The 102,475-nt window shown below is 41.9% G+C and overlaps 6 protein-coding genes across 6 annotated transcripts; 2 read left to right on the forward strand and 4 right to left on the reverse strand.

The window, feature by feature from the left end:
- Nucleotides 1-14,120: 14,120 nt before the first annotated feature.
- Nucleotides 14,121-19,312, reverse strand: LOC146381789 (C-reactive protein-like). Its single transcript, XM_084937919.1, has 3 exons — nt 19,130-19,312; nt 18,931-19,006; nt 14,121-15,527 (listed from the first exon to the last, which is right to left on the reverse strand). The coding sequence occupies exons 1-3, from the start codon at nt 19,295-19,297 to the stop codon at nt 14,917-14,919; spliced, it is 855 nt and encodes a 284-aa protein (XP_084794045.1). The 5' UTR covers nt 19,298-19,312; the 3' UTR covers nt 14,121-14,916.
- Nucleotides 19,313-19,985: 673 nt separating this feature from the next.
- On the reverse strand, nt 19,986-26,851 carry LOC146381790 (E3 ubiquitin-protein ligase CHIP-like). Its single transcript, XM_084937918.1, has 8 exons — nt 26,710-26,851; nt 25,762-25,977; nt 25,400-25,598; nt 24,056-24,221; nt 23,874-23,949; nt 23,682-23,738; nt 22,547-22,663; nt 19,986-21,784 (listed from the first exon to the last, which is right to left on the reverse strand). Exons 2-8 carry the CDS (start codon nt 25,873-25,875, stop codon nt 21,659-21,661), a joined length of 855 nt encoding a protein of 284 aa, XP_084794044.1. The 5' UTR covers nt 25,876-25,977; nt 26,710-26,851; the 3' UTR covers nt 19,986-21,658.
- Nucleotides 26,852-46,750: 19,899 nt separating this feature from the next.
- On the forward strand, nt 46,751-51,662 carry metrn (meteorin, glial cell differentiation regulator). The gene is made up of 4 exons (XM_084937920.1): nt 46,751-47,082; nt 47,741-48,174; nt 49,484-49,543; nt 49,948-51,662. Exons 1-4 carry the CDS (start codon nt 46,976-46,978, stop codon nt 50,259-50,261), a joined length of 915 nt encoding a protein of 304 aa, XP_084794046.1. The 5' UTR covers nt 46,751-46,975; the 3' UTR covers nt 50,262-51,662.
- Nucleotides 51,663-62,194: 10,532 nt separating this feature from the next.
- Nucleotides 62,195-67,453, reverse strand: ccdc78 (coiled-coil domain containing 78). The gene is made up of 14 exons (XM_084937921.1): nt 67,222-67,453; nt 66,079-66,210; nt 65,904-65,990; nt 65,368-65,724; nt 65,184-65,234; nt 65,005-65,093; nt 64,676-64,754; nt 64,413-64,538; nt 64,137-64,333; nt 63,667-63,841; nt 62,816-62,859; nt 62,629-62,710; nt 62,423-62,523; nt 62,195-62,341 (listed from the first exon to the last, which is right to left on the reverse strand). Exons 1-14 carry the CDS (start codon nt 67,366-67,368, stop codon nt 62,251-62,253), a joined length of 1,758 nt encoding a protein of 585 aa, XP_084794047.1. The 5' UTR covers nt 67,369-67,453; the 3' UTR covers nt 62,195-62,250.
- A 542-nt stretch (nt 67,454-67,995) lies between these two features.
- Nucleotides 67,996-96,953, reverse strand: ift140 (intraflagellar transport 140 homolog (Chlamydomonas)). The gene is made up of 30 exons (XM_084937922.1): nt 96,763-96,953; nt 96,171-96,334; nt 95,866-96,087; nt 94,968-95,089; nt 94,754-94,884; nt 94,084-94,259; nt 92,270-92,361; nt 92,087-92,193; nt 91,814-91,956; nt 91,345-91,548; nt 91,168-91,240; nt 90,979-91,070; nt 90,733-90,860; nt 90,514-90,631; nt 90,274-90,395; nt 90,049-90,175; nt 89,838-89,969; nt 89,071-89,303; nt 72,234-72,411; nt 71,678-71,868; nt 71,471-71,566; nt 71,259-71,391; nt 70,941-71,081; nt 70,691-70,819; nt 70,344-70,526; nt 70,049-70,252; nt 69,653-69,865; nt 69,312-69,478; nt 69,025-69,166; nt 67,996-68,922 (listed from the first exon to the last, which is right to left on the reverse strand). Exons 2-30 carry the CDS (start codon nt 96,315-96,317, stop codon nt 68,743-68,745), a joined length of 4,326 nt encoding a protein of 1,441 aa, XP_084794048.1. The 5' UTR covers nt 96,318-96,334; nt 96,763-96,953; the 3' UTR covers nt 67,996-68,742.
- On the forward strand, nt 73,255-83,797 carry tmem204 (transmembrane protein 204). The gene is made up of 3 exons (XM_084937925.1): nt 73,255-74,669; nt 76,675-76,830; nt 82,483-83,797. The coding sequence occupies exons 1-3, from the start codon at nt 74,390-74,392 to the stop codon at nt 82,725-82,727; spliced, it is 681 nt and encodes a 226-aa protein (XP_084794051.1). The 5' UTR covers nt 73,255-74,389; the 3' UTR covers nt 82,728-83,797.
- Nucleotides 96,954-102,475: the final 5,522 nt, after the last annotated feature.

Below are 102,475 nucleotides of genomic sequence, written 5' to 3' on the forward strand. Positions count from 1 at the left end.
CCCTTAAAATATTTCAAGGTCAATCTAAAACTAAAACGTGCCAACCTGAGCATGTGGCTCACTTGTAGTGTGCCTAATAAGACGAGTGTTTCTTAGCAACCTATAAATAAAAAGTACATGAACAAAACAACAGAGAGGCAAAGCTCCATTTGCCTCTACACAATCCCAGCGGATTTAAAGTCAAACAGTGAAGATGTGATTAAAGCCATGACCTTTTTCAGCTTTAGTCCAGTGGTTTAACAAAAGCATTACAATAACTATTTAGCAATTTGAGCCATTAAGTTATAGAGTCCCCAATTTTCATAGGCTCAAAAGCAGTTTCCACATCTAACCAAGTCAAAAACATTTACTGGGTGGTAGCTGTATCATCAGATGCTTTCATGGATGGAGAGGCGGTTGCAAAACATTGGAAACTACTGAAGAACAAGAAGGGCAGAAAACATCTAAAAGAGCCTGCACAGCTCTGAAAACAGTGTTTTGGATGACGAACTTGAACCAGAATAATGGGAAGACAGCTCATGATCCAAAGGATATCACATCGTCTGTGTGTGGGCATGTATGGCTAACACCAGAGCCTTGTGTTTAATGATGATGTGACTGCTGATAGAAGTATTGCAGTATCATTTTTTTTTATTTAATTCTCCTTTAGATGGCTGCTGTTTATTAACCACAGTCCAGATCCAAAGTGTTGACAACATGACAGACAAGTGTCCTTTTCAGAGGTGAATCACCCCCACAGTAGGTCAGGGATCGGTGCTGGGAGCACACAATGAGACATTTTCAGCTTGATTATACACAGGGGCGCTAGACGAACGCTGGCCACTTTCCAAATTACAAACGGAGCCTTGAATGTGAGCTGGGTTAATATCTGAAAAGTGCAGATGTCAAGGTTCAGTCATGACTCTCTGGATTTTTTCCTCTGCAGATATCTGTACTCTTCTCTGAGCCTTAACGTCAGACGGAGACATCTCGGAATCAGCGAGCGCGACGGGCGTGTTGGGGGGCATTCATTTGGAACGAGATGCAGCTGACACCTGATATTCTCTGTTTATCATTCATATATCTCTGAGTGTGACGAGAGGTGGAGTTCACACCGCCGGGAAGCAGCTGGTGCCTCACTCCTCACTCGTCGTCTCTGTCGCCCCCCCCCCCCACCGAACACGCCCGCAGGAGGCCGGGTCTCTCTCGCCAAGGCACCTGTGGGTGTCACCTGACGGGGGAAAAGCAAGTGGAAATGAAAGGAAGCAGCCGATTCTGTCAGAGCACATCAGGACTGCTGTCCATCACTGCGCCGACCTCCGGGGGTGTGTGCGCGAGTGTGCGTGCGTGTCTATCAAACAGCAGTGGGTTCGAGTGTGTGCAAGAATGTGCATATTAAGTCACTGACCCACAGGGAGTGTATGTGTGTGCATATGCTCGATCATCAATGCAGGGTGTGTGAGACCATGTGTGTATATTAGCGCCTTTATCCCGGCAAGTGAGTGTGTCCGTAAACACATAGACCTTGAGGGTGTGTGTATGAGTGTGTGTGTGACTGTCTACATCAGTGCAGTGATCTGTATAAGAAGCTGCAGTAGCTGGTAGGTCACTGACAACCCTTGACTCCCAAAACCGAAGCTCCTGAGCACGCTCAGTCGGCTCGCTCTCCTTCGACTTCAGACAAATTCCCAGGGCGTCCGTTACCTGATGCACAGTGAACATCATTATATGCTGAGGACCCCAAAACCACCAGCGTGTCCTCATGCAAGGACCAGCGCTTGTAGTCCCTCAGCAACAGGCCTCAGATCAGCACCACACTCGGGGACCAGGGACAAGAGGATGGTGTCAGGCAGTTTCTCAGCTGCAACCAGGGCCCCAAAGCCAGTGGCCCCTCACTTCCCCCACCATCTTTGACTGGGTTTGACTGAGGGTGGGTGTAGGGGTGTGAGCAGCAGCGGCAGCAGAGAGAGAGAGAGTGCTGCTGACTCCTGGAGGACGGCTGTTCAGCTCTGGCTGTCCAAGCGGGAGAAATTGAGGGAGACAGGGACCAAAGCCCGTCAGCTCCATCCCTTAGGGTGCCTTGGCCTCCCGACTACAAGTCCATGTTTTAGCAAACCATATGTTCACCCTCTCCCCCAAACCCCCACCCACCCACCCAGTTAGCAAATAAACAAGTCAGGAAGCCATAGCTAGAGGGAAGTCTTGTTTCCCTCTCACTGGCTTTGGTTCCTGCATAGTCTCACTGCAGTTTCCAGGCTCAGTCCTCTCACATCCAATGGTGTCAGAGTTGCGATGCACGGTGCATGGACGATAGACTCTTCTCGTGTTTTTATGAAGTGTTTTATACATGAAGTCTCTTATTTTCTTTTCATTTTTAAATGCTTGCCTAAGTAAAATGCAAGTGAGTTTGGTATAAAAATAAAAGCACTAATGTAGTCAGCACACGTCTGCATCTCAGGGTTTACATCTGTTGCTGATAAATGAATTAGCACCCCCTTTATTTAACAAGGTGCTGAGGAGAGGGTGGAGGTTCTGAGTTTTGAGTTTATTTTGAGTTATTAACAGTAACACTGACTTTTAACTAACTTATCTTTCTCACACCTTAAGTGCATGTTTCTTACTGCAGATTCAAACTAAACATTGCCATGAACTTCATTTGAAATTGTGCAAAATCATCCAAAGGTTGGTTCTGCAAAATTCAGTCAAGCAACACTTACAGTAGTTTGAGTTCAATATAATAATCATGACAGTATTAGCTCTTTTCGACTAGTACCAATCTCAGCTTGACTCGTTTTGCTCATTTTCCATTATAATTGAGGGCCACCTAAAGTGCATGGGGTTATTAGAGCAACACGGCACATCATTTGTATGCGGCACAAACACAACACAAGAATAGCTGACGTAGAGGCAATGGTATACCTGCTATACGATGTATGGCTTTTTTGTCAAACTCAGGTACCATGGTGTTAGTTTCTGTGCAGCCATTTCCTTCCGTGACTTTAGACCAGATCCACCCTGTTGTTTATCTCAGCTGTCGATGCTAGGTGAGAAGCATCCACATCTGTTTACTCTGGAAGAGGCTGTAAAACTCTGTGAAAAGATTAGGATACATGTCGATGAGTCAGTGAAGCTCACTTCTTTCTGATGACCGCGATACTGAGGTGACTTGTTGAGGATATTCTGAACGTTTCTGTCAGTAAGTTTTGCTGCTGTTAGCTGCTGCTAGCTTCTGTTGTCTCCTGTTAGCCTCTGTTAGCTGTTGTTAGCCAGAGTTAGTGAAAATGTCTTTAAAGTGGATCTAACATTGTTGGATTTGGACAATCAGCAAATAAACTCTCATTCAATGTTTATCGAAAAAGTTATCAGGAAAGTGATCTTTAGGACACTTGAGCCCAACATTAGCTAGCATAACATTAGCTCAAAACCAGCTGTTGTCAGCTATCTTGAGAGGCATCTGTTGACAAAAGGTAACAATGACAATATGAGGAAAAAGGAAGCATTTCGTGTTCTTTTTGTGTCCTAGACTTGAGTTCAGGATATGAGTTGAGGTGAGACGGAAAGGAGGAGGTTTTATACAGATACTGGTCACATTTTTTCTTTAAATCTTTGATACAGTTCTTCTTTATCTTGAGTCTGAAGGTGCAGCTGGTGAATGCCTACGAGTTCTCGTCTCCACCGCCTTTAACGTACTAATTAAAGTAATTTGCACTTATCCTCTCTGCACTGGAATATATGTACTAATAAATATAACCAATGTAATGTAATGTAACCTCTGTACATGTGACACTATACTACATTACCCCTTTTTTAAACTTCCAGTTAAAAAAAATTCTGCTGATTTAAGAAGTGTATCATTACTCTCTCCATTCAATAAATCTTCACAGACTAAATCAGCATGTATAATTCAAAATCAACTAAAGTTGTCTGACTCTGAAAGCCCCAAACAGACGGGCAGCATGTGTATACAAGGTCCACTGAGCCAGTCGGCTGCCCCTTTGGGCAGAGAAATTGTCCAGAGATGGACAGCTGTGCCCAGGGCAGGGCATACAGGAAGTGAAATCACACACAGTATTTATGGCCCCCTCAGGGTCTGGGGACTCACTGACCTGGGTATCCAGCAGCAGACAGGCAGACAGTTGGCAGTCCAAAGTTTTTCACAAGGTCAGCCACCATCCATCACAGTTAGTTCAGTGAGGTTAAAGGATGAGTTTGTCCGAACTTTACTTCGCTTTCCTCATTTTCTATTGATTCATGTTGATATATGTAATAGTTGAGGTTAATTATTTATTTTTATTTTTGGAGAGTTTGCTTTAAAAAGAGATTTGAGGCTCTCGGGTCAACATGTCTATTGAGATATACGTATAGCAAAATTTCATTCAAATGTAGCTCAGAGTGCTTTACAGGGTCATAAAACATTAATACAGACGAGTGTACAGCAGTGGGAAAGATGACAGATGGGAGAAAAAAGTGACCAGAAATAAAAGCAGCAAAAAATGAGTACAGTTTAATGTTGGTCACAGTGCTGTGATCTTTCTATGTGAAGTTACACATAATCTCTGATCCCACCTGATCTAATGCAGGATTTCAAGTGTGTGATTTTGTGTTAGAAGAACCCTGAGGGATTTTCAGCACTGTGATCACGGCGTTATAGATTTCCATTTTTCTTTTTGGCCATTGATTTTGTCGAGGGCCTTGACAACCCTTGTAAACACACAAATACACATGTGTATACACACACACACACACACACAAATATGGATACACTGTTAGTGACATGACAGCCTGCTTCACTGACCGGTCCATTGAGTCATCACTGACCTTACGTGGGATTGGAGTTGCCTGGCCAATTGACCAAAATCACTGATCTTTAAAAGCAGCTCTGTGGGTAGGAAGGAGGGGGTCGAGTAGCACTGAATACACACACACATACAAACTCACTCCATCCACCTCACTCTCTAATCAAGGAGCAGGCAGGCAGGACTCTGGGTCGGCACAGCGACACTAACGAGAGGCGACAGCTCCTCAGCGCTCGGGGCAACGACCAGCTCGGCTGTCGAGACTGCGGAGAGAGTCCGCCAGGCACGCACTGAGGCAAGGTTTGCTGTTTTGGGAGGAGGAGGAGGAGGAGGAGGAAGAGATGGAGGAGGGGAGGGAATGAACTGGTGGTGTAGATGCGTGGAGAGTTAATGAGGATGCGTGGTCCTGAGAAGTGATACACACCGACTCGTTCTATTGATCCACCCAGTCGCTCGGCTGTCCTTAGGTCCACTTTCACACATTTACCCACATTTTAAGAGGAGAGACGCACAAAGAAACACCAAATATACAAGCAGCAGCACACACAAGCACACAATCCGAGCCCACGCGCACCCTCACCAAGCCATCCAGCCCTGGGGCTTCCTTGCAGAGTGCTGTTGCCCCCTCCTTGCTTCCCCAGCTCCAACCCCCGCCCCCCCATCACCACCCTCACCCCCATCTCCTCTGGAACACAGTTTAACTTCTGTCATTTAGATGAAGCAAGTGAGTCAGTCTAGCAGCGGCGAGAGGATGTGACAGGCCGGTAATGGACAGGACAAAGAGGGGATTTATGAAGTATTAGTAAACCTTAATAATTCACTAAACGAAAGACCCCAGGAGTCCCCCCCAACCGACCCCATGACTCTGGCTCTCATCCCAGCCATGACATCCTCTGGATCTCTCTCTCTATCACAGGATGTTACCAGATAAAATCAAGGACAAGGAGAATTCAAAGAGATCTGACTGAAGTGACTGAAGAAATCATTTTATTTATTTTTTAAAAATGTTGACACCAATGACAAACCTTTAAAATATTAAACACTACACAAGTGATTCTGAAATCACATGATCAACCATATCATTCTGTTATATATGTAAAGATTATATTATCAACATGCCATACTAAAAGAATTCATTTGCTCATAAGTAGATGAATACAGAGGTCCATACAGATGTGTGAAATAGACGCTACACCCTTTCTGTGTTGTAAGGTTTTCCTGGCATTTGTTCCAAATGAGCCACACTGCTAACTGAGGCCTGTAGCTCTTGTTTTGTTTTTTGGGGTTTTTTGCAGTTTATCTGAGCGTTGCAAGGTCTGACCTTGGGGTGAATTTGCTGGGATGTCCACTCTTGGTAAGACTGGCAACTGTCTTGAATGCGTAAATGTGAAATAACTCTTCCCAGATTGATGAGCAGTAGCGATTGCTTCTGTAAGATCATTACTGATGTCTTACCTCCTCGCCTGAATGCTCCAGACCTGCAAACTGCCAAAACCTCTGCCTTTATAGAGATGCTCACACCTTCTTAATACTTCCTCTTTTAATTCCTATGAAAGCAGTAAGGATGTACTTAGTTTTTTCACACACTGCTTCTGCATTTTGGCTTAATTTTGGTTAGATAAATAGTGACATGCTGTGATATGTCATACGTTGTTGTTGATTTGATTGAGGTACTTGTACTTACCTCATTTTAAGACCTACAAAGAACTAAATTATTTTGATTATGTCCTGGTAAGCCACTGTAACTTCTTTTTTACTATAATTGTAGGTGCTTAGATGTCACATTTACTATAACAACACTCACATACTAATGTTAAACGAGCACAACGATGAAAATGATCCATGTCTTAGAGTTAGCATGGAGATATTTACTAATGAGGGCTAAACAAAGCATCAGCTTCAGGGATGAAATATGAAGCCAACATGGAAAAGCAAAACACTGCAGTTATTTTAAAGTTGAATGCCACTGGCTCCAAAAGAGTTTAAAATTGGCGTGGTCAGTTTGAATCGTAGGCTCACAGAACTGGATTTCTCTGTTGATATTACTTGGTAATTAATATGCTCGGCTGGTTGGCTGAACTAATAGACTGTCAAAAAGTTTCTATTCGTGTTCATGTTTCCACTTTATCAATCGAGGTGATAATTAGCTGATTACTTAGCGCTCAACCTTCTCGTCCATATCATTTCTGGCTTTAAGAATCTGAGATGGCAAAATGGGACTTAACAAAACAATGTCGCGGAGGGCATTGTGGGTAACATGTCCATCTTTTGTATACAGTCTATGGACAAAACAAGTACTGAGCCATAAAACTAGGTGTGAACATTTGAAGCTGTCACTATCAAACCAAAAGGCATTAATTATTGAGTTCATCTAAAATTTTCACTGGAGAAGTCAGGGAATTACCAAGTGATAGTATCATCAAGAAATTCTTCCTCTTTTTTGTGGAAACATATCTGCTGTATACAAACGTATGGCTGTATACGCAGCTGTTCCATAAACAGAGCAGACTGATACAAAAACAGGCCAAAAATCTCTGTGATGGAATTCTCATAATTCCACTTCGAGATTAGTTTGGCTAAAAAAAAAATCCATTTTGAGCCTGATGGGAGCAGAAAGCCTCGTGCATATCTGACGACTAAAGAGAATTAGGTCAGTATCAAGTCATACCTTCAGTGGCACCTGTATGGGAAGAGAACAAAAGACAAACAATAGCCACGGTCTCAAATTTAGGGTACTACCTCTCAGCACTACTGGCCACCAATTAACTGTGATCAGAGTTCAGCGGGTTACAATCAGTCAGACAGGTGGCCTAAAGGGAAACACACACAAACATCTCTGTCGCAGCTGCTCCTCAGTGGGTCCATCACTAAAACAAGCAGAGCAACCATCTCTGTGACGACTGCAGCCATGGCTGTGAGTGGCAGGTGCAATCATTAGATCCCTGGATACCCCCACTGGCTGCTCTTTTTACCCTCTTATGTGTGTGCACAGTGGTGGGGGCTACAGAGGAGCAGTGATGGGTGTCAGTACTCGTGCCTAGACCAGTCTGCTGTGGACTTGTGTGACAGCACCGCTGCTTGACCATCCCAGCCATGACCTCCTCGTCCCCTTCCTCCCTCCTGCCTGGATCGCCCCGAGAGACATAGAGGGTGATGGGGACTGGCACCGCAGGGGCCGCCCTGGCTGGTGCCTTTGCTGGTGGTCTCTGTGGCCTATTAGTGTCTTGCTATGGGCCTGTCAGACTGACAAAACAGGGGCCTGTCAAATTAAGTAGGGGCTGAGTATCGGAGATATGTATTCAAACGCACCAAGGGGAGATGGTGGCGGGGAGGGGTGAAGGATGAGGAAAGCACCGGTGCTAATGTCGACGCTAAGTGAGAGTGACAGGTTGCGAGCCGATCGGAGGGAAAGGATGGAGAGAGAGAAGAAGAGGGAGAGAAGCAGTAGCGGTAGTTGATAATGGCGGTTTGGTTGTCCTGAGGAGACTTGTTAAGGGCCAGTCCAGACTGAACCAGACAGCCACCGCTCCTGTGTGAACGCAGGTAAACCGCTCCAAGTTTGACCTAAACAGCTGGGAGTTACAGTACTCCCACTTAATGAGATCAGACTGATGAGCCCCGTGTTCAGGTGTGCGCAGGTGTGCGCAGGTGTGTGCGCGCCTGTATGCAACAATCCCAAAGCACAACAGTACTTACTGCAACAATAGATATTTCCTCTGTTTGCTAACTCGTGTACCCAAGGCTCTGCTGACTTTTCCTGCTGGTATGCACATGAAAAAAAAAACCAAGCATTTATCTGGGTACCAAAGGCACGTTGCACCATCGTTTCATATCGCTTAAACTTTTTCGTCTCTCCACTGTGTGTGACTTCACCTCTAGAGACACGTCGATTCCTCCTGCTTCAGGCCAGGCCATTACAGTGTACCTGCACTAAATCCTCAAAATGTCAGAGTGTTACAAAACAACGCGGTCCAGCCACTAAACGTGGAGGTATCCATCTCGGATATCCAACTTGACTGTGTTATATAGGATGGCTTCAGAAGAGGACAGCAAGAGTAGGGAGCAGGCGGAAGATCAGCAGCTCGATCAGGTGTTTGTGGCAGTTTGACAAAGCCCCGTGTGAGCATGCATGCACGTATGTTACCAGAGGAGCTGTGGCAGTGTGTTTGGAAGAGGGCTGCGACTCTTCCTCTCATGTCGCTGTGCGTTGCTGAGACTGAGAGGCTGATGCACAGTGGCAGCTCCCCCCTCGCAGCCACAGGCCTGCCCAGAGCCACTGCAGATGATAGTTTTAATTGCTTTCAATCTTTCAGGCTAGTCCCTGCCCAGTGGCGCAGGGTGCTCGCGCATGTGTGTGTGGGTTTGTGCGCGTGTGACATGGTGTTTCTGTGTGCGTGTGCACATGTGGAGTGTTTACATCCAACAGTCATTGTCTGTGGATGCTGTACACATATGTGGAGTCTGATGAATGTGTTTGCCCAATACGAGAGGAAAATTAAGAGAGAATTAAGGCCTTGGAGTGATACATCTGATGCACACTTCTGCAGAAGAAAACTGGGAAGAACATATGTTTATCTGACAGTGTTTGTGAGAGCACGCACAATAAAGGTGACAAGACCGGGCGGACGGCTTTTTCCATAAAGCATACATGCGCGTTTATAAATAATAAAATTCCGGGTTTACATGCAAAGACCTCAAAACATGTACTCACATCCTTAAAAGCACTTTGAACACGGTGAACTACAAAACCAAGTGATCAATAATTCACAGCAAATGTTGAGATGGCATAACAGATCACAGAGAACAGACCGCAATTAAGATGACAGTAATTTATTCCATACGTGTGAATAAATTGCTCTGACTGATATCTGCACTCAAACAGAGTGACTGTGGATGCCGGGGTGTGAACTCTTCTGTGGAGGGAGGACACGACTGCCAAAACCCTGAGCCCGTGTTGGCTATCCTGTTAGAAATGGACTATCGTATAACTGAAAGCGTGTTTTTTACACTACATGTCCTAATGTGAAGTCAGGCTGTAAAATGCGTCAGTACATGGAATAAATAAGTAAAAACATGCAGGGTAGAAGATTCGTCATAAAAGGCCCTCTAAAGCCAGATTAGGCCAGATTAGGGGTGTCATATCTTTAGCATCGGCTGCATTTGTTGTGAAAACCAGAAAGAATCAGACAAACATATGATGTTTTTTTTTCTTTCTTTCATCTATGAATCTGTTTCTCACCAAGTTTCATACATTTCGGACATAAAGCTATTGGAATCTTATTCAAATTACATCAGCTAAACAAATTAGAGTAACAAACATAATATTTTTCTTAATGTAATGTTTTTTGCCCAGGTTTATTATCTTGTTTTATAGTTGTGCAGCCTCAGCCTCATGAGACAAAATTTATTTATTTATTTATTAATTAATTAAAAAAACAATAATTTCTGCCTTTGGCTGATGTGTGGTTGTGGCTCAGGAAGTTGTCGAGCACGTTGTCTACTAATAGTTTGGTGATTTGATCCCTGGCTGCTCAAGTCTCAGGGAAGATACTGAACCCCAAGTTTCTTCAAGGGCTTGGCTGTAGAAAAAAGTGCTTGTGTGAATGAGACATGCTGTATGTGGCACTTTAAGAGGATGAGTATAACACTATATGAGAACTGTCCCATTTAACCAGATCCTGTGTGGTGGTACGCTTCTCTCATGACTAGAAGGGAGGAAAAAATATATATTTTCATAGCTTAAAAAGCAGAACTGCAAATTACATAAAACCTTAAAGTTGATTAAACTTGTTTATCCTGTTAAGCTGCTCACTGTGAAACCACAGAACATCCTCCAGTGACCTACCGACTCGTTACACTGGGGCACACGAACAACAGCCCGTATCCTCTCTGCCTTTTACATCTACAAAGGCACACACACACACAACTGGCCCGGGGGTAAATTAAGCCCTAACATTCCCACAGAGGCTAATCTCCATCCATTTAGACGGCTGTAATATTTAATCAGGAGGCTCTGGACCATCTCCCAGCACCACACGCTGTGGCATGGCTCATATGTTCACAGCAGAGGCCAGCCCAGAGGCGACGGAGGGGAATTCACAGCTAAAAGCCGCAACGCATTCAACCGCAGAGCCTCTCGCGCTCCTCTCGAGCTCCTCTCCTCCTCTGATGCTGCTTTCCTTTGGGATGGAGCAGACAGGAACAGTTAAATATGTTGTGGTGGACGGATGCAGAGGAATGCTTTAAATGTCTGGCCGAATATTGCTTGTTTTGTTAAATATATTGATACAGTGGGCTATTTAGTGGCATTGAGAACAGTAACATCCCTGTCACATGACTGATAACTGTGCTGTTTTTTTTTTTTTTTTTAAAAAGGACAAAATTTAAGGGGGACTTCACTGAATTGGCTTCTGATAAAAGCATATTTAACAACCGGTTAATGTTCAAATACATAAGCTGTGGCTATGAGTGACCCTCCAAAGATTCCCAAATGCGTCACATAATACAGATAACACAAAGGTAAGCTGAGCCCAGAGGAGCAGCTGATCTGAGCCTCTTTCAGATCAAAACTGTGTATTTATTCAAACTATAATGAGCATGAATGTGCGTCTTCTTCTGCATTTGACAGTTAATTTTTGTTTATAGAAGAAAGACTTTAAAAAAAAAACCCTCCAGAATATATCACATACTCTATAATAGTCCCCATTAGTGTGTAAAACAGACTTTACATTTAAATTTAGTGCAATTTCCCTTTAATTCTAAAAGGTTTACCCCTAAATGTAATGGAGTGACACTGATACTTATGGCCTTTGCAGGGGACCGACCCCTCTGAAACAGTGCCGGAACATATTATATATTATATATATTATAGGGCTATTGTCAGGTACGCCCCCACCCCTATTCACCCCCACCTCCACCTTAAACACAGCGACATAGGACACGAGGTGCACTCAGAGGTAGACGGTACGGTGTTAGGTGTCCCGCCTGGAGGTATCACAGCGGACACAGCCAACTGCTCTCACACACTCACGCCTGGAAAAGGTCAGGTCTCGCACCATCAGTGTGAAAATCCTGCACTGGGACTCTAATGCATCACTCCACCGCTGATCACACAGAAGACGCTCGGCTCAACTGAAGAAACGACCTCTGCTGTGGTTTTGTGTTTTTATAAACGTAACATCTGCGTCGCTAAATGCCGAGTGATAAAAGTGTCATGCGAGTGGCCGCTGTAACGCCTGCTCCCTGATTCAGACTGACTCTAATGGGAAGGCCTGGTGAATTTTTCATACAGCCCAGAGGGTGAGGACTTAACGCCCATTCTGGCAGATCACAACCTCTAAGAGAGAGAGGGAGAGAGAACGCAGCAGAGAGAAAGAGCGACCTGACAATCAGGTCACATCTTCAGCCCCCACATCAGGATTTTGGTCATAGATTTGAAAATCATACGATTGTATAAAAACCCGGTTGTGCACATGCTTATTTGGTTTATTGTGGCCAAGTGCACTTTTTTCCCCGAGCTTTTTTTTTTTCAGTTTTGTAAAGTTTGTAGTGACAGACGTCTTTGCAGAAGTGACAGTCTTCTCCACCCTCTGCTAGACTTTCATATATGTCATATGCTTTTGTCAGTGAATGAATTCCCAAGCTTATGTTGAGAATCTGTAGATTTCATCTCATATTTTTGATTCATACGTCATGCACTAAATCTGTCAAACAAAGCGGGATAATTCTTTCTGCGCCTTATGAAAAGGAAGAGAAAAAAAAGCAGGCTGAATAATGCCCAAGATCCTCAATTTAATGGGCTGAAATTTCTGCAAGAAAGCTCTAAAAAAATTACCCATCTGTTCAGTGCACACATGCCACGGCTCACTCGGATAGCTCGTAGCACTGTCTTGAGTATGCAGATATGTTTTGCCTGGAAATCTATTTGGAGTTGCTTGAAGGAAGCCAGAACGGCCCTCCTTCTGTCTCCCCCTCGCCGGCTCGCACGGGGCTCCCTCTTGCCGTCTATCTCCTCTCGCGTGGAAAACATCTTCACCAGCTCCGTGCGCACAAACATGCGCTCAGTGGCATCGCCTCGCCTCTGACAGCTTCCCCAGCACCGTGGGCCAATATGCAGATCTCGTGGGCCCGAGCTGGCAGCGCTGTCCGCAAGCGGGACGAGGGGCCCCTCAACTGTTTGTACAGTTGGATTATACATGCAACGCACAGGGACACAGGGAATAATTATCCTCTCTGTGGGGAGGCCACTGATTTTGTCCTCATGTCAAGTCCTCCTTTGCTGCAGAAATGCGAGGGTGTGGTCCCTACGTGTCATCTCATCTGCAAAGCTAACAAATGTACTGAATTGGAGATAAATTAGGAGAAATGAACACTTACTAGCTGAAGACGTGTTTGTCTGTCTTTGTTAGGGGTCATATCACTGCCACTATGTAACCTCTTATAAGTTTTGAAACTGGAATTTCTATCAATATAAACTATATTGGTAGAAATTTATAAGTATCTATAAAAGAAGAAGTATCCCTCTTGGGTAGAGATGCAAAAAGAAGGAAAAATCAGGCTCTTTTCATGTGTGTGTGTGTGTGTGTGTGTGTGTGTGTACGTACCAGAGGGCTAAGAAGCCAGGCATGGGCAGATGGTCTACAAAGGTGTTACCACACAGTGAGTGGGCACTGCGATTGATGCATTGCAACATCCAAGAAGGTGGAACATTTGGCTGCTGACCCGCAGTCAGAACTCATTGGCCCTGCCTTCTCCTTATTTAGCTGCTGCGAGAGAGCCAACGGCTGGTTTGGTCAGAATAAACACACACACACACACACACAAGAACGCAGCACTTTCCCACCCTCAAGGAAGCCTGCATGGGCTTGAGTGCTGGAAACTTCTCCGCCATCTCTGCAAGGAGGTCACGGCGGTGGTGTAGGCAGGCAGGGCCAGCACGCGCTGGAACTCAGGGTTACTGTGTTACACTTGGATGGAGGAGATCTGACCCTGAGCTCATTCTGAGGCGTCTTTGTGAGTGAAGCAACTCCATACGACTCGATTTCTGCAAGTAACACTTAGGTTTGTTCGCCGTGCTGTAAATTTCCATTGGTAAAAATGTCAACTTTAAACTCCACATGAGAAGCTGTCACTTAAGCTTAAAAGTGAGATTTTACTCCTGGGGTACAGGAGAATGGTAACACACTGATTTGAGAGGCACATATGTCATTTCTATAAAAATGTGATTTTTTTTTTTTTTGCCCTACTATCAGGAGCTGAACCATATCGTCATATATGAGCTGAGCAAAAACTCTTTAATTTGTGTGGAAAAAGAAGCAGACGATTATGAAGAGGAAGCTGCCAGAGTTCAAAGATGGAGCACTCTCTTTAATAACAAACATTATTAGTTATGCACACGGCACGCCTTTTATTTCAGACCCAAAAGCGCTCTTACATCAGCTGAAACATGGAAAATTCATGAGTGAGCGCGCTAACCAAAGGCAACGTAACGGCAATGGATTTCAAACACAGTGATTGCTATTTGTCTCTCGGCGTGCTTTAAATCATTTGGTCTCCTGCAGAAATAATACCTGCCTCTGCTCGCTGTTCCAGTATCTCCTCCACGGTTTTAACCTCAACGTTACAGACTGACAAATGTGTTTTTCTTACAGCGTGTTTAATTCTGCAGATACATATCTTTATTTGTATATAATTGTCTTAACTTGAAGTTGCATTGCAGCTTTGAGTTTAAATTCTATATTATTAACGGCTGCTGAAAGCATTATGGTGTAAGGCGTTGTCTTGGTCATTTGGCACTTCTCTTTGAAATATGCAAACAAAACTAAGATTGACACATTTAAATAAATCTGGATTTTATTAATTTAAAAAAATTATGATATATAGCTGATGCTTAATTTTAGACAGCTTGCTGTAATGGTGTGAACTGGCATAGAGTGCCCCCTTATGGACATATCTGGCAACATCAACTCTTGAGTTTGAGATTTACCTTGTTTTTAATGTAATGTTAATGTGAAGAACTTCACGTCAGAACAGTTAAATGGTCACAAAATAAAACACTAAATCTAAGAAGGAAAAGAAGACACGCAAGTCCCACACCGACCTCCAAAGCCTCATCCGTCTCTGCTCTGGACTTCAAATTGAGTCAGTCATCATCCACCACCATCACATTCCCGGTCACCTCGTACTCCATGGTGGCCCAGTCGAAGATATTCCCTTTGGGGACTTTGTGTCCGTAGTGCCAGCCCTGGATCATGCTCCTGGAGAGCACATAGTCCCACATATTCAGATCCGTCATTTCCCCCACAAAGCTCTGCGTGGCCTCCAAGCCTCCCAGGTGTTTGTCTGGATCTTGCCCCAGGAGGACGGTGCCCTTCGGACGGATGGTGTGGCCGGGTTTGTAGACCTGGTAGGTGCTACGCTTCCCGTCCACCCAAAAGGCGGCGAGGCCGGTGCGCGACTCCCAGGTGAGGCAGAGGCTGGTGCGGAAGGTGGTGAGTGGGGGCAGGTGAAAGAAGACGCCGTCGCCGCTCAGGTAAAAGGAGATGCGGCCGTCCTTCTCGCGCCACACGTTGAGTTCATCGTAGTCGGCTGTGCGGTAGGCGAACAGGATGATCTGTCGCTCCTCCGGCAGCTCGGTGGCCACACGCATGCAGAGGGTGAAGGCCTTCAGCCCCATCTCCTTCTGCGGGATCAAGGCCACGTAGCTGAAGTCCGTCTCATAGGGGAAGACCAGGACTTTGTCGCTCAGACCCACTGCGGTTAACAAGACGATAAATCTGTGAGTTTATGAAATACAGGCAGTGTTGGGTAAGTTACTTTAAATTAGTAACTTAGTTACATTACTAGTTACTTCCATCAAAAGTAACTCAGTTACTTCAAGTTACTCGTTACTTTCAAAGTAACTAGTTACTAGGGAAAGTAACTTTGGTTTTACTCAGACTTCTCTTGTTAATGTGTTGCTAACTGGATACCCAGCAAGAGTGCCAGTCTTCTAGCTTGCTTACTTGCCACAAGTGCACTGTGCCACCTACCAACGGAAAAAATAATGTGCATATTTCCACGAGAGAAATCCCACGCCTGGACCGACTGCCATGATTCTAGCCTACGTCACAGCGTCATGTGCGCTTTTTACATCCAACACAAAAACTGCAGTCGTGGTGCTTTTGATTGTACTCAGAACTCAGAAATTCTGCCTTCCGAATAGGAAGATGTAGGTAACACCAGACTGCAGATGAGTTGCATACAGGGCTGGACTGGGACAAAAAATCAGCCCGGGCATTTTGACTAGAGACCGGCCCACCATTATAGCAAAAATCATAAAGCCTTTGAATGAAAACAAACACTATTGTGACAGTGATGTACACTGTCTTGATGGTATATATGTATCAATCTATCAATCGTTTGTTGTAAGACTCAGATAATTATTTATTAAAAGCTAGTCATTTTAAATGAGAATAAGAAAGTATTTCTTTGTGCCCCCCTTTCCCTGTTAATGCCCTACCTGGCCCCCTGGCAACACTTTGCTAGATCCGCCCCTGCACAGTTACCAGCTGTCAGCTACATAGAAAAGGATCCTGGTGTTATTTGTCTCTCAGAAACAGTTCATAACTTCCCTTCAACTCATTCATGTCACCTAAAAGGTAAACCTGTTTCTCCATCACCTGTTCAGCTCTGATGATTCAGTAAGGACATCTGGTTTCATCTGGTTTCCCACTCACCAGATATCCAAACCGATATCATGACCAGCAGCTTTACAGCTGTGGCTCAGGCAAATATCAGCTGATACTAGATATGAATATTAAATAAATTCTAACAACAGCTGATCAAACGTGCTGCTGTTGTTTAACGCGACATCCGGTGGTTTCCTCTTTCTGGCGCAAAGTGGACGATAAATAAACAAGAGAGAAAAGCCGATCAGCTGATCATTGATCAGTTTCATGATTAAAGTAGCAACAGGAGAGGGAGGGGGAGAGGATGAGAGAAGAAGAGGCAGCTGTGCAGCAAAGACACAGAATAACTCCAGCTTTGTGTCGTTTTCATTGTAGCTGAAGTACGGGACAAATCGCGTTTATTTTCAGCTCAATACAAAACGCATAATATTAACTCTGAATACCAGACGATTCCGTTTTTTAGGGAACGGTTGGCAACTCTAATAATTAACCTATGAACAAAATAAAGTTCAACATCAGTAACATCATAGCACCCACCCAGCTGTATAGAAACTCCGTCATGCTAGCTAGCACGCAGTACGAAAAAGTCAGCACAACGAAAATAAACTCCAACTAAACTTGGTTTATATCTGACTCAGATAGACTGCAGGTCATAACGTCTTACCTGAAGTTCAGTTCACCTGACACTCGGACCGGCGGCTGCCTCGGGTCTCTCCTCCTCCTGCGTCCCCTTTCTCTCATCCACCTGCTGGCCTCCACCACTTGCTAATGTTACTGAATCTGTGGAAGCTCCGCGATAGCCACCACACGAAGTAACGAATAACGAGCCTATCTAAATCCCAGTAACGAGTAACGCGTTCCTGATTTTGGCATAATAACTAGTTACCGTGCTCGTTACCACAATAATAACGTAGTTACTGTAACGCGTTACTTAATAACGCGTTAGTCCCAACACTGCATACAGGTACGATAATGCAAAGCTTTTCTAATTGTTCCAATGAAGGTGAGATAATAAAAGTAATTTTTTTAAAGCTGTTTTTAAATTGCCTATCAGTACACAAGGCTACCAGATTCTCAAGCTTTAAAACAACCGCGAATTAGTTCAAATAAATGCAACATATACACTCATCGGCCACTTCATTAGGTTCACCTGTTACCTGCTACTTAATGCAAATACATCAACCAACCACAAAGTTGCAACTCATTTCATTTAGGCATATGCACATGGTCATGGTGAATTTCAAACTGAACATCGGAAAGGATAAGAAAGGTGACTTTGAACGTGTTTGTTGGTCTAAGTGTTTATACAAACTGCTGAGCTGCTGGGATTTTCCCACAAAACCATCTCCAGGGTTTATAGAGAGTGGTCTGATTTTATGCCCAAGAGTGAGAGAGAGAGAATATGCAGCAAGCAGCGATTCTCTGGGTGACAATGCCTTGTTGTTGTCAGGGATCAGATCAGAATGTCCAAACAGCTTAGAGCTGATAAGAAGAGAGTCAAATAACCACTTGTCATAACTAAGGTATGCAGAAGAGCATCTTAATGACCAACATGTTGAATCTTAAAGCAGAGGGTGTATTTTCTTGGCACATTTTGGGCCTCTTAGTATCGACTGAGCATCATTTAAACACCGCAGCCTACCTAAGTATTGTTCCTGACTAAATCCATCCCTTTATGTCCACAGTGTACGCATCTTCTGATGGCTGCTTCCAGCAAGATGACGCTCTATGTCACAAAGCACAAATCATCTGCAACTGGTTTTTTGAACATGACCACAAGTTCACTAAATACAGTCAGATCTCAGTCCAAAAGTGTGCCTTTGGGATGTGGTGGAACTGAAGATTAGCATCATGGATCTGCAGCATGATGCTGTCATGTCTGTAAGGACCAAAACGTTTTCAGCTTAAGGCAGTAAGGATGAAAGTGAGTCCAACCTGGAACTAACAGGATGTACCTAATAAAGTGGCAAGTGAGTTCATCAAAAAACTTTTTTTTTTTTAAACCTGGACTAAATGAGCAATAGTTTTTAAAAGATAGCAGGCGTACCAGATCACTATAATTTTAGAGCACAGACATTAATATAAACATGCAACGTGAAACGAGATATGTCTGTGGACATCTGGCAGTCAGTTGTATGGAAAGACAAAACCAGTCTGTGACTGTCTGGACTCACAGCATTTCTTATGTTAAGGCCTGCACACCAAAGCTCGGTCATCACTACGCTTTCCAGCAAATCAGTAATCCTGTTCTTATTCCTTCAGTTTGAAGTGTAAAAAACGAGCTGGGAATATTGGAAGCTTATGAGAAACTACCAAAAACCTTTATTTATTTATTTTATTCAAAACTGACTTTGTATATGGAAAATTTAGGTATGATTAAAAGGAATAAATAGCTTGATCAATCTCTAGCGATGGGTTTTGTTCACAAACTTTGGTAAAATGACTTTTTTTTTTTTGCCTATAAAACCTAGTTTTTAAATCCATACCTTGTGTGGATGAGGAGAAAGTCACAAGCAATAAAACACCCAGCAGAGCCTCACCAAACTTCACAGCGTTGACGCTCTGCAACACACGAACAAGCATCTGACAGCAGCTCCAGACTGATATCAATTACTGAACTATCGAATTATATTAAAAAAAAATGTAAGCATGTGCAAAATTACCAAGAAAAACTGCTTTTCTTACCATTTTAATGTTGTGTTGTTGATGTTCTCTGCTGCCAACTCTTTCCCACTCAACAGTGACCCGTGCCTGGTCCTCTTCCCTCCTTGCACAGGCCCTGACGTCAGCTCTTTCAATGATGCTCTGACAATAGGCCTGGTGTGTGAGGGCTGAGTGACACCGTCTGTACATGTGACTGAGCCACGCTCACATCGTTTCATCTATTTCTGTCTGCATCACCATCAACCAGCATGGAGTGTTTACATCAGAGCCTCTAGCATGAACGCATGAAAATTACAGCAGCTCTTGCATCAGACAAACCTTAAAGGTTTTCAGCTGGTGTTATGCACCATAAAATCCATAAGTAAATGGCTGAGTAGACTTGAGTTAAAAATGGCACAAAAAAAAGTTTTCAGTAGCACACACAAGTTTCCAAAAGTAACTAACAAAGTACTTTAAATAAATACTTTACCCATGTGACCTGGACCAAGATAAGCAGTAGAAAATGGATAAATTATCAGCCTCAGCTTTAAAACTATGAAGGTTTTAATGCAGATTTCACAATTTTAAAGAGACACTGAAAGCTGCTATCTGAAATTCAAAAATAGGGAAATTGCACAATGCAGCAGGAAGAAAATCTAAACATCTTTCACTCTCATGTAAAAAAACCCCCAAAAAACCACCACTATCGAATCAAACTACAGCCTACTACAGACGCAAACGCAGTGATGCCTTAAAGAATAAAAACCAAATATAAGATTCACCAAATCAGCATTTATTGCAGGATTAAAATCACGAGCTGTAAAGCTGGAATTTTATGTGGTGTTCTTTAATGAATTTTTGTTTGTTTAAATAAACAGAAACACCAGAACAAACGACCTCGTAGTTCACGGTTTAATGGGGACAAACAAAAACTGAATCAGGTGTTTATGTTATCAACATATCTACATTTAATACAGTTTCTCAAGCTCTAAGAGTTCAAGAAAAAAAAAAAGAACATGACAAAAAAAATGAATATTTTGTCAAGAAATAAAACCTGAAATACACCAGCAAATTATGTACACCACCTGCAGCCCAATACAATCCACTAGCAGGCCTAATTCAACACAGACACATTCAGCTGAAAAAGCCTGTAAACTAACAGCACTCGACTAAAAATGCGGTTTACAGAGAGAGACTGAGGTACAGATGAGATACGGTTTTGTAACTCTTCCAGCATTTCTGTGAAACGGGTCGAGGGGCCACGATGCTGGGGAACTTTAACTTTCTTAAACTTTAAAGTTAGGTTCACACAGGCGATTGGTGTCCGCAAGCTTCTGCGGCCGATTTCTTCGAAACTGTGAGGAGAAGGTGCATAAAAATCAACAGCGAGAAGGTGGAAAAACAAAAAACCCCAGAAACACAGCTTATCTTTGTATTTTGATACAAAGGAGAACAAAATTCACTTCATGCTTGATGCGAGCGTCCACTGTCATACAGGTAAACAGCACGAGACACAGACAGCACGGACCAGTCCTCAAAGCAGCTGATGTAATCGGTCCAATCCAAACATTTAAAGGTTTTAAATTATTATCCAGCAAAAAGAACACATTATTTATTGGGGTTTTTTTGTAATACAGCATTTTGTTTTCTGCTTCCAGTTTAAAGGCCTTTCAGTCCAAGGCTCGTCATGAAAACCTTAACATTGTCCTGATACTTAAAAAAAGCATCTTGAATTACTGAAGGTTAAGTCCAAACCTAAGGAATATATAATGAATACATTCAGTTCATCTCAATTGTCTGTAATGGGGTGTGATTGATATGTGAATAAAACTAAACAAACTAATAAAAACGTACACTGTGGTGAGGTGGCCGTATGAGAAAGGGACTCGTTTCCCTTTCCGATTATCGATTATTTTAAAACTTGCATACAAACAACCCTCGTTCGCGACAGGTTTTTGGCATTTTAGTTACCACTTCGATAAATGTACATTAAGAAGTGGATGAATGCTAAATTACTTAATGAAAAAAGATGACTAGAAAATACTAGAGTAAACATCAAATAAGCCAATGTTTTCATCAATTCTGCCACCAAAAGTGTGGATTTTTTTTTCTTCTTCTTTTTTTAAAATAATTGATGGTTTGTGTGAAACACTGGAGTGCAATGGTGATGCTTTCCGACGACTGTGGCACTCAGAGAAAGAGAGAAGAAGAGGGAGGACCTGAGAGAGAGGCCCATATTTGAGTAGAGAAAGGAGTCGGGCTTGAAAAGACCAGAAACATCGTGACAGAGAGGAAGTCAGAGAGAAAGACTAGAAGGAGCAGAATGAAAGGGGGTTTTAAAGGGAGCGGCAGGCCATGGATGCCTCAGACGGTGAAGATAAGGGAGGAGAAAATGGGAGGGAGAGGAGGCAGACCAAGATACGTGGCTCCCGTTTGGTAGTCCTTAGTGTGGCTTTTCCTGCTTGTGTAAAGCACATATCCAGGCAAGGGGTGATCTGTTCTCTATAGTCTTGTGTTATCCAGGCTTTGAGTTGAGTTTGGGGACATGAAGGAGAAATGGGAGCTCTCTCCTCAGTAGTCCTCCACCCAGCCGTTCTCCTGGATAAAGGCGTCTATCACTTCCTTCATAGCCAGGTTGGGGATCAGCTGATCCTGGGTCAGGGGACTCCTGGTGACTGGGTCAAAATGACCAACTCGCTGCACAGGGAACACGTTAAGACACAGTGTTAGCATCAATGGATGATTTTATGAAAAGAAGAAAAAAAAGAAGCACACCTGCGCTATGAAATGCTACTCTGGCAGAATGAAAACGTGCTGCTGGACATTACAGGTCCTCCTTTACCCTTATTTTAATTATACATTAATTATAAATGTGCAGCATACGTTGAAATACAGGACAGAAGGCAAAAGAGAGTTTGTACAATTCTAGGGAGCTCAAACTTCAATATTTGGCATGACCATCTTTATTTTTCAGCACAGTCTGAACACAGTCTCAGCTTTTGTCGTTTCTTGAAGTAGTCGTCAAGATGCACTGATGACAATCTGAACCAGAAAAATTTGGAAATTTGGATTCATTCACCATGTTTCATAGGTTCAACCACAGGAATTGGAACAAATGATGTGTTTATGAGACAGGCTGCTAGTAAAAAAGAGCTTAAAGATACAATTTAAATAGTGTTTTTGCTCAGTTGTCTGTTATGTGTAGACACAGCACTGGTTCGTCCTTTGAGTTAGGTGCTTTTTTATGCTTTATGTTGCTTAAACAAAACAAAACAAAAAGGCATTCATATGAATACTGAGTGAAGAAGCAGCAGGTGCCCATAGAAAAAAGTTGAAAGAGCTTCAGGAAGCCTAAAGAACTATTGCTTAAGACCGTTTAAAAAAAAAAAAAAAAAAAAAAAAAGTCAAGAAGCGGGGCTCAAGACTTTTGCACAGCACTGTAAGCAACAATCATTTCACCTGTAGGTGCTCTTCAATGTCCTTGCGATCATAGGTGATCCCACTGGGTGTGATGCAGGGCTCCCTCATCAGCTCAAAACTGATCTTCCCACAAAGATAATCAGGAATCTCTCGCTTCTGACGGGAACAAACAAAATACAAAGAAGTGTCACTCTGACCTAATAGTGAGAGATCCTGTTCATGGCTCGATCCCCTAAAATCAGGGGTGTCAAACACAAGCCCCGGGGGCCAGAATTGGCCCGGCAAAGACTCTGAGCCGGCCCACTGGATGGCATCAGAAAATGTAAATATTGGACTTTTAACTGTATTATCACAAGTTTTATAACATTTCCTACTGAAAAAGACCTCCAACATGGCCATTCATATTACACTAAAGTAACTGAGTAAGAACTAACAATTAGATGAGAAAAAAAGTTCCAGGTTTTTTCACTTTCTACAATAGAAATTTCTGGGATTTTTTTTGTAATTTTCAGTTTAACTTCTTAGACTGATGGAGAGAGAGTTCGTATGGTTGGGCCCACTTAATATGAAAGTGGGTTTATGTGGCCCACGGTGTAAACTCTCATAGAGCCTAGAGTCACAGCTTAAAACTGTTCATTTTTTCTTGCTATAAAATGGTAACAAATTATAGCCACAGTAATCTGTTTTCCTTTCTCACCCTTTTCAGCTTTTTTCTATACCAATTATATATTAAAGACTGTCGACAGAAGTGCCACAAACCCGAAGCTACTGAAGTTGAAACTCTTTTTTGAGTCAACTTTTATCTAAGCAGAACACCTTCTGAGCCAGACGGGAGAGAAACACGGTGTCATTTCAATTACATGACAATTGCCACAGCCGACAACTACCTATAGCGAGAGCCTTGGCACACAAGCAGTGACCGTTACCATAGGAACAGCAGCAGTCGAAAACAAAAAGTAGCTGTTTATCTGAAGTCTAAGTGGATTTTTAAAGAGATCACAAGCCTTATGTTAGCATGTAGCCTGACTGCAGACAGAAACAAATGTGTGTATTTACAGTGTGATGTAGGTATGCGTGTACTGTTAGCATCTGCCTGTGTTAGCCAAGCTGTAGGCTAATCATGGATTTGTCAGCGTTGCACGAGTACGAAGCATTAGTTAAAAATCGTACTCACTTTTCTTTTCTCGTCCACTTGAGAGAAGAGCTCATCCATATCCATTAGATACTTGTCCTTTCCACGTCAGGGTTTCAGAACAACCGGACATATGAATGAATATTCAATTTCATTTTAAAAAACACACCTGTTTAATATTTGTTCATTAGGGTGACACTAATTACAAAGAGTAAACAAAATGTAAAAACATACATGTTTTGAGGAGATCTTGGCAGCGTCGCCTCCATTTTGATTGTCATCTTGTTTTTCTTTGTATTCTTCTAGTTCTCTGCAAAAATAAGGAGTTAATTTAAATTTATCCATGCAAGACAAAATGACACCTACATGCCAAATTATCAAAATAAAAATGAGAATGTGGTGCTTCAAAGCCTCACCTTTCCTTCTCAGCCAGTATAAGTTTGGTCAGATAGGCGTGTAACTCGTTCTCCTGGTTGATGCGCTTCTCCTCAATACTGTTCCAGCGTTTTTTCTTGGCAATGCGCAAAGCACTGGGGATGTCATCTCCGAAATTCAGCCTTTGTTCTTTTGCCAGGTTATAAGCTGTGAAAGAAAAACACCGCTACAGCAACGTGGCTTTACAGTTAAAATGCTGCCTTCAAAATATCTGCACAAGGTAGGTTCAAAGATGTTAATTAGGAGTGCGACAGTTCTGAATCCACAATACAAATATCCAGCAGTGTTCCCATTAACCCTCTGATTTGCAGCTCTATTACTAATCAGCGTACTGATGTTATAGACAGGCCAGACGTATCATGTTATTGTAAAGAGCAGGTATGTAAATACATATGGGAAATAGCACTGGCAATAGCCATGTGTGACAATAATGTAATTAGCCATGTGTAACCATTAAAGAATGCCAGTTTGCTAAAAGCTGATATTAAAAAAAAAAAAGTTCCTCCAAAGAACAAACTGAGTTTCTCTTTTGTTCATGATTAAACTGTAGCCACCTAAGATTCACTATCAGTGTTTGCATTAACAGTGACTAACCATGACCTGCACTTATCTAACATATTTTGTGTACTTTTCTTCTTAATCGATCAGCTGCAGCCCACAACAAAGCCATGGGCTGACTTGGAAGTCAGCAGCTGCACGAAGCACTGCGATAAAGCGCTCAGGGAGTCTGCAGAGAGTTCGACCTGCAGAAATATCTGCAAGCCAAACTTGCCAAAGATACAGGCTCTCCATGCAGGGAGGAACATCCCAAAACAAGTTTGCTAAACTGGTGAAAGGCTCTCCTATACTGTGAGTTATTCCACTTTTGAAAAGTGATTTATTTCTCATTAAGTTGTGGAATTGCTTTGGTCCATTTTTCACGACTTAGTAATAGGCGGGCTTCCAGTTTTTTTTATAAATTAAGCGAAACTAGTAGTCACAAATCATGGTTAGCGTTAGATTGCCGTTTAAATTATCACTGAATTACTTTCTATAAAGTCTCATAACCGTACATTCATACATCATTTTATATAGTGAAGCGTCATCCAAGAGAAGCAACCATAACACTGAGTGGAGACAAAATTCCAGCTTTCTTTCCTTCTAACATATCATTACACTGACAACAGCTCATGCAAACATATGCTGTGCCTCAGAGAAGTGCTCCCAACCCTCTGAGGCCTCACTGATCTTAACAAATTAACTTTCACATAAATGAGGAACTGCACGAGTAAATTTGTGCAATGCACCAGCAGCATTTTCACCATCATTCTGGAGTTTTTTCTGACCTTTCTGTAGGTTCCCGATGGCCTCATCGTAGTTCTCCAGCTCCAGGTGACACTGACCCAAGAAGAAGTGTGCCTTAACTGATTGACTGTCCAGCTCCAGCGCATGCTTACAATCTGCCAGGGCTTTGTCATGCTGCTGCAGCTTCACATAGCAGAGAGCTCGGTTGGTGTAGTATACTGCCACGGATGGATTACGGTTCTGTAGAGAATCAGCGGACAATAAACATGCATTGTAACCTCAGGGCATTGTAACCTCATTTTTCATCCAGAGGGAATCTGCATCCACTTCGTTTCACTTAACTTTAATAAAAGAAGAAGAAAAAAAAGACATCACTGCAGCATTTGTGTCAGAAATTACTCACAATAGCTTTACTGTAACACGTAGCAGCCTCCTGGTACTTGCGGCAGAGGAACAGCCGGTTTCCCTGCTCCTTCAGCTCCTGCGCGGTGGAACTCTTCTCCGGGCTGCCGGCCATCTTTTCCACCGGCTCCGCGGGGCCCGCCTCGCCCTGCTTCCCTATCCTGTTCCCCGTCTCTTCGGCTGGCTAAACGACAGGTTTAAGAATGCCCCGTCCGTCCTGGGGTCACACACACACAACAACAAGAACAGAGACACAGTTTCAGTGAACATTCACTGCAATGCACCTGCAATGCGCGCCTTGAGCAAATTAGGTGCAGTGGGTTGATGCCACCCAAAAGGCATCCGTTTAATTTGCTGACTGCGCTCACAGCTGAAAACTACAGCGAGGTGGCTGCACCGCCGGCGAGTTAACTATTCATGTGACGGACATCAGAGGCGAGTCAATGAGCAGCACAGCTGGCTATCACCAAACATCACACAGCCGCGGTCCTTAGCATTGCATTTAAGCGCAGTGTTACACTGAAAGCTGTAGACGAACAGTATTAACAAACTATATCGCTATTGTTTTACTCACTAAAACTGAAATACAGCCGTTACACAAGCACACACACGGACAATGCTGCTAACTCTGGTCACCAGCAGACAAGAGATCGCTGCTATGCTAGCATGGCTAAGCTAGCTCAGTAAGCGATGTTGTCGCTTAATGCCGGGTGGCTGGCTAGTTTGAAGACAGTAAAGCTCACTCACTCGATATAACCAGCAGCTAGTTAGTAGGTTAGTTCTATAACAATTGTGGGACTGAAAGAGTCGCCTCGACATTTGTTAACCACAGAAAAGAAAAACCAGCTAACGCTACGTTAGCTTATTTTCCACACAGCTCACTGAGGTTTAGTTTAGCTTCTGTCCCGTACAGGGTTTGTTTCGCGGTTATACGGTTTTCAACTCTTACCTTTCAGCAGGAATCCCACATCCAAGAGAAACCAGTTTTATGTAACTCAATATCAAATCTTTAATCGATTAATTTCCCCCCCATACGAGCTGTCATGACAGGTTGTTGTTATGCTGACGTCAAGCGCTTTGACGCGAACTCGACGGAAGCCGGGAGTATGACCAGGCCAGCTTCATGTCTATACAGCGCATACCCTTAAGTTCACCCAGTTCACACCACATCAATATGAACTTCCGATTAAATAGACAATTAAATACGACCATCTAACTGTATAAACAGTTTATATAAGGATAATTACGAGCTGCATACATGCAATCGGTCTTCTAAGGTGTGCATTCTTCTTCTTCTTCCGCTTGCTTCCTTTAGGCTCCTAATGGAAATCTGACCATCTTCAGCTCCTCTTGTGCTATTCTAGTTCCTGTTGTTGGTTCCTGTCTCTTTCACTTCTTAACTAGCCTACTTCAGAGGAGACACGCTTAATTTTAACAATCTACATTCATTTGAATACATTTCCTAATATCATATGTGAAAATTAATCATTAAAATCTACAGTTAACAAAAAGGGACCAAACCTTTGAGCATCTCAAAATTGCATCTGTGATGATATGAAAGAGGTAATATATCCACCCATTCTGTCTCCAGCGTGCTCTTAAATGACTGCTACAGCCTTCTGAACTTCCACTGTGGGAAAAATAAAGAAAGCTAATAACTGAGAAGAGAAGAATGACTGCTTTTGCACAGAGCAAATTAAAGATTAAAAAGTAGAAATTTCACACTGATTATCTTGGATGACTTATATTAATTCATAAAGTTCATACATAAAAATCAATGCTGTCACAGTGATGAGGTCACAAGTTCTTTTCCAGAAAACAAAACCATGAAACATTTTGCACTTAAATGCCAAAGAAATTGGTTTAGTTCAACTTCAAATACAAGAATAAAAGCGCTTCTCCGAGTCAGCTGACACTGAGAGGAGGGCTGATGAAGACTAACCCATCCTCGATAAAATATGTATTATATTAAATCTGCAGTGTAGAGGCTTTGCAGACCTGAAAGCTGGAGGTACAACCGGCTGCACAGTTTCTGTCTCCCTATAGAGTCAAACTGTGTGCATGCACCTCAGCAGGCAAATACATAAGACCTGTGTGTGTTTATGAAAGAAACAGAAAGGATGAAAAACTTATGGAGCTGGCACAGGAATAAGAAGTGCTCTGGAGACTGGAGGGAGGAGAAGGATGCTGTTTGTGTGGCTCAGCCTGGACATCAGCAGCTTCCTCTGTGTCCAGCCTTTTCCAGATCCTTCCTCCACCTCCTCTCTACTCTTGCTCCATTACCTCGTCACTTTCTATCTGTTTTTATTGCCGGTCCACCTTTTCTCTTTCTATCACCCCCTCGCCCTATCTTCCTACCCACTTCTTTCACATTATGTTATTCCTCTTTCTTTCTCTTTCCTCCTTCTTTCACGCTTTTACCCCCTCTGTTTTTCTGTATTTCACCACTCTATCTTTCTTCTGTTATTCTTGTGCTGTTTCTTCACCCCTCTCTCTCTCAAAAAAACTCCTCCCCGCACCTCCACCTGTGAGTGTTTGTACTTGGAGTTGAGATCTCCTCATCTTTATGTGTGTTCTCCCTGGGATGCACATACAGATACAGTGTACATCCTGTTTGGTTCATATAAACTGAACATGTTGTGAATCAGTGAGCCAGCAAGAAACAGACACAGAAGAAGGAAGTCTATTATTTCCTAGTCAGCTGCTCCAGCCTCTGTAAGAGTTAGATCATTATCCTGAAGAAATCCTGCAAGCTTATCATATCAATTCAACAGAGAATTGATAAGATTATATTTTTCCATATACTTCAGGAAGGCACCTACACTCACTGACCCCTATTTTGCCTTCAGAACTGCCTTAATTCTTCATGGCACAGATTCAACAAGGTGCTGGAAACATTCCTGGTATATTTTAGTGCATACTGAGATGAACGCATCGCACATTTCATGCAGATTTGTCAGCTGCACATCCATGATGGCAATCTCCTGTTCCACAACATCCCAAAGGTGCTGTGTGGGTTTGAGATCTGGATCCATGTTTCCATCTTCTTTATGCCAAACTGTGACCCTACCATCTGGATGTTGCCACAGAACCCGAGACTCATCAGACCAGGCAACATTTCTCCAATCTTCTGTTGACCTGGTGTGGTCTTCTGCTGCTGTAGATCATCTGCTTAGAGGTTTGACATGTTATACATTCAGAGATGCTCTTCTGCATTCATCTGCTGTAACAACTGGTTAAATTAGACTCAAAGCAGTCTGTCCATTCTCCTCTGACTCTGACATCACCCAGAGAACTGCAGCTGATTGGATATTCTCTCTTTTTCAGACCATTCTCTGTAAAATGTAGAGATGGTTGTGTGGCAAAATCACTTTTCCTCCCCATTCAGACGCTCAGTTTGAACTTCAGCAGGGCGTCTTGACCACGTCTACATCCCTAAATGCATTGAGATGCTGTCATGTGATTGGCTAATGAGATATTAGTGCATCAAAATATCATCTCAATCTCAGACGTACTTTCCACTCATTCTTTTCTGGTTATTATTAAAATATATATAATTTAATTCCTCAATGATCCCTCAGTTTTTTCCCCCTATTATTTTTCCACTCTTTACTGCACTATTCTCTGCCTACTGTACAGCCTACATGCATCATGTGGCTGAAGAAGAGAAGCACAACCTCAAATCACCAGCAGGAGGCGCTGGATGATAAAACTTCTTCCAAACATCTTTTCTTTTTAATGGTTAAAAAAGTTTCTTTGGTACTGGAGAAAATTAAAATAAAAGTGAACGAAGTAAAATTGTACTAACATTAAAGTAATACGTGATGTGCAAAAATATTCAAAAACTTTCATCACAGTTGTGGTTTAATATTCTCAAGGAGGGGTCCGATTAGGGAAATAAATTCGGCATATATGCGAGTTGACATCCCACCCACAGAGAGGGCTATAGATGACCTTTATGGGCCTTTATCATATGCACAACATTCAAGTTTAGCAGTGGAGGAATTAGCAAGATGCGATTGAGGACAGGGTCACTTTCATCCCAGCCTGCTGGGCCTCTGTAAAGACTCCACACAGAGATCAGTGTGTGAAGATTAAGCCACATCTCCTGAGCAAACACACTGATAAATGTGTGAAGGGGGCCTCTACAACACAGAACCACCAAGCCCTGTGTGTCCCCCAGCTGTGTTTACCTATCTCCACCGGCCTGGTCCCCCGATCCTTCAGAACACCCACCTATCTAACTAAAATGTAGGTCACAAGAACACAAAAGTCTTCCCTCCTGATTTTAATTGAAATGGACACAATATCAGAAAAACCTTCACAGTTTACTGCAGGAAAAAAACTTTAATAAACTCAACGTAATAGTTTTTTTGTTTGTTTTTTTAACAAGTGAGAGTCTATTTAAGATGTTAATGAATTGCACTTACATCTTACCTGTGTGATTTTTCCACAATAAAATAGGTGTTACATGTCAGCAATAATTTTATGTAAGAAAATCTGTTGTATGCACTGTTACAAGTTTGTGAGGAATCAGTATTACCTTCTTTCACATGTATTTTCTTATTTACTTAGATTCCTTCTTTATTTGCACCCAGTCCAGTTTTCTCAATGCACATCAGAATTCTGTCTTTTAAGAAAACATGATAATTATACTCTTATAATATATCTGTAGTGTTTGTCTGTACAGCAGGGATGGCTCGTTACTTTACCCTGGAGCAAAATGATGAGGGACAGTAACACTTTCTAATACGGCCCATATTAGAGCCCAATATGGCACAGGCCATAATCTTCCCTTTTTACATCTCTATTTTTATATTCATTGTGTTGATGTGCATGATGGATGTTTTATTGTTCAGTTGTCTTTTTATTAATTGTCCTTACCAGCATACTTATCAAATAAGCAAAAATAAACATTGGAAAATTAGGCCTACACTGCAAATAAATAATTTCTGGGACTGCATTCCCAGAAATGTAAGTGCATTTGATTTGCAAATGCTTTGGTCATTGTTGAGTTTTTGCAAGAATAAACATAAACACACCCTCTTCAGACAATTTTATTAAGCAAATTTGAAAGGGATTGGCCGTAAGAAAGTACTCAATCAGTTTTCTGTGCATTTCCCAGGTGTAAAAATCTATGTAAACAAAGCTGCATGCTAAAAAGGTGGGAGAAAGTGAATAGATTTGGTGCTTATCAATTAAAATGGTCCGCTGTGTTTAAAGCATTCATTGCTTACATTTAAACTCCCTCCATCACAGCTTTTCACCAACTCCTCCCATCCAATATACCAACCGTCGTCAACCCCCCCATCAAACCCAACGGCTGCCCACTGCACCAGCTGGCCGCGCTTCCAGTCACCTTGGCAACGAGACCAGGAAGTTGCCCGGCTCCTCTGGCACAGCTGAAAAGCTGCCACTTCCTGATTGAGTCTGGTCTTTCTTTCTCTGTGTGTAGTCGTTTTCCCATTTGGCAGTGGTCTCCACTATTTAGCGCCAAAAAGCCTGAAAAGACAAAAAGAAGAAAAAAAAGGGGGGTGAACACACTCTCCTTAGGACTGAGCGAAACCCCAGGTTCAAAACGGGAGACACAAAAGCAGCATTTATCCACAGTGGTGGCTCTTAGGTGGATTTGCTCATTTTGAACAGACAAACGTTTTATAGACTTATGGCAGTTTCTTCAAGTGGGTCTGAATGCAACGTGTACAAAACAGTAGAGAAATAAATGCACAAAAAGTAGTTCTACTTTGTTTTCTATAAGAAGATCAACACAGGAAAAGAGTAAATTATTCATGTTCTCAGATATATGTCTAAAAATGTTTGCAAACACACTGCAATCTGACTGCTTATTCATGCATAAATGAACACACATCAAGCTCTCTGTTAGAATTTTCCTCTTCATGTCCATTGAATTAGCCTGCTCCTTTGGTCAAATGCATAAACTTGAAGATCCATCAGGTATTTAACGTCACTTCCTGTTTCACCCAGCTGGATCTTTCTGACCTGAGACACATTTGATCAATTTGTAAGAAGTTTATATTCCCACAATAACACAGATGATTTTTATTTTTTGCCTTTTTTCACAAATTTGGTACAAGCGGCCCTCTGTGTGCAGGACGTATCTTCATTTGACAAACAAATAAATGCAGTGGTTAAGATCAGATTCTTCCTTAGACTTGGACAAAAAAAGAGAGATCACATTACTCCACTGTTAGCAGGCTCCCTGTGGATTACAGAATCCAAGTGCACTGTTTGTGTTTAAAGCCTTAAATGGTCTTCCACCTGCACGTGTTGGATATACAGCGTGCATATACTCCCATATGGTCTATGGCCTTCAGCTCAGTTAATCCTGATCATCATAATTCTTGCATAGTCCCACACGTATTTTAGTGAAAAGTAATTTAGGCGTTACTGATACTGTAACAACTAAAAAATATAGATTTGTTATATGTGCCAATAACTTGTAAAATAGGGTCATTGTTAAGTGTGATCTTAATAACAAAATACAAAATAAAATGAACTGCATTAGCGCTTGCCACCAAAATTATTTTTGATACCAGTGAAGCACCATATTTTTTTATGTTATTTGAATAGGATTAAATGTGGGTTGCATTGGGTTTCCTCTGGTATTTTCCTCTGGCCTTGTCAATAGTTTTGTAATCATTAAAAAAAAAAAAAGAAGACCAGCTGGCTTTGTAAACGTGCCTTTAATGCATCTTAACTCTAAACATGCTAAAGTTGCTAAATTTGCCTCCTCAGGTTAAGAGTTAAATGAGGGATATCCTACTGCTGCCCCACAGGCAAGTAAGAGAAAAGCCAGAGATACCAGAGGAGTCAAAGGTCATCCACACACCTCTGCAGCCCTGATTAAACTTTCTGACAAAGGGAGGGGGGGTGAAACAGCTCATCAACTTTACCTCCTAAAAAGATGGATCCTGTGTCTGGATCCGGGTCCTGCACAAACACAAACAGGGAACAGAATGTGCGTTATTAACGAGCATTGAATCAATCATTGCAAAGTTTAAAAAAATAACCAAAAAACTCTTTTAAACTCTTAATAAACCAAATACTAAAACTCTAAATAGCACATGTTTTTCATGTTGTCAGACTAGTTGCAACTATCTCCATATATTCAACGTCTTTCTCATCATTTTACTCAACTACGCTGAAATCAAAGAGTTTGTTTTGGAAATCTGCAGTGTTAGTCCAACAATCTTTCACACCCTGGGGGGTTAACAGCTGACTAGCTGAAATACCCTCACTTAAAAAAACAACAAAAAAAACACACACACACTACCGTGGATTGATGTGTGATGGCTGGGGATGGAGGCAGCTGCTTAGTGGTCTGTATAATAGGACCGAGATTTTGGAGGGAAATCAAACCTGCTGTCTCAGACTACTGCGGGGATGCACTGGGAAATTCATCCACTCTTAATTTAGCACCGCGTTAACTATCAGCATTGCTGGCATCTAATTAGGAATAACATTTTATTTTCTCTTTTCTGATTACAGGCTGTACAGGGACAGACTGACTTTGTTTTAATTATAATGAACTTTTCACAGTTGTAGGCTAATTCATTACATTATCAACTGAAAAGCAGTTGTTCTGGTAAAGCTTGTGCAGGTTACCAGTGATGACTAATCACTGCATTTTCTAACTTTGAAAACCAATGGGGATCTCCACAGGAGAGAAGGACCCAGCAGGGGTACCCAAAAAGTGACTTTCCCTCCCTGTGTGGTGGTTGTCTCTGCCTTTGTGCAGCTTCTCCCTTAACTCTTCAAATGTCCCCTCAGGTCAGGCACTCCGGGGTCACTGGTCTCCACCCTGTCCCCACCCCCACAGCCCTAACCAAAACAATCCAAAGGAGCTAAAGCAGCCATAATGAGCCAGGGGCTACGCATGTGCTGCATGTGTGTGTGTTCGGGCTTGTTTTAGTATATGAGTGGGGTCCCAAACTGGGCACTCACTGGGGTTAGAATTATGTTAAAATCAGGGTTATACATTTAGTTATGATAGTCTTATAGTAGGGGGCTGGGAAACGCATTGTATATACGTAAAGTGACAATAAAGATAGAAATGGAGATGCCTTTCAGAGGAGTCAGACACAGAAATTCAGACACAGAAATGGAAACCATTGCTTTCCATTTGTTTATTCTAGAACTATATACAAAGACAAGTACATGCACGGAGAATCATATTTGTTTATTTATACATAGCTCTTAAGCAGCTTTTAAAAAGCTCCAGTTTCATTTTTTCTTTTCTGTGGATTTGATTAAGAAATTTCACAAACTAGATTTAACCCACTGACCTCTGCAAAACTACAGTGAATGTGAGAGAATAGTTAGGAGCTAACAGCTAACGTTGTTAGCTAAGATTACTCTTCAATAACTTTTACTAGATTAAATTAAATAAAGAAAGGACAAAATTAGACTGAATATTTCTTTCTCATGTAATGAAACTGTTCCTGAAATTAAATGATATAAACAGCCATAAACAGCCAGAGCCAAGAACAAGAACTTGACTGACTAGTGTTTATTTTTAGCTAGCATGTTAGTTATTAGCTTGTTAGCAACATAATATTAGCTCACCCTGAAAGTATACACGATTGCTTTTATGCTGTTGTAGGCATTAAGATGGATAAATTAGTTTCTCCTATGGAAAACTGATATATACATGTTGAAAAAATTTGGAAAGTATATAAGTATGTTTTTGATTTAAATCATATGAACACACTTGTCTATTCTGTAAAATAGTCAGATGTCTATTCATATTAATGTACAGAATTCACCTGCTTGCTGCTACTACTGCACATTCACCCAATGTATATACTATATATATATATATATATATATATATATATATATATACATATATATATATATAATGTTCTTCCTCTACCCCCCCCATTTTTGCACATGTCGAGGAGCGTGTCAGGCTACATTTCACTGTGTGTTATACTTGTATAACTATGCATGTGACAAATAAAGAACCTTGAACCTTGAAGTCACACACTATAACTAAAAATGGTAAAAGGGAGCATTACTCGCATTACTTACTGGTTTGCATTGCTGCCCATTTGAACCTCAGAAATGCAGCTTATGACCATGCTGTGTTTTTCATTGTGCATTTTCACCACTACAGAAAAAAACACCTCATCTTTAGACTGAAGCCTATCAGCTTATTAGTGGCAAGCTACATAATGCTTACTGGGTACAAAAATGAAACTATTTAGTGTTGGTATCCTGTGAGAGACTTGCACATTAGAATAAGAGGCCTGAAAAAAAATCTGTTTCTTTAAATGGACATCTGAGACAAAGTGGTTGAGGAGCCAGACAATGCAGCAACCCAAGCCAACATATCTGATTGTTAGAGAAATGATGTCCAAAATGAACACCAACACACTTGGGAGGAAGCTCAGAGTTTAGGATTGTAACCACAATGAGTCACAGAGAAAAATTGTGAAGCCAAAGTATGGTTTACAGTGATTGGCTTTAGCCTCAGTGACACACCTTAAAACGCACATTTAATGATGTATTCTTTCAGCCATTACACATTGTCCCCAGGCTTTCATTATTGTTTTTTTTTCATGCACCTGATGATTTGTTTTCCTGCCCCAAAACGTACCACAGTCGTACCAAGTCTCCCTTGCAAAATAACCAACCACCATGAGAGTTACATACTTAAATAAAGATTGAGTAAAAAAGAATTTAACAATAATTAGCCAGCTTTTAGCCGAAAGTGGATATCACAAAGAAAGGAATGTTGCTGTGATAATGGAAAGTTTGGATGACACCATAAAATAAATACATTTCAGACACTCAGGAAATGCTGGGAGTCATTTCAGAACTGCTCGAGTGTAAAATTAACTGTGCTGGTGTGGACTAATATAAACACCAGCATAGCTGAATGATGAACACACAACATGTTCCTGTGTCAGCTGTTAATCATTAGATTTGGATGGAATCAGTGTGAGAAACTCTGGATTATTATTTAAGTGGCTGATTTGTTTTCCCCCTCTATCTTTTACATAATCCATCTTTTCTCTGTTAACCTGTGGTAACAATACTTTCCATTCTTAACCAGGTTAATACAAACTGCCTATCAGTTCTTCATTAGATGAAGAATGCATGCCCATTAGCAGACACCGAGTTTGGCCTCTATCTAAAGTTTTCTGTGTGAATAGAACAAATACTCGTCTCTTTAGTCTTCCCATAACAATCCAGCTATTTGTTGTCATGTAAAGTTGCTGAAAAGCAGCTTGTCTTGATCCTAGAAGTGTGTAGTCGGCAGATCCTAAATTGGACGGTAATCAGATCAGTGCGAGGAGTTTGACAAATGACCGATGACAAGCACTGGACCCTGGAGGATGGGCGGAGATGCTGGGGGTTAAGGCTGGGTAGGGTCAGAGGTTACCTTTTCAGAACTGCTCAATCGAAGGGCCATTAAATCCCATCTTTGTGAAATTTCTCAGCCTTGGACTGGTCGTCCCCAATCAATGCACCATCTATACCGAGCGAAGGCGAGACGTGGCCTGTATGTGAAGGAATGAGCAGGCCAACATCATAGCTTCGGCACAGATCCTGGAGTCAGCAAAGTTTGTGGCAATTACCGTGGCAACCTGGGGAGCAACTAACCTGGTTTCATAGTCATATATTGAGCCGTGGAGGCCACACCACAATTGTCCATGTGGATTCCAATGTAAGATATTTATAACCCGATGAGATGCTTTGCAGTCAATGATTGACTGATAAGCGCCGCTGCAGCGATGCTTATCAGTAGAATGAATGAAAAAGCCTTTGTGATCCTATTTTAAGGGAAGATTTGGGTTTTTTTTGTAACTTCTCACTGTGTGTTATCTCATGTGTAAAGTATGTCGTCTCTGGGGCGTCTTGTCTCTAGCTTTGTTTTCCTACGCCTGCCGTCCAAATTTCCATCACAAACACCTCACCCCGAGTGACCCTTTGCTTTCTGTCTGTTAAGAGGCCCTGATTAACCCGCATACATGTGCAGATAGGGCCCAAATCCTTCAGTTGGGACCAAGTATGAATGCGTGTTGTAGTGCGTATATAAGTGTGTGTGTTTGTGTGTGTGGGTGCATTCGTGGCATAAAGAGGAATAGCATGAGTGAGTGTGTGAGCTCATGCATATGCGTGCACGCATGAATGTGTCAGGCAGTTCAGGACCATACTTCACGCTTCTAATTATTCAGCAAGTTCCCGCTTCCTCTTCTCGATCCCTTCTTTGCTTTCTCATTTATCTGCCCTGCACAGTTGACTGCAGAAAGAAACCATGTCTATTGAGGAGTCACTCAGTGAGAGGACAGACTCAGTTTTGTCTCCGGTTGTTCCCCTCCCCTCCGTCAGCTTCCACTGTTCATCAGTGGCGGGTCAGGCAAATAACCACTTGGAGCTGTGAGATAAATATTTATCGCCTTAGCTATGCTTTGTGGAATTCCTAATATCCTGCAAAGATCCCATCTTCTTGTATGAAGTGTAAACATATTGTTCATTATGTCCAATATTTGACATAAAAATAGACTTTTTAAAAAAAATAAAACCAAGAAAAAACTGTGTTAAAGCTAAAAAACCGAACCCTTCTGCCACCTGTTGTATACATTCAAATGCACCTGTTACCACGAGAACATCCGAGGCCTGCGCACAGCTATACCCCGAGGGGCTGGTGATATGATACCCCTGAAGTAAGAGGTGTGCGTGTATGTGAGAGAGACGTGGAGGGGGGATGTCGGGGTTTACTGGAGCCGGGGAGACACCAAACTTTGTTTTTGGCGGTTCCCTCAAGGGCTTCCTCCCCTCAACAAAGGCAAGCTCATTTGCAACAGATGTATACATTGTTGAAAGGCAGGTTCATTGATGAGCTGGAGGACACTGTAGCACAGGTGCTGAGAGAGCAAAGGGGAGGGCAGGGCCATGTGCAATGGCATTTTTAAAAAATTAGATCAAAAGGGACTCGGGGGACGAGCTGCAGGTCACCGAGGAGTCTGAATGGAGTTGATGAAAGATGGTGAGAGATAAAGGAAACTCTGGATGCTGATTCGGTGCACAATTATGCCCCTACTGAGGCTCTTTTCAGAGATTTTAATTGTCACCTGGGGGCTGAAATGCGAAGATTCTCAAGTTACTTCTAAGGCTGGACGACTGATCCGTAAATCACTTAATTTCATTCTTTTAGAATTACTGTTACTTGATGCGGTCACTTTTACTGTCACCTGCCATCCTCTGATGTTTTTTCTCAGAGTGAATAATCACATTTTAATGCACAATAAAACCACAGCATGTCACAGTGCATGCAGCGGGATTTCGATAACACTGGGGAAAAGCAGACAGCAGCGACCTCAGATCATTATAATCAGTGCTGATTGAACGTAAAGCTCAATAAACCATCTTTGGGTGCAAACTTCACAGCATCCCAGCTTTGAAACCGTGACACCTAATCAACTTTATCACTTGAAACTTAAGACATCGAGGTGATGGCAACATTTCACAGCTGAGATTTAGCACCTGTTAAATTCTTCATTATTTTTAGTGCTACAAGGTCAAATGTGATAGACGAAAATTTAATCTGGTCACATCTCTTTGCCTTTTTCTGCCGAGCACTGATGGTGGAGGGTTTTTTAGGGTAACCGTGGCGTTTTTGTGCACGGAGAGATAGCCGAGGGGGTTGTGGTACTGGCATGTGTCTATTGTCTGAGAGGGCCATTGTAAGAGGGGGTTTAAAGTTTAAAGTCTGTATGTGTCTCTGTATGCGTGCAGGCAGACTAATTATAATCTGCCCAGCCAAGGATGACCCGGGCTGACCGAACTCAATTCAGAAGTGGACGGAGTGCAGGGGAGGAGGAAGAGGAGGAGGAGGTGCTGAAGTACAGCCAAGCAGCAGAAAGAAAAAAAACCTGACCATTCAGTTCTTTTGTTTGGACGTTTTCAGCCTTTTACACGTGTTTCTGATCTGCTCAAATATCCTGAGACCTTGTGATTGTGTAAAAGTGAGCTGAGAGTGATACAGCGGGGACTTTTGATGCGTAATATCGCATAAAACTGAAGCAGAGTGAGATATTCTGGGGGTATAAAGACAATATTTGTTGCCATTTCTTTGTTGGTGACGCACATATATTCTGTGAGTTCCATTAAAGGAACAGTTCGACTATGCTTAATTGCTTCAGTGGCAAGAGTTTGAAAAGAAGAATGACCCTCCCCTAATTATACTGGAGCCAGCAGCCAATTAGCTTAGCTTAGCCTACAGTCTAGAAACTCCTGCTGAATTAATCATTTTTTTATACTTTGATCTTTATACAGATTATGGTAGGTTTAAAAAGATTCAGAGGTACTGAGTGTTAGTTTCATGTCTTTAAAAAGAGCAGACTTTCCTTTTTTTTCTGGAATTTATGCTAGGCTAACTAAGCTAAGCTAACTAACTACTTAACTACTAAGCTAACTACTTATAGAAACTTTAAAACATATTATTTCCTTAATATTAAATATTAATATTAATATTAAAGTAGTTTATAAAGTGTATATTCTCTTAAAAACATATATTATTTCCATGACTTTCCTTAATGTAAGGACACAAAAATACATGTCTTATGTTGGAATATAGCCCATTTTCAAAATTAGGAACTTGTCCTGCGATCTACTGACAATGTTGTATCTATGTAATATCTGGTGGTGAAAAATCTGAAAATCTAAAAGTGCATATTTCCTGTGAAAGCAATCCCCACCACTCGGAGCGTGGACTCTTCTCGACTGCTAAAATTATGCATCTGCCTTGACCGCCAAAACATAGCCCCTTTGTATATTCACCCATTGTATCCAAATAAAGGTATTCAAATGTGGATGTGGTCGAGTGGGACAACATCTGTCTTTCCCGTGGACATATGTAAAACACTACACCTATTGTGAATTTTGGAGGGATCCTGCTTCTTCCTAAGTTTTCCCTCCAAACTTATTCGGCCAATTAGAAGAAGTGTGGGGGGTAGAGAATCGGCACACTAACACCGACAGCGGGGTTGCCCCGTCTGACCCCCAGCTGGGCTCCAGCAAACACACTGCCCATCAAACACATCCTGGCCTGATGCGCTATTATAGCGCCACTGGGCCGCTGATAACAATACTCTCATCTGGACTACAAAGAGTGGGACTGGGAGATGCACTGGTAATTGCAGCTAATGAGAGTCATAAACGTAAAGTGAAAGAGGCTGAAGATGCTGTGCTCTAAAAGCTAACAACTAACGTGGGTTTCCCTCCAAAAAACAGGCAAAGCAAACCATTTGCAGACCTGATTTGGCCAATAAATGCCAAACAATCAAGATGAGCTCACCCGCCCACACACTGTGATCTAATGAAGGAATGTAGTATTTGTTAAGCAGTTCGCTTTAATCTGGCTACAATCAAAAGCTGTGGCGCTGTCTCCAAAAGCTTTGTAGTCTAAAATTACCACCAAACCTCACGTACCACAGGAAACTTCCTGTTGGATTCCTCGGTGGCTACGATGTGTTTTTATTTGGCCCTTTTTCTTCCCTCCCTGCTGCTTACAATCAAAAGAGTAAAAAGAAAGAGAAGAAAAGAGTTAACAGCGGCGACGTTGTGTTAAAAACCACTTTAAAGAGGAATCTGTTTACCCCCAAGCTCAGCTATTCCCTCGTGTTCGTTTGAGCACTAAAGAATGTGAGAATCTACACAAAGGCCATCGAGGCTGGCCGCAGCAGTGACGCTCTGCCTGTTTAAATCACTCTCAGTCCAATGACACTATCGTCATGTATTTACACTAAGATAAGCAGCTGGATCTGACCTGCTTGGAAGGATAGAGGTGGAATCTTTATCAGGCTTTAAGGATAATCACTCTTTATCACCCTGACACTTTTACAGGTTAACACTTTGAAGGAGCTGGGAGGGACAAGACACTAAAAACCACTTTCAGCTATTCCCTCATTCACAATAGCTCACCACAGCAGGTCCACATATTTATAGCTGGCATATGTTGTTTCCATCCCCTTGAAATGAAACCAGGCAAATCTGCAAACCGCTACACCATGTAGCCACTACACATGTCATTTCATTTAAATGAATGAAATAAATTAATGATAGGCTGGTGGTTTTGTCCCAGCGGTGCACAAAGGCTATCTAATAGCAAAGTGAAACCGAATGTCTGGAGACATTTATGATGGTTATGGAAAACAAAGTTATTATTAGATAACACAGGATGGTACTGGTATCATTATGAGGCCTTTACTGCTTTAATCACCACTCCAGACCAGTATCTGGATCCATTTAAGAACATGGAAATACAGGTGGAGGCGGAAAAATTCCCATAATGACCATCTCACACAATTTGAAGCCCACAGGTCGTAACAGTAGTAACTTTAGATGTCCAGTGTAGCACAAAGAAGAATATTTTCTCAAGAAATGTAAGAGATGAGAAGGAATGGTAACATGTAATTCAAGTACTATAAAATTATAGCAAAGAACCCATTTAAATGCATTTATTTGTAAGTGTTTACTCATTGCTTAACAAAAATACTCATTTGAAAAAAAGGAAACAAAACCTAAAATTCAAATTTCGGCACAATAGAGGGAGACGTCCCTTTTAGACAGCAGCAGCTTCTTCCCTCCATTTTGCTAATGAAATGTCCCCCAGGGGCCCCAGCTGTGACCTTTGACCTCAGACACTATAATTAGGTTATATTTGGAGTTGCTGAAAAAAAGGAAACATCTTAAAAGCACTTAAAAAAAATTAATTTGCAGAAAGTGCCTTAAAGAGACACAAACATGGATGACAGTGATACATCTAATTTTTAAAAAAGCGTATTTAAGCTAAAATAAAAGCACGGGGGTGGGGTGCGTTGGTCACAAAAGAAAGAAGGAATCAAAAGGAGTTCTTAGGTGAGAGCTTTCTGCGGAGAGAGAAAATCATATTTCTGAAACATTACGTGTTTCGGTATTAAATGATATCAATACTTATCTTAATGTAAACGTTATGTGAGATCCCAACAGAGAATGTTAAAGCACACAGAGTATGAGAGGATTGTAACAGTGGAGCTAAGTGATCTATTACATGTTTAGGGAAGCATTAGAGAGCATTCTCAGGGCGCCTCTGTGCGTTTCCAGCTGCGTTTGCTATCAGCCCTGCCTGACTTTGTTTATGTGGTGTAGGACCCTCTTGTATTCTGTTTCCCACTGGGCTTTACACTGACACACAAGCACGCACACACACTATGCAACCAACATGAGAGGCACAATGAGAAATTTACTGTCATACAAACAAACACACACACAATCAGGACCCTGAGAAAGTGCAATGAGAGAGCAGGTGTCAGTTTTCACATGCGGCTCTCATGAGGGCCCGGACAGTTAAAAAATCAGCACAAGTTTTTTCCGAGCTCCGAGCGATGGCTTTTCTCACAGCCTCGGGCCGCAATTCGACTCTGACTCCAGAACAGGAGCCCGTCACCTGCAGAGAGGTGGGGAAACGCCACTATAATGAGTCCTCTCACTGAGTTGTTGCAGTGGCTCAGAAAGCTGCTTTTGCTGTATGTCCTGATGCAGGGTTGATTTCAGATAACAGATGTGTTATCATTTGTTTTAAAAAAAAAATGTGTTTTAACATTTTTTTTAAAGGATTTTGACAAAAAGTGGGAATTTTTTATTATTAGAGGCATCACAGATGTTTGTGCATTCATTGTACAGCCTGTATTTCTAATATGAATGCTTAGATACTGTGTAAGCAGCAAACCCACATGTTATGTGTTGCGGCTACACACACCAGACAACTTAACAAATCTTTAGGCACTTTATTACTAGCAGCCATCATTTATTCTCATTTCTTTAGCTGAAATGATGAAAAACACCAAAGATAACACAATTATTAACAAATGAAGGACTAAAGTAGAAAAGACAGGCCTGAAGAGCTATCTACATCAGATGAACAGTGTCTGAAAGTCATGTCACGTCCTGATGGAAACATCATTGCAGAAACGTTCGGTCAGATTTTGTGTTTGATTGGTAACGGCTTCATTTTTCAGCATGACAGCGATGGATAGAAAAACACACAGTGGAGCACTATCAGTCATGGATTGGCATCCCCAGATTCCAGAACTGTGTGGGATCATCTTGACAGAAAGCAGATCAAAAGGCAGCAAACATCCTAAGAAGAGCTTTAAATGTCTTCAAAAACACTGTAGAACTACAAGAAAAGAAGCAAATTGAGGTTGTAAAGAAAAGTAAAGGTGTTCATACCAAATATTGACATTCAAGCTCCATAGATTTGTTTTTGTTTTTTTGTTTGTTTGTTTTTTTTTTGGGGGGGGGGGGGGGGGGGGTTGGTTTCCTACCCACACCTTAATCAAAGAAAATCTCCACACCTGCTCACACTGCATAAAGACGGGAGGTGTGGGCAGTCATGGAAGAGGAGTCACAGAACATGTACAAGTGTCGCAAGCATGAAGACCACAGAGCACCAGGATGGAGAAGATAGACAGATACCAAAGAGATTGGCCCTGCACTTGTCCGTGGGACTGGTGTCAAATATGGCGGAAGAGTTCCTCAGCGAGACACAACCAGTGAAAAGAGTGATTTCTGTGATGGTTGGTGCTAGAGCATCTATTTCAATACTGTGCTTATAATATATGAGTGGGACTAGCTTGCTTTATTATAAATTGATTCTTGTTCTCTTTGGCTACCATGACCCCACTTGTTTTTAGCTGCTCTCCACCTCTTCCTTCTCCTTTTCCCTCATTACAATGTAATCTTGACGTTTCCATCCACCATCCATTTGGACATTTGGCGTCTCAAGGTTTTTCTCAGTGTGTGTCCCAGACTATAAGTTATGTTAAAACCGTTTCCCATGACTAACCTAACAAATTTTCCAGGCAAAACACAGCACACGGTACAATCCTGTGGAGAGAGGGGCATATTTGTACTGCCTCCCTTAGCGTAGGCTTATTATCAGAGCATCCTGACAAGGTCTTAGATCTCATTACCAGCAGGCTCTGTGCAGGAAAACAAACAGCAATGATTTCAGATCAACCAGATTAGAACCAAGGTGCCATGGGAAGCTGCAGAATAGTCTGGGAACAAGGACGTTTTAACTTTTCAACTCATATCAAGTCTTTTTCAGAGACTACTTCCGCTACGCCAAACTTGAACAACGTTATTGTGATCACTCTCTTTTACCACCAACGTCCAAAGCTCAGGGTTCTTGTGGTGCTCCAATATGATCAAAGTCATCAAAACGAGTTGAAAGTGGTGATAAAGCTGTATAAATTTGTAAGATGTCGATTAAGCTGTGTGTCTTTCTGCTTTTATACAGGCTTTATCCATACTTTACACTCACTTTCCTCCTATTGTAAATCTGTAGGCCCCTTTTTTCACACTAGAATCCCAATATGACATCATCTACGTGGTTCTTGCTCGCTTCTTCTTTTTTAAACCCCTGTCATTATGTCCGTAGCAGCAAGAAGAGACAGTGAGAGAAAGTTACAGAATGTCAAGGCCCCGTAAATACCACTAACACCACACTGCCACTACATCCTCTCTGTGTTTGGGAAGACCCCCCTTACAGAAGAGTACAGGATTACCAAGCAAACAGACACAGGACTAACACATGCACGCAAAGTCTCGTATCTATACAACAGCACTGTTTGAAGACATTCACATTGGCATGCTGGTGAGAACGCAGCAGCAGAAACACAGAGAGAGGGAGAGAAGGGAGAGGAACCAGTGCGGGAATCTGGTTCAGTGGTTAAAGTATGAGGACAAACAGGCAGTGTTTCATTACAGTCAAAGATGGCATTGTTCTGGATGCAGGACGGAAGCAACCAGGTCGGTCGGTTCACGTACACAAAGTGACCTTTAATCGTAACTCGCTCACACGGTTTGATTGCAGCTTATGTAATTTGTTGTTCTTTTGCTGTGTGCATCAAACACAAGGGTCCTGTGAAATCGGCGTGCTGAGTAATGTTTGTCGCACAGGTTAAGTGCTTACTTTAAAAATATGTGATGGAGACAGAAAGAAAATCAAAAGGCCAGAATCTTAGCTTTGGACACAGCTTGAGTTATTTCACGCTGTTGGTTTTATTTTAGTGTTGCACATCAAAAAAGAAAAAAAGAAAACCACATATAGCCACATCACATAAAAGCGCTGAATGTGATCCAGGCTGGATATAACTCCAGCTGAGGTCATAACAAGGTCACGAGGCGTGTGTGTAGCTTTTGTTTTAACAGACACATGTACATGTGGAAGTGTGCAAACCTGACTGTGCACACGTGGATGCAGTGGCACGTCTTTGAAGTCTATAACTAAGTTTAGGTACTAAATATATTCATGTGTCTTTCACCAGCTCACCACCACCACCATCGCTTTGTGCTTTAAACTCTGCTCCTTTGAAATGCCCCACAGACAGCAAAGCTCCGTCCTGCCACAGACAATAAAGCAGCTGGATTTCTGCACATGTGCCTTTGTGTTGCTCTGAGGCCTTGTCATAACTCCATCGGAGGGGTCTAGACATTTATCACACGCGCACACACGCACACAGACACACACACAGGGGCGCAAGAATGCATGCACTTCCACAGAAAGCTACTCGCTCAGGGAGATGGATGGCAGCACTGGCACAAAAGAATATTTGATTTGGTTATAAGTACCGCGACATGAAAGAGAAGCACGGCGGGGGGGCGGTGAGGGCAGAGGGCACAACCAGCAGAGGTGGCTAGATCTTCATCACCATCATATATGTGTGAAAATGAGGGCAGCGTTATTGAACTACTCTGCACGTCTGCCCTTTTGCCCTGTTTCAACTGATATTTACTTCTATAATAGTAGGTGTTACATATTCGCTGCACATTTAGAGGTCTTTGAAGTGGGCCAGGGCAGGGTTGAACTACAATATAAATCAGAGCACTGAAAAGCTTTAGTAGACAAATATACTTAATTATAACTTTGAATAAACTTGTTCTGTGTTTGCTTAAATCTTACAACCATGGCTTCAACACAAAGTGGGATTTTTCTTTCCTTTTTTTTGCACAAAACCAAGCTTTTCAACTCGTTCACAAAGTCGTCGTTTCTATATTTCTTTTAGCCAACTTTTTATCCCGCCTCGTTTAAATATTTGACCTTAACGTCAGTGCTGTGCCAAGTAAAAACAGGGCCAGTATACCGATACTTCTAATCTATAAATCATCATTAATTTTCAAATTCAAACACATTTTAATGACCACTGTGATTTCTTTTTACTTCACAATAATTAGTTAACACAACAAAACACACATTTCAGCTTTCCATGTAGTTTGAAACTGGGTTTTTGTGTAAATACGCCTGTCGCTAAAGAATTTGGGGTCACTTCTTCTTCTGCTGTTTAAATGTGCTATAAGCTATAAATAAAATAGGCACTGCAGTCAACACAAAAAGGTTAATGGTGCATGTTTGAGGTATAGTTTTTCTTTTCCAAAAAAGAAAATTTAACACAAAACCAGCTTTGGTATGATCGATATTTGTATCCATCCGCCGACTTTTACTTCGCATGAGTTGTGTCTGTTCTTCGGCCGAGAAATAAAACTGCAGAGCTTTCTTTAAAAGTAAGAGCATTGTTCTGAGCTACACATACACTAAAAACTTACTTTATTCATATATATATATATTTAGAATATTAAATATTAAATGAAGTACAAGCAGAAGTGACGATGTAGGATGAAGTGAAACTAATGGAGGTGATAAAACTTCTCAGTCGTGTGTGGAGGAGGAGGGGTGGGGGTGTTTTTTAAACTGCAGTACTTTCTGTACACTCACTCCTCACTCAGGCCAGTTCGTTTGTATCTTGTATGCAGACACAATAGTGAATTGTTACTCGGTTCCATCCTTGCATACAGTTACTCGCTCTCAGGGTCAGACCTCCCTCCCTGCCCCCTCTGCTGGGCGAGTGGTTTAAAGTTTCTCTCGCTGCAATCTGATTGGTCCGTGAAGTTTTCCTGAGGGGGGATAAGTTCAGAGCTCCGCACCTCCACACTCACGTCTGCCCCGGAGAGCGAGTGCAGAAGCTGTATTCTCTTATCATACGCATCAGGATAAGAGGGTACAAAGTTATGGAGGTTATCAGAGGTAGATTATTATTTGTTTTATAGACTTTTTTTTTTTACTCACTGAGATTTAGGACGTCGGCAGTTTGGAATAATCTTTTTTTCCCCTCCACCTTACTTTGCATCATCCATCCAACATGCCCGGCTTTGGGGTTTGGATTTACGCAGTGTGGATTTTACTTTTTTGCCTTTTCCACGTGAGCCTTTCAAACTATTCCGAAGACCAATGCAGCTGGAGAGGCAGGCAAGTATTTCACATTTGATCTGTGGTGTGTGTGTGTGAGTGTGTGTTCACTGGGCATGATGGAAAAGAGGATTTAAAAATGCCCGCTCAGAGACGCTTACAGGTGCCTCCTGTTCGTGTGGTCGGTGTTTGAGTGAATGGGACAAGTCGAGACTTGTCACTGCGGTGCAGTTTAAATGTTTGCGGGGCTCTGCTGCGATTGCGCCTCTGGGGTGTCTGCGGGAGTCACGGAGGGTCAGACGGGCAGGAGACTGAAAGATTAAATCACATGCATGGAGAAAATATACACTACATGTGCAGCTGTTGGAGGCTGCTCTTTACTACAGACATGTTTTCAGTATTCAATATATATATAATTTTTTTTTTATATATATTTATAAATTCTAAACACTACAGTTGAGTGTAGATGCCACTCAGGGTCATCATCTCTGCAGATCTGCCAGTAGGCAGCGCCTTGTCTGAAACTAAAGTTGACTTTTAATGACATTTATTCACCAGACATCAAACTTTTATTGCTGATGTGCAGTGATCACATTTAATCCCCTCTCCCTCCATCCTGCAGCTGTGTGCAGATGTTTCAGGAAAGTTTGGCCTGAACAAACTTCATAAAAAAACTTTATTTAACCTTGTCTCCTCTCCCTTTTCCTCCTGCTCACAGCGGTTTGTCCCAGCAGCAGGGCAGCGTGGAGCAGATCTCTCTCCACTGCTCCGAGGGCACACTGGACTGGCTTTATCCCAAAGGAGCCCTGCGCCTCACCCTGTCCCCGCGCCTGCCCTCCATGGTGGTGGGCCCCAGCGGCAGCAGCTCTGGGCTCATCACTGCCTGCGTCAAGCCCTCTGAGGAGTTCCACGGAGCCCAGCTCTACCTGGAGAGAGATGGGGTCCTCGAGCTCCTGGTAGGAGACCGCCTGGAATCCTCTCCCCCGCCGAGGGTGCGCTGCTTCAGCCGCCTGCCTGGGGAGAGGGTGGCCCTCTTCCTGCAGGCTACACCGCATCAGGACATCAGCAGGAGGATCGCCTCATTTCGCTACGAGCTGAGAGGGGACTGGACAGCTCGCCTGTCCCTGGACTCCCACCCTATTAGCACTGAAGGTGAGTAGGTGAGAGCAGGTTGCACGAGGTCTGCCGTGTTGGTGCTGAAGAGGGTCTTGCTTAAGCTTGAACCTTTCTTCATATTATTTGTGTTTATGAATCAACATTTCCTCCATGAGTGGCTGCGTAACACCTTAAAGTTCACAGGTTTGTCCAAAATAGGACTTTAGCTGCATGCAGTTCTTAAATCTGTAAAAGGTCTTTTGCTTCCTTTCTGTAAAATTGGCAGATGCAAGTTTGTGATTCACCACTGACGATATTATTACCCCATAAAATCCTCTTTGAGGATGATTCATAACTCGGAACAGGCCTCTGCGGTCTGCATGGACTTTCCACGGCCGTGCAGAGAGAAGGAAGTGGCCAAACTTTTCCCCCAAAGGGTTTGAAGTAGGAGAAGGGGAGCGGTGAAGTGGGGAGGAGGGGTACAAAAGCCCAGTATGTGGGGCTTTCTCCAGAGTCCAGAGCCCTTTGAATGGCTGGCGCATGAGTATTCTGGGATTACTGCCGTTGTCTAGGCAACAGGGAGGCCTCTGCCCAGCTGAGATGCTCCCCTCTTTTGTTGAGTTGCCTCTTGTCTGTAGGAGTTTACCCCCCCCTCCACACACACACTCACACGGGCACACACTGATTAGGTTTGGAAGTGGGGGGGTGCTGTGGACTGGAGAGGAAGGAATCTCATTTATCAAGAGGTTTTCCAAAGAACCACAAGGAGAACTTTTAAAAAAATGCCAGAACTTTTTTTTTTTCCACAGTTGAATCAGTGCAAACAGTTTTGGTCTGAAGCTTTTCTGGACCTGATCAGTAAAACCCGCTATGAATCTTAGTGTCTTAGTAAGGTGCCAAACTATTTTTTAAAGTATTTTTTAGTTCTCAATAAAAGCTGTCAAGCCTCCACAGAAAAGTACAGGATTTTCTAAGAAGTTGGATCGGGCTTCTTTGAAGTCCTCCCCCCTCTCCCTGGCCTCTGTCTAGGCTTTGATGAGATGTGACTGCAGACACCCTGAAAGGCTTTACGGGGGGAAGTTTCATTTGGCCTGGGGTAGGAGAGCCTCACACCTTACAGCTCCTCTGGACCTCCGCTGCCAACTGGAAAAGTAGCAGCTGTTTGTTACAGGTTTTTCTCCCCTTTGTTGCTGTTTTTTTTTTTTTTGCACAGTTTATGGTTTGGATCACATTCCTCTGCATGTGATCTGCAAATGCACTGCCTGATTTCAAGCACATTAGCCTACAGGTTTCTTTCAGGAGTTTAGAGTCTTGTCTAAGGTCACCAAATGACTCCAGCTTTCTTTTCTTTTTTTTGTCCCTCCAGACGCCTGCAGACCCTGCAACAACACTGAGATTCTGATGGCTGTTTGCACCAGTGATTTTGGTAAGTTACTACATATACATCAAACCAGACCTCTGCATCTTAATGACGTGAGATTGGCTTAAAGACGTTGCCTCCAAATGTCCCCTTAAAAAAAGTAAAGGTTAAAGGTGAAACAGCAAATCCCCCCCCCCCCCCCAGGCTCCATAGTGGACTAACCACAGCATCACCCCCCTAGAGAAGGAGTAGTGGACTAATCTGCAGGGCTCTGATTGAGCTGTAAAGGGCTGAGGAGAAGTAGAGCTGACTGAACAAAAGTTCATTGATTAGTACGCAGGTCAGGGACTTCTTAAGGTTTTTTATCTGTTGGTAGCTCGCAGAGTCTGAACCAAGGCTTAAAACATGCATTGCATAATTATTCTGGAAATGAGCTTTAATGTTACCCTGAATATCCTCCTAATTTGCAGTGGTGCGAGGCAACATCAAGTCAGTGGAGGAGGACGAGAACTTGAGAGCGGCCGTGATCAAGGTCAGCGCCACCCGCGTGTTTCGCCAGAAGTACACACTGTTCACTGGGAACAGCCGCCTGAGCAGCCGGGGCGAGATCAGGACTCTGCTCCAGTGTGGCGTCAAACCCGGACCCGGGAGCTTCCTTTTCACCGGCCGAGTCCACTTCGGCGAGGCCTGGCTGGGCTGCGCTCCGCGCTACAAGGACTTCCAGAGGGCTTACACCATAGCCAAAGCTGCCCAACAGATACCCTGCGAGCTGCCCGTAGACTGAGACAAAAACTCAGCTCGTCTGCTACGCAAAATTGGAAGCTGTGCTGAGCGCCAGGCCAAACTCAGCCCTGTTCCACGTTCGGGAAGAAGCCGAGACGGGCGACTGTCGGCTCGCGTAGTCTTCCCAAAGGCCTGAGGAGTGAAATGGACTTTTCAGACACCATTTCAGTGCAATACGCGGTCACTTGTTGCAAAGAGCCCAGTGGTTTTCGTGACACTGAGGGGGGACACGGCTGAAACGAAGCTTAAGCAGTGATGCCATAAAGATGGTCAAAGTAAAATGATGTAATGATGAAAACGCTTTCCATTAATTCAGGCCTACTGAGAGTCATCGCATTGAAACTTAGGGAAAAAAAGAAAAGCTCTATAAAAAGCTCAAGGCTATCAGCTGACATCCTGTGGAGCGTACGCGTCACACAGGTGTTGCTGCGGTCTATTCATAATGTATTTTATCAGATAATAACAGGACAATGTGACACTTGTCTTCAGTGTTAGTTTTATGAAGGAGATTATATAAGTCCACGCTAAGAGAAACATTAAAAACAACTTGCACTGAATGAAAGGGAATGATCTAGAAAGTGTGATGCTGCAAGCACTGAAAACCAAATAAATGTTTAAAAAAAAAGCAACTATATGTAGCATAGTGAAACAACTGAGAATTTAATATATGTTCAGATAAATGCGAGCACGTACAACAGTAACAAAGCTATGGCTACCTGAGCAGGTTTCACAGCTCGATATAGTGCTCAGAGCACCTTCCTATTGTAGCCTGTCTGAGATTCGTTTCTGCTTCCGTGAGGAGACGCAAACTTTATAAGTCATGTAAGATAAGACGTGTTTAATTTGCATGCAATATTTCTGCAAAACTACAGCTGACTGGACCGCCTTTGATTTTGAAGAGTATTTAAACGTAAAGAGCAAAGCTGCTTGAGTCTTGCCAAAGCAGATGTAAATCTGACTGTTGTCCTATCGCCTTCTGCTTTCTGCTCTCACATACTGATGGAAAGTAAACGCTACTCGACTCTTTATAATCAGCAGACTTCATACACTGATGATAAAAATAAAAAACCTCTCATTGGAAAGACATTACTCTGGTTGGACGAGGCTAGCTCAAGAAAACAATAAAATATGCATTTAATGTGTGAAATGAGTTCTGTAAAGAATGATCTGATGTGCACTATATCAGCAAGGAGGAGGGGTTCGTACCAAATGACCATAATCTGCTGACACGGTATGCCTTTAATGCGTACACTGCCATTTTTGTGTGTAAATGTGAATATAATGTGATTGTAAATATGTTCATAAGAAAGTCTAGAAACAAAAGCATGAAAAAAGTATTGTCTCAGTATTGTGGATTATTTTTATGTTTGTCTGTGTTATTAAAATATTCTGTTAAAAAACAGATTTCAGATGTGTGTGTTTGTGTGTTTTTCTTTAACTTTTTAAGGTTTTCTTACTCTACTGAGCTTTTCGTGCTCCCTAATCCTCTTAGAACCAAATCATTAAAACTGGTCAGCCTCCATTAGAGCATGTAAGGCTTCTTCCGTGGCTACCTTTTCTCAGAACATAAGTCACTTCAAGTGCTCATGAATCAGATTCCTGAAAGCGCAGAACAAATGGCGTGGCCGAAGAGAGCGAGAGGGTCTGAAAGGGTGGAGAGATTTAGGGACTGTTTGGGACCCTGAGGGTATTTGGACAGGGAAGGGAAGGGAAGGTCGAAAAACAGCGAGAAGAATTCTGTTGTCTTCGGCCTCCCATTTACAGGACAGGAAGCAATAAATTGCCATTAAGGGAGTGGCACGGCAGGCCCGGCTGAGCTGAGGTGCCACACAGTCGCCTGCTTTATCCTGACCGCGTGTGCACGAGGAGACAATCGAAGCAATGTGTTTTCCACTCTGCTCAGAGGTCGAGTTGCTTGGAACATGGATAGATGAGGAATCACTGTGATCACTGCTGCATAAACACCTCCAGAAAACTCTCAGATTTACTGTGAGCAGTAAGCCATGTGGAAAAGAGCAGCTGGGGGAATTAACCTGGTGCTTAAGTTTAATTGAAAAGAATGCTTCCCACGTCTGGCTGCACTCCCGTAGAAAGGCACAGGTTTGGCGCCACTGTCTCAGGAGCCGATGTGAGTGAACCTCCAGCCTCCCCGACCATTTACTGCCTCAGTGCCCCTTTATAACATCCTTTGGCTGGGTGGCCTCGAGCTGCCAGGCTCTTCACACACACACACACACATAAAAATACTCAGCCCCCTCCCCTTCAGTCCATCTGAGCTTACTGCTGCAGAGCTGATAAGCCAAAACAAAGAGCAGTCAAATTATATTCCCTACCTATACATCATGTGACATTTTGACAAAGCTCAACTTCCTGCATTGTTGTCACTTGTCTGTGACCCCAGGTTGAACCCCTTAAAAGGACACAGTTACACAGCACAGTTACACTGCTCAGTTTAAATGCACACAAACAGAAAAAAAATCCCAATAACACTTTGGGGATTGTCGTCAAATATCCTCTTTTGATGGCAGCGACTCCTTCAATGCTCAGCTTAGCAAAGCAGGAAGCACTCAAGAAAGGAGAATCCAAAGCAGTGGGAGAGTGTTCCAGGGTGCGGACTTTAGAGGGAAGTGGCCGGAGACAAAGCTCCAGAGATGAGAGTGCAGACGGGGGGAAAGGTGCGCCCAAACACGGCACAGCAGAACACCCCACCCACTGCTGAGGCTCAGCACAAGCTCTTCCTGTTATCCAGCTGTAAAAAAAAAAATCAGAGGATGAATCAAACTTAATAATAAACCCGGAGGTAGTTTTGCAGTTTTCCTAATGTGAAATGATTCTGGGGATTTTTGACACAATCGCAACATAAGGCCTAAATATATTCAACAGCACTGCTTACGGCGTTGTAACGTAGTTTTTTCTTGTTTCTTTGTTTTGTTTTTGGCTATTTATTAGAGCTGAAACCAGCTTTGCTTCTCTCTCTGTGGTTGTGTAACTGCCAGATCATCAGCTGCGTTTCTTACACAAACTTTCGGTACGCTCGCTGCCAGATCTCTAAGCGCGGCTTCTCACACTAATCCTTCATCTGGATCCTTTTTCCCTCGCTGGAGCTGTCTTTTCACGGGTTCGTCATCTAATCTTTCCCATAACTTGGGTCCACAGCTGCTGGTTGTTGTGCTGTCGTAGATCCAAAACAGTGGTTGCGATGCTCTGACACACACTTGACAGCGATCTCAAATCTCAGTCTCTTTGTGCCAAACGGCGCTGAAGGCTCTTAAATGACCTCTGAAGCTCTTCGGCCTCTATCCCAAAGGCTGTTACATTTTTTATCTGGTGTATAAGCTGAGGTGATGAGTTACACTGTTGCACACGTTAGGTGGTCAAAGAAGTGATGAAGACACAGCCAGGGATTTCAATGTGCTTTATTTTCCCACAGATCCAAATGGTTGTTCCATAGTTCACGGTAACTGAACATTAGCTCATACAAAACTTGGTCCATCCACCTCTTTGTTTGACTCGGTGGTTGTGATTCCTGCTGCCTCTCCATCAGCTCGGCACCAGCTGAGGATGAGTCCTTGTAGACTTCTATGACCACATTTTGGCTTCCCAGATTCCCAGCTGACAATTTCTTGTTCCCATAACACCCCGTAACAGCTGGAAGAGGTGATTTCCAAAAGGAAACTTCACTTCATGCCATGCTGATATATGCATGGAAAAACCTCTACAGCAACGTGCAACAGTGTTTTTAAATCACCGATCTTTCTGCACTGAGCACTTTGGAAAAACTGGTAAGTCCACAGAGCGGAGCGAGATTTGGGAGACAAAAACGTAGAGTGGGCAGTTTGGGTGGGTTGAGAGGTCAAAGCAGAACAGAGAACAAGTGTATAGCGGTGCAAGAGCATGTTTATCTGCCCATGTTATCCCTCTGAAGTGCTAAAGGGAGGAGAGCGAGTAGCACCCTTTGTTCCTCGAGAGGCTGCAGATGGCTTTAATCCCTTCCAAAATGTGCACTGAAAATCAATCAAGACAGGGTGGACATGGTGTATGAGGTTGGAGGCGGGCCCTGCCGCAAAGAAACACAAGTTGGGTCAAAGAAGCGTCTTTGGTGCTTTCCCGCCAAAAAAGAAAGTATTGTAAGAAAAGACAGAGGGAATGAATTGCAACCCCCTCCAGCGAAGGCTCGCTAGCACCGCGTCGAGCTGAACACAGCTGGGGCTGACATCGCCGGCAGGGGGTACAACCACAAAAACCTCCACACACTGACATCACACCTTAATAATGCCACTTAGGGTCACTCAGTGCTCAAGGAAGACGAGAAACATGGCAGATGGACTGATTAGGATTCATCCTCTGCTGCACTTGAACAAAATTCACATCTGAATTCAAATCACTATAGCGCCAGAGCTAATAGCTGCAGTTCCTCAAATGGCCACTTGAGGCTTATTCTGAGACTGGTGTCCTATGGCAGCGGTCCCCAACCTTTTTTGCACCACGGACCGGTTTATGCCCGACAATATTTTCCTGGACCGGCCTTTAAGGTGTCGTGGATAAATACAACAAAATAAAACTAGTACCGGTACCGAAAAGAAAATTTATTCATAACACACGTGAAAAGACCCAGGAAAACCGAGTAAACGATAAAAACGATAACAAAATAACGCTGAAAACCGCTAAAAACCCTGAAAACTATACATTTCACACCTGAGCCTCAGCTCTTGCGGCCCGGTACCAAACGACTCACGGACCGGTTCCGGTCCGAGGCCCGGGTGTTGGGGACCGCTGTCCTATGGCACGAAGTCTATACAGGAAGACAGCCTTACAGCTTCAAACCAAGAGCGTGCCAAGCAGCAGATGACATCACAGTGTCCTTTTTTGAAATATTCTCACTATGATGCGATCATGCTTGAGGTGTGACTTGCATTTCTGCACAGTTGTTTCCTGGAATAACCTCACATAGCAGCAGAATTCGGTGTTACGCGAGGACGACTGATGTCTTTGTCTCGCCTCCTCGTGTGTCTGACGTCAGCCTTCTTCATAACAAACTCCAGACAGAGGGTCGACCCACCAAAGTCAAATACACCTGTTTTCAGCCGGGCCTTTAAACGCTCCCAATTAACCAACAGGATTATGGTTTTCTGACAAAAACCTCTCTGATTGTCAACACAAAAGGGAGAAACTTCCCCAGAAGATTAGCTGAATTCTTCTCTCACAAAGTGCCCACCCACTCTATCTTTCTCCCATCTAATCTTGCAGCGCAGCACTGCCTGCCTCTCCCTTTGCTCTTTATTTTGTTTTGGGCTTTTTTCGCCTGTTATCTTGCTCCGTGGAGTAGCTGTCTTGGGTTACCTCCTCAGAGACGTATTGCACTATACCTATTGTTCGAACTGTTTATTAAGGAAAGAGGTAGGCAGGAGCGAAACTGCAGTTTTGTTGTGTTACTAGTATCTCCTTGCAATGTTCTCTTGCCCAACACAGCTTCGAGGCAGGATTTGTCAGCAGATACATTTGGTGCACAGGGCTGTAAAACCTGTCTATTTCCACTGAGGAAAAACAAGTAGCTTGACATGGAAATTTAGTCGATATCAGTCGAAAAATAATGAAAAATTGTCGTATTGTCTTGCTTCTCGAGGTTCTCTAGCTTTGGTGTAAGGTTTTGATTTCCAACCTCTGTTTTGCATGTCACAGAAAATAGCCAGCTTTTAACATAAGGGCATATTAATACATAATGTTACATCTTCTATGTTTAAGTATTTGGAAAGCTAAAAATCAGAAGGTCGTCTCTTTAAGTTGAATAGTGTTTATAGTTGTTCAGAACAGCCTTCCTCGAGGGAAGGGTGAAGCCGGCCATCACGTGAGAGGCAGTAGACAAAATAATCCAAAAAATGAGAATAGTGGTGCACACCCTCAGACGCTTTCATGTTAGGGGTCGATTGTGTTCCACAAGCAGAAACAGCTGAGTATTGATTAAAATGGGGAAAAAAATTTAATCAAAGCTGGACAGAGAAGCCTCCTTACACTAATACCTTTGCACCATCAGCCAGACACGATGCAAGGTAGGTGTGAATGTAAACGTCATGCTTTAAAAACTAAACCTGCAGAAAGCACAGGTTCTTCAGCAGAAAGGCGTGTGTGTGTGTGTGTGTGTGTGTGTGTGTGTGTGTGTGCATGTGTGCGTGTGTGTGTGGTGGGGGAGAAAAATCCTTCACTAAAATCTAGTCTTACCATCTTATACTAGTCTTACTATGAGCACTTCTAGCATTTCGCTAGTTGAAAGCTAGCTGAAAAACCCATGATACTTTCTAACAATAGATTTTTAAAGAGGTTAATTACTGTGATATAAAAAAAAAGCAGAGACCTCATTTATTTACTGTAATTAATCTAATGTACAAAAAAATACTATTCAGCAAAACTAGAACAAATATTTCAATTTATTTATATTGTTATTTAGTCAGACCACCTGTCAGTTAGTTGCTTTAAGAATGCTCCAACCACAGGTACCAACATCACAAACCCAGTCGCGAGGTCTGGTTATCAGTTTAGCTGAGGTGAGGCATAGCAGACAGACATCGCTTACAGCTGCCTGTATTGGCCTCCACCTGTATAATCATTAGCCTTAATACAGTCAGTCACCCATTATTTTGGTCACACCACGTCTCCAACCACTGTTTTTCTTACTGTAACAAAATGAAGACTATCCTGCAAATAAATGTATTTGAAATCTGATATTGAGACATAATCACTTCTCATACCTCTGCTGCTATAGCAATAATTTAATTCAGTTTTATCTATTTTATTTATTTGGCTCAAGGTGCTTTATACTGTATGGTAAAGACCCTACAATAATACAGAGAAAAGCCCAACATTGGGAAGACCCCCTATGAGCAAGCGCTTTAGGGGACAGTAGGAAGGAAAAACTCAATTTTAACAGGAAGAAACCTCCAGCAGAAACAAGGCTCGGAGAGACCAGTTGGGGCTGACAGGAGGAAATCAGGACAAAAGACACACTGTGGAGAAGAGCCAGAGATGAGTAATAACTAACGATTAAATGCAGAGTGGTGTATAAACACATGCTGAGAAAAAACGGTTGAATGAAAAAGAAACATTCATCACTGTATCATGGGAAGCCCTCAGCAGCCTAGACCTATTGCATTGTCTAGCTCCTGAGTCCAAACTGGAGCTTCAGTGTATTCCTTTCAACAATATCACCAGCAGCCAAACATCCTTAAACTCAGAGACTTAACACAGAAACTTGTCGTGACTAAAAATTGCTCCTGGAGTTCAGTGAAACCCAAACATTTGAAAGCGTGAAAGTCTTGAAGTACCAATGCCTGCTTTTAACATTCATAAAATCACAATTTTAACTCTTGGAATGTGGTTAAAGCGATGCTAAGTGGCTGCCGAGAACACTTCTCGCGCCGGACGGAGTGAAAAGGGTGGGGAGGGGGAAAAAAAGTGTAACTTGTGAAAGCATTTATGCATCAGATGTGCTGACAGTCGGGCGGTGTGTTTATATTCCAACAAAGTGCACTGGCACACTGTGCATCAGCTCAGCCGCTGCAGCTTGTCTGATGTGTCAGATGCTCCCCGAGTTTCCCTGCTCATTCCAGGGGAACATGTGCGCTGGAATTCTCCCCCAATTAAGACAGGGATTAGCTGGGTCTACTGTGGGAACCTGCTGAGTGTGGGAACGCAGAGGGTCTGCCCTTCTCTCCTTCCCTCACCAACACTCAGCCTCATTCTCACTCACTCCTGTTCATCGAGCCACCTCCCTCCCATCTTTCTCACCCATACTGTAACCGTTCCTCCTCTCCAGTCTTCCACACTCACTCTATCATCATTTAGCACGGCTGTTTGAAGCACACCCAGCTTAAGCTCAATTTATGAAATCTTGCTTTCCCTCTCATCTTTATAGTTATGCAACCAGGACCCATTTACAATTTTTTTAACCCCCTTTTCTTGCAGCCACCCAGACTCTCCAAAGCCTTCAGTCCTAATTCTTCAAGGTTTCTAAAGTGCACGGCTCTTCTCTTCTGTGCACCCCACTCCTGCCCCCTTCCCTCCTCCCTCTTAATGCCTCTCCAGCCTTCATACTGAAAGCTTGTCTGGAGGGAAGCTGAGGACGCTTGCGTGAATAGTCTCAGACTGTCAGACTGAAAGAGGGGGTGAAAAGACAGCTCATCAGAAACGACAGGTGTCTCAGAGAACGGCTACAGTTGATGTTGGTAGGTCTGCAGTTGTTGTATCATACACTGCATGGGAAGCTCATGAAACAATAAAGTTCCAATGACCTCCATTAGCACTAAACATCCATGAGAACAGCGAGTCCCCACCCATCGTCACTACATTTCTTTCTCATGATCTCGCGATGCTCTCACTATCACACCAGATTTTTCTCCCACATTCCTCGCACTCATTGTCACTTTTTCTTCCTCATCCCCACTCTTCCTCAACTTTCCTTGCGTTCCCAGAAATCCGTTCCCCGTACACCCCTCGACCACACAAGGCTTGTCCGTTCCAATTACGGCAGGGCCGTGCAGCACCCCCACCACCACCACCAACCCCCTCCACCCCAGGCTCACACACAGCCCACTCTCATTAAGCTTGTATCAATTAGGCATTAACCTCCTAAAACAAAGGGGCTCTTGACGAGCGGCCCATCGCGAGCCATGTGAGGTACTTCCTCCGCATCGCTACACCCCACTTCCCATCCTCAGAACGACACATTCGTGCAACCTTTTCACCACTTTCCCACCACCAAAACAAATGCGCGCAAAAGTATCATCGACAAAACAGAAGAGTGTAAGGAACGTAAATAAGCATCATATGTTTCCATGCAGTTGCTAATGTTGATTAGGTCATGGTCCTGCATTGCAATGATTCCATGTAAAGCTCAGTGATAATGGTCCATGCGGTCCTATAGTTGCTGCGTGAATGTGACGCAACCTTCTGTCGACAATATAAATGATATTGTTGTGTGGGTAACTTTAAACAGAACTTTTTAAAATTATTGAAACACACAGCATTTTCTTCATTCACAATTCACCAAGAAACCCAGACACAGAAACAAAATAAATATGTCATGAACATAAAAAAAAAAAATTGAAATAAATTTTAAATCATAAATTATTGTGTATATGATTGTGTGTGCCTAAAAAGACAGAAAAAGGGAGATACGGTGTTAAATGAGCTCGGATGTGTTAATCAAAGTTTTAATTTGGTATCAGTAAAGTAGAAATATTAAAGAATGTATCATAATTTAACTGAAATAAATTTCGCCTTTGTGGCGTTTAAACTGTTCACCCTTGATCAGAAATAACAGAGTTCATTCAGTTTGGATTTTGATGCTGAAATCTAAAATGTTACAGTCTAACCCATTACACCCATCAGCCTTGGTCATGCAGGCCTAGAGACCAGTCAGTGACCTCTAGTTGCTAGGGAAAAATGTGCATTTCCCAAACTATTGGCAAGTGTTTGCTGGCAGATGCTAGCAGTCCATCCATCCACTTCTACTTATCCAGTTCAGGGTTGTGAGGGGGCTGGAGCCTATCCCAGCTACCATGAGGCAAGAGGCAGGGCACACGCTGGACAAATCACCTAACCCCAACACCTTACACCAAACACTTAACCTACTAACCCCACTAACTGCATGTCATTGGACTGTGAGAGGAAGAGAGAACATGCAAACTCCACCCACAGAGAAAGGCCCCGACCAGACGGTGGATTCAAACCCAAGACCTTCTTGCTGTGAGGCAAAAGTGCCATCTTCCAGTCTGCTAGCAAACAAAGCACCATATAACTCTCTACCAGTTTCACCTTGTGAAACCTTCAGAAACTTTCCACCAACCACTTGTACATTTTTCCTTAGCAACCTGTTGTTTCCAGGGGGTCACAGACTGGTCTCTAGCACAGTGTGACAGAGGCCTTAGCAATCAATTTCACAGCGACTGGCATCAACTTCCATCAGTCACTTGCCAGCCAGTCGAGGAATACATTTTTTCCCTCGCGACCGGTGGTTGCCAGATGGTCACTGACTGCTTTCGTGGGCGACTGGGGCCTTTCATAGCCTCTGCAGGCAACAGCCTTGGACTGGCACCCACGTCTAAAAAGGAACCCAAAGTACAATTGCCTTCAAACAACATTGTTTCCAATGGCCACCAGGGGGTGACTCCTCGGGTTGCACGCTAGTACACATTTGTTTTATATCAATAAGAAAATGACTCTGTTGCTCACTTCTTTTTAAGGGTCTGAAAATTGCTATAAATAGAAGTTTTTATAATCCTTCTAAGAGAAATATCGCTATAACTGAAAAGACAAACGGCCCATCACACTGATGGTGGATTCATTTGAATGATTGCTTCTCCCCATGAGCTCATATTAACCTCACAAAGAGCTTTCTCATCAACTGAGCACCGGATTCACATAAACTCATTTGTGTTTAGTTTACAGTTTGTCTAACTGCTCGTATTTTTGGAGGTTTTGCAGGAAGCAGGCACTTTGCCTCCACTTCAACTGGAAAAAAGTCAATAACATTTTTTTCTGTATTTTACTGTCAGCCAGACTCTTCACTAAGCCATTAACGGGATTTCTGTGTGGTTTAACGCAGCTGTTACATTAAAATAACTACCAACCGATCCTTCTTGTGACACTCATTTATACTATTTAATCAAAGCCTTTGCCATATTTTACTTGTTAGTTCCCATGAATGAAATTTTCCATTTAGATGTCTACAATCTAAATCTAATCTAATAACGGTTATGGCCAGTTTTTACTTCATAATAGCGGTCACATATGTGGCAGCAGATAAATGGCAGCTCACATACTATGGAGTCAAAATTTCCCATCTTAAGGGGGGGTCCTGGCACATTGCCTCGGGGACCAGCTGTGGTGCAGCAGAGCGCTCTGCACTTGCTATGTTACAATCTCCACTGCGTGCTCTGTATTTATTTACTAAGAGCAAATTTATTTTGTGCAAGTTTGCGGAGGTGTCTGCGCTTATGCATTACGACTGGTGGCCGAGCGGCAAACCTGGATTTGATTTTCCCACAGACGGCTCTCCCACAGATAGAGAGGAGTGGTCTCCAGCGCCCAGCGTTTTGGCACAGTGACTATGTTGGCACAGACCCAAAGCTGAACACCCCCTACCCCTTTTCCCAGGGCCCTGGGAGTGTAATACATTACTAACAAAATCCCACTTCCCATTCCTCTCAAACTTTCACACCCCTGCCCCCCCTCTTTCTCTCCCATGGCTGGCATGCCCCCAGAAATGGGAATTGGGGTGACATGCGTATGACTCTTTCAATCTCTTCTTTTCTCATCATTTCCTCTACAGTACGGTAGCATGAACATTTAAAAAAAAAAATTTTTCAACGTAAAGTTTGACATTGGTTTTTTTTCTTATTTCAAAAAATGCTAAAGAGACTTTTATAATTTTAAAGTTCTGCCTGTGAACTGTGGCAGGACACCCAGCCACCAATCTCACAAGAAAAGAAAAGCAGACCCTTTCACTGTTAAAGGAATTTAAAGGGAATAGCTGCCCATTCACACCATCACTGAGGTTATAAATATGAACCCTCATTCTGGAAAAAGCCTGGCTTGTCTGCCTGACAGTTCTCAACGCTGTATTGAGGGGAAAGCATTCACAGGCGTGTATGTGTCTGGGTAACATGTAATGACATTATTCTCACCACGGTGACCCCTCATTGTCACAACGCTTTCTTCTCCCGAGCTCGTGAAATTGACATAAGCTCTACAAACATTCCAGGCATTTTTTTCTCAAGGCCAGATTCTTTGAGAGGACGGGCGCTTTCATAGCGGGGACCATCAGTGCTCGCAGCACCACCTACTGATGTGACAGGTTTAAATGCTTAAAATGAGCTATTTAAATACACTTATACTGAGTATATTGAGATCTGAGAAAAAAAAGAGAATTTTACAAATTCATTCATTCATTCACAATTTCATTTTATTTTGATGTTTTAATTTTATTGCTTGTTTCCTTAGCATTGAGCTGATTTGGCGCTTTGGGAACGCCCCGCCTCCTCTACTGTCCCGTGTAATCCGCGCAGATGTGCGATCTCTTGTTCATACCTGCAATCAGTAGTCAAGACCAATGTAGCATGCGTCTGAGAGCCGACATTTTATAACCTACACATCAAGCTACTTCCTGACCTGCTCAGGTGCTTTTCAATATAGTCCTGCAACTCCAGCACCTGAGCCTCTGCAACTGTTGCTCTGGTCATGAGAAGGGCACGCTCCTTCTCAAAGGACACCTGTTTGAAGGAATGAAATCTTCAAATAACCTTTTATTAGCATTTTGTTTTATATTAAGTATGTAATCAGACAGTATAAAAAGCTGAAAATAGTGATTTGTTTACCGGCGTGGAGTCAGTGGGCTCCTTCAGCTGTTTTCTTATGTCACCACAGGATTCTTCGAATCGCTGCTCCGGTTTGTCCAGCCTGGTAAAGTCACATTTTTCAAACATTTATTTGGCAAAATGCACAGCTGACCACATTTGTCATCTGATAAAAATAAGAGCAAGAAAAAAAAACAGTGACACTCACTGCTGACGGTTTACATTTTGCATGGGTATTTTGAACGTAGCCACCTAAAACGGAAAAGTCAGGCTTAAGATCAGGAATGATCCTCTCTGTATGAAAATATATCCCAGCTGATACAAGGCAGAATGGATCCATGCTTTCACCTTGTTTTTATGCAAGGTTCAGAGACTAGCAACAGGCAAAAACTCAAGACTTCTCAGACCAGGAAATGTTTTCTGTTGTCCAGTTTTCGGGGATCTTATGTGAATTGTAGCCCCAGTTTCCTGTTCTTTGCTCACTGTGGTCTTCTGCTGGTGCAGCCCATCGTTTTTAAGTTTATCCTGAGTTTAAACTTCTTGTCTTGACTATGACTCTATACTTAAATGCATTAAGTTGCTGCCCTATGATTGGCTAATTGATTTTTGTGTTAACAAGTAGTTGAACAATAATAAAGGTGTCAGTAAGTGTAATCTTTCCTTAAACTGGAAAAAAGTCTAAACTTCTAATTTTAGAGAAGTCAGTGAGTATTTCTCTGATTTACACTCATGTTCTCAAATAGTTATTTTTTCTGAAAGCGTATTTAAGTAAAATCGGCTCTGCATGGCACCAAAGCAGAAACAAAACTGATTCAGAGCAGCGAATTTTATATATGAGTGCTGTTACATGATCTGAATCCACCTCTGCAGCAGTGAAACAGCAGCACAAACTTTAAAGTCATTATTTTCAGTATCACCACTCCCAACAAAAGAAAGTCTCTGGCTTAATACGGGAAGTATGGAAACAAAGATGACTCCCTACAGACCAAAAATAAGCACTCATGAGACAAAACAAAAGCAAATCATTCCACTTCAAAGCAGACTTTTGCTTTGTGCTACCTGCTCCCGGGCCGCCTGCAGCTGACCTTCCAGTCTTGCTTTGTCCTGGTGCAGTTGTTGGAGCTCCTTCTCCATTGCATCTTTCAGTTCAGTTGGCTCCAAGTTGAAGTGGGTTTCTGGAGGTCCAGGATCAAGACCATTCTCTGGTTTGGCCAAGATCTGCTCCCTCTGAAGCCTAAAGACCATCATGTAGGAACAAACCAGTGCTTGAGTTCAGCCCCGCCCACAGACTTCAAACAAAGATCGGACATTACCGGGTTAGAATAACTTTGCAACAAAATGATCCAAAGTAGTCGTGTTATATTATGCTGTATGTGCAAGATTTAGCATGTCCTACATGCCGTCTCTAATTATGGGAATGTTTTCATACACACTACAATAAATTTTAGTAAATGGATCAGACCATTGTTAAACTGCAGCTCATAAACAATCACGTCTAAACAAAAGGAATGAAACAAAGAAAGCATCACCTGTATGCAATCAGGAGGGCATGATGAGTTTGGGTGATCCTCTGTAGTCTCTTCTTATACGAGCGAGCAGCGGTGGCGAGCTGCTCCTCCCTCGCCCTGTAGGATAAACGAACATCCTGCAGCATGCTGTTGATGAATCCTCTCATCTTACTCGGCTCTGACGGCCTTTTACTTTCTTCAAGCCCATCGATGTAGTCCTGGATTACACAGAGCAGAGGTCTTATCAATACTGCCACGTCTTACTATCAAACCTCCTTTGTGTGTGCCGTTACTCACAGCTATGTCCTGTAAGTAGCACACGAGCCTTGTGCGATATTCCTCAATCAGCTCTTTCACCTGCAGCTGCAGCTTAGAGTTCTCCTCCTCTGCCTCCTTTAATTGTCTCTGAGAGCACATCAGGGCCTTCAAAGGAAACAGCACATACAGAACATCATTACCCCCCAACTATAAAGTTTAAACAGAGCAAGGGATGGATATACAAAGTTATCACAGCATTACAAATCAGCATACAAACAGTGGTAATAACCAGGAATGCTCACCGCACTCTGCTCAGAGACTTTCTGCTGGCTAACGTGCATCGCTCTGTGGATCTGCTGGTGCTCTTTACCCATCGCCACCCTGGTAACCAAACGCAGGCCACAACCACAAGAGAGCAAAAATCCACAGAGAAGAAGCAAAGAGACCACATCACACATGCACAGAGCAAGTAAAGCCACAGCTTAGCAGAAAAAAAAATCAAAGAGGTAACCACAAAGCAGCTGCATGTGGGGCAAACACTGGGACGCACTACATCCTGACTGGAAATGCAAACATAATGATCTTTTATTTTCATTGAGCTTTTGCACAAGTAAATGACAAACACTCGCACACTTTCTCCTCCAGTTTCTTCTGCTGCTCCTTGTAGCTGCTCTTCATTTCCTCCAGCTTGTCTTTGATCTCATCTTGGTTTTCAAGCAGCTACGTGAGGAAGATGAATGAAAAAGCTGAGTGAGGCAGTCAGAGACTTATAAACTTCGACGATTACTATTTTGAAACTTAAGGACTCACAGTTTTCTGCATGCTTTTTTGCTCCTTGTCCATCTCTGCTTGTTCCTCAGGCTGTCAATACAACATACAAGCATTTCAAATGAACAACATAGCAAAACGTGAGAATTGGTATTCTAATTCTAACAACTTAAAGTAAAGAAATGCATGTTCTCCTTATGGTGGAGCTCGATATTTACTGCCTCACCTTGACTGTGTCATGTGACATGCGGGTGATCAAAGCCCGCACCCTGTCTAGCTCCCCATGAAGACCTTCGGTGCTGGTCTTCACACATTGATGCTGCTCCTCCAGCTGCCTGCGGAGGGCGTCCTGGGCCTGGGCCAGCACCAGCAGCTCTGCTGTGAGCGCTCCACTCTTGGCTAGTTCTTTATCGTGGACCTCAGCCAGAATCTGGTAGTTCTTCTTTAATGTGGCATATTCCTCAGTCAAGTCCTGGCCACTAGTCTCTTTCCCTTTCAGGCATGTCTCAGTAGACTGCAGTTCCCTGAGCAACCTGTCTCGCTCTATTTCCAGCTCTGTTATCACACCTTCTTGGTTAAGTACCTAACCAGAGTAAGAAGGAAAAAAGTGTAGAAAAAGTGATTCAGGATGATCCTGCCAGCAGTCTTGTTGTGGAAGGATTTGTAGAAAAACCCTCTGTGGTGGGGCGTGGTCTGCGGTGCCGTGCAGGGTGGGCCGACGCACCTGCACGGCACCGCAGACCACGCCCCACCACACCTCACCTTGGTTTTCAGCTCAAATGTCTCTTCTTCATACTGTTCTCTTATCTTATTAGCCTTAATTTTCTCCTCTACAAGCTCCTTATAGATCTAAACAGACATTGGGAGAGAAAATAAAAAGGTTAGTTCTGTAGTATACACTCACAATTAAATTATGACTCATGTTTGTTTAACGCACCTTCAGTCTTTCCTCTTCACTCTGGACCAGCCTGCAGGACAGGTCTGTGTTGGAGCTGGCCAGGTGGCTCAGTCTGGTCTCCAGGTAGCCCACTTTGGTGAGGACACGCTCGTATTTGCCACGCCACTGCAACTATACACGCACACATTTTATACAGAGGGGGAAATAATTATTTGATCCCCTGATAAATGTGTAAGTTTGCTCACTTCTAAAGAAATGAACTGTCTCTATTTTAATGGCAGTTTAATTGTAATGGAGGGAAAGTGATTCTCTTTTGACTGAGTGAATTAAGCTTTTGATCCCCAAACAAAATATGACTTAGTACTTGTTGGCCAGCACAGCAGTCAGACAGTGGCATAGTTCATCATTTCGTAATTTCACATCTCAGGAGGGTGAAATGTGTGCAAGTTAGGATGTGCTTCACAGAAAAACAGCGCCAAAGTATAATGCCTCCACCTCTCTGTGCTCGACTGTGGGGACGGTGTCCTTTAAGTTATACTCAGCATTTCCCTCCCTCCAAACATGACGGGTCAATTTTGGTTTCATCTGACCACACAACTTTTCTGCCAAGACTTCTCTGAATCAAACAGATAAGTTTGCCTACACATGTGCATAGGGGCCCTTACAAGATCCCACAAGCAGTTGTCACCTTCACACCAAGCTTCTTTGCTGATGGTCTTGTAGCTCATTCCAGCCTTGTGCAGGTGTAAAATCCTGTCCCTGACGTTCTTTGGAAAGGTTAGAATTCTGTGGACAGGTGTGCTCTATAAATATAACAGTTACGATCAGGAGTATCATTAATTGATCAATTTATTGGTTGGCTGTGCACCACATGGGCACACAGTCAGTTGTGGCTGGGTTAAAGGAGATCAGGTATCTCACTCAATGACATGCAAATACATTTAGAACTTTATTTAATCAGTTATTTTTTTCTAGATTGTTTTTTCTTCTTTGTCCATTAAAACGAACCCATTATAAAACTTCGAAACTGTTCATTTCTTTGGAAGAAAGCAAACATAAAAAGCACTAGTCTTAAGGCCTCCAGTTTTGCTGCTGTGTGATCATTTCACCCTTTTTGGTAAAGCTACCTTGCCAAAAGCGAGAATACTTAGTAAGAAGACAAACGGGAAAGGTCTTACTCACATTTTCTCCTGTCAGAGCTTGAACTCGTTCCTGAAGCTGATTTGAATTTTGGTCCTGGCCGTCCATCTTTTCTTTCCCTCCACTGTCAGCTGTTGCTTGTATCCACCAACAACGTCTCCATGACTCCACAACACAAACACAACTCATGTGTGGAAACTCTTTCTTCAGATTTCACTTAATACCAATCGTGAATAAATGTGTATTATCACCAACACATGTCACAGTAAATGTATTCTGGTGCATATTTGACCGCTCTTAGCCTGCTAACCTGTTAGTATCTAAAGTTAGCTCGGTAAAACATAAAGTACGGGTAACAGTAACAGTTTTATAAGCGACTCCGCTGTTTCTATTTATCCTTTATACTGTATTAATTCAGTCCCTTATCAAAGAACTACGGTACAATTCTATGGACAACGGCGCCCTCTTGAGCACACAGTTGGAATAGCTACTCTTCTATAATACTTCAACAATCTAGCTTAACAACCCAACATAGTACCATACGCTCATTATATTACATCATAACTACTGACAGGGGGTTATGCTAACTCAGCTAAACATAACAATCTTATCTCTCATACACAAAAAGTGATCATGATAATTGAAAAAAAAAATAGAAGCACAGTCGAGGTTTCTGCTACACCATGATACTTAAAAAAGTCTGAAAAGGTTAGAACTCCAGCAGCACTTGCAACACAAAAAACAGCTTTACACCTCAGTCAGTGTGCAGTGAGCTTTTTTGCATATCTAGCTAAAACAAAAACTATGATTTCCATCTCATTTTATTTGATGTTTTAATGGGAACTTTACAATGTATAAGAACAATGCAATTAATTCACAGTCTACGGTACTGCTAGACGTGGCCTCGTGTTATCAAAAATAGCTCCAAAAGGCTTTACAGAGATGAGTCAAGACACTGAGAAGATATTTACATTTAATACATCAGCTGAATATGAAAATAAATTGTACCAAATGTGTGTAAACCACAGTCAGACATGAGGAATAAATCAATCCCTGTAAAAACAGTCATTCATAAAGCCACAGAAATAAATCTATAACATCATTCAGAGCCAAGTTTAGCTCAAAGGCGTTCTGCGTTCACAAAAGCTGCTGGAAAAAGGTTAAACCTAGGATTTAAATTTAAGAATAAAACAGCTGCATTACATGATTTCCCTTTGCAGAGGATAGAGGTTCAATGTTCATGATATTCAGCATTTTGGAAAATGTTGCAACCTCGGCCAAGTTTGTCATATACATTAACTCCATATTACAGTATCTTGTGAAGGTTTTTGATGTTTTGCAGCTCACACACACACAAACGTTTTAGTTTTCGTGTTTTCCACAGTACTCATTCAATATCTGATAGTCGAGTGCCTTTGAATGCAAACAGATGCTGTGCTCAGTCCACATAATGTGACTTTGGCAACCCTCATATCTCCCATGTAAGTTGTTTTGGACAAAACTAACTCCACAGTTATTTCCGGTCTGAAAAAGTGCAGATATATTTGATATAGTTTCACTGGGTTAAAACATGTTTAAATCCTCCTCCACTTCGTCTTCCTCCTTTGAGATGTGTATGTTGTCACTGCGATCCATAGGTATACCAAGCTCTTTCTGCAGGGCCACTAGGCTGGCCTGGCTGATGTAGTAGCTAACATTCTGGGATGGCAACAGCTTTTGGAGCTGCTCCAGTTTACGATTGGCCTGGAAAAGAATTACAAAGGACACAAATATAAAAATTTACATACATTAATGTGATTAGTGTAATTTGACCTATTGAAAAATCTAGAAAAAGAAGACAGTCACCAATTGGAAGTTGCCTTGCTGACAGTGGTGCTCGATAAGGAAACCAAACACATCTCCAATCCTCACAGCAGGGTCCAGCTCTGGCTCCTCCAGCAGGGCTTCACACAGCTGCACCGCCTCGCTGGCATCCTCGCTGTACAAACTGTAGACAAATGTGATGAGCTCAAAGCTTTGCAGACGGGTTGACCCACGCAATAACGAAACATCCATCAAATACGACCCGTTCTATGATGAAAACCAAAACTTACGGTAAAACTGAAATAATCAAAATGAGTTCATATTCGTACCTGCGTATGTGGACAAACTTCCTGATTAAGGCGATCTTGTGCTGCAGATCAGCCAGTCGCACTTCCTGTTGTCCGCTTGAAGCGTCCTTTGCTTTTGAGAGACACTTTGATGCCTCAGTCAGAGCATCCAGAGCCTTTTCATAGTTCTGGTAATCATCAATCTCCACCTTTTAAATGATAACAAAATAACTTTTTATTGAATCATCAAAATTTATCTATAAATTGTATTTTGCTTGATGTGCTCTGACACTGAGGCAGGCTTTTTTGTTTTTTTGTTCCAATTATATAATTCAATATAAACGTCAAAACAAACCGGCCAAATGAACTGATATTTTGCTCACCTGAGCACAAGCTTCATAGAAGCCAGCAAGCAGGTCCGGTGCCCTGCCTTTAGTGTAGAAACCAATAATTGTTTTTAAGATATCTGGATCTTTACGCCAGTCTAGAGATTGGAGATAGTTGGCGGCCAAGATGAAAAGCTCTTTCTGACGACTAACATTGGCAAAGAAAACAATTTTCTCTGTGTCGCCTGACTTCAGGAGCGCCCTCATTGCCTGTTAAGAAGAAACAAAATAATTTAAGTTTTTAGAGTCACAATTATTTCGTTTCCAGTGTAACAGCATGACGCATACTTTTTTTTCCCCTCAAGGAGACACATTAGGTGTTGCATATGTATCAGACAAGATACGTCCTATGCACAGAATTCCTAATGAGTGTACAGCACATCTGATAATTACCTTGAGTTTGTTGCCAGCCTGTGTGTATTTCTTAGTGGCCAGATGGTAATTGCCCTGCCGCATGCAACAGTCAGCGATCCTCTCCAGCAGCTCCTTGCGGGCCTCTTCGGACATATCCTTCGAATCAGGTACAGTCATTCTCTCGGCCAAATCCTCTGTGATCGTTAGGTTCTGCGCCACGCACAGTTCCAGGGCTTCGTGGTACTGGGTACACAAATGTGGAGACACAAAAGCAGGAGTTAGCACATATGAATGGATTTAGGGGCAGACAGGTGATGCTGTGTCGCAGTGGTACCTTCTTGGCTGCTACCAGTAACTCCACTGACTTCTCATACTTGGAATGTGTGCTGAAGAAGTCAGAGCAGCGAGCCAGGAGGGCTGGGTCTGAGCTCTCATTGAGATCCTCTGCAATCATCTCAAGAGCACCAAACTGCTGGGTGGCAAAGGCCAGCTCTAGAGCTCTGGACACATAGCCAGCCTATAAGAAAGAAATGAATAAATATAGCCACAGTTGAAAATCTACTTCACATTTCTTACTTTAAATGTATTTAACAATACCACCACCCCCCCTTGTGGAATGATTTATAATGCATCAATCCATTCACTGGAAAGGAAAAAAAAACACAGACAGCTGTGATGCACCTTGTGGTAAAGCGCAACAGCACGATCCAAATGGGAGCCTTTCTCCTCGTAGTAACACGCAGCCTCCATCATGTCCTCTGGGTTACTGAGCAGGGCCAGGTTCATCAGCTGGTCATCCAGGACGTTCTCCTGATCAGACAAACACAAGAAAACAACGATGGGAAAAAAGAAAGCAAACAAAAAAAAGAAAAAAAGTCTTGCTTTATATATAGATATATATTTCTAACTGAGGCTGCTGAAAAACCCTTACTTTACAAAGTCGTATAGCATTATTGTAGGCCTGGGCTCGTGTGTAGAAGTGAACAGCTTGTTTAATATCATGTCCCTCGTAATGCCTGGCCAGGTGGTAAGAAGCTGCTCTGTCTCCCGTATTGTTGGCTATCTCTGACGCCTAGGAAATTTCAAAAATGTTATCACATAAAAGAAGAATGTAAATTAGTCAGAATAACAATACTGTTTACAGTGGCTTACAGTGGTACAAGCCTACACAAGACACTATGTATAAATCAGTAAACTCAACTCTTCAAGATCAAATTCTTTAAAATTAGAAGTTTACAAACTGAGTCACCTTCTGAATGTCCCCCCTGTAGCAGAAGATTCGAACGAGGGAAAGATAATCCTGAGCACACTCGTAGAAATGTAGTGCAGAATCCAGGTCTGCCTGGCTCTCCAGGTACTGGGCCCACCACTTATAGATGCTCCTGAGTTATACAGATGGAAGGACTGGTGTTTAAAAGCATTTCAGATGTTTTTAACCATAAAGGGAGAGCCGGGACTTACTTGTCTTTCATTTTGTTAACATAAATCTCTAGAGATGACGTGTCGTCCTGGAGCATTCTGGGCACTTCAACTCTGTGTGTGTCTGATTTCTCATAGCTGTAACAAAAAGGATAACAATCAGTCACACTTTGTTCCTATTGTATAGTTGTTCCGACACACACGACTACATTACTGACCAAATAATAAATAAGCTTTTGTTTTCCTTACTAAGTGAGGGCCAGTGTCTTGTCGCCCATGGATTCCAGGTATTTGGCATAACTGTAGTACGTGGCGCGCAGGTGGATGCGATCGTGAACTTCAGCTGTCTCCAAAGCCTGCTGCCATTTACCAGAAGCCTGATAGAAATTGTTCAGCAGGTCATAGCGCTGACAGCTTTTGTACAAATTTTCTGCATCCTCCTGTTGGAAGACAGGAAAAGATGATGGAAAGATAAATGCTTTTGGCCCGGAAAGTCCCTTAGTCTGTGCGTGGTACAACTTAAAGGGAGGATGTGTTATTTGTAGCCAAAGCATGTGGCATTTCTGTGAGCTGGATCGCAGGTTTTTTTGTTTTAAAAATGACTAAAATTATCTTCTAGAATGATTTTATAAACTCAAGTTCCTTTTTTTAAAGTTACCTTGTCTTTTTAAATGAAATGTAATCTTTTCTCTTATGGAGTTTTCACATTAGGTTGCAACCTGAACCCAAATACAGAAGAATAACCCTTTTTGCAATTCTTTGTTATAGTCTGGGGTGAAAATAAAAAGATTCTTTAATATCTCACCAGCATGCCGAGCTGAATGGCCAACATCGCAACTTGGGTTTCTGGTTCAGGCTCAGCCTCCGCCTCCTTTAGTGCTTTTGCTGCCCTGGCATTTCCCATATTCCCAAGGCACACGCGTGCCACATCCAGCCGGCGGGTTTTCACACACATCCGTGCCATGTTTTCCCACACCGCTTTACTACAAGAGAAAGGAGAAATGGCTTGTTTGCAAGGATGATGTGTGTGTGGCTCACTGCCTTGGCATTTTATTATTCAACAGTAAGATCAGTTATACACACATACACAAATAAGTAAATATATACATAGAAAAAAATTAAAAGTTGGTAGGTATTTAATATTTTCCACTTATGTCTGGTTCCATTTAAGCTTATATTTGATAGTTAGACTTAATGCATGTGAATATGGGGACAAACCTGACTTAAGGCTTTAAATGCTTTTATATCACTAGGGTCAGACTTTTAGTGGTGTAGTATCATTCCAATATCAATCATAACAATGATAATGAATGTCCATCAAACAATCCTGTTTACTGATAAAAGCATAACCTAGAAATTATTACATGATTAAGATGGAGAAGAGGATTTTAAACTCAAAACAAAGGTCATTCTTTATCTTTCCTTTTCTTTTTTCCTTTTCTCTGACGTAAATCAAGTCTTTTACACACACCCCATCCCCCAGTTCAGTTTCAATTCCAAATATAAGATTCCACAGCCATCTGGTCTCTATTTCCATCCCCTCCCTCCTCCTTGCTTTAGCTGATACAGATGTGGGCTGTTTATTAAAGTTAGGCAACAGGAAATACCCCAAATCTTTAGGGGCCCTGCTATAAGAAGGGAGACAAAGTGGAAAAAAAGCAATAGTAATAGGTGGCAGCCAAAGTCTTACTGTTTATGGTAATAGAAAACAAAACAGGGGGAGGGAAAAATCTGAGTTATTTAAAAATGTTGAGTAAAAAATCATGTTCACAGCACTCTGAGTGGCCAGATTTAGAGAGCCAGAAAAGGAAAGACAAGAGAAGAAACAGGTCTACATTTGGCCTCTCTTCCCATCCTCTTTTCCTCTCAGGAAACACATCCTGTTGCTGGCCGACTGTGGCAGTCACTATGTTTGTTGTACATGAGAGTGCGGACTTTAGCAAACGCCCCCTGGTCTCCAGACAAAAGAATATACTGAACAGTGACGTCTAAGAGGGGGTCTTTTGGACATTCTGTCACACGAACGCACTGGCACAAACACAGGCTCATATTTAAAGTGATCATGAAGGAGGGAGCTGTTTGTTCAGTGCTTGCTACAGCTGCTAAGTGATTCCTCGGATTATGATGAACTGCAACTCCCCTGCATTTCAACTCTGACCGCAAACATTTGCAGAGAAACCGTGTGTGCGCGAGTGAGCAACAGAGAAAAAGAGAGAGTGAGAGGGGGGAAAGATAGAAGGAGGCAAAAGGGGGTGGGCTAGAGGACTTCTTGTTCCAGGCAGGCAGCAGGGGCTCTTCAAGTTGAGAGACAGTCTTGGGTAGTCAAAGCAAAGCCACCTACGAGTCAGCTCCTAGCAACGCTCTCCGAAGAATCTACTTTTGTCATCTGTACTTTTCTGGAAGAAATGTGGCATTGCTGAGAAGAAGAAAAGGAAAGTCGATCTACTGCACACCTAAATAAACCAACTGCAAATCCAGAAGTCTGAAAAGTGCATTAAACAGAGCCCTGGAGGGTGGAAAAGCAGAAGATAAAAGTACAAGCAAGGACTGAGATCCAAGAGTCAAGCTGCAGTCAGCCGGAGCCAGTGGAATGGACCTAGGTGCCAGTTGGATCAATCCCGACGTACCCACACTGCTGTCTGAGGAGGAGGGCTGAGCATCTGCTGCAACGACAACCGACTCCTGAATGAGGATGAATGGAGATGTCCTTTAGCTAAGCCCTAAAACAAAACTCTTGCCAAATTCACCTCTGGGTGAGCTGGGACGACACTAGCTAATAGCTGAAAGAAGAAGAAAAAGAAGGTGGTGGTGGAGGAGGTGGAGAGTAGCCAGGGGGCCCAGAGCACTGCTAGTGCTCCTGGCCCAGAGGAGAGGCGAGGGAGCTGGCAGCCCACTGAGCTCGAACAGGACTCGGAGCAGGGGCACGACGGAGGGGGAGAGGTGGCAGGTGCCGGGCATCACATGGCCTTGCAGAGGCTGGTGGTAGCAGCGGTGGCCGTAGCCCTGCTGTCCCTGGTCCTAAATAATGTGGCAGCCGTCACACCCAGCTGGGTTCTGCAGGCTCTGGAGGACGGCCGAAAGCGCAGTGTGGGACTATGGAAGATGTGCCCCAACGGCGGGGAGAGGGGCCGTGACGACCTCCAGGCTGACAGAAGGGGGCAAGGCACACAGAAGCAATGTGAAAGCATTGGTTGGGGCTCTGAGTATGCAGGCTACCAAGAATCCCGTAGCACTGTCAAATGTAAGTTTTAACTTTACTTTAGATTTTACATTCGACATCACAGCATGCTTATGTCTGCTTTAAAAAAAAGTGTCTAACCTTTATCTTGTTAAACTTGTTGACTGATAAATTGGTACATCCTTATAAATAAAAGAAATACACTTAATGCTGCGGATATCGCTGTACTGCAGAGTTTTATATAGTAGTCAGTTTTGTTCTTTTTTCATATGAAAACACACCTCTGAAGAATTTCACTGTTGGGGTAAAACTGACATCCATGAATTAAATCCAAGCTCCTAACTTTCAAGTTTATCCAATGTATTCAACCATCCAAAAATCTGTAGCATGTACTCCATAAAACAGTTACATTTTTCAGTCAAAGTCATTGCTACAATGGATTTATGTGCTTCTAATAATAAGCTCCAAACTGTCATTCAAGAACAAGTCTGGGAAATGCTGGAAATCCATTGGCCAGCTTTACTGGTCACTGGGCAGCGCTGCCAACTAATGGCAGAAGTGACTTACCATTCATGAAAAAATAGTAATCGTGTCAATGCCCCTGTGCTGGAAGTGTATTTTATAACCCTGTTTCCAAAAAACACAAAAAAACTGGAACATAGGTCACAAAAGAACAGAACTCCTCCCCCCACAAAACTTCAAAAAACATAACATAACATAGAAACCTCAACAATTTCAGAAAATCTCAGCCAATGTAGGAGTTTTATCCTTGCATGATTTCATCATCTGCGGTATAAACTGCCATAAGTAAAAGACTCAGATAATCTGGAGAAATCTACATACTTCTAAAATCAAAGTGAACACATTTTTGCATCCACAAATAAAAGTTCAAGCTCTACCACGCAAACATAAATTGACCATGAACTGGTATTCATGTAGAGGTTTTACACTCTAACTGACCACTTAATGTATCTACTGGACTGTATGAATACATGAATGTCTTCAAGGGAAATCTGTAGATGGATGTTTCAGGGGTTGTTGTGGCTCAGGAGGTAGAGCAGGTCATCTACTAATTGAAAGGTTGATGGTTCATAAGTATGGATGCTTTGTTATCCTTGGCATGATCACAGTGTGAATGTGTGTGTAAATCTTAGATAGAAAGCAGTTAGATGAAGAAAAAGGTACTGTGTGAATGGGTGAATGAGAAATGCTGTACAAAGCACTTTTAGTGCTCAAATAGAGTAGAAAAGCACTATCTAAGAACAGGTTTATTTACCTTCAGATCAGGGAATGATCAGCTGTATCCCCTGAGTCACATCAACCAGTAAAACAAACACACAAAAAATATATTAATATGTATAAACAAGACTGAGAAACACAGCTGCCTTTTCTGGGAATGATCTTACATGAGATAGATAGAGTCATGGACAGTCTGTCCAGCAGGCTATAGACAAGATCCATCCAGCTCAGTTCCAAAGCATCTGTGATGGTATAGGGATGGAGTAGTACACAAGGCACTGGCAAAGTGCAGAATGTCTGGATACTTGCATATGCTGCCATCAGGGCAGCGTTTGCTTCTGGGAAGGTTTTGTCTTTTTCAGCAAGACAATGCCAAACCACATTCTGCACATAATTACAATTCTGCAAGTATAGCAGCAGTTCTCCAGAGGAAAAGAGTCCTGAGCGTTCCTGCCTTCACACACACACATAAAAAAACTGAAACAAGACAAACCAGCTCTGAACCGCTGTGAAGCTGAAATCCTATATTTACTTTCAAAAGTTATACTCCACAGTTCAAAAATCCTTCAGTGTTTCAGAAGAAAACGTGGCAGCCTCTATGTTCTGTGTTGTTTTTGCACTAGATTTTTTTATTTTTTTTTTTTAGAAACCGTGGGTACATTTTGAATAAATTAGTAAATTGGTTTTATGGTGCCTTCAAAAATTCAGACATATAATAAAACTATCCTTTAAAAACTATTATTGCCATTTAGTTTTTCATGTGTATATTTGACTCTTTTACATCACAGTGCCAGAAATATGACACAACTTTTTCTTCTTGTCCTTCAAGTGCAGTTTAACATGATGCGAGCATGTAACCTGATAGCGACAGTGGCCCTGACTGCAGGTCAGCTGATCTTCCTTCTAGGCCTGATGAAGTTGCCCTTCATCTCACACGAATCCCAGTGGTGGGAAGAAGCCATCGCTGCACTTTTCCAACTAACCAGTAAGTACCAGCATCCCCTCTTTTTAAGTGTTTTGCCATTTGCAAAGATTTAACCAAACCCAAAATTTACATATCCATGTATACAAATGCTACAGACCAAAGTTCACACGGTGTCTGGCCGAGTGCCATAAATTTGGGCTGTAATCACAGCTGGACCTGGACTGGGCAACTTTCCAATACTGAAGATCAACTTCTAAGCCTCAAATGCTGCAGGAAGTTACTGTGAAAAACTTAAGACACTAGCAAATCTCATCCTTTAGGTCTACCTAAGAAAAAGTAAACCCTAATTTAAAAAAAATAATGCATCATAGACCATATTTTTACTAAATGTGGATACTCATCCATATTTAAATGAAAAGTGGTCACAATAGCGGAAACAAAATCTGACTTGATAAGACTCTCCATCAATTCAGTCAAAATTTCTCAAACTTTACATGTTTAAACCACAGACTTATTAAAACGAGAGGAAGATAGAATCTGTACTATCCTCAGGATTAACTGCAATTGGAATTAACTAGCATCTATCCATTGTCGATCCCTCCATCCATCCATCTATCCATCCACCACTATCGACATTAAGTGTCCCCTAGTATTGACTTGTCCCGGTGCCCCTGCTGACAAAGTGTGCTGTGCGCTGCGGTCACTCAGCTGCTTGGTTTCTGAGCAGCATGAAGGGGGTCTGCTGTGGGTTTAAATTTAGTCCTAGTCCAAAATCCATGGACCAAAGCTGCAGTGAGCCAGGGAGCGACTGTCGGGCGCCAGGATATCCCTGCTCAGGACGAGGAAATGTCTGTAACTACCTGTTATGCAAACCCCTGAGCTGAAGAAGGAAAAAGAGGGGAGGGGGGAATTAACGGGAAAGACAGTTTTCGACGGGGACTGTGTGTTTGTGTGTGCACTGGCAGGAGGGAATATGTGCATATATGCTTGTGTATGTTAAGAGTGTGTTGTGGCGTGATTGTCTGTTTATAGTGAGGTTCGGTGAAGAAATGTCCTTCGGTACTTATGACAGCAGGGTGGGACTTGCCTCACTCTAGATACACTGGCCTAGCTTTTATGTCTGTTTACAAAGTGTCTAAGAGTAGTTGCAAGTAAAGAATCTCCTCTTTATCTTTAGTCTATTTAGGACAAATTCCAGCGGGGCTGATGGCTTTTATCTAAAGACCTTGGTGAGAGGATTGAGGCCCACCCAGTGTTACTGCATTTTCCTATATTAGACAACAACACGAGGAACACCTCAGTGGCCAAGAGCTCATCTCACAAAAAAACGATTACCAAAGGCAGCAGCATAATAGATTTGGCATTCTAAAAAGAAATTTACAGCACACACCTACTTCCCTGACATTAAAAAAAATAACACTCTCTGGAAAAATCTGATCTTCCAATTTTACTCTTCTGACACAAAAAGGTTATTATCAAAATGTAATCTTGACCTTAGAAGTTTATCAGTTCATAGTCGTTCATAGGACACGACACAAGAAAAAAAAATCAGATGACAAGTGTCGCTTGTATATACTGAGCTCCTTTGTTTTCTTAAAGACAGATTGCTCCAGAGAACATCTTTAACACATGGACGTCAGATCCAACTACCAAAACTAAGAAAAAAAAAGACTAAACATTAGAATTTTGACGACTGGAGCTGAAGTTAACTTGGTACTTCCAGCTGATAGAAGTCTTCTGTTTAAGTTTATTACATACATAAAAATAAACTCAACAACTGCTTCACTTATATTATTTTCTTCATCATTTCATATTATTCACTTCATATTATTTTCTGATGTTTTTAAAATACACTCCCATATCCACATAAACGTAACACGTGTATCAAAGCAACTATCCACTAATATTTGCTACGTGAAAACTCTGTGACATGCAATAAATATGTCTTAAAGGCAGAACAGCATTATTTTAACAGATCAATCCAGACCAAACAGACCTATCTGTTCTAGGCTAGGCAGATGTTTTCACATATTAGAAAATGATATGACTTCCAAATATTATCCTATGAAATATAAATTCAATATAAAAAAAAAAGGCACATTTCTTTAAGCCTTTTCTTGTATGGATAACAGCAAGATGTTTCTCAAGGTCACAAACAAGGCTTGTTCTTTAGACAAACTAGAAGTCTAAAGCTCCAGTCACACCGGCCTAAAGACTTGTCAGCAACCCCCAAGTACCCACCAGTCACTTGGGAAAAATGTGTATTTCCTGAATACGGCATAGATGTGTCACTAGATGAGAGTAAACTTTGATCTAATGGGTGGGGTAGTTGCACATGTAAGTCAAGAGTCATTAGATATAAGTCAGTAACATTAATCCTACACCATCCTAAATACATCCAATGTTTATTGTATTACAGCACTATGAAAAAAAAAACTTGGGCCACCTCTTATTTCAAGCCAGGCTTTCTGGTCATTTATTAAAGTGGTCTTCAGCAATAGTTCTCCATGCTTTCTGAAGCTGAAGTTTTTCTTCAGACATTGTCTGCCTTGCTCTCATTTTTACTTCAGTTCTTGCACCAGACCATTTTGTTTGATTGTTTAACGGGCATAAAATAATACTTTTGCACTAATAGGGTGATTCTCAAAGTGCTAAAGGCTTAAAACTTGGCGTATTTTAGCATGGTGAGTCTTTAAAGATTTGTGGAAACTGGACAAACAGAAGACAAAAGAAGAAGAAGTGGCCCATCGACAGCAGATGAACAGCATCTGGAAATCATGGTCTGAACAGATAAAAGAAAAACTTTCAGAAAAGACCTGAAACAGGACCATGAGAATTGCATCTGGCCCTTCAGATGATCCATCTACTGTTTACTGAAGCCTCATGAACAGCAGTGACACCTCAATGGTGTCAGTGGAAGGGAAGGAAGGGAAAGGAATAAATTGATGGCTTTTGCCAAAATACACAAGAACTGAGCTGGAAATCAGTAGAAACAGGTCTGATAGAGTGATGTATCCAAAATTTAAATTTTGGGTCGTTAGAATAGGCTCCAGCCCCCCACAACTCTAATAAGGATAAGCAGAAGAGAATGATGATGGATGGATGGATGGGTTTAAATTTCCATCTGCTAAACACGGTGGAGGATCTCTCATGGTTTGTGGCTACATTTCACCACTGGTGTTGAAGATCTTGTAAAAAATGATGGAAATGCACACAGAAAAGTCCCATTTTGATCCATCATACAATACCATCTGGAAAGCAAATTCTGTTTTTACCTTATATACTGCATTTCCATGTATATTGGTACGTGGTTCAATAAATAACTGCACCTATTTCCATCGGAAAATATAAAGAAACGATGGTGGCTCAACACTTTTGCACAGCACGTTAATCTGGGCCACAGCGGTAGCCCAACTAAACGAACAACAGACTAACAGTGCCATCCCTAAAACCACAAGAGTAACATGAATAATAAAAATGCCACCCATTTTGGAGCATTTTTGGAGGTTTGGACAGTTGGACAAATAAACAATTAATCAATTCTAAAAATAACCATCAGATTCAATAATAATGAAGTGACTGAGCCATAATTCCTGGAAATAAAGGCTGAAAAATCCCAAAGAAGACCAAATCATCTGAGTGTAGATAGTTATGCAGGCCTCTACCATTCATTCATTCCCCACTCCCATTTCAGCCCTCCCCCACTGAGTCACTGAATGGGGCTCACTTCTGAATGAATGGAGGTATTTTTGCCCATCGCTCCCTTTCACTGGAATGTTTTCATTTTCAGACGTGCCAAAATGCTTTACAACTGCAAGTAGAGTGTGAGTGTGTGGAATAACAATATTAAGCTGCATAGAGCCATATCTCAGCAACACTGGCTGGTCCAGACTGAAAGCACAATAGTGGTCTTTTCACCCCGTGAGACAACTCTGGAATGTGTTTTCTGAATGGACATGGCTCTAACGTGACAAATGTCAACACTGCAGATCACATCCCACTAAGAAGCGGGTGATTAGTGAATTTGTACGATCCGTTCACTGATTTTAAACCTGGCTCCAAAATAAGTCACATTTGTGTCTTAAAGTCTGTGGCTCAATAGATTCCTGGTGAGAAGCAAGACATCATGACAACTTCAGTAGGTCAAAACTAGCTAAAAGGAAAATGCAGGGCCAAAGGAATTTCCAAGAACCAGTCACATAGCAGCAAGACTCATTAAGATTTTCTCTGTGACAGATTGTGTCAGATGTCCAGTAAATGTATTAACCTCGGAGCTCAGGGTGTGGCAAGGAGGCGAGGAAGGAAGGATGGAAAGAGGAAGCAGGGGAAGGAAGCTTGAGAGATAAGTCCCTGCCAGAAAAGAGGTTCACACAGCCCACCCTGGCTGGAAGCTGGACAGGAGATTATTCATTTTCTTGGATAAGGAGCCAGACAGGTTAAACATGAACAGACATGAGCAAACAGTTACATTCTTACATACACAGTGTAGTGGACACATATTGATATACAGACACAATTATCCACATCCTCACTTAAAACAATGACAACCATCTTACAGTGGAGGTAGAGAAAGAAATATAAATGAACTTCCCTCATTGGTGCCACTGACTGCTTCAGGAAACCGAATGATTCATATCCTAATGCACTAACATCCCTATTTCCAGTGATTATTTTTGGTCCCTGTATTTATACCACTGTGGATGAGGCAGGTTTTTTAGACATGTAGCATTGTTGAACTATATAATGGCTCCAGAGCACACTTGAAGGCATTGAATGAGACACACTGTACCTAACTGTAAAGAAGTAGGACAACAGCGGCCATGGAGACAGTGAAAAATGTTGATACAACCAAATAAAGATCAAAGGAACAGCATGAAACTAAAGACTAAGGCTTTATAACTTCGCATGCAAGCAGGAATTCCTCCTGTGAATCAAAGAAAGCAGGAGATAAAACATCTCAAAGGCGTTTCCAAGCCTGTATTCATGCTCTGATATTTTTCTGCTATTGAGAACTTTAATCTTGAGATTTCTGAAGTTCTTCCTCAGAGGAAACAGATTTTCCAAATCAAAGGCTGCGCACATAGCTCTGGCCTTCCTGAGCAATACAGTGACTACAGTGATGGGGTCTAATTGTCAGTATGTGGGATTTTAAAAGCCACAGAGAAACTTCAGGTGTACATTAGGCCAAGCAGTCTCTTTCACTTGGGCTTCTAAATATCAAAGGTAAAAAACAAAAATCGTAATTGTTGTTTTTCTTGGGTTGGCCAGTTCCAGTGAAAGGAAATCTTAATGCTTCAGCTTACCAATACATTTCCAAATTTGAGAGAATGGGATTCTTCTACCACTGCAGGTTTCATTTTTATTAACTGTTGTAACTAAAATGTCTTAAAACTATCCCAGAGACTGTCAAAAGTCTCATCTGGTACAACACAATATTGCCACCTCGATCACCTGGTTTTAATGTGCACAGGAGTTGCTAGCATTCCTGTAAACGCTTCATTTCACCAACACAGTGTTTGCACTCTGAGTCTCTCAGTAATTATGTCAAGATGAAACATGACCTTGTCTGTTTTTCCAGTGTGAAACAAGATGCAGCTTAAATAGAAGAGCACCCCAAAATTTAAAATAAGAAAAAGCACATACTGTATTTCACTGGATCCTGATATTGGTAAATAACAGCTGACTGATTTTTCTCTCTCTGCTCCCATGCAGGTTTTGTTCTGGTTATTGGACTTGTGACCTTCTATAAGATCGGGCCCAACACCCACCTTTCCTACTCCTGCTATATGGACATAGCAGCTTGCCTGCTGGCCACTATGGCTGCGGCTATGCTCATCTGGAACATTTTACACCGCCGTGATGACTGCCTTGCACCTCGAGTTATAATCATCAGTCCCTCACTAGCGTCACCTTTTCACCCACGTCTGGACAATGACTATGTGGAGTCGCCTTGTTGAACTCAGGAGATCTCACATGACACGCCAGTGACAAGACCCTTCATGTTTAACTCCAGCTACGTGACAGTAATGCGATTCTCAAAAGAAGACGACGCTCCCACAACAGCTGGACTAACATACCCTTGCAATTGTATTCTATTTCTCCCATTCCAACAATAGAGATATGCTAAATATTTTGCTATTTAGTGCACAGTTTTCACATTTTTAACTAAAGTTAACGTATAAAGCAGCCCTAAAGTTCCAGGGAAATTCAAATCCTGCATGATTCAATCGTGTATTCAAGCCAGAGTAATCTGTTAAGTAAAGAATTTGGATTAGGACTGTCTTTCATAAAACATAATTCATATGAAAAGATCAAGCTGGAACTTGACATATTTTATTAATGGTGCATTTATGAAATGGTCTCCTGCACAATCATAAATTTGAGAAAATGAAAGATGTTGAAATTATAATACTAGAATACCTCATATTTGTGTTCACTAGTTTAAAGTTTATTAAAAAATGTTATGCACATAATAATTATATATGTTACATGTAGGGAACATGCCAGGATAAAAGCTGAAGAGTCTTCAGTTAGCTTTTGGACCGTGCTTTGCCAAATCAGTGACAATATTTAATTTTTTTTTTATAGCCAGTGAGAGATGGCATTTTGAACAAATGAAAGAAGAACACGAGGATATATTATAATGTTCCAAGAATACTTTGAAGCAAGAAAATTTAAAAAAGATAAAAGACAAATAACCCACTAAACAATGTGTATGGATAATTGTGGATTAGTTTTTTTTCCAATTGTTAGTAGCTATTTTGCCGATGTACTGCAACTTGTTCAGTTAAGTTCATTTTTCATGATGCTTCCTTTATGATTCTCTCCTTGCTTTGGTACATACTCGATACCTAAATTAATATAATATATATAAAAAATAATACCATAGCGCTATCATAAGTAGTAGTAATGACCATATCATATTTCTGCAAAAAACTCCAGGTTATTTGTGGGACTTCCACATTAAAATAATAATATACCATGTATATCATGTAAATTCAATAAATTTATTGGTAAGTATAATCAAGCAGTGGTTGTTGTCTTTGCTGCTTGGTGCCCAACATCATGACAAAGGCTCATTCATTACAAGTTTATTTTAATGAATTACCATTTTTCTAGTGACTTTAACCATTTATCAACTGGAAATTCTTTATCAGCAGTTGTCTTCTCATAACATTTAACCAGAAATTACATTAAAAGGGGAAGTGGGACAGAAATCTGTTGAAGAAAAACTAAAGATGACAGTTGTCCTGCCCATGCTCCCAAAGAGCTGATTAATTATCTTAATGTGAAACACATTAGCCAATCATGTCACTGTGTTGAGAGAAAAAAAAAAAACAATTTCGGGGCAAAGTCAACAAACTTTTGCATTTCTTTTTTAAATTGGATTTGCCTGCTGATTCTTTACAGGATTTTTATTTTTATTCCTCTGTATTCCTCAATATTTGATCCAAGATGGCTGCTTCCAAAACAGATTTGATTTAAAGAGGACATGAAACGCTTCACATTTAAAAGGCTAATTTACGTCACTGAGCCCTGCTCTCAAAAACTGACATAGAACACTGTCTGTGAAGCTGGATTTAAGAAATAAGTGTTTAAAGTCAAAGTTTTAAAAACATGTTTAGCGTCATCTTCTGTTAGTAAGGAATGTGGTTGGTTGGTTGCAGCAAATAGCCCTATATTAGTTTATGTTAGCTAACTAGTGACAGAATCGATAACTCGGAGGAAAATAAGGAGACTAAAACTAAAAACCAGTTTAAGGGATCACTTTTGTGCTGCTCCTGGCTGAAAAAATGTGTTTTATGTTAAGAAACTGTCTCTTTAGTAGTAAGTGGCTGTTTGCTGTTTGGCTAACTGCACTCAAAAGGGAAAATCCAGCAGTTAGCTGTAATGTTTGATTTTGTAAAGCAGCGGTCCCCAACCTTTTTTGCGCCACGGACCGGTTTATGCCCGACAATATTTTCACGGACCGGCCTTTAAGGTGTCGCGGATAAATACAACAAAATAAAACTAGTACCGGTACCGAAAAAAAAGAAGATTTATTCATAACACATGTGAAAAGACCAAGGAAAAAAGTTAACGATAAAAACGATAACAAAATAACGCTGAAAACCGATAAAAACCCTGAAAACCATACATTTCACACCTGAGCCTCAACTCTCGCGGCCCGGTACCAAACGACTCACGGACCGGTACCGGTCCGAGGCCCAGGGGTTGGGGACCGCTGTTGTAAAGCACTTTATGAATAAGGACTGTGTGGAGGAGAGCTTGTTTGAGTCATCAGACCAACATGCTGTGAAAAAGTGTGGGTTTTTGTTTTTGCACAGTTGTGACACCTACATGTTTCAGGTCATCAAACAAATTTTAAATCTAGAAAAAGATTTCAGTGATGGTTTCATTTATTAAGGTAAAAAAAAATATCCAAACCTTCCTGGCTCTGTGTGCCTTCCTTGTTAATCATGAATGAACTATTTCACTACCCACACCCAGACCTGATTACTGCCAGGCCTGCTGGATCAAGAAATCACTTAAACAGAGCATGTCTGACAAAGTCAAATATGTTAATAAATCTAAAAGCAACACATCATGTCACAATCTAAGGAAACAGCTGAGAAACAAAGTAATTGACATCTATCATTCTGGAACAGGTTACAAAGACATTTTATAAGGCTCTTGCACTCCAGTGAACCACAGTGAGAGCCATTATCCTGTCGTCCTTCTCTCACCCCAACCGGTCGCAGCAGATGGCCGCCCCTCCCTGAGCCTGGTTCTGCCAGAGGTTTCTTCCTGTTAAAAGGGAGTTTTTCCTTCCCACTGTCGCCAAAGTGCTTGCTCATAGGGGGTCATATGATTGTTGGGTTTTTCTCTGTATCTATAAAGTGCCTTGAGGTGACTTTTGTTGTGATTTGGTGCTATATAAATACAATTGAATTGAATTGAATTATCCACAAATGGAGAAAACTTGAAACAGAGGTGAACCTTCCCAGCAGCGGCTGGTATGCCAAAATTACGACTCATCCAGGAGGTCACAAAGGAACCCAGAACAACATCTAAAAAACTGCGAGGGTCACTTGCTTTGGTTAAGGTCAGAGTTCATTATTCAACAATAAGAAAGAGACTGCTGACGTAAAACTAACACAAAGAATCTCATACTAATAGTCAAATATGGAGGTGGTAGTGTGACGATAGTACCATGCTCTCGACCAGATAATCCAGAAGGAGAATGTCCGTCATCAGTTCATCACACAAAAATCAAGCTCACTCTGGTAATGCAGCAGGACAATGATCCAAAACACACCAGCAAGTCCTGGTGCGTCACTCCTCTAAACAGCTCACAAAAATCAAAATGAAGGTTTTGGCCTAGTCAAACTTAAATCTAATTGAGATGCTTTAGCCTGACCTTAAACAGGCTGTTCATGGTTGAAAAGCCTCCAATATGAATTAAAAATAGTTTTGCAAAGAGTGGGCCAAAATTCCTCCCCAGCGATGTGAAGCACTCTTGCCAGTTTCTCCAAATGCCCGATTGCAGTTCTTGCTGCCAAGGGTGGCACAGTTATTAGGTTTAGGGGGAAATTACCTCTTCACAGGTCATCGGGTAAGTTTGGAAAGTTTTTGTCCCTTAAAATATTAAACCACCATTTTAAAGCAGCATTTTATATTTACTCAGGTTATCTTTGTCTAATGAATGAACTAAAACATGTAATTGTGACAAATATAGAAAAAACTAAGAATAAGGGGGGGGGGGCACTTTCTCATAGTACTATACGCGTACAGCTGCATCACAGCTGTTGAACCCCGAAACCATGTCCAGCAGTTATATCTCAGTAAATCCAAAACAACCTAGTCTCAGAGTAACTTCCAGTTGTACTATTATAATAAGGAACTTGACTCTACCCTGAAGCTTTAAAGGATGGTACAAAAAGTACTGAATGACGATATCAGTTCCTTGGAGAATGAAAACCTCACAGGGAAGAACAACTAAAATTAGCTCATTCTTTCCAGTGACAACTGGCTTAAATGGGGGTCATGAGGGTCAAATGTATCACACCAGTCTCAGCCTGAACACCTTCTTGAGTCATTTAATTCCAAGGAAAGTTTAGCTCTGAAGAGTAAATTCAAAAGAAAAAGACTGTAACAGACTGCTTGCATAAGTGTGGGAAGATAATCTTGTAGCAGCATGTCACTTAAAAGTCAAGGACAATGTGAATGAGAGGAAGCAGCACAGTGTGCACTGAGTAAGACATCCCAACCTGGATGTGACACACTGCTTTTAACGGCAGGAGGAACTTTGATACTGACAACATCACCTTCAAAGTGTGTTACATGTTTTATATCTCATCCATGGATACTGTGGGTTTCATTATCAGAGGGAGGAAGGGCCTTTTATAGTGCACATTGATGCAGCTGTGACTCAGGTGATCTCACCTTTTAATGCACACATGTCAAACAGGCATATTGCCTCTAGTGTTTCCACCAGATATTTCCTCAAAATAAATCTACTACATCTGAATGAATTCTGGTTCACGAGCTAGAGTCAGATTTAAATATGAGACCCTTTGTTGATTCAGACCTGCATCATAGAGACAAGTCCCTGAAGATACAGGTTAGTACTGCAGGAAATGCATAATTCTGTGGGTGGAGATATGCGGGAATCATACACAATACAAATCTTCAAAAAAAAAATATGCGCAGCAGTAAAAATAGCCTTCAATGAGGAACCAAGTAAACCTGTCACCATGCCTATTAAACAGTTTGGAATATCCGGCCAATGGTGTAAGCCGTTTTCCCATTTGTTTGTTTTTATGCTATTTTCCCATTTGGGTCATGTTTGTACGTGCGAAAGCAACGCTACAGCAGAATTGTTCCCTGGATCACGTACTCCCCTAAAGATAATATCAGATCATCGCTGATATCACATAAATTTCTCAAAGACGCACACACACTTGCAGGAACTAACACACACATCCTTTTAGTGACCTGATTTAATGTTTGTAAGAATGGAAAAGGGGCACTCGCTTTGGACCAAACTGGCAGGGGGACCTCGAACGTGTGTGTGTGTGTGAGATTTAATGTTTAGAAAAGTTCATCCCCTCAGAACACACCCGCACACTAACAGAAACAGTCACACATATACACACTGAAGAGTTCCTTCCCTCAACAGAGACACACAAAAAACCCTTAATCATGTCCTGTGTTTTTAATCTAATTCATGTACAGTGAGTTTGCTCATTTTAAAGGATCCATATAGATTTCAAATTGAAAGATCATTGGTGTGTCATCACTTTTCGTTGCCAGGTGTTTAATTACAAAGGCTCTCATTGCTTAGGACTAACAATATTAATGATGGACGTCGTTTCTGGGACTGAAAAATTAAGGTTAACATACTTTAAACCTCTATTCATTGTAATTGTCAGCAAGGACCAACGATAGAAACCCAATTGAAAAAAACATTTTTCAAGCCAAATTTCAGGTTAAGTATCTCAAAAGTAACTCAAACTTCTGAATAAATAGAGTAAATTTTAGTTACTGAGTCAGAATTTTCAAATAATTTTGATATGCTCCCGTAGTTCCTGTGGACATCAATAACTACTCTGCTTTTTCCAACTCAGGTCATAATGAATAAAACATTAAGCTCATTTTGTAAATTATACTTATCATTAGAGTGAGAAAGAAAGATTGTCCTGTGCGTGCTCATTGGCCAATGACTTGACGATCACAAGTTGTTAACGAATGAGAGTGCGGTGTGCTTGACAGTCAGATCCACCTCTCAGCTGTCATGTAAGGTTATAAAACACCAAAATGGTGACGATGAAAACTCTCAGCTCATAACCAGGCGGCACCTACCAACAGGTAATGACACAGACACCTACATCCATCCTTTATACCGTGTATGTGTTTTAGAGGCAAGACAATATTGAAAATATTGAAAAAGCAGGGACAGTTTCTTCATGAGACTTTAAGAGAGCATAGCACACTAAAGGTTACAGAGCTATTGTACGAGTTTGACCTTAACAGTCAAAGGTGCTGAGTAAAATGAGATAAAATGAAAATCAACAGTTTGTTGCAGCTCTCCCACTGCAGAGCATTGGAAAGCATTCCAAGAACTGTCAAGGTTGTGTTAACAATGCTACCCCCTGTGTGCTGTGTGCTTTGTCTTTGAACTAAAGCCCCTGTGGAAACAATTAGTGGATTGGTGGGGATGTGATGACGGTTATCAAACAGAAGCAAATACCATGCTCCATGCCTCCTCTATTAGCAAATACCACTGAGCAGACACATGCATCTGTGATGTAAACATACCTCTTGATGAGCTTTATAGACTTAAAGGCTTCATCCATGTCACCGATAGTCAGGTAGAAGCTGAAGTTGAGCATGGCGTCACGAGTGGCCTTCTCACAGTTCTCCAGACCTACAAAGTCTCTAAGAGCTTTCCGGGACACCATATGAGGGACCTGGGAGGGTGTCCCTGTCGTTGGCTGGGTTTGGTATGACGATGCCGAAACCTCTATTAACCCTTGATCCTTCTCACCTGGCTGGTAAAAATATGTAGCAGTAAGATCAGCACCCACATGATTCAGACCCACTCGTAATAAGCATGTTGTGAAGTGAGAACTTAAAAATAAAATAAATGTGAAATACAAAGGGGAACAATGAGCACTAGAGACTGAGTAGGAGGGATCACAAAACATGTCTACTTATTAAGTGGTTAGTAGCTGTGCACAATTAGAGTTGTAGATATTCCACAGATGCACTTGTGCTGGCTGGAGTTTTCATGTTTTCTTATATGGAACGCAAGGCACACACAATCACAGCACAACAAAGAACACTGAGGCTTTCTGAACGAACCGTACAGAGCAGACACTTACTTCAGGCAGAAATACATCACCCCTCCGAAATAATAGCTGGGGGTGTATTGGACCAAACACAGAGTTGCACATAAGAATAATGACAAGCATAAATAAAAAGACACATGATACATGACACAAAAAAATTAAGCAACAGATTTATATGTGGATCACCCCGGCTAAATGGAGAACACACACAGGCAGCGTGCTCTCAGTCCTCACCTTGCAGCTATAATAATAGTAGGGCACATCCAGAGCGAGGAGCGCCTGCATGCCTGGAGGTCTAGGGGAGCAGTCCTGCAGGAGGAGCCCATGCTCCTGTGTGCAGAAGAGGGTCACCACCAACACATCCACCTAAGTGAAAGGAAGCCATCATACTTTTTAACTACCCCTTAGTTATTACTATATTACAGTGTTTAGGAGTGGTCTTTACCATATCCAAGGAACTATTTAATATGGATTCAGAGCTGACTGGCACAGTCTCGCAGACAAAAAGACGAGGTTCACTCTCATCCCAGAAATGAGACACAGGAGAGCGACCGCTGAGCGACCACTGCTGCCTGGAAAACAGAACAGAGTGAGCACAGTATGTAATCAAAGGGGGAAAAAGGTAATATGCACGAACACAATAAAAACAGACGAAAGCTACTTTGGTTACTTTTCACTTTCTTCTTGCTGTGAGATACCACTAGAAGGTCTGCCAGTGAAGAAGTCAAAGTGTGTCACAGTGTCCATCTCAACATCATAAAAGTACACTTTGTGATCAGGTCGCCCATTCACCTGAGAGGAAATAATCTCGCACAGTTCATTTAAGTTAAATATGCACAGTTTGATATAAAGACATTACATTTCCAATATGAAATAGAAGCAAGGTTTGATGTGCTCACAGTACACTCACCTGAGAGATTAGGATGCTGACTTGGCTCCCATTAGCATTACATTTAACTGACCTTAGTGCTCCCAGATTGGGAATCTGGTCAGCTAGGTTCTTGGTGCTGCAGTGAGCTTTGGCATCTCTATAAGGACAGAGAACATGTTGATAAAGACTCAATAAAAAAAGCACAGAGGCTTCTTTTTAAATTGTTTTAACCAGGATAACATCCACGTAAATGACAACCTTCTGGAGAGGTCGAACACTCTGATGTTTGCCGTGTCTGTGCCCACCACCAGATAGGACTGGCGCACATTGAGTAGTACAGGGTTTCCCTCTGCCTTGGAGAAGGTTAAAAGCTGCTTCACTGTGCCCTGAAAGCAATACCCAAGATCCAAATATGTTTACATTCTTTAAAATCCACTCTGACTTAACGTCAGCTGATATGCTGTCTCATATTTGTGTTTATATAAATATATGAGGCAAACAGACCTGAGGTGTGCGGATTTGTACCCGGTTTGGTTCTACAGTGTAAAGATTCTCGCCGTGTACAGCCACCACGTGCGAATCACAAGGAAATGATCCTGGGAATTAGAAAGACGTAAGGCAGAGAAAGCAGATGTGGTGAAATTAAAGGTGGAAACCGTGCTGTTTACACTGTTTTTTCAGTGAGTGCTGTACCTGTATTGCGCAGACTCGTCCCTGAAAGCTCATACACAGTGACCTGCTTGCCATTCCAGACCGTCACTGAGTCCTGACAGTGTGACAAAAAGAAAATCATGTTGACATGACAGCAGTTTAAACTTCTGCTTGTCACCAACAGGAATACTTTGTGAAAGCCTTCATCTCTACCCTTACCTTAGTAACACACACCCCTCTGACATGTATGTCAGACTGCAGAGAAAAGTGCAGACCTGTGTGGAACTGAGTGATGTTGAGCTGTGTTGGGGAAAGCTGCACTGCTGCCACCTGGTGGCTGAAGTGGGCTGACATCACATGCTCACAGAGGATCAGAACTGTGTTTGAATTGTTTGCCGCCAGGAGATTCAGGTTGGAGCCCCACTGAAGGAGAGATCAAAGTGGAATTTCTAAACAGAACACTACAGATGGTTTGTGACATAATCATTAAAAAAATTATGTAATGTAATCGAAACACCCCTAACCCATGCATGTTTGGATTGTGGGAGGAAGCCAGAGTATCTGTTCAGAGTACTGTACGGGTTAGTTTAACTGATGACTCTTCATTGGCATGACATCTGGGATAGACCTGGAGTGGTAGAAGATGGATGGAACGAAAGTAATGTACTAATGCTGGTCAAGACATTACCTGTAGCTGAGTGACATTTCCTCCAATTTCTGTTGGTGTCTGCAGTTTCCACTGGGGCTTAGTGTCACCTCTACTGCTACCCGACTGCACCACCATCCTCCACATTGCTATGCGTCCATTGGTGGTGCCAGCTGCTAGGATTTCTGAGTGTTGCACAATTTTTAAAAAAGCAACGAGTTTTTTTTTTTAAACTATGCATTTGGAAACATTCAGGAATATGGTGATGGGAAAGAAAAAGCTTCTTTTCATTTACAATTCTGTGCAAACTTTTACCTTTGCCTGCACAGTATGAAACACAGTTGATCATCTCTCCCCTCTCATATCCCAGAGTCTCATCAAGAGACAAAACATAGTTGTCATCTCTTTCCAGATCCCACAGCCTAAAATATTCAACAGGGACATTATTACTCAAGTTTGAAATTTACATGTTTTTTTTCTCAGTGTGTGTATACTGACCTGATGACCTGCTCCCCGGATGCAGTGATGAGGAGGCCATCTTCTGTCCACACAACGTCTACATTCTGCCCGGATTTGCTGCTCAACTTACCCTGTCACAAAAAAAGTCACGCATTACTCCACACTGATCTTTAGTCCTGGCACAGAATATAAAAAGGGCACACATATTCAAGTATAGTAATAATTAAAGTAACTGAGATTGATCATTCATGTTGATATTACTGGTTAATACAGGGAGTGCAGAATTATTAGGCAAATGAGTATTTTGTCCACTTCATCCTCTTCATGCATGTTGTCTTACTCCAAGCTGTATAGGCTCGAAAGCCTACTACCAATTAAGCATATTAGGTGATGTGCATCTCTGTAATGAGAAGGGGTGTGGTCTAATGACATCAACACCCTATATCAGGTGTGCATAATTATTAGGCAACTTCCTTTCCTTTGGCAAAATGGGTCAAAAGAAGGACTTGACAGGCTCAGAAAAGTCAAAAATAGTGAGATATCTTGCAGAGGGATGCAGCAGTCTCAAAATTGCAAAGCTTCTGAAGCGTGATCATCGAACAATCAAGCGTTTCATTCAAAATAGTCAACAGGGTCGGAAGAAGCGTGTGGAAAAACCAAGGCGCAAAATAACTGCCCATGAACTGAGAAAAGTCAAGCGTGCAGCTGCCAAGATGCCACTTGCCACCAGTTTGGCCATATTTCAGAGCTGCAACATCACTGGAGTGTCCAAAAGCACAAGGTGTGCAATACTCAGAGACATGGCCAAGGTAAGAAAGGCTGAAAGACGACCACCACTGAACAAGACACACAAGCTGAAACGTCAAGACTGGGCCAAGAAATATCTCAAGACTGATTTTTCTAAGGTTTTATGGACTGATGAAATGAGAGTGAGTCTTGATGGGCCAGATGGATGGGCCCGTGGCTGGATTGGTAAAGGGCAGAGAGCTCCAGTCCGACTCAGACGCCAGCAAGGTGGAGGTGGTTTGGGCTGGTATCATCAAAGATGAGCTTGTGGGGCCTTTTCGGGTTGAGGATGGAGTCAAGCTCAACTCCCAGTCCTACTGCCAGTTTCTGGAAGACACCTTCTTCAAGCAGTGGTACAGGAAGAAGTCTGCATCCTTCAAGAAAAACATGATTTTCAGGACAATGCTCCATCACATGCGTCCAAGTACTCCACAGCGTGGCTGGCAAGAAAGGGTATAAAAGAAGAAAAACTAATGACATGGCCTCCTTATTCACCTGATCTGAACCCCATTGAGAACCTGTGGTCCATCATCAAATGTGAGATTTACAAGGAGGGAAAACAGTACACCTCTCTGAACAGTGTCTGGGAGGCTGTGGTTGCTGCTGCACGCAATGTTGATGGTGAACAGATCAAAACACTGACAGAATCCATGGATGGCAGGCTTTTGAGTGTCCTTGCAAAGAAAGGTGGCTATATTGGTCACTGATTTGTTTTTGTTTTGTTTTTGAATGTCAGAAATGTATATTTGTGAATGTGGAGATATTATATTGGTTTCACTGGTAAAAATAAATCATTGAAATGGGTATATATTTGTTTTTTGTTAAGTTGCCTAATAATTATGCACAGTAATAGTCACCTGCACACACAGATATCCCCCTAAAATAGCTAAAACTAAAAACAAACTAAAAACTACTTCCAAAAACATTCAGCTTTGATATTAATGAGTTTTTTGGGTTCATTGAGAACATGGTTGTTGTTCAATAATAAAATTATTCCTCAAAAATACAACTTGCCTAATAATTCTGCACTCCCTGTATATATATTTTTTTTAAATCTTTCTGTATACCTTCATAATCTCCTGTGCTCCACCCTCAGGTCCGAGAGCATACTGTGACAGCATGAGGTTCTCTGTGATCACTGCGAGGGCCTCTGTCTTCTCAATGTAGAGAAGTTTCTTGATGGAGCCCTCCACACTGAGAAGGACACTCGTCTTACAATACTCATCCACACTATGGACTTTACCTATATGCATAAGACACGGGATTAAAGATTAAATAAGTGGAATATCTGACAGCTCAAACCACAAAGTGCTCATATTTATTAAAGATCAGACTGGATTCTGGATCAATAGCAATATAGCTTGTTGTATTTTCTCCTTTCTGGAGACTCCCACAGGATTACTGCTTCACAGAGGCAAAATACACTTTTGATATAATTTTCAATAAGTCTGCTGGATTAATCAGACTTTCTAAAACCATGAATACTTTTCTCATACTGTTATTCGTAACTGTTCAAAAATAAAGCAAAGTATCATCAATGCAATTTACAGAACAAACAAATAAAATAAACAGCCTTTATACATTGAGGGCTGTGACTGCAGAAGACTGCTGGCCTCAGACAAAATTATACAAGGCAATGAAAAAACAAATTGTGTCTTAAAGAAAGTATGGTCAAATGCATTCAAAATAACAAATGATTTAATTTTCCAAACTCCAACAGAAATCACAAACTCCTACCATCTGCAGTGCAGATAAAGAATCCAAGTCCCTCCTGTGGCCCCATCTTCAGAGGTGCCCCCTTCCAGCTAAACTTGTCCAGCGCACGCTCATCTCCTCTCACAGATGCTCGAGCTAGCATTGCCACATCACTATAATAAAATACAAAAAATAGTATTTGATTTAAAAAATGTCATACTCTTCCACTTGATATGGGACTTCGAAGGCTGCTTACTCTCCAGGTGTGGACGGTCTGAAGATGCAGCAAGTTAAAGGTTTCTTGTATTCATGTTTTACAAGGTGGTTTCCATGAAGTCTCCCTCTCGCATCCACCTTCCATACTGCCAAAGCTCCAGACTGTCAATAACAATAATAACAGTAATAGTTAACAATTAATTTGCCTAGCACTTTCAAAACAGTTACAAAGTGTGTTAAAGAACACAATAAAATCTTAGTTAAAAATACGAAAGAAAAGTTCAAAGAGTTAAAACAAGAAACGGTTTGTTTTCTTTTTGCATTGAGCCAGGCTGCACGGACAGCTAAGAGTGTTTGATGTGCAGAATGCAGGCAGTGACTTGGTTCATAAGAAGTGACCAAATCTGTAACATGTAAGGCTTGTACCCATGTATCGTATACCCAAAAGGTTGTGAGGACGAGAATGATGATTTATTTCTTTGAATTTGTTATAAGTCTGGCAGCTGAGATTTAAATGAGCTGGAGGTGAAAGATGGACTTCTGGCTGAGATCCCAGTAGAAGGAATTACAATTATTCAAACACAATGAGATAAAAGGATGTATGACTTTTTTCAATGTCCACTTTAGATAAAAAAAAATACAAAAAATGACACTAAAGGTATGCTGTACACACTTTGAAAAACAAAGGTTAGGTAGTTTCCAGTCTGTGTTCACGCCATGTCAGTAACAATCTCAGGGAAGCAATTGTTGCTTCCATCAATCTGAAAAGGGTTATGAGGCCATTTTTAAACAAGTCCATCATTTTACAGTGAGTGCATACCCAGAAAAAATAAGTGATTATATCCTATTAAAACTGATCCATCATTCATGAAAACATCAGCATGTAAAAGACTTGTAATATAATAATATATGCCAGGACGTTATTGCAACAAACTCACCTCATCACCAGTTAACAAGCGGCTGCCAAAGCTGCTCCACTCCAGCAGTTTGATGGTGGTTGTATGTACACCGGGCAAGACTGTTTGATCTCCAGAGGGGTGTGTCAGCAGCACTACTTCTCCATTATCCCAGCCTACTGCTAAAACTGGCTTTGTGGGATGCCAGCGCAGCCCTGAGGGCTGGTGAGGACGAACTACATGGCAGCTCTCCACATGCTCCCCCTGAACATGAACCAGATAGGTGTGACGATTTTTGTGTGTGTCAATATGAGAGAAATGTTACATACTTTTATGTCCGAGGTTACCTGCTGCAGATACAGGTCTACTTTTCCACCGGTGGCAGGACTGCTTGAGGCCACAGCCAATATAGGAAGACTTGAGTGCCAGGTCAACTGAAAGGGTACATCACTGCTGTCAGGGGCCTCAATGCGGTGATCAAAATAGACCGCCATATCTCCCGTGTACTTCTCTATATTAAAAAAAGAGAGACAAAAGACAAAAGATGGATTCCTCTGTTTGTTAAGTTTTGGAAAAAAATTACAAGTTAGCCCTAAAATGTAGAGTCAAGTATCATTCTCTGCTTTAGGTTGCTGTGTGTTTGTTTTAGTTTTTTTGTTTAGTTTTTTTTGGAGTTGACATGGCTAGTTCATTAATGGATACATGCAAACAGTAAACAATGCAGACCTAAGTGAAGCTATAAGTTCACCGTAATACTTGACAAAACCGGCTGATACTGTAGCATTACAGGAGATAGCAGCATCACTGGAAAGACTATAAATCCAAATTAGCTTCAACTAGCAGCTAACATTAGCTAAGCCAGATAAGCTAGTCAAAGTTAGCATTTATGGCTGGCCCTCGCTAACGTTCAACGAAGTCAGTCATCTTGTCGAAACCCACCTCAGCTCACTTTCTTCTAAAGTGACGCCAACTTATCTGTAGAGACTGAAAAGGGCTTCAGACATCGACAGTTACTTCCAGTGTTGTCGCGTAGCCTCTGGTGTGAGCGTAAAGCGTCTCTCCCAGTTGCCCCTGACAACCTTACAGACTGCACAGGAGGTGGAGCGAAGAGAAACGACGGAAAAACCCGACAGTTGTCGAAGTTAATTCTAAACTGAGAGAAGCCTAATCAGGCACAAAGAGTATTAATTTCTGATGGAGCTGTCACAGGCTTTACTCATTCTAAATGAATATTGTCAGTTCTACGAAAATGTTTAGCCGAGATAACCTTGCAAAACCGAAAATGCCTTGAACTGTGTGACATTTGCATGTTTACTGTTGTCTGTTGTCATTTCGCAAACATTTCATATTTTAAAAAGCTTTTTAAATTGATCAGTGAGGTGGCTTTCATTGGTTTTAAAGGTAGCCTATTATGCTATTTTCAACCTACACATTAATATTCTTCGATCCTACAAGTTGCGTTGCATGATTCAACACACAAAATAGTCTATTAGGTTTTATCTATATTCTTCCTAATGCAGCCCATCAGCTCACCCAGCGCCTTTTGGCTCGCAAGGACTACCTGCAAGTGTGCTAATTTGAAGCTCTGTTAATGTTTAACGAGCATCAACCATTATAACAATAAACACAATTACACCTTTGCATTTTTGGATAATGTCCCATTTTATAGTAGTTTTGCCTCTGCACACGACCATAGTGGATTTTAGATCAAACAATGAAGACTTTAATTCAAGGGGTTTAACAAAAGTACTACATTAACTGATTAGGAATTTAAAAAAATGTTTGTTTTTTTGCATAGTGCTCCTTTTTTAAAGACCTAAAAGTAATTTGTCATGGTCTACAGTCAAGATGTCTCCACGAATGGAAATACAGAGGGTTTACTACAAGGTGCAAACAATTAGCAAGGACAGATTAGAGTTTGCTGCCAATAGAACCAGGTCACTAGTGTTTATTGATGATGTGACTGTACAGGGCTATGCTCTCAGCTCGTATTCAGCCAAATGCTGCAAAACTGCTCGGCCAGCAGTTGACAGTGCAAATGGATAGCACCCCAAAGCAAACTGCAAATGCAAAGAGTTTCTCAAGGCAAAGAAATGGAATATTCTTCAACTGGCCGATCAGTCACATGATCTCAACCAGGGGCGATTTTAGCCCATTTTCGGGGGTGCTTCAGCTGTTTGTGTGACACACTACTAAAAATATAAAAAGCATACAGTACTTGGTTGAGACGTAACACTTTAGAAACAAAATTATAGATAACCTCCCCCCCTCCCAAAATGGTTTGTTCCAGCTGGCCTCTCCCCTGCTCTGGCTCTGGCGCCCTTTCTGCCAGAGCGATGGTGTCTGAGACGCAGCAGAGCGGAGGTGTAAGTGCCTGGCTTAAAACAGGACATGTTGGCTGCATTTAACCTTCAGTTACTCTTTATATAGTTAGGTAGGAGTCAGACCATGTTTTTTTTTAGCTGAAAAACATTACACCCAGGTAACCTGCAGTGTTGAAAACATGTTTTCTGACGATGTTTGCTACCCTACAATCCGTCCTGCTCTGTAGTAAAATCAGGATACTTGACCGTCCTGTTGCTCCCGTTGAAATTTATACAGCCTATTTAAAATCTAAAACTTATAATTGTCCTAGCCTGCTGTTGTTACCACTGTCCTGTTTGAAATGGATACTAACTAGCTAACTGACTGAATGCCCATTAACCTTATAACTCCCGGTGTGTGTGTGTGTGTGTGTGTGTGTGTGCAGAGAGACAGCCAGGTTCATAATGGATATAAGGAAGTTTTTTCAAAAAAAGGAGCCACATTCAGGTAAAAGTGTGAAATCAAATGATCTGTTAATCAAGAATAATGTTGGATCAGTGTTTCAATATTTATATATTTTATTAGATGTTCATGTGGTTTGGTTATTTGCCTTTTGGTTGAAAGTACACTGAGAGAGGACTTTTTGTTAGTGATCTTAATAGTATTTTTTTATATTAATTTCATTTTTCATCTAATTGAATACAATCAATTTGTGTATGATTGTCAGTCCGAAGAAGGAGAGAGGAAAGAGGGGAACCTGAGGAGAAAGTACAAGGTCAGGAAGAACCAGGTAAGAGAACATACAGGGAATAGTGACAGGCAAAACAGAAACTGTTAAACTGACAAAGAGAAACAACCTGATTTTACTCATACTCATATAACATTATAATGGATTGGGGAGATTAAAATTAATGATATATTTTTATGTGGTTCAGCCACAACTCTACTAAAACCTCAGCCAGTAATAGGTAGGCCAACTTTTGGACCGTCCACTTGTCTGTATGACTGCCGCAGTACGTACATCACATTTGCACAGTATCAGAAGGTGCCAAACAGCCCTGGTGGAGTGAGGAGCTGTAAAGAGAAGCAGAGTGCTCTGTTTATATTCTAAAAATGTTTTAAGCTTGTTTTAAAGATTCTGTACAGCAGCTTTAAATGTTTTCCAAAAGCACACATACGCTTATCAGAGTTTCTCAAACTTTTTACAGTGTGTACCACCTGATAAAAATGTCACGCTCTCCTAAGGACCACTATGAAAGCATGAAACTCATAAATCTTACAACACAAAATTAGTATCTGCAGTAAAGATTTTTTCATGCATTGTATACATTCTACCACAGGCAAAGTTGCCTCCATTTTTATATCCTTTTTTTTAATATTTTGTAATAATTCATTTGTAATAATTTATTATGTTTTGGAAGTGTTTTTTTATGTATCTGTATTATATTATACATACACATTAAAAGTGAATCTCTGTCCAAAAAATGCACTCAGTTTACTTTTTACTCACTATGAGCATCATTTATTATTCCCCCCCAGTAATTAAGGTTAGGATATGTTTTTTTAAAAAAAAAATTCCAATCCATTCTTCTTTAGCAGCATTTAAATAACCTTTATCACATTTGATGGTTTTGTTACATCTTTTCAAAAAATGTGGGATTAAATTGTTAAAATGTACAAAACAGTGATATCATGTTTTGTGACGAGGACCCAGGCACAGAGAGACTTGATGAATTTAAGAATCTTATGATTTAATAAAGAAATTTGCAGACTTGCACAGAGATGGTAAAATTATGATGACTGATAATGGAGATGAATACAACAGACGATGAGGACAGGGAGGAACAGGGGTTTAAATGCACCGAGGAGACAGACAGAGAGAACTCGGGACAACTGGAGACATGTAGGGATGCAGGGACTGACAGAGACAGGGAAGACGTCTCATCGTGATGAGTAAAGTTGATCTTGCCTGGTTGAGCAGCTCTCTGGGTGCTCAGCACCCCCAAAGCTCTGATCCTAGAATCGCCCCTGCTACCATGCAGCCCAACATACTACACAAATACACGGCAACGCCTTGAAGTCATTCTGTTGTTTCCAAAGAACTGATGAGAAAGATGTTTGATGAGCTTAATCTATGTGTGAGGCAGTAGTTTGTGTAGGAGTCATATGAGTTGTTCCTTTTTTGATTAAGTGGGTTGGTTTAAATGCACTCACTGTATTGGTACACGGGTGTGGGGCGTGACTCATGGGTGTGTTAGGTCAGCGGTCCCCAACCCCCGGGCCTCAGACCGGTACCGGTCTGTGAGTCGTTTGGTACCGGGCCGCGAGAGTTGAGGCTCAGGTGTGAAATGTATAGTTTTCAGGGTTTTTTATCGGTTTTCAGCATTATTTTGTTATCGTTTTTATCGTTTACTCGGTTTTCCTGGGTCTTTTCACGTGTGTTATGAATAAATCTTCTTTTTTTTCGTTATCGGTACTAGTTTTATTTTGTTGTATTTATCCGCGACACATTAAAGGCCGGTCCGTGAAAATATTGTCAGGCATAAACCGGTCCGTGGCGCAAAAAAGGTTGGGGACCGCTGTGTTAGGTGATAAATGTGGTTGCACTCACCTGTTCACGGCACCTGATGTTAATGAGCAGAAAGGTAGGGTGAGCATGAGGCGAAACCTTCTGTTGACTGCAGCTTGAGCGCAGCTTGAATCATTTTGATGCATTTTTTGGTTTATGTATACTTATGCACTAAGTTATGCAATAGGCCAATGCTGAAATTTGGCATAGTAAATGGTGCAGTTATTTGTGCAGTCTGTGCATTTGTTTAATGGTTTGAGCCCGTGTGCCGATTTGTATAATGGGCAGTTGTATGTGGAATAAAAGTAGCAAATAGTACAGAGGTGTATCTCATGTGTTTACTGTTGCACGTCATCTGTGTCCTCATGTTTAGCCTGCCGCGGCCGTTGGTTGGAGGAGCCGCAATAGTTTGGAAAGGAAGGAAGCAGTAAGGTCAGTTTCCATTCTGGGTTTTCAGCATTAATAAAGAAACCTGCAACAAGGTGAGTAATGTTTGAGGTCCGAAAGAAATCAACACAGAGAAATTTTTACAGTGCTTTTCTACTCTACCTGAACATTCAAAGCGCCCTATACAGGTTGCCTCATTCACACCTGTTCATAGAAGCCCTTTTTCTGTGCTTTCTATCTAACGTTCACACACATTCATACTCTGATGAATGCATCAGAGAGTGACTTGGGGTTAATGTCTTGCCCAAGGACAGTTAGCATGCAGTCTGGAGCAGCCAGGGATCGACCCAAAAACCATCTGATTAGTAGATGACCTGCTCCACCTCCTGAGCCACAGCCACCCCTTTTAGAGGTAAAGAATGATTTAGAAAGTAAGTACAGTAATATTTTGAGGTGATTTGATTAAAAAAAATCATTTTTGCTTCTAATTACATAATTAAGGTGTAATTACATCTTCCAACAAATTGATACATAAACGTATCATTTATCTACTAAAAATACATAGGAGCTGGCGTCATGTTGTGGAAGCTGCCATCTTGCCCCACCATCATACACTGGCTGAGATGGGCATCGCTGCTCCGCCTTTTCATGTTTTATGTAAGTGGATTTATACATTACTTTGAATTTAAAGATGTCAAATAGCTCTTTCACACTACATATGACCATTTCACATTTGTACATGTATATTTTGGTGATCTCTTTCTCAGTATGTTTTTCTTCTTATGGAAATAAGCTAAGATTAAACCAGTTAATGTTAGGCTCCAGTGTCCTAAAAAATCACACCTTTCCCCTGATAAACAAATTGATTGGATTCTCACATTGTGTGGGAATTGATTATCAATTACAACTTCAATGAGCCACTTCAAAGAAAGTTTCACCTGCGTGGGCAGCAACAGAAAGTCCAGATGTGGAAACAGAAGGTTTCCACATTAAAATATCGATATTTTAATCATTTTGGGTGAAATTGTAGTTTTTCATTAACAGGAACACAGTGGAAAGAAACTATCATTCAGATTGTCTACATTGGAAAGAACTACTCCCTCTTCCGCCTTTTATAGTCATGTGTGAAATACGGCTGTATAAATGTGTGGCAGCCTGTGGCGTGCGCACTCACAACAATGGCTGAGCGTAACTGGAGTCATGTGCGCACGTATTTTACATCCACAAACAGCCGAGACGTGGTTTGCGATACATGTGGCAAGAAAGTGAGGTGTTGTGGCAACACCACTAACCTTGTCAAACACCTCAAAGTAAATCATATCACAGAATATGACGAGCTTATGTTGAGGCGAACTGAAGAGGAGGAGAAGGACGGGTGCTGCTAGGGTGAGA

This window comes from Perissodus microlepis, chromosome 8, assembly GCF_051167445.1.
Source record: "Perissodus microlepis isolate ML-2025 ecotype Zambia chromosome 8, ASM5116744v1, whole genome shotgun sequence".
Classification (NCBI taxonomy): domain Eukaryota; kingdom Metazoa; phylum Chordata; class Actinopteri; order Cichliformes; family Cichlidae; genus Perissodus; species Perissodus microlepis.

Excerpts from the sequence above, each read along its gene's own strand:
- LOC146381789 (XM_084937919.1), bottom strand. The coding sequence starts at position 19,297 with ATGTACAGACGGTGTCACTCAGCCCTCACACACCAGGCCTATTGTCAG. Across the intron at positions 19,007-19,129 it reads AACAACACAACATTAAAATG|AGCGTCAACGCTGTGAAGTT; the intron begins GTAAGAAAAGCA and ends CGTGTGTTGCAG. Across the intron at positions 15,528-18,930 it reads TTTCTCCTCATCCACACAAG|TGGGTCTGAGCGACAAAGTC; the intron begins GTATGGATTTAA and ends TGTTAACCGCAG.
- LOC146381790 (XM_084937918.1), bottom strand. The coding sequence starts at position 25,875 with ATGGCCGGCAGCCCGGAGAAGAGTTCCACCGCGCAGGAGCTGAAGGAG. Across the intron at positions 23,950-24,055 it reads ATACTGGCTGAGAAGGAAAG|AGAACTAGAAGAATACAAAG; the intron begins GTGAGGCTTTGA and ends TTATTTTTGCAG. Across the intron at positions 22,664-23,681 it reads AAGTGGACGAGAAAAGAAAA|AAGCGAGAGATTCCTGATTA; the intron begins GTGAGTACGATT and ends TGTTCCCGTCAG.
- metrn (XM_084937920.1), top strand. The coding sequence starts at position 46,976 with ATGCCCGGCTTTGGGGTTTGGATTTACGCAGTGTGGATTTTACTTTTT. Across the intron at positions 47,083-47,740 it reads CAATGCAGCTGGAGAGGCAG|CGGTTTGTCCCAGCAGCAGG; the intron begins GCAAGTATTTCA and ends TCCTGCTCACAG. Across the intron at positions 48,175-49,483 it reads CCACCCTATTAGCACTGAAG|ACGCCTGCAGACCCTGCAAC; the intron begins GTGAGTAGGTGA and ends TTGTCCCTCCAG.
- ccdc78 (XM_084937921.1), bottom strand. The coding sequence starts at position 67,368 with ATGAGTTGTGTTTGTGTTGTGGAGTCATGGAGACGTTGTTGGTGGATA. Across the intron at positions 64,334-64,412 it reads GCTACTTACAGGACATAGCT|GACTACATCGATGGGCTTGA; the intron begins GTGAGTAACGGC and ends TGTGTAATCCAG. Across the intron at positions 62,342-62,422 it reads ATTGAAAAGCACCTGAGCAG|GTATGAACAAGAGATCGCAC; the intron begins GTCAGGAAGTAG and ends TACTGATTGCAG.
- tmem204 (XM_084937925.1), top strand. The coding sequence starts at position 74,390 with ATGGCCTTGCAGAGGCTGGTGGTAGCAGCGGTGGCCGTAGCCCTGCTG. Across the intron at positions 74,670-76,674 it reads ATCCCGTAGCACTGTCAAAT|TGCAGTTTAACATGATGCGA; the intron begins GTAAGTTTTAAC and ends TTGTCCTTCAAG. Across the intron at positions 76,831-82,482 it reads TGCACTTTTCCAACTAACCA|GTTTTGTTCTGGTTATTGGA; the intron begins GTAAGTACCAGC and ends GCTCCCATGCAG.
- ift140 (XM_084937922.1), bottom strand. The coding sequence starts at position 96,317 with ATGGCGGTCTATTTTGATCACCGCATTGAGGCCCCTGACAGCAGTGAT. Across the intron at positions 91,957-92,086 it reads TTCATACTGTGCAGGCAAAG|AAATCCTAGCAGCTGGCACC; the intron begins GTAAAAGTTTGC and ends TGCAACACTCAG. Across the intron at positions 68,923-69,024 it reads AGCAAGGCAACTTCCAATTG|GCCAATCGTAAACTGGAGCA; the intron begins GTGACTGTCTTC and ends ATTCTTTTCCAG.